General features: G+C 41.0%; 4 protein-coding genes across 7 annotated transcripts in view; 3 read left to right on the top strand and 1 right to left on the bottom strand.

Annotated features, from left to right (window-relative positions):
• The first annotated feature begins 8,947 nt into the window (after positions 1 to 8,947).
• Positions 8,948 to 46,693, top strand: LOC121933065 (neurogenic locus notch homolog protein 4-like). 2 transcript variants are annotated; one of them, XM_042472288.1, is made up of 33 exons: positions 8,948 to 9,139; positions 10,169 to 10,305; positions 11,842 to 12,066; positions 12,954 to 13,095; positions 13,983 to 14,106; positions 18,290 to 18,481; positions 19,218 to 19,355; positions 19,496 to 19,678; positions 21,696 to 21,890; positions 23,110 to 23,258; positions 24,038 to 24,206; positions 26,437 to 26,571; positions 27,400 to 27,552; positions 27,904 to 28,105; positions 29,459 to 29,599; positions 30,832 to 31,014; positions 31,653 to 31,724; positions 32,722 to 32,848; positions 33,553 to 33,692; positions 33,831 to 34,025; positions 34,888 to 35,037; positions 35,216 to 35,395; positions 36,292 to 36,408; positions 37,960 to 38,109; positions 38,743 to 38,958; positions 39,406 to 39,510; positions 39,649 to 39,793; positions 39,985 to 40,202; positions 41,199 to 41,417; positions 42,499 to 42,605; positions 43,583 to 43,736; positions 44,416 to 44,515; positions 46,512 to 46,693. In XM_042472288.1, the coding sequence occupies exons 1-33, from the start codon at positions 9,132 to 9,134 to the stop codon at positions 46,609 to 46,611; spliced, it is 4,971 nt and encodes a 1,656-aa protein (XP_042328222.1). In that variant the 5' UTR covers positions 8,948 to 9,131; the 3' UTR covers positions 46,612 to 46,693. The 2 variants fall into 2 exon arrangements, with proteins under 2 accessions (XP_042328222.1, XP_042328223.1); XM_042472289.1 differs by lacking the exons at positions 39,985 to 40,202; positions 41,199 to 41,417; positions 42,499 to 42,605; ... (1 more) ...; positions 44,416 to 44,515; positions 46,512 to 46,693 and having other exon boundaries at positions 38,805 to 38,958; positions 39,649 to 39,771.
• Positions 46,694 to 53,961: 7,268 nt separating this feature from the next.
• Positions 53,962 to 97,194, top strand: LOC121933064. Its single transcript, XM_042472287.1, has 40 exons — positions 53,962 to 54,042; positions 55,180 to 55,431; positions 56,433 to 56,624; positions 57,421 to 57,645; positions 58,191 to 58,340; positions 58,477 to 58,580; positions 59,248 to 59,465; positions 60,525 to 60,745; positions 60,996 to 61,142; positions 62,126 to 62,290; positions 62,915 to 63,066; positions 64,342 to 64,510; positions 65,124 to 65,232; positions 66,102 to 66,247; positions 67,078 to 67,203; positions 67,375 to 67,554; positions 67,950 to 68,174; positions 69,385 to 69,511; positions 70,525 to 70,724; positions 71,929 to 72,141; positions 73,135 to 73,280; positions 73,398 to 73,525; positions 73,949 to 74,081; positions 75,646 to 75,778; positions 76,196 to 76,351; positions 77,576 to 77,702; positions 79,154 to 79,365; positions 80,193 to 80,355; positions 81,247 to 81,326; positions 83,885 to 84,045; positions 84,942 to 85,104; positions 85,727 to 85,881; positions 85,965 to 86,043; positions 86,417 to 86,575; positions 86,841 to 87,182; positions 88,445 to 88,566; positions 90,899 to 91,014; positions 95,677 to 95,803; positions 96,061 to 96,204; positions 97,015 to 97,194. The coding sequence occupies exons 2-40, from the start codon at positions 55,356 to 55,358 to the stop codon at positions 97,192 to 97,194; spliced, it is 6,171 nt and encodes a 2,056-aa protein (XP_042328221.1). The 5' UTR covers positions 53,962 to 54,042; positions 55,180 to 55,355.
• Positions 97,195 to 97,198: 4 nt separating this feature from the next.
• LOC121933072 (uncharacterized protein CXorf65 homolog) lies at positions 97,199 to 108,157 on the top strand. 3 transcript variants are annotated; one of them, XM_042472311.1, is made up of 7 exons: positions 97,199 to 97,283; positions 99,119 to 99,156; positions 100,952 to 101,038; positions 101,959 to 102,078; positions 104,158 to 104,232; positions 105,640 to 105,738; positions 107,605 to 108,157. In XM_042472311.1, exons 2-7 carry the CDS (start codon positions 99,132 to 99,134, stop codon positions 107,679 to 107,681), a joined length of 483 nt encoding a protein of 160 aa, XP_042328245.1. In that variant the 5' UTR covers positions 97,199 to 97,283; positions 99,119 to 99,131; the 3' UTR covers positions 107,682 to 108,157. The 3 variants fall into 3 exon arrangements, with proteins under 3 accessions (XP_042328245.1, XP_042328244.1, XP_042328243.1); XM_042472310.1 differs by lacking the exon at positions 97,199 to 97,283 and adding an exon at positions 98,009 to 98,857; XM_042472309.1 differs by lacking the exon at positions 97,199 to 97,283 and having other exon boundaries at positions 98,009 to 99,156; positions 107,605 to 108,156.
• A 7,902-nt stretch (positions 108,158 to 116,059) lies between these two features.
• ATP12A (ATPase H+/K+ transporting non-gastric alpha2 subunit) overlaps positions 116,060 to 130,440 on the bottom strand; it is a 23,788-nt gene continuing 9,407 nt past the window's right edge. Inside the window, 18 exon segments of the mRNA XM_042472290.1 lie at positions 116,060 to 116,475; positions 116,869 to 116,960; positions 117,482 to 117,583; positions 118,193 to 118,326; positions 119,203 to 119,348; positions 119,546 to 119,669; positions 120,899 to 121,053; positions 121,813 to 121,981; positions 123,367 to 123,517; positions 123,823 to 123,959; positions 124,137 to 124,312; positions 124,820 to 125,012; positions 126,501 to 126,635; positions 127,400 to 127,509; positions 127,617 to 127,815; positions 128,288 to 128,556; positions 129,304 to 129,421; positions 129,954 to 130,088. Coding sequence (XP_042328224.1) covers positions 116,447 to 116,475; positions 116,869 to 116,960; positions 117,482 to 117,583; positions 118,193 to 118,326; positions 119,203 to 119,348; positions 119,546 to 119,669; positions 120,899 to 121,053; positions 121,813 to 121,981; positions 123,367 to 123,517; positions 123,823 to 123,959; positions 124,137 to 124,312; positions 124,820 to 125,012; positions 126,501 to 126,635; positions 127,400 to 127,509; positions 127,617 to 127,815; positions 128,288 to 128,556; positions 129,304 to 129,421; positions 129,954 to 130,088 — 2,574 coding nt within the window. The 3' untranslated portion in view covers positions 116,060 to 116,446.

Here is a 130,440-nt window from a genome sequence, read left to right as displayed (position 1 = left end):
CCAGGTCCGTGCCTTCTATTATCTCTGTTTTGCACAATAGGGAAAGCTGTTTCTGCTCTAAATCACACCGCTAATTAGACTCTTCTACACTGCCTGACAGTTATAGTGCTTATTTACTACCCTCTGGCATAAAACAAGGCAAGTTAGACACCAAGAAAATTTCCTAGAAATTTGTACACAGAAGCTTTTGAGAATTGTTAGTGTATGTGTGTGTATTAATATAAAGTTGGATTATAGATTTCTGGAAAGTTGCTGATATTCTAAGAATCAGATTCCATGTGATTGGATGAGAGGCACCAGGAACTCAAGGCCCTTCAAATTCAGTTGGAAAAGGAGTACTGGGTCATTGGATAAACCATGCATAGAGTATGAATCTGAACCCAGGAGAGAATTCTTAGGGTGATTTGTTCAGGTTTTTCTCAGTTGCTCTTTCATATGGATTCCACCTTCTAACATAAACATGGAGATTTATTCTGTAACACATAATCCATGCCAGAACAATATGTGATCATAAGTTATTTATCTGTCCAGTCGGATGTCAACTAGTATTCTGTCCTGCAAAATGCTGTGCCAGCATGCCTATTGGCTGGGCTGATCTTCTTCCTTTCTTCTTAACAAACATAATAAGTTGTTTCCCATGTTGTACACTTCCTTGTTTGTGTTATACTTGTACAAATGCAGTAGGGATGCAATCCAACATTTTCTCATTGTAGCCTAAATATCTGCATGCAGAGATAAGTTGCATCAGCAGTACACAATCCTCATGCAGAATAACAACATTGTGCAAGATATGGCAATGTCTGGGTGCCATCCAGCAATGTTCAGCGCACAACTGCAATTAGCTAATCAGGGTCAGCCCTAATAAGTATTTGGATGGGAGACTTTCCAACGAACATCAAGTGCTGTTAGGTGTATTTCAAAGGAAGGAACCAGCAAAACCACCTCTAAGTATTCCTTGCCTAAAAAAACCATACAAAATCCATAGGGTCACTGTAAGTCAACGGCTTTGAAGGTGCATGCACAGACACACAATCACACACATAGAGAGAGTGTTGTACTCAAACACATTGTTATTTTGTGCAAATACAATGATTTTGCACAAACCAAATGTTCGTGAATGAAGTTCCAAAAACACAAACAAACCACAAAATATTGAAATCTGTCAGGACAGCTTTTCTACTGAGGTCGAGAAAGTTTGTGATTTGTTTTCACACCCCAAATTAAAAACTAGACGTGAGCTGAGACAGAGTGGGATGAAAAGTGGACAAAGAGGAAGATAAGAGAAGAGGGAAAGGGAGGTGGAAATCGGTAAGGGAGGAGAAAGGCATGAAACTCACTATCCCATTTACTTTTCATCCTTTCGTGCCTCTGTGCTGTTATGCCGGCACATTCCTGTGGGAACTCTATTGTAGAGAGATTAGGCAGCTGATGGAGTCCATTCCATTAACTGATAGGTTTATTTTACTTACAATTGACGTCCATTAGGACAGGAGATGGATGGTTTGGCCAATGGCCTTTGTCATGGCATTTGTCGTAATGGATGATACCTGTACATGAAATAAACCTATTTTTAATGGAAGCGACTGCATGAGCAGCCTCCTTCGAAGTAGAGGGCACCTTCATGAATATGTATCCCACATGCTTGATCTTGTTGGATATCAGCCCAGGGAGCACAATGGTGCCTGTTAATTGGCACCTGTAAGTGTAACGTGTCATTATCATTATCCAGCTCCTAAAAGAGCGTAGGCTGCAGGAAATTATACTTCTCAGTAGATACAAAGCTAACGAGAATCCCTGCACCGGAGGTGGGAAGATAATCTGATCTAGGATCTTCATTTGTTATTGCCAACATATGTTGGCAAGATGACAAAAACTTCCACCAAAGTTAGGATGACTTGCAGTAAGGCATCCCAAGGGCAGAAGCTGAATGTGATCTGTAAGTGATTCCAGAAAATGTTTGGAAAAACATTTGTCTAGCCTTTGCTAGACAAAATGGAAGTTCTTCTTTATCTCAGACCAGCAGTTTTATCGAAATCCTAGCCAAGAAGACAGAAGCCTGCCATATTAGTGGCATGGTGTGTCTGCTGTCAAGTCAGCTCTTACTTATAGCAAGTCTACCCTAGGGGTTTCTTGAAAAGATTTTATCCCAAGGACATTTGCCATTGCCTTCCTGGGGTATTTGAACCCAGGTCTCCTGAAGTCTCAGTCTAATATTCAAACCACTACTTCACATTATCTTTTGCCCAGTGGGGATTTCCCAATGGACATCCTTGTCACCAATGTTTGTTCTTAAAATCTTCTGAAGCTCTGCTCTAGGATTTTCTTCCCACAAAAAAAGGGGAGGGAAGGGGTAGTCCCTCCACCTTCTTAGGTGCAGCATAAGGATAGGGCCAAACATAGACCCCAGAACAGTGGGGGATAGGGAAGATCATAATCTTCTGGCCCCATCTAAGGCAAATAGTGATTTCCTGCATGGCAGGGTTAACCTACATGACCTTTGTGGCATCTTCCAACTCTATGATTCTATGGAGGCAAAGCTGGATTACCTATGGTCCTCTGTATTTAAGCCTCTGCAGTAAGTATCAATCAGAAGTGTACTAAATAATCAAGCTATAAGAAATAATAAGGCAACAATGGTCACTGAGCCCTTCCAGGAATAATAAAGACTTACTGAAATTTATTTTGTCCACACTTACTTGGGATTAAGCTACACTGAACACATGGAAGGCACTTCTATGTACACATTGTGCTTGGAAGAGCCTTCACGTTTAAGCATGGTTTAATGATAATGGATGGGAAACGTACTCCCCTCCCCCTGCATGCAAGTACTGGCAAGTAGGCAAAATTAATAACAACCTGCCTGCTGATGTTGAGCTACCTGCCAGACACATTTTAAAAATAGTTTTGGGGTCCTTGGGGCCAAATTTGTTGCATGAGTTGCCGGTGGGTGATTCCTGATCTGTACAATGACAGTGCTATTAGTGCACAGTTGTCTGTCACTGTGATATCATTCAGAGCAGCTAGAGTAAACATCTCATTAATTATGAGAAAAGGAAAGGCACAAGTAAATACTTTTCAGAACTTGTTTCTTTTTTCTTCATATACTGCAACTGAAAATATAGAAAATGCCAGATTCATAGATCTGTTGTTGCTCTTTACAGAAAAAAAAACATGTGGACTGTTTCTCTGTCCCTTCCCTCCACCTTCCTTTACCTTCTGGGTTATATTGGTTATTATCCTTATAGTAGATTTTTTTTTAGTTGTATGATAATGAGTGGGGAAACCTGTTCAGTGTGAATGAGTTTTGAAAATTAACAAGTAATTGGGCAAAGTCAATTAAAAAATAATCCAGTGGTGGCACATCACAAACTGTACTCGCTTCATTTATTTTGATAATTGTCATTTGTCTTTAATTATTTTTCCCCCAGCCCCCTGCTGAGTAGAATGAAATATTGTGGGGGTTTTTCCCAGGTGGGACAAACAATACCTAAATAAAACAGTGTACTTCTGGCACCTTCTACTTCTGAGTTTTGCAAGAGGAGGAGGGAGTGATGGAAACATTTTGAGGCCATTTTCCTGAGTGGACTAAACATCACCAGTCTCTGGAGAAGGATGCTTTTTTTGGTCACCCCTTTTGCCAATCAGCTTAGGGCCAAATAGTGTGGAGAAACAAGTGGCATTTCCCCCCAGGGTTGAGATGTCTCTACATAACAAGCAGTCCTCTGAGTTGTTTTCCAACTTCTCTGAGTCATAAATGTACAACTTGAGTGCTACTCTTAGTCTTATTTATATGGCTTCCTAGCCTTATTCCATGTCCCTCTGTGTCATGAGCTGCCAGTGTTGGAACCAGGAATTATGGCTTCTGTATAGTGAGCTATTGTAGCTGGAAAGTAGTTCTGGAATATCTTCCAGCACAATGAATTCTCAATCTCTGGAGTGACCTCACCCACCTAGGCTGGCCATTGAGTCCTCTTGAACTAGAAATAATTCCTGCTTTAGAGGGAACCTTTCCTGAGCCACATGATGTAATAGTTTGGGTGTTGGGCTAGGATATTGAGAGATCAGGATCACTGGGTGACCTTGGGCAAGTCACAGTTTCTTAGTACCAGAGGATGGCAATGGCAAACTACCTCTGTAGAAACTTGCCAAGAAAATTCTATGGTAGGTTCACCTTAGGGTCACCAGAAATTGGAAATGGTTTGAAGGCACACAACAATAACAATTGGGGGGACTTTTCCTGAGCCACAATAAGTCTTCCTGGTGTGATTTGGTTTCTCTGCCTTCCTTGATACTGCTGTGGTTCAGTTCACTTCTAATAGCTGATCAGGGCCACCCAGGACATTCTCCTGCCTTAAGCAAAGAACATGATGTTTTCTCTCTCCCAGTACAACAGACTGGACATTGAAACTGGAAGTGGTAACATGACTTCATCTTCCATGGTACTCGGGGACCATGGGCTAACTTAGGGAAAACAAGTAAATCATATGGACACACAACTCGGCCTTCTAACAACAATTGCTTACTCCTCTCACCATTTAGTCTGAGGCAAAGAGTTCACTCTGCTCAAGAGTAGAGCTGGCCTTGCAGCTTCTGACAACTCACCCTTGATATAATTACTCTAATTCTTTTGGGAGTGTTTTAGTTGTGCTTGTGCATTGCAGTGGGTTAGACTAGAAGGCCCTCATCTCTTACAAATCTATGATTCTATAAAACTACTATCTCCCTGTCTGACCATTCCACCAAGTCCTCTCCCAGTCTGGCAGCTTCCTTACTCACCTGCCTTCCTTCTCTTTAGTGTATGTCTACATCTGCATTTCATTCCCTCATCCGGATTTGCTATGCCCCTGGATTTCTACCAGTTGACTCTAGACTACCAGTTGACTCTTTCTATGGATCTGACCCAGGGTTTATAATCCAATCTGTAGGTCTTATGAAGACCTAAATGTCACCTCACTCCTTCCTTCTTGTCTATGGCTCCACACTGAGCACTCCACTATTTTCATAACTCTGGAGAAAACAGCCTTCCCTATTGCAAATGGCTACCATTATACAAAGGACATGTAAAAGAGCATCACACACATTTCCATCTCACATTAGACTTAGTTAAATATGCACCCTTGTGCCACTGTTGGGTGGCTTGCTAAATATCCTGCATTCTTTCCCCACATTTTTCAAGTGGACCCCACTTGATTAGAAATCATTCTGACTTGACTTAACTAAGAGGCACAGGACAGTACATGGGAGAGTCTTAGAGTCTTACTTCTATGTTATGAGCAAAAGGCAAAAAGGCTGTCAGGACTCTGCCTACTCTCTTTGGTTCAGTCAGCCAGTCTTCTGTATTTTAACAGCAAAACTTTATTTCAGTAACCAAAGAAGTTAACAGCTTGATTTCTGTAGATAAAACAGCCATCATGCCCAGCAATCAATGGACCCAGCCTGTATGTTCATGAGCTTTCCTCTCATTTGTTGACCAAAACATTTGTGCATACCCTCTTGCTACTTCCTGTCCCATGTACACACTTTCTTTCCAGGCTTCCCATGGGATTGACCTTGGTGAAAAGCAGTACCAATTTCCTCTCCATCTCCCAACACACACATTTGTTCATGACCCAGCTAGACAGGTTTTTTTCCTTCTTGTATAAACTGCATATCCCATTAGCTTCACCACCCATCATTTCTGGCAATTCTATAAGGTATAAACATCACTAATAGCATAACTAAGGAAGCTTTTTCATCCTGGAGAGAAGTGACCAGTGGGGTCCCACAGGGCTCTGTCCTGGGCCCAGTGCTATTCAACATCTTTATTAATGACTTGGAGGACAAAATTGGGGGCATACTTATCAAATTTGCAGATGACACCAAATTAGGAGGAGTAGCTAATACCCCAGAGGACAGGATCAAAAATTTCAAAATGACCTGAACAGATTAGAAAACTGGGCCAGTTAATAAAATGAAATTCAACACGGAGAAATGTAAGGTACTGCACTTAGGGCGAAAAAATGAAATGCACAGATATAGGATGGGGGACACCTGGCTGAATGAAACTACGTGTGAAAGGGATCTTGGAGTCCAAGTAGACCATAAGTTGAATATGAGTCAACAGTGCGATGCGGCAGCTAACAAGGCCAATGTGATTTTAGGCTGCATCAATAGAAGTATAGTGTCTAGATCAAGGGAAGTAATAGTGCCACTCTATTCTGCTTTGGTCAGGCCCCACCTGAAATACTGTGTCCAGTTCTGGGCACCACAATTCAAAAAGGACATTGAGAAACTGGAGCATATCCAAAGGAGGGCGACACAAATGGTGAGGGATTTGGAAACCATGCCCTATGAGGAACAACTTAGGGAGTTGGGGATGTTTAGCCTGGAGAAGAGAAGGTTAAGAAGTGATATGATAGCCCTATTTAAATATTTGAAGGGATATCATGTTGAGGAGGGAGCAAGCTTGTTTTCTGCTGCTCCAGAGACTAGAACACGGAACAATGGATGCAAGCTCCAGAAAAAGAGATTCCACCTCAACATTAGGAGGAACTGCCTGACAGTAAGGGATGTTCGACAGTGGAACAAACTTCCTCAACGTGTAGTGGAGTCTCCTTCCTTAGAGGTCTTCAAACAGAGGTTGGATGGCCATCTGTCGGGGATGCTTTGATTGTGATTTCCTGCATGGCAGGGGGTTGGACTGGATGGCCTTTGTGGTCTCTTCCAACTCTACGATTCTATGATTCTATGATTCCCATAATAATAAATGCTAGCCCTTTCCAGAACTGATCAACACAGGGAAGTTTACCTACAAACCACTTGACCAATTTGAAGATGGGGAGTCCCCCCCCCCTCGAAATACCATTCAGATGTCTTCCAGAAGAGCAGCTCTTGACTACAATCTTGCATTGATTTAAAGCACACAAGTCTTTGGCTACTGACAATCTCAGTTAAAGATCCCTATTCCCCTTTCAAGAACTACAGTTTTCCTAGAAAGAAAGAATAGCCATCATACCAGTCTGCAATATGTATTATTGTTGCTATGGCAAGTCATTTCTGACTTATGGTGACCCTAAAACACATCTAACATCTATTTTCTTGGCAGGTTTCTTCAGACAGGGTTTGCCATTGCTATCCTCTGAGACTGAGAGACTGTGACTTGCCCAGGGTCACCCAGTGGGCTTCATGGCTGAGCAGGGACTCAAACCCTGGTCTCCACAGTCATAGTCCTACACCCAAACTATTACACCACACAGCCCTAATGTTATTTTTTGCTTTTTCATGAGTATCTTTTCATATTAGCTAGGTCTCCTTTTTCTATCATAGGGGCTGCAGATGTCCGACAACGGAAAAGTTTTTAAGCATCCCTTTAAGCATCTGTACAGTGCTTTGGCTGGATGGAAATGTAGAACTCTGAGCATGTATGGCAAGTGGGATTAATTCCAAGCAACCTTCATTTCTTTTCCTTCCCCTTGTTATCTCAGTGGCATTCCTTCTGAACATCCACAATGAAGCAGCTCCATTGTTTAAGGTGCACAGTTCCAAAGCCCGATCACACATTCAGAATGTTTGTCATTCATGCAGGTATCTCAGTGTTTGTGCTGAGTCTATCGCCAGTCTGTGAAGCCTTTTCATTGCTCTCCATTCAGAATACCAATGTAGGCTCAGCTTTCTTTTTCATTTTTAAATTTTTATTTATTTATATTATTACAGAACCAGCTCTCTGAAGATCAGAGCCCATGTGTTCTTGGTTTTAACTATATTAACAATGAGGCAACAGTGAGCCTGCACCCACATGTGCTCATAGGCTGATATATTTATTAATAATAATAATAATAATAATTTGTTTTATTTATATACCGCTATTCCAAAGATCATAGCGGTGAACAGCAAGTAAGCTAATTAGCAAGTGAGCTAATTTGCCCCCAACAGTCTGGGTACTCATTTTAGCGACCTCGGAAGGATGCAAGCCTGAGTCGAGCTTGGGCCCTTTTGCTGGTCTTGAACTCGCAACCTTGTGGTTTTGAGTGAGTGAATGGCTGCAGTACAGGCATTTAACCACTGCGCCACCAGGGCTCCATTGGGAGTTTAATGTTTCTCTTTCTCATATGATCAGCTTTGAGCTAAATCCCTGCTGCTTTTTATCACACCTAGGATTTTTTTTAAAGCAAACAGAAATTTCAGCAAGTCCAATAGTGCCATCTCCTGATGTAGCAATGCACTTCCCTAATTTTGGATTCCTCGCATTTTCAGCAGAACACAAGAAACTGCTGATGGGTAGACAGTAGTGGTGGCTTCCATTTCAGTGATGAGTGAAACCCTTCAGGCTTTCAGAATGAATGTTTAGGAACTATGCAAGATCCTAAACCTATTTAGGGCGTGGCATTTAGTATAGTCTAAAACACAACATGGATTCAGCTCTCTCCATGCACTGAATCCATGTAACTCAAGTTTGGTACAAAGAATCTGTAGCAATTCTGCATCTGTTGCTATTACAGTGGGCCTTCAGTATCCACTGGGGGTTGATTTCAGGACCTCTCATGGATACAAAAATCCATGGATATTTCAAGTCCCATTATATACAGTGGTGTAGTAGAATGGCATCCCTTATATAAAATGGCAAAGTCAAGGTTTGTTTTATGGAGTTGTTGTTGTTAATATTTCCAAACTGTGGTGGTTGAATCTGTGGAAGCAGCATCCATGGATATGAACTGCTGACTATATGCAAAGTGTAAACATGTGTTGCTGTTTGCCAAACACACATAACTTTATTCTTCTTCTGGTGGACTTGAGAACTAGCCCCAAGTAGAGTAAATCCATGAAGTCAGTGGTGACTTGGTAAGCCAACACTTATACAGGCTCCACTACTTGAGAAGATCTATTCCTCTAATTGGAACTAACAATAGGATTCAGGCCTTCTGTTTCAGATATGCTTTTCTATTTCTTTCTGTTTTCCTCTTGACCCAGGTGTCAGACAGTGCCTGAAGTGTCCAGCTGGGTATTTCTGCCCTAATGGGACAAATTACCCAAATCCATGTCCCTCAGGAACCTACAATCCTCTTCTGGGACAAGATGAATTTTCAGACTGCAGAACCTGTCCTGCTGGGAGAGCTTGCACCCAAGCTGGCTTGGCTAAACCAGATTCAGAGTGCATGCCAGGGTAAGCATCAGATATCTTGTCTTCTTTTTAGCTACCATATTTCAGAAGAGGGTTAAAAAGCCACTTTCAGAGGAGAAAGGAAATAAACAGGAGTGTGCCTAAAATAAGAACAGAAAACTGTAAGAAGACCAGACCAAGAGCCTCTCTTGTCCAGCTTTCTGTTCACATGGGAATCAATAACTTGGGAAGCCGCTATCAAGACTATCAATGCAGTTCCATCCTCCATCTCATGCTCTGTGCAACTGGAATACAGAATTGTAGTGCCTCTGTATATTTAACCCAATGTGATAGGCTGGCTTGTGTTTTGCACTCAGACAAGAGAAGACTAGGGTTGGAATCCCTACTCAGCCATGGAAGCCCACTTGGTGACCTTTTGGAAACAAGTGGTATCTTTTCTGGTATTGGGGCTGAAAATCAAACTAGATTATATATATAAGCACATATTTACAAGAAGCATTCCTCAGGTGATAAAAAAAATCTGTTCTTCAGAGTGCGTGCTCTTTCACCTATGCTTTTTGCATTTGGTATGATTTGTTTTATTATTGATCTTTGGAAGGTAAGCAGGGGCTAAACTTGCAAGTCTGATTTGTGTGCTTGGTGCTGGCCGACCAAGGGTGAAACTATCTTCCAGTTCTACTGATGCCTTGTCCCTTATGTCCATACATTCGGATAAGATTGGAAAACTTTCTCCTTCAGTTCCTCCATTAACTGATGTTGTAATAGGAGGAACAACTTCTTAGTGTATTTTATATGCTTGCTAATGCGACTCTCCTTTTCTTGTACACCACTTTCTGAGGGTAAAGCCCTTAAAAAACAAGAATACCTAATAAAAAGTAATTTATGAGTGGTTACAAAAAGAGGCAGACAAGCACAGTGCAGGAGCTGTGGCACTCACCACTGATGACATAATACAACGGTGACTATCACAAACCCTATTATTCCACACAACAGTAGCAAGAACTATGTCTACTGAGGTCCAGTTGGCTACAGACAGGAGAGTTGGACAACCTGAGTAATATTTTTTTCCAGGTATGTTTGCCCAGTTGGCTCCTCCAGTCCCCATGCACCCAGCAATGCTTGCCCTCCAGGGACATTCAGCAACCACTCTGACCTGTTTGATAAATCTCAGTGTGAAACCTGCCCAGAGAGATTTGTTTGTACAAGAGGTAGGTTGCTCTATACTTATTTATTTGTAAAATGTGTATGAGATGGTCAAGCATTTCTGTGACACTCAAGATACAAAGATGGGCTAATGGAACATAATAGTGACAGGGGCAGGTGGCTTTAGAAAGAGTTGAGGTCAGCTTTACTGTCCCCTAACTGTCTCTACTGTGCCCTAACACCTACCCTACTCTGAACCTCTCATTTCCCAGCCATCAGTATTCACCTACCAGGAAATAAAGGAGTTTTTCCAAAACAAATAAGCTAGCAATGCATTTGAACAGTAACTCCATATCAGCTGCTGATATGCAGGAGTGGTATGTAGCAGGTTGGGTCCTGATCGGAAACACCACACCAAACAGATTAAAAAGTGATAAAAAGTTGCTGGTGATTCCAAAGATGCACCAATTTAGTCTTTGGAACCAACATGTTGTAGTGATTTGAGTCTTGGACTAAGACTCCAGGCAACCTGTGTTTTAATCCCTGCTCAGCCATGCAAAATCACTGAGCAAGTTGCTTCTCTCTCAAACTGAGATCATCTGTACAAATATTGCCAAGAAAACCCTAGGTTAACTTTGCCATAACTTAGAGGCAACTTAAAAACACACAACAATACCAACTGCAAGCAAGTGTTTCAAAGCATGGAAAAACATGTGTCCTTCTACAAATGATCAGCTGTGGTTCCAGAGTGTTTCCAGGAAAGAAAAATAAAACAGTTGTAGCCAATCGGCACAAGTATGGTACTAGTCCCTGTCATATTAGAACAGACACTAAGAAACATAGACATTTGCATAGAAAACACATTTTCCCCCACAGAAAACAGCATTTTCTGGGTGAGAAATAATTTTTTTCTGTATGGAAAATAATTGAAGCTTGTTTTCTGCACAGGAATTAATGTTTATGCATTGAAATATTATTTTACAAGAATAAAATGCTACTTTCTGCACAGAAAATGCTGCTTTCAATCAAGTGTGAATTTTGTACAGAATAAGTCCTGAGTTGCAAATTGCCTTCAAAACTTGTATTTTTCAAAGACTTTCTTGCAGTTGGAAGAAAATTGCTGAAATTACTCAGTGCCAGCTTTGAGAAGAAATGTAGTGTAAAATCACATCCCTAGTAAATTGTTACAGGCTGTTGGTGGAAATGGGGTGGGGTATTTTCATGAATTTACACATCTTTGTGGGGCTTTTTGTGGACAACAGTTGCACCTTTTAGAAAATTGGGTAGTTGGGAGGACTTTGGAAGATTGGTGAGGAGTTTCAGAAGACACAAAAGGGGGGGAGATCTAGGGCTGACATGAAGCCTATGGGCCACACTATGCCCACTTCTGTTCCATATTTTAACTGCTACCAATAATAACCTCCATGTTAAACTATTAGAGAGCTTTTCCTCCTTTTGGAAGAATTTGGTGAAAGAGCCTTCCTGTTCTTTGGCCCACAAATAAGGCATAAAACCTCAAGAGACAATTTGCACAACACTTTATTTTAGTCCCTGCCCTGGTTGAGGCTTCAATATTGACTGTCCTTCATTGTGTTTCACAGGCTCTGGAGGGAAGCAAAAGCCACCAGCTCCATGCCCAGCTGGTCACTATTGCCCACCAGGAACCAAGCACCCAACGCAGTACAAGTGTGCAGCTGGAACATGGAGCAACATGACGGGACTAGCAACAGAAAACGAGTGTGTCTTGTGTCCTTCAGGTTGGTTCTGCATGGCAGGTGCTCATGCCCCTTCAGGAAGCTGCAGTGCAGGTCATTTCTGCCCAGAAGGTAAGGAGAAGCCATCCAGACTGAACTCCTCATTGCATGTTTGTAAAATATTAGAATTCTTCTGGTGCATTCTTTTGTCCCTCTAAATCAGGATGAGTGTTGAATATGGTCGAATCAGATGCCAGGATTCTGGGGACTATAGCCTAAAATAATTAAGTAATTTATTGGACTACACCTCCCAAGGTCCCTCACTGGTCATATTGGCTGAGGGATTCTGAGACCTGTAATCTGAAAAGAAAAATAACTTTTCCAAGCTCTGCTCAAGACCAAAACCTTAAAATGCTTTTTACCTGCAAAATTTCAAATGTGCATGAAAATGAAAATTGGAATCTATTGGACATGAATCACAGATCCAAGCACCTTCCAGAATTCTAGCCTTCTGCTTCACATAACATATTCATAAGGATACACAAGGCATCTCATTGTGTCAGACCAATGTTATGGCTAGATAAATGCCTTGGCTGTCAGGAAAGAGCCACAAGTGAATAAGAAGTGATGAGACAAAATGGTGTGATGTACTCTCCAGAAGTCTCCATTTTAGGGGCACTGAATATAAGAGTATGCCATCTAGTGGTCCAGTTTGTAGATGTATGGTTTAGAAGGAACTATGAGAGTTTCAAAGGCCACAAAAATGCTGTCCAAGATTCACATGCAGCCTGCAAGAGACACTAAGCCCACCCCTGATGTGTAGGAAGTTGTGCCATCTGAGACCTCCATAAATGCTGCTGTAACTTCCACAAAGAAGAGGTGGGATAAAAAATATAATTGTTCACCATAATTTCTTCCCCAATTTTCTAGCCTTCTCCATTCCAGAGAGTGCTTCTTTTCTTTCTTTTTTCCTGCCAACTACAGCTGTGTTGATTCTGTCCCTTTGTTTCTTGGAAAAGGTACTCAGACAAGCACTCAGTTTCCGTGCCCAGCAGGAACCTATAGTACCAGGCTTGGGAACAGTCAAAGAGATGATTGTGTGCCCTGCCCTGGCGGAGCCTACTGCCCAGAAGGAACTGCGAAGCCAACTCTCTGCCCACCGTAAGTTTCAAAACAACAGTTATGCCATCTTGTACTTCGATGCTGGGATGTGAAACATGATATTTGATTTGTCAGCAGGATTCATCATTGTGCTAAATAAGCTACAATGTAGAGCAGGGGTAGGCAACCTGCGGCCCCAGCGAGGCCTTGGGACTGGCCCCAGCCCGGTCCTGCCGCTGATTGCTGGTGGGGCCTTTGGCCTCTTGCGCGCAGGGGCAATTGTCATAGAAGCCTCAGAAACATGCATTTATATTAACATTTTTAAAAAAATCAGCAAATTTTTTCGCGTGTCCTCCACTTTTTTTAAAAAAGTGTCCACCATTTGAAAATTTTGTCCTACATTTGTCCCGGTTTATTTATTTATTTAATTTTTTTTAAAAAAAAATATTTAATTATTTATTTTTTGGTTTCAGCCCCCCAGTTGTCTGAGGGACAGCAACCCGGCCCCCGGCTCAAAAAGGTCGCCTACCCCTGATGTAGAGTCTCAACTTCGACAGATGAACTACTCACCTGGGCTAGTAGCAGCTGTGCCCTTCTTCCTCTTTCCACTGGGCTTCAATTTAAAAAAACAAAACAATTTCCATGGATTTAGACAATTCCTTTTAGAATGCATTTATCACAAACATATTAAAATTAGTTTTTATGTTCTTGCCCTCTTTTGCCTCCTTCACTTTAAAAACAAACAAACACAGAAACACTGGTTGCTGGTTACTACACGACTTTTCACAATGGCAGTAATTGGCAAGCTCAGTGTGGGACTAATGAAACAAACCAGGCAGCCCTGCAGAGAGCTGGGGAGGTGGAGAGAACAGAACGTCATGCAACCAAATAGTACTAATGGATTTTAACCCCCACTGATCTAAATGTCTTGCTCTCTCTTTACACAGGGGAAAGTATTATTCAGAGCAAGGGGCCAAAACAGTGGGTGACTGCCTCCTGTGCCCTGGAGGGTATCATTGTCCTAATGTGGGCACCATCATTCCTCATGCCTGTGGTGCTGGCAAATTTTCAGTAAGTACTATTGGATATTGCCACTGTGTGCTCGCAGCTCTTCTCATCTCCCTTTTTTTCCTAACAGTAGCATGGGGTGAGGGCTGAGGGCACAAGAAGACCAACAGCTTTTAAGATATATTGTGGCAACCTTTTCTTTCCCACCATTCCCCCCAGAAACCTCCCTGCAAAAAGTTTGGTTTGCAATTGCATATCTACTGCATCAAGAAGGGGAAAGTAGCTGCTGGTTGCAGAGAAAGCAGGCTTCAAAACGGCTGCAGGGAAAGGAAGCTGCAAAAGGGTTGCAGGAGGGATAAAAGCTTCTAAGAGGGTGTTCCCACTAGGGGAAACCCCGCGTTCTGAATCGAATCCTTTAGGTAGCGTTCCCATTAGGATCCGGTTTAAATCTAGAACGGTTCTAGAGCACCCCGGAATCGTTCCCACTAGAAATCGAATCCTGAAACGGGATAAAAATTAAATCCGTGTTTTCCTAATTTAACGTGTGTTAAAAAAACACTAGGGTCCGACCTACGTTTTTCCCATGATTCGAGTTAGGAACCGGAGTATTTAGATGAGAACGATATCATTTGAATCGGGCTAGAAGGATGGGAGGAGCTGACTGCGATGGGGGCTGTCATTGGGGGAGTTGCCCTTTCTGTCCCCATCCGTCATGGCTGTCGCCATTTTTTCTTCCCTCACCCCTTTGTTCGCTGTGGTCTTTCAATAAGAGATAAGGATTATTTTTATTTTTTATTTTAATGGTTTACAGGCGCTTAATCTCTTCAGCGCTTTAAGCGCCTGCATCTGCCAAAGGACTACAAGGCTTCTCCCGGTGGATTGCAACCTCCCCTCTGTGTGGGGAGAGCCCATTTCTAACGGAGGAGAGGCAGGAAGGGAAGGCTCCTCTCAAAGAGGCATTCTCTGCCCGCTTGGGCTCTGATCTCACCCAGGCAGGGAAGGGAAGGCTCCTCGCGAGGAGGCATCTGATCTCGCCCAGGCAGGGAAGGGCTCTGATCAATGGGGGGGGATAGAGCCTTTCTCCCTCTCTTTCTCAAACGGAATCTGCCTTCTCCTCCAACCCTGGAAAGAGAATCTTTGGGAAGAGTGCTCCCTCCCTGCTTTTCCAGCAGCCTCCTTCATTGATCTCTGGGCTCTCTGAAGGGTTTCTCCCTGGCTGTCTTGGGAGACATGAAGAAAACCTATCCCATAGTTCCTCTGGAAAGAGCTTGGGGTTCCTACTAATAAATTCGCTTTGCCAGAAGCTTCCCCCATTCATCTGTGGGCTCTGTCAAGGGATTCTCCCTGGCTGTCTTGGGAGACATGAAGAAAACCTATCCCATAGTTCCTCTGGAAAGAGCTTGGGTTCCTACTAAATTCGGAGGGAAAATGTATATAAGGCTGACAGCGCGTATGACGTTTGATCGTTTAAGCGCCTTGATTGGTTCATTTAAAAAAAAAACCGCCAAAAATACATCATTTCACAAACGGTCAATGAAATGGAAACGATGTCGATAGATAAATCGCTTCCAAATAATCCGGGTTAACATTACGTCATTCTGACGTACTATTGATTGACAACTCCAAATAAGGTATGGAAGAGAAGAATCGCTTTATTTTAACACCGATTTCATGCCAAGTGAGAACGCTTAATGAACGCTTGCAAGTAAAAAATTCGATTTAAATAAGCAGATGGGAACGATGAATAAAGCGATTCTGAAAGCGGGATAACAACAGTGTTATTTTAATTCGATTTTATTAAAAATGTTTTATTTTAATTCGTATCAAATCCTAAGTGGGAACACCCCCTAAGAGGCTAAAGGGGAGACAGGCTTTGGAAGTGTGAAGAACCTCTCCTCCTCCGCTGCTAGTCCTCTGCAAATCATGCTGTTCCAATCACATTTTTCTGGAGCTTATAATGCTTTTCTTCTAAGAAGCATCTTGGACCCAGTAGCTGATAAAAGGCTTTCCCTCTATCCCAACTGCCCTTGCTATACAGGGAGAGTAGATGAAGTAGGCACAGCTCTGCTTCATCAAGCCAGAGGTTTAGCTGGATTGTTTGTTTAAACCATTTAGTGTTGTTTAAGGCAGGTGTTTCTCTTGTTGTTGCTGTGGTTGTTTTGCATTAATGTTGCAGGACTACACCGATATAGGACTAAGACAGAAAAATTAAATAGCAGAATGTGCTTCAGATGTTATGGCCTCTAGTTTAAATAATAATTGTTCTTTCTTTCTTTTTTAAGTGTTCTCTTAAAGAAAGTTGCTTTGGTTGAACTTAACTGAAGGATTGCTGAATGGCATTTCTTGCACTATAAAAGTGATGAAAAAGAAGCAACTAACATTGGAAACTGGTCTGACAATGAGCAACTGCCAGTAATCTGTTAAAGTTAAAACATTTAAATTCCAACACTTATTGTTGTCCCAGTAAGAGATTGAAAATAGTAATAATAGTGAGACTTTTATTAAAATGAATAATCCATTATTATTTTTTAAAATCTTTTGGTTTAAACCAGCCTGGTCTAAACCAACCAACCCTGCTTTGTGTGATTGTAATAGTGAGGGAAGGGAAGTGTCAAATTAACAACTTGCAAGCCACTCTGGGATCCTTTTTGGCTGATAGATGGCAGAGTATAAATAAATAAATGAAGAAATAAAATTGGTATCCTAATTCACTTCTTGGTAGCTGTGGGCTTTGTAGCTGATAAGGAATGAAACGTAGACATCTCATTCTTATTCTAACGCTTTAACCACTACACTGCATAGAGAATCAGGATGGGAAAAATTGAGAAAATGGACAGTTTTGTCACTTGTCAACTGCAGCCATACCATACCAAGAATATCTGTTTAATTTGGTTGTCTAATGAAGACACCAGGTCCCACCTGGTCTTGGATACTAAGCAGAATGAGACCCGGTTACTACTTGGATGGGGAAACACCAATAAATTTTGGGAGCTGTTGGCTAGCTATTTTAGAAAAAGACAATGTTGACCATCTCTGAGTGTTCTTTGCCAAAGACCCTATGAAATTAATGGGGTCACTATAAGGCAACAGACAACTTGAGGGCCCACAGACAGAAGACACACAGAGTCTCATGAGAACAGATTAAAAATTAGCATCTCTTGAAGACTCTGACTTTAGCAAGCAGATTCATAGTACAGAATTGGCTGTGTCATTGTCTTCTTTTCGTGATCATTAATGCACATCATAGAAGTTTTAGATACACATTCCAATTGACATGGAAATTGCTGTCATTTTAATAGGATCTGGTAGCTATCCAGCTGGCCACTTGCCATTTTGAAGAAATGTGCAATTTGGATGATCTCCTCCTTGTCAGAATGATTAAAGCTATTGAAAAAATAGGAACAGATACTGCTGTTCCCAGATTGGCTCCTGGGGGAATACAAATCACAATGAAATTGAATGTTCATTTTGCCATCAATGGCAAAGCCAGGGATGAGGAGACAGGAAGAATGTTTCTTCTAACAAACAAATGGCAAATCTATTGCCCTGTTCAGTTATGACTAAATTGTTATGGATAATGTTTTAGCGCCAGTGATCAACACTTCCATGTTGGCGGTGAACAAAAATGATACATTGGTGCTCTCCACTTTGTACTGTTGTTCCCATCCTGGCAGATTTCTTCAAGTATGAGAACTGGCAGTGTATCATTTAAAACTATTTCTTAATACAGCAAGTGGAAACTGCAGCTAGAGGGAAAGGAGGGATGACCCAAGCAAAAAAGATTCAGGAAGAAAGACTTAACAGAGAGTGCATGCAGCAGTTAGAGTCACCAGTGCCTTAGGGTTCTTATAGGAACTGCATTCTGAGATAGGAAAATTATGCAGGATGCTGATCTAATCACAATTATTAATTTCAAATTCAAAAAGTGGGTTTCCTAATAGCTGGAAAAAAACATGTGAGGCAGATATTAGAGCAGTGAGACATTTGTACACTTTTCCCTGGTATGCAAATGTCCTAAAGTGTTGCAGATTAATTATTTTGCAGACATATACACAAGGGGAGCTTAGGGGAAAATGCTTATTCTGCAGAATTATTGTTCCACAACACTTTGGGGTATTTGAATATATGCAGAATACTGCAGAGAAATACTTGTGTTCTCTTGCAGAAAACAACAGTGATTATGTGTCTTTGCATGCGAAGACAAAATAGAAAAGGATTTATGTCCCCGCTTCTTTCTTTTGTACAGGATCATGGATCCACCTCCTGCTCACCCTGCCTTGTTGGACATTACTGTGCTGAGAGGAATACCAGCAGGGAAGCTATGTTGCTTACAATGATGTGCCCAGCAGGTTTGCTTTGCCCCAAAGGCCTGGCAGCTGCTCCAAATGCCAGTGGCCATGCTTGCCCAAGAGGTTACTATTGCCCACAAGGTGATGTTGTAAGTATTTTTGTTTTGGTTGTTCCATCTTCTTTACACCCACTGTGAGATGTGGCAGAATTAAATCACAGTAAACACCTACCATATATAGTGGATAAAAGCATATAGAATAGGGGTGAGCAAAACACAACCTCCAGGATGTTTTTGTTTGTTTGTTTTTATTGGCTCTAAGCCCCATACCAACTACCCTTTTTCTTGCCAAAAAAGATGTGTGGGGTGGTGGAAGTTCCCATTTCAAAAATGTTGCAGCCCCCCGCCCATCCACCCAAACTGTTTAATATTTAAGGGGCACGTGTATTTCAAAAGCAGAACTGGACTTCTGGCCAATTCTTGGGCATTTTGTTGTTGCATGTTTGCAGAACATGCATCAATGGAAAGCCCCAAAGTCAGGGAACTGGACCCCAGAACCGCACACATTTTCACACCTGATGCAGAGCCTAATGGCCTGCAAGATCCTCTGTTTCAAATTCTGCAACTAGCAGGGCAACATCTCAGAGCCCAGTCAACTGATGGGTGATGAGAAGGGCCTCAAAACTGATACAGATTAGTTGATGGATGGGAAAGAACTCCTAGTTCCCCAGTGTACCAGAGTTCCCCAGGGAACCACCCCTGTTTCAAGTCTCTGTGGGTGCTAAATGGTGGATGATGGTGGTGGTGGCGATGATGATGATAAATATGAAGATCATGATGATAGAAATGTGTTTAAAGAACACACTTCAATGTTGTTTGTTTCCAGACTTCACAGGCTAAGCCATGCCCAAATGGGACTTACGGTGGTCAGAGAGGACTGGGTAGAGCTGACCAATGCTTGCTATGCCCAATGGGCATGTATTGCTACAGAGAAGGGAGAGAACCTCAAGGGATATCTCAGCCAGTGAGTACACCTACTTTGTCTCCTCCATCACTGCAGCCTTTTATTTATTTCTTCTTAAAATATGCATTTTAAAAAATGCTTTCCATTTCTGAATCCCATTGCTTCATTATATGTAATGATTCTCTGTGTTTCCTTCTTAGACTGGAGATTGCCCTGCTGGATATGCTTGCCCTCCAGGGACTGGTTTCCCCTACTCTTTCCCATGTCTGCCTGGCACCTACTGGGATAATTCCTCTATGGATGGAGGAGAGGTGTGCAAATCATGTCCAGCTGGATTCTACTGTGATTCTATGGCTATGATCCAGCCCAAAATATGCCCACTGGTAAGGTGTTGGAGATGGAAGAAATGCTTGGGGGTGGTTAAATAGTTACTGACAATAGTTACTTTCAACAAACTTTCCAGTCAGATGCCACCTTTCTGGACACTCTGTAAAGCTGAAACTTTCAGTGGTAGCTCTACCTCTCCTAATGCATACACACTATTGCCTCTTTCCTCATTTCTGTTTCACCTGGCACAAGAGTAACACATCACTGCCACCTCTCTGCAGATGAGACTTTATCCTGATTCTTTTTCTCTTGCTTCTGTGGTCTTTTCTTGGCAGCTCTTTTCTTTCTCCTTTGCAAAAACCCACTCTTCAGTAGACCCTTTGCCATTTCCTCCTGGCTAGAAATCACTGGGGCCTATGACCTTAGAGCCACTTTTTAAGCACTGCTCAGAGTGCAACAAAAAAGTTATCCCTTTCAGACAGGTATCCCAAGGGTTTGATCTGTTTGGGACCTTCACACAATGTCAACACTTGTTAAGTTTGCCTAGACTTTACAGTGTAGGCTAAGCATAGCAGAACAACCAGTTTATGCCTACTCCTTTGGTGGGAAACCATCAAGTCCATATGCTTCTCGGTACCGAGGGTGGGAGCTTTGATCAGTAAGAACCAAACAACCTGTCTTAACAGTTAAATAGTTAAATTGTTACTAGGTGAATGGGAACCTTATCAAAATTCCCAGTGAGAAGTACTTTTGTTCAAGATTTTGGTCAACAATGCTCGCTTCTAGCATAATCCATTCCATAGTATTCCTCTTTCCTCTCATATTCAAGCAGTGGGAAACATGGTTATTGCCTTCTTTTTTTCCTACAAGCAATCTGAATAGGGAACTCTGAAGGGCTTTGCTTTAACTTTAAGTTTTCTTCAACTTCTTCAATTCCTTAAAGACTACTGTTGCATTGTTGCCATCATTTTGACTGATACCCCTTGAGTATGGGCTATCTGAAAAACCATAGTCTTTCATACAAAATTGCCTGTACTCTGAGATCTTTGTAGGAAGACATTCATTCAGTTCTACCATCCTCAGAGGCACACCTGGAGAGGAGGCAAGAAAGGGTTTTCTTGGTGGCTTCTTTCACATTGTGGAACTCCCTTTGCACAGAGTCCAGATTGATACCCTCCATGTTATTCTTCCACAAGCAAGCAAAGACCTTTCAACTCAATGAGCTTTTTAACAACTGATCACTAAGCAAGGGCTGTATGTTGTACCGTAAGCTGTGAGTTGTACCTTCTTTATTCTTGTGTCTCTAATTGCTTTTAATTGAAGTGTCTTTCAGTGTTATAATTTGTTTAATCGTGTTTTAACATTTCATCTGGTGTTACCTATACATATATTTTATCTATGTCTGATTTCATCTGTATTTTATCTGTCTGCTTTTCATTTGAGTGTATTTTTATATTATAACTGATTTAATTATGTTCTAACATTTTAACATTTTATCTGGCATTCCCTATGCACACATTTTATCAGTATCTCCTTTAATCTTGTTGCGAGCCTTTGGGAGTCCCAGTTCTCTGAAAAAGAGAGGAATATAGATTAAATATATATTAATTACAGGTTGTGTCTCCCTTATCCAGCTTTCCAAAATTCAAAATATTTCCAAGTCCAAACCTAGCCAAAACTACCCTCATAGGTGGCTGAGATAGTGACACCTTTGCTTTCTGATGGTTCGTTGCACACAAACTTTGTCTCATTCACAAAATTATCAAAAACATTGTGTATAAAAATAGCTTCAAGCTATATGTATAAATGTCTATGAAACATAAGTTAATTTCATGTTGAAACTTGGATCCCATCTCCAAGGTATCTCATTATGTATGTGCAATATTACAACATCATCAGAACGCTGAAATCCAAAACACTTCTGGTCCCATGCATTTTGGATAAGAGAGATTCAACCTGTTTTTTAAAAATGTTTTCTTATGCAATCTATATTTGGAGAACCGGCTTGCTGTCATTGTGTACATAGGGATCATGCTGCTCTTATGGATCTAAGGAGGTGCCATTCATTTCCAGGCATCCTATTGTGCTGGTGGCAGCTCCCAACCTGAGCCATGTCCAGAGGGTACCTATGGCAACAAGAAGGGCTTGACAGGTCTTCAAGAGTGCAGTCCATGCAGATCAGGCTTCTACTGTGCGGCTCATGGGCAGAAAGCCCCAAGTGGCCGTTGTGAGGCTGGTTTCTACTGCTGGAGCAGAGCTGTGTCACCAGTAAGTAATCCTTTAGTCTCTGTCTTTTTGATAGCATGTTATATGGTGATCTGTTCCTCCCATGCTCTTTTTAAAGAATGATGGAAGTGTATCTCCTGGAGTCTCATCCATGGGACTGAATTCTATTAGTCAGTCCCAATTAGAGCAGATTCATATCAACTGTTGAATGGGAGTCAACACTTCTATAAATCCCTTTGATTCAACAGGACTACGCTGGCTGAGATTAAGGTTTAGGGCAGGAGTGGGCAATTGTATGGGATTATAACCCAGTTCCCTCTGACTGCCTCTTTTGGTCCAATCATTCTCTCCCTTCTTCAGAATCCCTTTCAAAATAGCAACGGGAAGTGAAGTCACATCACTTCCAGTTGCTATTTTGAAAGGGCCCCAATGCGGGGGGGGGGGGGGGTTGGGGGGGATGGGGCATTCAGAAAGATGAGTTTGTGTTGGTATGTTTTCACCTATTTGATCGGCTTTCTTTTCATTTTGGAGCAAAAAAAAAAAAAAAAACCACATGGGGAGCTTCAGGGCCCACAAAAGTGGACTCCAGAGGCTCCATGTGGTTTGGGGGCAACAGTTTTCCCCCTTTGCAATATGGATCATTATTCAGCTGGCCATAATTTATAATGTAATAGTGTCACACTTCCCCTTGCTGAATTTTAGTGGTATGCAGACCTTCATGTTTCACTGTAGCTGGAAGGTGTTTCAAAAGCCAATGGTTATTGGTGCTGCTGGTGACCTTTGAGAGTCTTAAGGTGAATGAGAGAAGACTATTTTAAGGACCACTTTCTGTCAGATAAATCATTGTGTACTCAAGTTTAGTGTCCCTCCTCCACAAAAATCCCTGGTCTGTGTTCTTCCCTTCCACTGTTTGAGTTGTGACACAAAACAGTCACACAAAACGGGAACACCTTCATTAGGAAGCTCTGTTTAGGATTCCACTACCTGGCAAGGATTGATTAATAGAAATATTGATGTTGGGTGTGGGTCTTGGGATTTGGGATTTGTATTGGTTTTTTTTAAGGGGCAAGGGTACTTTGAATAGTGCAGTAACAGAGCACTTTTAAAATAAGCTGAAAATATGGGACACAGAGGATTAATCGGAACAATTCTTGCCAAACTGGGACTTTTACATGTTATGTATGTACATCAGTTGTGTCCACCAAAATCACCTGGGAGCCTTCTCTCTATTGAAATTTAACTATCTTTCCCTCAAATTTAGCTGCCCACAGATGGAGTGACTGGGAATATTTGCCCACCTGGAGCATACTGCCCTCTTGGATCATCTGTACCCATCCTGTGCCCTCCGGGAACTTACAGCAATACTAGTGGACTGAAAAACCTGGATCAATGTTTGGACTGTCCCCCTGGGTAAGGGTTTATCATCTTCTTCTTCTGTCCTTATCTGAAGGAGAGTGTCACAGTGAATGAAAAAATACATAGATCCCACCTACCCTGTTGAATGTCACATAGTACACATCATACAAGTGGCTCAATAATATACCTTACCAACATTATCATAGCTTAAGTGTTGGAATCTGTTGCAGCCATACTACTCTAGTTAATGGTGACCTTCCTAGTTTATATAACCACTGGAGAGTAGATTTAATTTTATAGTCTATGAGATGTTTTCATTCTCCTGTACTGTACTGTGCTTCAGAGTGATAGTTTGGAAGCTAACTGGAATTGGAGAATTAAGATCCTTGCTTTTGCTTAAGACCCTTGAAACCAAGTACAGAATGACTGAGATGGATCACACCAAAAAGCTGTCTAGCCTTTTTTTTCAGCATCTGTCAACCAGATAATAACACATTTAGATTTTTTTAATGAATTTAGTGGTTAGAAGTAATAGTTAAAACAAGTTCTTTAGATTTAGGTGATTGAATACTTCTAAAAGTCTATCAGACTTCTAGCTAGTTAGTTAGCTATCTAGTAAGATAGTTATTTAGGTATCTTTCTGTCTTTTAAAATAACCTTGCATAAAAGAGGGAGAATAATAAAGTTGTTGACCAGTGGACGTCTCTGGGGAGGGGATCCGAAGTCCTCCAATCTTTGGATTTGAAGTGCCCAAAAATAACTCTCCACTGATCTCAGTACATAGTGAATTACTGTGTTTTCCAATGGAGGCTACATTTTCTTTCCAATACTAGGTTTTACTGTGATGGGACCAATACCCAAGCTCCCAATGGACGTTGCAAACCTGGCTACTTCTGTACTGGAGCTGCCAAAACAGCCACCCAGATGATGGCAAAGGAAGGGCATTATACACTAGAAGGGGCTATCCAACCTGAACCCTGCCCACCAGGGAGTTTCCAGCCCGTAAGCAGAGTCTTCAGATATTTTCTGACCTACAGTTAATGCATCTAATACTGTTTTCAGATGCATTTATTATCAAATAATATATGAAGAGTCAGATTTGTTTTGGAGGGGGTGGAAAGATTAAACAGCCTCTGGGTAGGTCTTCACTTTTATTGTTTTTGAGAGTTTTGGGGTCCAGTTAGCTTAATCAGTAAATTAATAAACTACAGCTTAGTTATTCAACAGGTGGAGGAAATTTTAATTAGCGGGACTAGAAAATTAGGCCATACTTGTTCACTTTTGAGGCTGTTTTGGAGTAATACACTTCACTGTTTCAAAAAGGCACCTGGTCATGAAATGCTGATCATATGTTAATGTATTTATGATCAATGGGTTGACTGATTAATCATTTAAAAGACAGGTGATTAGTCAATTTAAATTACTGTATGTAATTGGTTGATTGCTCTAATTTCATTGGTTCATTTGTTCATTTGTCACAGTCTTCCTCTAGAGTATAATTCTTTTATTCTCTGTTGCTTAAAGACATCTGCTGTTGATCAGTTACTTGGCTGCCAATGGGTCAAATATCTTTCTGAGCCAAATAAATTTCATTCTGTGTCTATTTGTTATTCTGTTCTCTCCAATATTAGTCAATGATTTCATTAAAAAAAACACACACACATCTGTACAAACTAGGGTTGCCATATCTCAGGGCCTGGATGCAAGTCTCCAGTTTTGTGGATCATCTTCAGATGGGAGATGAGGATGAAATCATCCAGTTTTGATGGGCTCAGCTCCAGGCAGAGGAAAGGGCTGTGCACAGATCTCCATTTCAGCTACCAGTGCAACAACTTGCAATGATTTCCAAGGATAAATTGATTTGTTGCCGGGACTTGTAAAGGCTCTCTAGGGAGGATCTATGTATTTACTTAAGTAGCTTCTTCCTCCCCTCATATCCATCATATTGCCACGGCTCACCTTCAGTTCTGCTCTGCATGCACTTTCTGGCTGGAAGCAAATATTGTAGACTAAATGTTCCAAATGTCTTAAGTAAGTGAGAAGGAATAATTGTTTTGTTTCACCTGGATCTGGGAGCAGGAAATATATTTTGTGTATGTGTTTGTGTGTGTGTTTGAATGACAAACTGTGAGCAACTTTAGTTAGCACTTAATACATAATGATTAATGCTACCATCCTGAACTGGCAACCCTAGTACAAACATTTTAACTTAAGCACACATTTTGAACACTTGCTGTCACAAACGGCACATTTCTAATTGTATTGTGAAAGTATGCAAAAACATGCATTTTGGATACCCTTTTTTTCAGAGCCAAGAATCGTTTCACAGAAAAAGTGTGGAATATAAAAGATAACTATTTTTCATTGTGTAGATAAGCCTGGGAGAAGTGTATCAGATTGATTCACTTTGAAATGCGAACTCGACAAAATTAATGAGCAAACCTAGCTGTGAGCTGGATCAATGTACACTAGAGGCCCCTTCACACTATACAATTATAGCACAATGATGCCACTTAACTGCTATGGAAACATTCTATGAAATCCTGAGATTTGCACTTCAGGGAGAGCCATTGAAAATTCTCAGCCAGAGAGCTCCAATGCCTCCCCAAACTAGAGAACCCCATGATTCCACAGGATGTTACCATGACTATTAAAGTGGATTAATTATTTAATGTGGAAAGGCCTGGAAACACATCATCATGCAATCTGCTCATTCTTCCTTCTAGAAAGACTCTGAGCCTTGGTGAGCAAGAGAAATTCTCTGGTTCAATGGTCTTATTTTCAGTTGAAGACCTAAAACAGACAACGGTCCAAAACACACTGCAGAAATAATCCACTTTGAGACCAGTTTAACTGCTCAGGCTCAATATTAAGGAATTCAAGGAGACATTTAGTCTTCTCTGTCAGAGAGCTCTGGTGCCACAATAAACTACCATTCCCAGGAGTCCTCAGCACTAAGCCAAGGCAGTTAAAGCGGTCTCAAACTGGATTATTTCTGCAGTGTGTTTTGTCCCATGTTCCATAGTGCCATGTGCTGTGTGAAGGTCCAAAAACTTTTATTTCTTATAAAGCCTGTGTTTCAGCCTTATCACCAATTGGCCTTCTTCAGGGGCTATTATAAAATATACAAAAGCACATTTACTATTATTGTGGTACTGAGACAACTTATTTTCAGTTGACCAGATGCTGGCAGCCTTTTCCTACAATCTCACTTTCTTTACCTTTTTTGTAGAGTCTGGCCCAATCTGCCTGCAGGGAATGTCCAGCGGGGATGTTCTGCAGCCAGACTGGCACGGTGGAACCATTGACTTGTCCCAAAGGACATTATTGTCCAGCCCAGAGTACTCTGCCTCTTCTTTGCCCAGTGGTAAGATGTTTTACAGCTGTATAATAGATTTCTCAAGTGAAAAATATTCATAGAAGCATAGGTGTCAGAATGGCTCATTAGAAAAAAGTACCACATTACATAATAGAATGATAAAGCTCATAGTAGAACAATACACTTTGGTTGTCCGAATAAAGGTATTGCGCCATTATGGATCTGCAAAATCCAAGCATCTCATGCCAATATGTAGGTCTCAAACTCCAGATTTATTTATTTGTTTTATTTCAAGGCTACAGATTCCAAAGTTCTGTTCTGAACCCCCCCCCTCTCTCTCTCTAATCTTTCTCTTTCTTGGGTCATTGAATCCAGGGGAGGAAACATGCCTGTAGACTATAGAACCAGGTTATATATATATATATATATCCAGACTTTTTCTTCCTTTCTATACTTTTTACAGTCATTCCCAATGTTGAAGAAACTCGCAACTTCAGCTGTAGCTGAAACAGCTCCTCAAAGTTCTCCCCAAAGCATGCTCACCTGTCTGAAATCCAAACCACCATTTGTGGATTGGCTTTCAACCTGGGACGTTCTGATCTTAAAATCCCTTAGGACTCAAAAATGTCAACAGATGTCTGGAGCAAATATTAAGACTGCTTTCATGAGTTAGAAACCTGGTGTTCTATTGTGGGCATCTGCACAACACCACGTCACTTTTCATTATGCTTGTTCCCATGTTAACTTTTTGTGCTCAAAACAATTGCCAGCAAATTATTTTCATATGTAGGAGAGATCTCATGAAGCTGCAAAGCTTCATGAAAAATATTGTTCCCTTAGCTTTTGATGTATCTCTGTCTCATCTTTTCCCCCCAGGGGACTTATTCTGACATCTTAGGTGGCACTGGAATTGCTATTTGCAAATTATGTCCAGCAGGCATGTACTGCAGCAAGTCAGGACTCATGGCACCCGAAGGACCTTGCCAACCAGGGTATTACTGCCTCCAGGGCTCGAGTAGTGCCTCCCCAGTAAGTTCAATGCTGCCGTTCCATCTCCTACTTTTCTTTTAAAATGTCAAACATTGTTCACAGAAGCATCTCTGTTCAAACCTGAGATAGGAGACCTGGTGGGGTAGGGGAGAGAATCGTTAAGACACACAAACATTGCCTAGAAACAAGTGACTTAACAAAGCCTACTTGTCTTCTCATTGGCTCATATGCCTTTATAAGGTCATCATTTCATTCCAGACCTTGCACAGCCAACTGCAGTAAACTTCAAGAAGGGCTGTGGACAGTCTTGCTGCTGAGTCAGGCCAAATTCTAACTATTAAATGCACTGCATTACAATAGCAAAACTACACCCCATTTCTTTTCTCCAAGGCTGGTCTCCCATTTGGTGGTCCTTGTCCTGCAGGGCACTACTGCCCAGCTGGCACAAAGCAATCCAGGGAGAAGCCCTGTCCAGTCGGGACATGGAATGAGCAGAAAGGAGGCCAGGATTCCAGTTGGTGCTTACCTTGTCCACCTGGATTCTTCTGCAGCAGCCCAGGCCGTGTTTCTCCAACGGGACCCTGTGCTCCAGGTAAGCGGGTAAAGGGGGGGGGAATAACTTGGGAAGAATCTTTCTTTGGAAGGGGGCATCTCCTATAATGGTACCCTTTCCTCAGAGATAAATCAAAAATTGTTTCTTGTGTCATACCATCCAATATCTCACAGACGAAAATCAAGATATGTGTGGCCAAGCAGCATCAAAGTGTTGACAAGATGGCAAAAGTTATTAATCAGGGGAAAAAAGCTAGGAGAGGGTGCAGTGGTTTGCTTTTGCCTGAGCTTACTGAGAAGGGCAAGACTCTACCCCTTCCTCTCCTCTCTGCCCTGCTGAGTTAATTGATTACAAACTACTTTTTCACTTTGTACTCACTTTGCAGACACTGAAGTAGTTTGCACACTCTTCTCTTTGAGAGCAATGAAGGAAAATGGGAGGAAGAGAGAGAAGCTTGGACATTTTTAAAACAACTGAAAAGTGGGACAACAGAGGGTTAATCAGGACTGTTCCCATTAAACACTGAATTGCTCTGAAATTGCACATAGGCCTCATAAATGTTTAAATCCTTGAAGTATCATGCATTGTATGATCATTATATGCATTTCACCATGCAATTGTGAGAGATACAGAAAGACAACTTTCCTCAAGATGGTCATAACTAATAAAATTATTTTCCAAATCAAATATGATGTCCTGAACTCCTTGGAGGAGAGTTAGAGTACTAGTTTAAGCCAGACCACTAACTAACATTACATTGCTACAGTTTCCCCCTTGTCACATTGTAAATTAGAGGTAATATTCATGCAACTCATAGACCTTGAAGAGCATCTAGTGTGATACTTGCCCACTCAGGCTGTGGTTTGTTTGTTTATTTATTTAAGTGAGGAAAAAAGATTATTCAGCCCTGAATAGTTTCCAGACGGACTGTTTTGACCCATAAAAATCTTTGAAAGGAGTCCTCCAGCCCAAAATAAGAATACAAATGTCCCAAATTGACTGGAAGTGACATCCTGTGCCCTGAAATGTTACTTTTAGTCATCACTGGCCTTGCCTGTATGGCCCATTGAAGACTGGAAAGTGTCAAAAATGGTCCTTTGATACCCAAGGTGTGTTCCCCCCACCCTTGGTGTATACTTTGTGGCTGGGGTTTTGTTCTGATTTGTAAAATGCTGCCTACAGCTTGTTCTTTTCCTTTTTTCATCATATTTGACATTCACAAGCAAATCAATTATATTGAACTAGGTTTTTCATTGCTATAAGCTGCTGGTGATGAACATGTGTGTGTGAATGGCAAATTCTAAAACATTATGTGCTAGGTACTTCCACTACTAGATCCCCCTCTGTTTCCTTCCACAACAAGATGCTATCTGCTTGCTCTGTTCCTTTCAGGCTTTTACTGCAGGGGTGGGACACGAACAGCGAAGCCAGTGGACCGGGCAACCGGAGAACTGTGCCCTGAAGGTCATTTCTGCCCTGTAGGTTCAGCAGTGCCATCGCCATGCCGAGATGGGGAGTACACTGCAATAACAGGTCAGAGGCAGCATGGCAGAGGGAGAGCCTTCCAGATTGACTTGTAGTTGTCAGTAGAGACAGATAAATTCCCTTCAGCTCAAATCAGATTAGCTCAGAACTGAAACTACCTTTGCTAAAGAACCAGCATGGTGTAGAAGTTTGAGTCTTGGACTAGGACTTTGGAACCTTGTCTACATGGGCAATTTAGTTTGAGTTTACCCTTGGCTTGCTGCATCCTGTTTACAAGAACGGGGCCAGAAAATCAGGCACGGACTGTCTTCACAACATACATCTGCACCCAATTCAGACTTTTGTTCTTGTAACCCACATTTTAAAAGCTTTGCTATAGCCCAGCTACCCCATGCTACTGGGTCTCTCCACTGCAATGATGGGCTGCTGTCTTCCCATCAGCCCCTGTGACCCATCTGGTGCTGCCAATGTAGGCATTCATCTTTCTGAATTTAGAACAAGGTGCCAAGCATTGAAAACAGGGCTGGGTGCCTCACTTCACAGTGATGGTGCTTGGCAAAGAATGGAGATCACGTGAGAAGGCAACCATCATAGTCTCTGCAGAGATAACACCAGTGAAGACAAGTCCCGGAAGACCAGTATTTGAATCCTCACTCAGCATGAAAACCTCTTGGGTGAATATAGGCAAGTCACACATTCAAAGCCTTAGGGAAAAGCAATGGCAAACCTCCTCTGACTAAATCATGCCAAAAAAAGATAGGATCAAGGTAAATCAGAGATGGCTTGAAGGCACAGACAAACAACGTATCTAAAAAAAAAAAAAAAAAAACACAGCATAAGAAATATAAATTCAATGTACTTGACCTAAACTTCACACCACGTTCAGGTCTCTGATAACCCCCAAATTTTCTTTCCTTCCAAGGCTTCCTTCCTTCTGGTACTGTTACCCAAAAACTACTGATAGTAGGAGAAAGCAAAGAATGGAAGTAGCCCTCTGGAAAAGTATTTTCCTTAAGGGTACTGATATTGAGGTCCAAATTGGAAAAGGGATGGGCATAACACGTTCCCAAGGTTCATATTTCCATGCTCTCAAGTATGAATCTGAATAACATCCTCACCAGTTGTAAACCTGCCTGTCATTTTCATACTGACTAATCCAGAAATACCAAGGGGGGGGGGGGCACACCTTTTTATATTGAAGAGTAATTCTGGGGTTCATTCACAAGTGCAGAATTGGGAAGACTAATTTCTGAACTCAGTTTTTCTTTTCTTTGCCCTAGGTCGGGACGAATGTTTCCCCTGCCCAGCTGGCCTTTACTGTAAACATGGTGTAAGATACCACTGTCCAGCTGGATTTTACTGCCCACCAAAGACAGGAGTTTCCATCCCTCCCTGCCCTCCTGGAACGTACAATCCATCCTCTGGCACTGACCGAGTTGAGAGATGTCTACTGTGCCCTGCGGGTAAACATCTATCTCAGAATATAAATATTGCCGCTATTTTGTTCTGAACAAAATTTCTGGTCCCTGTATTTGTCTCTTGCAGATGGAGCCATAATTCTTTGTTAATTTTCTTCTTGAAGCCAACCAGGGATCATTTTAATAATGTTCCTCGTACTGCATGAAAATCTTCAAAAACTGTGCTGTTTTCAAGATAATTCTGTGTTCAAGATTTATTCTGGGCAAAATTCACATGGGATTGTTTTGCAGAGAAAACATCCTTTTCTGTGTAGGAAACAGCATGTTTTGTGCAGAGAAGGGGTCTTTTCTGCACAGAGCAACCATGTGCAAAGTTGCAAAGATTCTCAGCAGTTCAGGATCTGTTTAGTCAGAGTGTCTTAATGCTTGAGAAACATGCTTTCTAACCATTTTTCAAATAGTTTTGAATATTCTTCCCATCCCTGCTTGCCGAAGCCCTCTTCCTTACTGTCTGTCATAAACACATGTATCCACAATCTGGCTGACATAATCAAGATCTGCTATTGAAGCACACCGTTTTCTGTTGCAAGAATAGAATTACTTTTTTATTTTCCCAAGGTGACTGGTGTCTTTATAGAAAGCGGGTGAACTTTTCAAATCAGAGTGTTTGTATTTCTACTCAGGGATGTTCTGCGGCGAATGGGGATTGTCATCTCCCACTGGCCCCTGCCTCCCAGGATTCTTCTGCAGTACAGGTATCAAATATCCATCTATGCCAATTTGTGTGTGTGTGTCTCTCTCTCTCTCTCTCTCTCTCTCTATATATATATATATATATATATAATATCTTGTATTCATTGGGTACAGACCAGACTGGTGGGTATTAGATTATCAGCAGCATGGAAAAATGGCTATTTATTTATTTATTTATTTTGTATCCCCCCCCCATTTTTGTCTCGCCACATGGACCAAAATGACTCACAACAAATTAAAACAAAGTGCAGTCAGAATCTTATTGTACAAATGTTTTTAAAATAAACAAGCAATTGTATTACAAGCAGGATGTTAAAAGAATCACATTTAATATATATATATTTTTAAAAGCACAAGATATCTCATTAAAACATTGGTTTTGCCACATGAATGAAGAGCCAATGACCTGCCAATACGAAAAGGTCTTTGGCAGCTTGCAGGGAGAAAACAGTCCTACCTTTACCTCCACTGCCACAAACTGTGAGGATTTCTACCTATCCCTCCATTGCCACCAAATATGTGGATTTCCATATACCACAACCATTACCATCCAATGTGAGGGCTTTCCCTTATCCTCATCCCCACCATAATGTTTGGACCTCCTCTGGGGCAACTGCTGTGGCCACCAACTGTGGTGACTTCCTAGATCCCATTGTGATTCCTGTATGAAATTTAATTTATCTTCTGTTCCCATCACTCTTTGCTAACTGCTGCCAACAGAGACATTATAATATGATCTGAGCTCAGCTTTTCAATATGTAGCATTCCTGGAGGCATAACATAAGTGTATAATACAAAAATCAGAATTTGAACATAACTTTGCAGATTACTTATGTAATATATCTAAAGCACATTTCTCTAGTGTACCTCTGCAATGCCACCCCAAAGCAACCAAAGGCTGCTCTTATAGATGGAGCTCTGAGCTAGCGGGGTTCAATGGTGTAGGTCCCAGTTACACTTTTCGGATGATCCTTGCCTTGGCTCTCTGCTTCTATTCAGGCTCCAGTGTCCCAAACCCTGATGGATCCATCAACACAAGTGATGGTGGTCCTTGCCCTCCAGGACACTTTTGCCCAACTGGCACTAGAATCCCTCTGCCTTGCCCAGCAGGAACCTTCTCAGACAGGTATGGATGCTGTATGCTCAGATATCCCATCCCCTTCAGGTACACAGATGACTAGCAATCCTCTGGGATTGACTGAACAGATTATAAATACAGTGGTCCTTCCACACATACTGAGGTTAGGGGCACAGGACTCCCATGAATATGGGAAAACCACAAATACAAAAAACCGAAACAAAACAAAACAAAAACACCACTATTCCTTTTACCTAAGAGAACATGTCTTCCAGTACCACTCTATGGTCAGCATCTTCCAGAAGTTGACCATAGAATCATGCTAGAGGACCTATAAATTGTAAACCACTTACAGAGTGCTGAGTTCACTATTAAGCTGTATAGAAATGTGAATGCTAAAATGCTATTGCTACAAATGCCCAGAGAAGTGTTTTACCTAGGAATGTTGAGGTTCTCCAGCACAACTCTATGGTCAACCTCTGGCACAGTTGTGCTGGAGGAACTAGAGATTCCTAGAGAGAACATATTACTCAAATTCGCAAATAATCAAAGTCACAAAAGTCAAAGCTGCAAATGTGGAGGGGAACTGTACCAGATGTCAGGACTTTGGCTTTTGCATTTTGACCAAATACTGTATTGTGCTTTCTGAAATGTCCAGACCGAGATATTACTGGTTTGGGTGATGGAGAAGGGATTTAGAGAGGCTTCTCCCAATCCTAGAACCAAATTGACTGATGTTTCTCTCTCCTCAGACTATATCTCTCCCTTGAGACAAGCTGCATTGCATGTCCACCTGGTCATTACTGCCTCTCCGCTGGTCTCACGGCTCCTTCCGGACCCTGTTCTGCTGGCTACTACTGCTTACCTGGGGCTACCTCACCTTCCCCTACAGGTGAATATGTTGACTTGATTTGCTGCTTATCTTTGCAAAGGAAACACAGGCCATAAAACAAGGCTGTGCCTCTAATCTTTGCTATCATCTTGAGAACTAGAAACCTAAGTATGTATTTTTCAACTATTCAATTTTCAGAACATGGGGGGCCTTGCCCCATGGGCCACTTTTGTCCAGAGGGGACCAGTCACCCACTTCCCTGCCCCGTGGGAACCTATAACAACCTCACGAGGCAACCTGCTTGCTTCCCATGTGCAGCTGGTTACTACTGCCCTGAAAACACCACAGACTACAGTGGGTTTGCATGCCCACCTGGCTTCTACTGTCCTGAAGGTAAGATGTGCCATTCTGTTAATGTGACTGATGTTTGTGGTCCAAAGGAAAAGAAAAAGAGAGAGAATCTCATGGAGCCAGAAAGCATCATATTCTTAAATGCCATAGAGGAAGTCTGTTTGCTTAGATACCTTGGAGAGCAAAGCCTTTAAAGTTAACTTGAGAGATTGTTTTTGCTTGTTGGTTTTTAAAGTGAGAAGAGAACTGGATTTCCAAAGGGAAATAAAGGAGCAAATTTACAAAGCTTCAAAATTGTTCCAGATCCATCAGTGCCATCTCCTGGCAGCAATATAGTAGTACAAGATCCCAGAAACAAATGAGTCCTCTACATTGTGTTAGTTTGATTGTCTGTATCCAAATGCCCCTCTCTGTCCATTTCAACTCTGCTTGAGGAAGCATCAAGGATGGACCTAATGACCAACCTACTTGTCGGTTGCACAACCATTAAAAGTAGAAGAGCCCTTTCCAGCTTTTCAGTCTGGCAACCTTAATTAGGAACAAAAGGCTAATTCACACTGCAGAAAATGCATTTTGACACTGCTTTAACTGCCATGGCTCAATGCTATGGAACCCTGATATTTGCAGGTTTGCGAGATACTGTCAGAGAGCTGTGGTGCAACAACAAACGACAAATCCCAGGATTCCATAGCATCACACCATGGCAGTTAAAACAGTATCAAACTGCATTATTTCTGCAATGCAGATGCAGCCTAAGTTCCCCTTTAGTTCTTATGAGCCTCTGCTTGCATTCCAGACCCAGTTTTATCATCTTCCATGAGAACTAAGCCCTAAGCACAAGGCAAGAATTGTCTGCCAAATGTTTTGGTCATTGCAGTGCTGTCTGTTTTATTGTGCTTCCAAGGAACTAGGTTTGCAACTGAGTTTCCCTGCCCAAGGGGTTATTACAACCCAGATCCTATGACCCAGAGCCTGGATAGCTGTCTACCCTGCCTCCCAGGACACTACTGTGGAAAGGAAAACTTAACAACCGTGTCAGGGAAGTGTGATGCAGGTAAGGCTGTGTTATCTAAGCCAGAAACTTCTCTATGACTAATGACAATTCTTAAGCCAAAAAAAGGGGGGGGGGAGCAAAATGAAGTTGTTTTCCACCATCACCTTTTTTCTCTTGTACCTTTCCTACCATCTTTACCAGATTTTTGTTGTTGTTGTTGTTCTCTTTGTTTGAGAAGGCTGGTTCTGTATCTCTGCTGCCTGGACCCCACAGCCCTTTGATCTGGACAACTACACAAATGGCAACTGTCTTTGCCCAGCCACAGCCACTGGAGCGAAATGTTCCCCTGGGTCTTATTGCCCGGAAGGCAGCCCTGAGCCCATTCTCTGTCCTCCGGGGTTTTACTGCAATGCACCAGGTAAAGGGGAAAATAGGCAGTTGCACTAGAATGCAGTGACTAAGTAGAGTGAAGGAAAATGTTTGAACATGTTGTAGGCTGCCTTGGGTCTAGAGTTGCTGTATTCCAGTCCTTCATATCCAGGCATTTGATTTGCATATTGTGCAAATTATTATAGTTATGCATATTGATCATTTGCGTTATGATTATGCAAATTCAACACATTAATCATTGCACCTTTTCTACTATTATGTTTCAACCTCAGTACCAATATCAAACTAAGAGATCTCTTTTCCTCCCTCCCCCCTCCCCCATCAAGCTGGTGTGAAAAGAGGGACCTTGAGCAAGTCATACTCTCTCAGCCTCAGAGGATGGCAAACCCCCTCTGAAAAAAGGTCTTTGTTTCAAAACACACAAAGACCCAATTAGCATCAGATTTACCATTTATGAACTTAAATTGCTATCATACCTATTAATCCCTCCCTTTAGAATGATCTTCTAAAGTTTTGCTGATTTGAAGTTTATAGTCCCAAAGTATTTGTATATCTATAAATAAGAAAATATTAAAAGCTGCTATTATATATGATTACAGCAGCTAAGTTAACTTGTGTGCAAAGATGGAAAGACAGCTGGAACATATGTTAAGTACCACAGGATCTATGGCCTGTTACAGACTGCCAAAATAAAGCTGCTTTGGGTCTCTTTGGAGGTATGCTATTTAAATGATGCATGGGTTCTAAGAGTCCGGAGGTCACGCCAAAGCCACACTCCATTCCTAAGCACTGGAGTGCAGCTTTGGTGCAGCTTCCGGATTCTTAGGATGCATGCATCATTTAAACAGCATACCTCCAAAGAGACCCAAAGCAGCTTTATTTTGGCAGTCTGTAATATGTTTCTCTGTTCTCATCCCTCTCTAGGTCTGTCTGCTCCAAGTGGGGAATGCGCTTCTGGATTTTATTGTACAGGTGGATCATCTGCTCCCAAGCCAACTGATGGAGTTACGGGCAACATCTGTCCTCAAGGGACTTACTGCTGTGAGTGTCTGTTCTTCATAGAATCACAGAGTTGGAAGAGACCTCAAGGGCCATCCAGTCCAATCCCCTGCCATGCAGGAAGACACAATAAAAGCACCCTCAATAGATGGTCATCCAGCCTCTGTTTAAAAACCTCCAAAGTAGGAGACTCTACCATGCTTGAAGGCCGCATGTTCCACTGTTGAACAGCTCTTTCAGTCAAGAAGTTCTTCCCAACATTTAGGTCTATTTTCCTGTAGTTTGAATTCATGGCTGCATGTCTTAATCTGTGGAGCAGCAATACATAACTATGGTAATCTTCATATATATTTGGCACATTGTCCAAGAACTCATTTTCTATGCACCCAGACCAACACCATTTGCTCAAAATAGGAAGTATCAGAAAGCTTAAGAAACCCCCAGCGTTTGGAGAAATACATCCCCGCCCAAATTCTTAGCAAACAGTCTAAGGGTTCAAAATTACTTTTTGGGGGGATGGATCTATAAATTGCAGAATATCCCAGTCACCATGAACACTGAGTATGTTGCTTGGGGATTCTGGAAACGATAAACCAAAAGTAACTTTTGGGGATATTAAATAAATAAATAATCTAATGCACAATAAACTGGGATGACTTGACATGTCAGTATACCTCACTGAAAAAGTGGTCATGAGATGACGATGATATAATAATAATAATAATAATAATAATAATAATAATAATAATGCCTCTACGGTACAGATAAAGAGATAAAGTATGAGCACTCTTTCATTGTTGCTGTTATCAGAGGCAGCAATAGTTGAAAAACAAAGATTTAAGAAATAAAATTGTATATCGGGCAAAGATATTTTGCATGAAATGACATATTTAACACAAAAGATGGTAATTTTGGAAAAATCCCTTCAACAAAACAACTTTGGTGCAATTGGACAAAAATTCTATTGCATTTTGCAGTTGCAGAAAATTATCATAATCTCATCTAGTGGGGAATGTATTTTAGACAGTTTTAATTCTCAAGTGAGAGGAAAGGAAAAATAACCAAAGATTTGCATCCCCAGTAAATGCCCAATAAATACCAAGTAAATAGATGGCATCTTCTGTTTTACCACCTCACTATGTTCCACGGGAAGATTTACATTAATGGACTTGGAGGTTTCAGCTTTTGCTGTTTTCAGTTTGACGCTACAGTTCTGATTCAACTCCTGGCAGCTTGAAGGACAAACATGTTATAAATGTTCTAGATAAATACAGTTATCAGGTGTTGAATTATTTTCTTGTCTGAAAAGAACAGGGACATCTGTAAGGAGTGTTTTGCATTTTATTTATTTTCACCTAAGAGTCACCCTATAACCAAATCTCTCTCATTTATGCATAATGAAACAGCGCAATAAAACCAATAATAAAAAGGGGAAATCATTTAAAAGCTTAATTAAATTAAAAGCAGCCATTGCATAGCATATTAAGACAGCTGTCAGAGAGATGGAGAGTGAGTGATTGTGCTAATTCTATTTAACAGCTGTCTGATATTTTTTCCTTATATATTTTTTCATTCCTATGTTTTTCCTGCCAGCTGTGGGGTCTCCATCACCGACTTCATGTCCAACTGGCACCTTCTCAAACTTGTTAGGGAGAAGTATGGTTTCAGACTGCCAGCTCTGTCCCTCTGGGTTTTACTGTGAAGGATCGGGATTGAAAGCCCCCACTGGAGAATGCTGGGAAGGTAAACCACTTTGGCAAATGGATACTCTTTGCAGGTAGCCAGGACAGGCAAATTACTATATAACTGATATATGTTTGCAGACTTTGGGAAAATTACTTTTCTGGACAACTTCCAGAAATCCCCAGCCAGTATGGCTTCCATGTTGGTTAGGGCAGGGGTTCCCAACCTTTGGTCTCCCATTTGTTTTGGACTTCAGATCCCAGAAGCCCCAGCCAACTTGGCCAACAGTCAGGACTTATAGGATCTGAAATCCAAAATATCTGGATGATCAAAGATCAGGAACCACTGGGTTGGTGAGTTTTTGCAGCTGGAATTCTAAAACATTTCCAAGGTCCATATGTTTGCGAGTGTACCTAAATTTACACTCTTTGAGACAGTGTTTGGACCCTTGGTATCCACTGAGGTTTGGTTCCATGACCCTCTGTGAATACCAGAATCTCAAGTCTCATTAAATACAATGTGATAGTAAAATGGTGTCCCTTATATAAAACGCCAAAATCAAAGTTTCCTTTTTGGAATATATATATATATATATATATGAGAAACCTGTGGATATGGAGGGCCGACCATATATCTCTGCCATTCCTTTAGTGTCCTCTCTTTTCTCCAACACCTTTTCAACTTTCCCTGCAGGCTATTACTGTGAGAACCAGCAAGGACCCATCAGTGACTTCACCCTCTATCCTTGCCCACAGGGTTATTACTGCCCACCGGGCACACAAAGGTCTACACAATACAGCTGCCCCTCGGGGACATTTGGACCCAAGCAGAGGCTAAAGGACATCCAGGAATGTCAACTCTGCCCATCAGGAAAATTTTGTTCATCTCCTGGTTTGGCAGCTCCAACAGGTAGGTTGCTTCTGCATCCAGAAATGAGTCAACAAATGTGTTGAAAAGACAGTCAGAAATGTTTTCGGAAGAAGATTTAACATCTTAACAGTGCATTCTGTATGTGATTATCAGAGCTTGGGAAGTTGTTTTTAATAATAATAATAATAATAATAATAATAATAATAATAATAATAATTCTGCTGAGAAAGGGATTTGATGTGTTAGGAATTTGTAAATTTTCTACTTTTTCTGGTTTGTGCTTGATACATTTCTGAGCATGTGCTTTTGAATATCAGCTGCTTAGGTGACAGTGGAGCTTCCTTAAGACAACAACAGCACTCATCTGTATATTAACAGATGCATATCGTGGAGCACACACACTAAAATAAAATCAGGGATAGTTAGTCTGCCTTGATTTCAGATTTCAAACCAGCAAGGAGTCTGCAATGCTCTTTTTATTTCCAGGGGACTGCTCTGCTGGGTATTGGTGCAAGAGAGCTGCTCAGATTCAAAATCCAACAGATGGTGTGTCTGGACGTCTTTGCCCTCCTGGACACTACTGTCTTTCAGGTGGGGTGTACTTTTTTTCTCCTTTGGCTTTTTGTGGAAAGCTAGCAAGTTTTACTCCTCTGCATATTCTTCAGTATCCTTTTGCTGTTTTCATCCAGTGCCCAAATGAACCTGGGCATTCTTGGTTTGTTCTTTTAGGAACTCTCACTCCATCTGCCTGCCCACGTGGAACTTGGTCTGGTAATGAAGGGAATCAAAACCTCCAGAATTGCCAGCCCTGTCCTGGAGGACATTATTGCAATGGTACTGGTCTTGCAGGCCCGTCAGGATTCTGTGCAGCAGGGTATGATCAGAATACATAGCCAACGCTCCTGAGATTTAGATATCTTCACAGGATTTAGATATCTTCTATCCACTTGCCTGTCTGATTACCTGTTTCAGGAGATTTAAGATAAGATACGAATTCCAGAACTCTCCTCTTCCTCTGCCTCTCTTGTTGTTTACAAAGCTATTTTTCTCTTGTACCTTTGGCAGGTTTTATTGCATTGCAGGAGCTATCACTTCTACTCCCACAGATGGAATTTCAGGTGCTCCATGTCCTGTGGGCCATTTCTGTCCCTTTGGTAGTGATCGGCCCACTCCCTGCCCCCTTGGTTTCTACATGGCTGAGACACATGGAGAAGAATGGTGTCACACCTGTCCAGAGGGGAAGTATTGTATCCCTGGCCACTTGCCACAGCTGTGTCCCAAAGGTGAGTCTCTGGCTTCCAAAAGGCTGGGAATTCTCTCCTTGCAGAGTTCTCTACATTGTCTTCTATTGGTTTTAAGCCAAGGGTGACAAACTGTAGTGCTTGGGAAGCATGTAACCTCAAAATGTGTTTTTGTGATTCCCAATCCCTCCAGGTTCACCAGAACATCTTTTTTCCCCTTGTTAAAAACAAAGCAAAACAGTGAATTGTCTCTCCAGGGAGCTTCTATAAGTGGCAATTTGGCTTTTAAATAGATTTCAGCCTCCCACATTTGTACACATATATTTAAAAACGTCAATTTTTCAAACCCAGAAGTAGATGCCAGTCATCATTATTGTTGCTCATAAGAATAGCTTTTATACACTCTGCTTCTTTATTGTTTTATCGGCTCACTGTGTTTTGTGATCCACTTGGTTGAACTATGAGATTTCTTAAAATGTGAGTGTAGATCTGGAATGCCATATTGATTTGCTGGATTTGAAAGCTGTCAAGCCTTTAGAATTGTGGGGGATTCCTCAAACCTTGGAGTGTACAAAACTGTCTTGACTTTGTCTATGGTTAACCATATCCCATCATGGCATTTCTGCATTTGTGGTGGACTCTTTTATGCAAAATCCCACACTGTTCATAGATATGTCAGGAGAACTCAGTTGTGGTTGCACTAAGAAACTATGTTATAAGCCATAATAGTAGAGTTTCCAGATAGCTTCACAACTAAGCATGGACCACTTGACCTGAGTGTTGTGTAATTCATTTTTCTAACATTGTATTTACAGCCATATTTTGTTGTCTGTTGTGATTTAGGACATAAACAGATGTACAACTGCAGTGCTGTGTCATGTGTCTTCAGATTATGTCCTAGCATCTCTTCCATCTCTCCATTGTCTGCCTATCTGACATCTGTATACATGGGAGGCCATACATTAACAATAGGAAGTTGTACATTTTTTTGCCTTCACAGCTTTCTACTTTCTATACTGATATATCTTTCCCTTCCAGGCTTTTACTGCCCTGAAGGAACAGGCTTAAACTGGGAGCCTTGCCCCCCTGGAACTTATGGTCCTAACCAAGGGGTCTCTCATCAAACTGAATGCAGAACATGTGATGGAGGGAGGTTCTGTATGCATCACAATGCAACTGATGTCACAGGACCATGTTGGGAAGGGTATTACTGCACCCAAGGAGCAGATCAACCTAATCCTGACACCCACCTTAATGGTATGGACCTTTTTACTTAAAGCAATGTTGATATTTTATTTTTTACTCTTCTGGAAGTTCTCTTTTTCCTAAGAACTAGCCTGAAGGCTCTTCAAACATGGCAAACGTATCTGAGCTGCTCACTTCTGTGCCAGTTTGTCTGCATAAACAGCAGATGGCATGATAAGACTGACTCTGGACTCTACCAGTTCATATGAGAATTTGTAAGTTACTTTTAAAAACAATTTGTTAAGAGTTATAGTCCCCCACTTGTAATATTTTCACAAACACATGCTAACAAAACTTAAGCAGAGCAGTGGCAGGCAGGGAGTCTTGGAGATGTCTCATCCACAGGGTCACCATGAGTCGAAGTTGACTCAAGAGCAGTCAACAACAACAACACATCCCTAGCTCCAATCTTCCCTTCTTCCCATCCTGCTCATCCACGTTATTCATTTGCACTTATACACTGACAAATCCAAGTAATCCCTTGTTATTATGATTGTCTTTGTTTTCAAGAGTAAAAGGCATGAATAACAGTTATACACATACACATTTCTGGATTGAGATGGCCACATTTTTGTTTGCAATAGAACCAATTGGGCCCAGCATAGAGCAATTGATACAAGCCCCGGATGGTCTGACTGATGATCACTTGTCTCCACCTTTCATGCAATGACATTATGAGAAATACTCATGGGCAGAAGCTATTATGATGCTCCTTACCACTTGACAGTGAGGGAGGTGCAGGCTATGATCTAGGCTTGTTCCTGAAAGCCTTCACCCCCAGATCCATTATAAGGATCTCCAAAAACTATGGGATACAGGCAAACAAACTCTATAACCCCTTAAACCTGGATTCAGCCCAGTTCCCTTAACTACCTTATCACAAGCTATGATAAGAATGACTAGCCACACAGGGATGAGAAATTTCAATCCAAGAATGTCAGTATAATAGTTAATGCAGTTAACACATCAACTGCATCTGGGAATATAACCAGGGAGAGTAAGTGGGGGCGATCCCCTGGAAAATGAAGCTTCCAGTATGTCAGGGAACATTTTAATGTTTTTATAACCTATCACCCCTTCACTTTGATCATAGGTGATGCTGGTCCATGTCCTTTTGGCCACTACTGTCCAAGAGGTACAGCTATTCCACAGCGGTGCCCGGTAGGAACATTTGGTGCTAGGACCAAGCTTAGCTCTAAGGTAAGGCTGTGCATATCAAATATAGTTACAGATCTCTCGTATAGGAATTGGTAATTATGCCCCGTCCTGAGTATAATTTATACTGGATATAAACTCAGCAAACAGCTGAACCTGCGCATGTCACATAAAATTAATCATTCTTAAACGGAAGCTACGTTCCAGAATATTATACCAAACATATTGCCTTTCTGTCACACACAGTTCTGTCACACAGATTCTTCCACTTAGTTTCTTTTTAATCCAAAATGTATAATAAAGACAGTGCACAGAAGCCATTTCGTTTATTTCCAGAACTAATAGAGAACCAGTGTTGAATAGTGGTTAGAATTCAGGACTGAGATGAGAGAAATCCAGTTTAATCTCCTGAAGGAGTCATGAAACTGAGGATGCATCTGCATTGTAGAAATAATGCAATTTGATACCACTTTAAGTGCTGTGGCTCCATCCTATGTGATACTGGGATTTGTAGTTGTACAAGGTCTTTAACCTTCTTTGCCAAAGCATACTGGTGCCTCACAAAGCTACAAATCCTAGGATTCTGTAGAGTGAAGCCATGGCAGTGAAAATGATGTCAAACTGCATCATTGTAGTTGTACTTTCATTGGATCATCTTGAAGCAATAATGCACAGGATTGTTGTGAGGGTAACTATATTTAGTTACCTTCACAACAACCCCAAGCATTATTGCCACAAGACAATTCAGAGAGGGTGCTGTTACAATGGGCTTTTGTGAGGGTAAAGTGGGAAGGAGAAGCATATAGCCACCTTGCGCTCACTGGAGGAAAGGCAGAGCATTGTGATGGTCATGATGATGATAATGATGATGACCATGATGGTTATTGCAACCACCACCACCATCACCACCACAGTCTCCAAACAATCAAAACTACAACCAACTGAGTTTCCAAGAGAATATAAATGGGCAAACAATGTTATTTTTTAAATAAAGAATCACTGGCCTGATTAATCTTTCATAGGATGAGTGCACCCATTGCCTCCCCGGTCACTACTGTGACACTCCTGGCTTGACAACTGTGAGGGGACCTTGTGAAGAAGGCTTCTACTGCACCCTGGGCTCCATGGTTCCTGATCCACCAATTCTGGACCATAGTGGAGGCCCATGTCCTACAGGTAGCTCTTATCCTACTCAAAAGCAAAATTCCAGAGAAGTCATAACAGGCAGTTTCTTAGGACTTGAGAACCCTTTCTTTCTTGAAGATGGTGCTGGGTATAAACCAGTGGGGAAAAACAAACCTCACCTCTGTTTTCTATGAATAATAGCAACTGCTGAAAACCTTTCTTTTATGCACAGTTCAAAGAGATAGTCATGTTAGTCTGGAAAATCAATATGCAAAGGTAATTTGTAGCACACTTTGAGACTTTGTGGGTTTTATTGTTCTTATATTGTGTATCATATAAACTCTCTTGTTACCTGCCTCGATCCCCAAACGGAAGAGGGGGGATATAACATTATTATTATTATTATTATTATTATTATTATTATTATTATTATTATTATCTGAAAGACACTGGTAGCATGGACTTTCATAGCCTTGCGTCTAATTCATAACTAAACCATAATTCAGCACATGCTTTCCATGAAAAAGCCTTCTGATTTTTCAGAACTGAGAAACACACCCATCACACACCTTTTGGAAACCTTTTTTAAACTTACAAAAGTCTCAAGGAGTTCAGTGACCTCTGTCAATGATTTTGAGAGAGGATTTTACTTTTTCTATAGTGGTGCTTTCTTGTCTGGATCTCAGCAGGGCCCTGCTGTGCTGATTGTAATGTGTTGCTTTCCTTACAGGTTATTTTTGTCCCCAAGGCACAGCTGTTCCACTGGCATGCCCGCCTGGGCAATACAATCCTTTGCCAAGGCAAGGCAGCTGCCTCACCTGCCCTTCTGGGTAAGGAAAATAATGCTCTTTATTAAAACATAGTATAAGGGAGGGGGGGGGGGGGGGGGGGGGAGTTGAACAGCAGCCATTGAAAAGATACTGAAAAGTCTCTCTCGTGTGTTTGTATGTATGTGCCTGCTTACAAGGTGCCTCATCACTTATGGTGGCCACATGAATTTCATAGGATTTTCATAGGCAAGGAATACTCAAGAGGTGGTTTTGCTAGTTCCTTCCTCTGAAATATGGCCCTTCCATGTTGTCCGGGCTGGTGGCAGCATTTTTTCCTCCGCAGGGAAGTCGCAGCCACCAAACTGTGTGGCTTCCCTGCAGAGGAAAAGGAACCCACAAAAAGCAGGTTCTTTTAAAGCCGCAGGGGCAGCGTAACAAGTGCACCATTGGCACACTGGTTACATAAGTGCCATGCAGCAATGTGTGGATGCCACACGGCGCTTACATAACAATGGTGGTACCCATGTATACAGGTCGCCGCAATTTTTATGGCCCTATGCCATACTAGGGTTAGGGACCGTGCAGTTGCTGCATGGCACCTTAAGCCTAGTATGGCACCAGCATGGCGCATTAGCACTGTCTGTACCACACCTAGAACTAGTTATACGTTTATATTGTTTTGACTTTTCTTTGCACTATTTATTTATCAATAGCATTAATAGCCTCCTCTTGAGCCAAAAAAGCTTATATGATACTGTATGTCACAGGACGGCCTCTGCCCTCAAGTTTATAATATAAATTTAAGACACAACACACAAGGAAAAAGGAATTGGGAAGAGGATAAAATTAAGTTCACTGCTTATAACTTTTATAATGGCATTAGAATGCTCATAATGTGCAGCAGATGGGCCCACATGCATTGAAGTGAAGCCTGGTTATTATATGTATTACTTAATGTTTTTAAATATTATTGTTAACCATTGAGAAGAATGTAATTTATGGGACAATACAGAAGTACTCTTATTAAATAAAAGGAATCTCCCTCTGTCTCATCAGGCCAATCCTCTGGTGTGCTAAATCTGGAGCACTGCTCATAGAACTTGGATGGGTTCCTCTTCTTACTCTTTCTTTTTCTGGGATGTAGGTATTTCTGTGCCAAGAATTCCTCATCTTTGGCTGGGAGCAAATGTCCAGAAGGACACTATTGCCCTCCTGGGACTGTGTCAGAAACTCAGTTTCCATGCCCAAGAGGGACTTACAATGCAAACTCAGGAAGCAGTGATGTGTCCCTCTGTTTTTCTTGTGAGCCTGGTGGGTATTGCAACTCAGATGATTGAATGTTTATTTTGACAAGAATGCACATTTAATTATTTTCTGGGCTGGTGCAAGGAAGAGTCCATATGGGAAGGTGGTGGCGGTTGTACTACCCAGAGAAAGGCAGGAACATAATGTAATTCCAAAACAAGGGTTTAGGAAACTTGCCCAGACTTCAGTTTTTAGCTTCTCAAAGCTACCTGACAGTCTCAGAAACCTCCCAGATTTTTCACCCCATTGGCCCAGTTACTGAGTGATTTTTCACCTGGAAAGGCAGACAAATGGAAGAAAACTGCTTTCAAGTTTTGCTACCCCTGTCCTCCTCCAAACTGTTTCCAATCCCATCCAGTCAAAACTGGTGCACTGGAAGTGATGAAAGATCCCTTTAAGTGCATTGGTAGTGGGTCTCCATGGTGCGCTAACCCATCCCTGTTCTGAAATGATTGAAAACTTCAGAACTCACAGGTTCTCCTAACAATTTCTATTTTCTGCCTAGGAGTACTGTATTTGTTTGTTTAACATAACAGAAGGAATAACAAGACATGGAAGCCACGTGCGTCTCCCAAAGACATTTTTCCAGTCCCCAGTAATTCCTGTCTTGTTGTTCCCCAATAATGTTTGTTTGTTTGAAAATATTTCCTTATGAAATGTTTATTCTTTTCTGTTTTGTATTGTTTTTACCATTTCAATGCAACATCATTGATGGAACAATGCCAACAATGGATTCCAATGCATCTCCCAGGCCATTACTGTGCCCTGCCAGGTCACCCTCATGTCACAGGCCCTTGTTCAGCTGGATACTATTGCACCACAGGATCATCCACCCCAACGCCTACAGATGAACCAGTTGGAAATGTATGCCCCAAAGGCCATTATTGCTCACAAGGGTCTGCTATGCCCCAGCCTTGTCCCCGTGGTTTCTACAGTAACTCTACAGGAAATACCAAGATTGAAGACTGCCTCCTTTGTCCTGCAGGTATGGTGAAGGTGGTGAACAACTAAGATCTTAACATGCCTGATACAGCAGCCTCTTCTAACCCAGCATTCTCCACAAATTTGGAACTGCAATTCCTATCATCTGATAGTCATGTTGGTTGGAGATGATTGGAATGATAGTCAGACACATCCAATGGGTGCCAGACTGTTGAAGGTGGATATACAAGGTGAATGATCCTGCAGGCATTTCCCAGGATGGTGCATATTTAAACTGGTCACAAGGGCAGTCTGTCTTTACTCCAGAGATGGTTGGCTAATGATTAAGTTCTTTACTAGAACTTTATTACGTAATGTAGGTTCACATTTTTCCCTAAATAAAATGACAATGTACTCATTCATTTGGCTTTACCTGTTAATGTCTGTCAGCCATGTATCTTGAGAAGCTGTCCTGTATTTTTGTTCCTTTGCAGGATATTATTGTGATGGAACAGGACTTTCGTCTCCTTCTGGTCTCTGTGCTGCTGGGTTCTACTGCAGTGGAGGCAGTGTTTCTCCAAGACCTGTACTAGTAAGCTCTGGCAAGGTTCCTATTATTGTTGTAATGTTGGGGAAGGAAAGAGAAAGGGAGAACTAGCATTTAACACTGGCATTCCCTCTATCTATTCCAGTATTTTTTTTTGTTGGCTCCTAGTTTCCTTCAGAAGGTCTTGTCTTAATACACCTTGTTCCACTGCTTCGGAGGTCTCTTATGTGGACTTAACTTCTAAAATTCCACTATTGTTGCCATGTGCCTTCAAGTCAACTCCATCCTATGTTGATCTTATCTTAGAGTTTTCTTGGCAAGATTTCTTGAGAGACATTTGCTTCTACCTTCTTCTAAGGTTGAGAGAGTATGGCTTGCCCAAGGGCACTCAGGGGGAGTTGGGTCCATGGCTGAGCAAGGATTCAAACCCTGTTCTTCTAGTGTCTCAACATTCAAGCCATTGCATGATGCGGGCCACTAAATATTTAATTCCAGCTTGTTCTATCACTGCCACCACAGACACAAATATGTCTGAATTTATGTCACCCATAACAGTAATATCCCTAGCTCCAGAACTACTGTAGATACTCGAGAGGCACATGATTCTATGATTCTTTGTGGATGAACAAGATTTTATTAAACAGAATAATTTTTTTTAAAAAAATGCAATTACTTATTGCACAGAAGTGTATGATCTGAAAATGTGTACCTTTTATGGAAAGATAACATTTGATCCAACAAGGCTACTACCTGGAGAATTTCTAGTGCTGTTCCTTAAATTTCAGTCCAGGTTTACAAACTCAGCACATTATGCCTTTGTGTCATAGGAGATCTCTTTAAAATGTTTCTGTCCACTTGCATTCCCATGGCTTCTACACTGATGGCTTGCACTTACACTTGCAGATGACAAGCAAAGGGGGTCAGTGCCCACCTGGCTATTTCTGTCCACTGGGGACTGGCAGGCCACAGTTGTGTACAGCAGGGAGTTATAACCCTTTCTGGGGGATGGCCCAATGCCTGGAATGCCCCGAAGGTGTATATTGTGATGTTGGATCAGCTAACTACACAAACTGTCCAGCTGGTGAGTTCAGACTGTAGAATTATCCTTTCAGCTTCTATTATCTTGAAATCACTCAAAGCTCTAAAAATTGTCCTCCTGATATTGCCATCCTTGATCTAAAGAGTCTCCTCCTCCATAACACCATTCAGTCCATATTTAAAAAATACCTAATTACACCACTGTTTTATATAGAGAAAATAAGTCAGCTTCTACAAGGTCCCTGCGGTGCATATACCCTTCAGTAGGAACCTGTCTGAGGCACTAACAGTGTTTTTACCTAGCATCTTAACATTCACCTTGAAAAAATGATTATATACTTTTGGTTCAATGTATTTTGTTTCTATATTCATTGTGAACACCAGTCTCTTTCCCACTCTAGGACATTATTGCCCAAGAAACACAAAGTTTGCAACACAGTTCCCTTGCCCTCGGGGAACCTACAGTGAGGTTTTGAACATTAAGACGGTCTCTGAATGCCAGCCATGCCCACCAGGGATGTTTTGCTCCAAACCAGGCTTGATAAGCCCAGATGGCACCTGCAATCCTGGATGGTACTGCCCACCTGGATCAGCGTCAGGCAAGCCGGTTTTCCCAGTAAATGACTCAGGTACTGCAGGGACATTTGACAACATCATGATATTCTGGAGAATTGCATGGGAAGGAATATTTCCACCTAGGCCAAGAATACAATAAAACCAAAATGTGGCAGTAGGACAGTTTTCCCCAAACTAATGCTCTCTATGTGTGGGAATCCATAGTCAGCTGAACAGTGCTGGTTGGGAAAGATGGTACTGGTAAATATATTCAAATACACACCAAAGAGGATACCAGGATGGAGTGACTGTGCCAAGTCAAAGATGGATAGAAGGGGGACACCATTTTTTCCCCTCTGAAATGTTAACATGCTGACATTGAGGGCCACAGTGTATGTGGCACTGTTTGGAGAGGCAAGCTTACAGAGACAGCTATTCCCACAGCCTTTTAAAAGTTTTAGTTAATATGTGCTCTTGAGTTTGTGTGTTTGTGTGTGTGTGTGTGAAATTGTTTCACACAGTGCTTGCAGAAATCTCAGATGTCCCTGGATTAGGTTTCTAGGATTAGGTTTCTAGGCCATGAGAGCCTTTACTTGCTCTGGACTTCCATAACTAGCAAAGCCAGATAACAATGAAAGATACATTATGCAAAAATGATTACAAGTAAATAAACAGATTAATCAATACAGATTGGGAAAAATGTCAACATTTGTATAAATTACACAGCCCATACGATTCTTGGTGCAGAATTTGGATTGGTTGTGTGCATAAATTTACTTTCTGTAACATAAAAAGTCATAGCTCTTGACTTTTTTATACACAGGCTTTTTCATTCTGTTGGCAGGGTCTGCTGGACAAACCTCTAGTTTAATTCAAATGTGTCAAGCTGGGTCATTTTGTCCAGAGGGTTCTTCTGTTCCTGTCCCTTGCACTCCAGGTAAATGTATTTCTTGTTAACTCATAAAACAGTGTTTCATCTCAGTGTTCCATATTCCTTTATCTTGATCAGAAAGCCATAAGTAGTTGTCTCCTAAATGGAGATTTCTGATATCCATGAAAGATTCTGATGTCCATAAAAATTCAGAGGAGAGCTTGCTTCCCCCTCTCTTTCTATGAGGTCTTCAGCTACACTTTTCTCTCTTTCTTCTGCTTGGACACACTTAACCCAGGCCCTGAAATACAAAACTTCTCCAAAAGTCTTATTTGCAAAATAATTATATACCTCTGAGTCAAGGGCAGGATTCAGGTGGCCCTTTGGTTGTTGCTGAATGATGGTTCTTAGCATTTCTCACTGATGGCTATGTTAGTCAGGGCTTGTAAGTCAACAACATCTGGAGGGGCTTCATGATGATTCCAACCCCTGGTAGAAATTCTCATAACTTGTTTCAGACATTACAAGATGGAAAAGTTTCGGGGGCCAAATCGAGCTCCATTAGATTTTGTCTCTTTCTATCAATACGTTAGAATCATCCCAGTGATACTATAGCCTATAGTGGCTCACATTGATGGTGCAGGAAAATCCAGCTGGTGTCAAGAAGTCCCAAGAAGGCTTTGGTTCTGGAGATACTTTTTGCTCCTCTCCTTCTAGGTTTTTACTGTGCATCTTCAGAACTGGCTGCTCCATCAGGTCCTTGTGATGCTGGCTTCTACTGCACTGGGGACACCACCGTACCCAACCCAACAGATGGTACACTGGGAGATATTTGTCCTCGAGGCCATTTCTGTCCCCAAGGAAGCTCCTCTCCATTTCCATGCCCAGCAGGTACATTCAGGTTTAGATGCCTTCTGCCAAAACACCACAGTACTTTGCAGATGCCAAAATCAACACACAGATGGAATATATTCGGAAAGTCTCAGGTCCAGTCTGTATTATTTTAATCATTATCATCACCATTGCCATCATCTTATCCTCTGACAATGAAATCAGTTCTATGATAGAAAAGCTGTATGTAGCCAAAAGTGATGCAAGAACAGAACTATCAAGGTGCAACAAATGTGGAAAATAGCTTGGGGGGATTTTTCAGGGAAAAGGATGGCAGGGTGAATCTGGGAACTGTCATCCAAAAAAGTAACTTTTTCAGGTTCTGGTTTGGAAGAACCCCCTGTGACGAACTGACTTACAAACCAGCCAATCAGAAGCCAGAGACCCTAATCAGGTGCTGGCTGAGGAGTTTGAAGATTCTGCTTGGCAGTTGGGTTGAATCAGTTAGGGTTTTGAATCCTGAGGGATGAAGCTGGAGTTCAATGGGGGAGATAGTTAGGATTGAGGGAACAGTATTTTGATAATAGACCAAGGAAGGGTCTGTTAGGTCCAGCGAGGGACAGTATTAGTACTGGAGAGTCTAGGGAGGAGAGACTCTGTGTAAGCAAGACTCAGAAAGAGGCGTTTGGGTTACATAATTTCTTGAGTGATATATATAGCCTGTGTGGCTAAGTTAGTATTAGAGAGTTAAAACCAGACTTGTATATATGCAACAAAAAAAGACATAGTAACAACTTCATGTCAAAGTTACCTTTGCCTATTCTGTGTTAAAATAAACTTTTATTCTTGTTTAACTATCCACTTGGCCTGTGATTTAACATCCATCCACGCTACTGACCTTTTAAAACGCACAGGGGTGTTGGGTCACAAAGAAGGAAAGAACTGTGAGGTGGTGGGGAATCATTACACCCCCAAGAATTAAAAAAAAACTTTATGGAAAATTGTATTTTAAAATGTTAAATTCATAATAATAATAATAATAATAATAATTTTTAATTTTTATCCTGCCTCTCTCACAGGATTGAGGTAGCTTACAACACAATAAAATACAATAATACAAAATAAAAACCATTATCCCTCTCTGATGAAGAATCAGGATGAAATGGATTTATACTTTGAAATGTCTGTGAATTTGGGAATTTGAGATCAAGTAGTCCATTTTGAGTCAGGTTTATAGTCCTGTTCACTGTGTGACAACTTTGAGAGCCTTCCGTTGCAATGGTGAGTGGTTGTTTCCACACCCGAACTGCTGTGCCAACCAGTGTAGCTACTACCGTGGCAAGTCTCTTATGCTGAGGTCATAACAAAGTTCTCAACCATGTGGCCAGTGCTGGGTGCCTTGTTCTGACCACAGAGCAAGCAACTCACCACTGAGTTGCAGTAGAGGGCCCATGAATGCTAGAAATAACCATCCTATTACATGCATACACATCTCTGTGTGTTTCTTTTCATAGGCTCCTTTTTATCCCACCGTGGTGGTCAGTCGCTGAAAGACTGCCAGTTCTGTGTGCCTGGTTGGTTCTGTTCCCGTCAAGGCCAAACATCACCAGAGGGTTTGTGTATGGAAGGATCGTTCTGTCCAGAGGGGTCTGTGTCTGACCAAGTTCCAGGTAAGAAAAACACAAAAACAAGAAACAATTATTATTATTATTATTAGTAGTAGTAGTAGTAACCCCCTCTTCCCCAGAACTGGGACTCATGTGATACGTTCAGAGACCTTTCCTTGTTAAGGATGACAAATTGTTAGAGCAATCTTTATATCTCTTCTTAATAATGAGTATCATTTTTAATTTCTGTAAGCAAGTCTATATTCTGAATTATGATGCATCCTTGTATCAACCGCACATGGTGCTAGTTAAAGGCATGTGCAGTTATAACACATAACACCTTTTTTGTTTTTGTAACAGATCACCTCTGCCCCCTTGGTCACTATTGTCCCATGGGCAGCTCAGAGCCCAAACCATGCCCTCCTGGGAAATATCAGGATGAAAGTAGCCAAAGTCTATGCAAAGAATGCCCAGCAGGAAAGTAAGTTAACACATTGGACATGATCCTTCCCTTTCTTTGTTTAGCTTCAGGGTTTCTCTTTGCAGTCTGCACAGCAACTATCATTGCCTGCTCTCAGTTCAAATGCAAAAGCAAAAGTAAATTCTTTTCATGCTGAGCATCAAATGCAAACAGTAAAAGTATCAAGTCATTCTCTGTTGTTGTTTCTTTCCATTTTGGATCTCTGTTACTAGGACATTTAACAACCTTTTGTTAAGATATTTCTGGAGGAATGAGCAAAGGAGTTATTTTACCAGTTGAAATGTTTTCATTATGTATCTTTGGCATCTAAATATAACCCAATTTGCATCTTTGAAAACAAGGAAGGACTGCAATCTATTTTTGTTGTGTTTTTACAACATGTGCATAGTGCATTTCAACTATTCAAGGCACTTTGCATTATCCCATATAGCAATCACACAAGGTAAAGCTGTATTATTATAATTGTATTGCAGACATGTCTGGTCTGAGGCACTTAATGGATTCTTGGAAACATAGCAGTGTTGGCCATATAGCCAAGTGCAATGACATCCAAAATCCCCCCAACAGTGTGTGTGTGTGGAATGATAAAATGATGATGTGCATTTTCTCAAGGTGTTGTTGGTGTGTTGTTCTTTGGAGGGATAGAAATACAGATGGGTCCCTTCTCCTTCTGGCCATGTCTGTGGCACTTTAATTCTTGAATTCTGAATTCTTGGCTGCCATGAAATTTGAACTGGACACTTCTAGGTTTATGACAGTGTTAAGCCTTCCTCTTCCAGCTCAGCCTAGCTACCCTAAGTCATTTCCTCTTCAATATTATTTATTTACTCAGTAGTAGATTTCATTAGCTTGCTCCCTAAGCTATCATTAAGCTGTAGCCATTTCAACATATAGCAGCAGAGGAGGATGAAATTTGAAGGACCACTCCATCCACTCCATCAGCGGCTCCTCTTGCTGAACTGTTTCCATCTAGCCATTATGTGATTATTTACTACTTAATTTTTGGAACTGGTGCCTGAGTTTGTTTTCCTTTTCCCTCCTCAAGTCTTTCTTCTTTTGTGTTGTTTATTTTAAATTGTAAACCAACCAGCAGGGATTGTCTTATTTGAAGCTATTGTATCTGAGCAGTTGTAGATCCCCTTCTGACTGATGGATGGTATAAAACACTTTGTTTCCATGAATGAGTAAATGAACAGTCAATCTTATTTATAGGTTCTGTGACCCTGATTTCCAAGCACACGATTTCAAGGAAACTGCTCCAAAGGGAGTGATTAAGCCATCTGACTGTCTGCCTGGACACTACTGTCTCCCGGGAACAAAAAAATGCCAAGCAGTTTCCATGCCCTGATGGGACCTTCAGTAACCAAACAGGCCTGAGCAGCTCCAAAGAATGCTGGCCCTGTCCTGGAGGCAAATTCTGTGCAAATCCAGGTAAATGAAGGAGACAATAAGTTGAGAAGATGTAGTCTTCTGACCTTAGCATGCCTGCTTGGAAATCTGTGCTATTGAAATAGAATTTTATTTAAGAAGCGGCACATGTGATGAATACAGTGTTGATCTCAAAGCAGAGGACAACTGTGACATATGGCACATGTTTTGCATCTTTAAGATTCTGCGATTAGTTCCTGGCACCTTTCTAAAAGAACTGTGAGTTTCAGAGCTGGAAGAGATATCTACCTGAGACCTTGCGAATCCTCCGCCAACTAGGGATCCATCTACACCGCAGAAATAATGCAGTTTGGCACAACTTTATGTGTCGTAACTCCATGCTATGGAATCCTGGGATTTATAGTTGTACAACGTCTTTAGCCTTCTCTGTCAAAGAATGCTAGTGCCTCATAATACTACAGATCCTATGATTATGTACAATGGAGCCATGGCAGGTAAAGTGGTGTCTAACTGCATTATATCTAGATGCACCCCAAGTCCCCAAAACAGAGTGAGAGCTGGCAGGTAGTGTAACTGATCTATAACCAATTCCAGCTCAAAACTGTTTTCAGATATGAGGCTTCTGCTCAGTGGCAAGATTATCAATAACATGTCACCGGGGGAAAAAAATAAATGAATTTGTCCCTTTCTAGCTGGAAAAAATGGCGTTGACCACTTTTCTCTGAGTCTTACAAAAGAGTGAGCACATATGCATAAAAAACAAAAATGAAAATAAGGACAGACCACATAATTTGTTTTTGTATTGTGGGCCCCATTTATTAGTCATTCTACCTATAACAGCAGGCAGTATTGCCCACCTTCTTCAGCCAGTAATTTATGGCAAGATTTACTTATGAATTGTTAAATACTGTAATTAATTTGAGTCATACTGGAGAATGATACGTTCTGTGTGTTCCTTGCTGTGCTTTTTTAAAATACATCTTGTGGTTCTTTTACTTTTTTAAAAAAGAAAAAGATACCAGGCTTCCTCTTCCCATCTCTTTATGGACACTATTCCCAGGAAGAAAATTAAACTTTCCAGCAGAGGTTCTGAGCAAACTTCTAGATTGAACAGCCTGACTATTTACATGCAAATCAGGTTCCCGAAAGCACATTTAAAAATAAAAATCCCTTTTCTAGGTCTTGTTGTTCCTAGTGGCCCTTGTTTGCCTGGGTATTACTGCACCCTGAAGGCACGGGTATCCAACCCTGTTCATGATGAAACTGGAGACTTCTGCCCCGCAGGGCATTTCTGCCCCTTGGGTAGCAGTAGCCCAACACCATGCCCTACTGGGACCTTTCTACCCCAGCTTGGAATGATGTCCCAAAATGCCTGCTTGCCTTGTCCTGGAGGAACCTTCTGCCAAGGGGAAGGCCTAACCAGTGTTTCAGGTGAGTCCCACAGTCCTCTATCCTAGCACATTGTTCTGATATATAGGGATGTGCACAAGCAATTGAGATACTGATACAAGAGAAAGCTCTATTGAGATGTGTTCCTTGGGAAGCATTAAACTAACTTTGTCTTGTACTAATCACACAATCTCTTGTTTCTGGCTTCTGCCCAAGAAAATAATTACCTCTGTTTTATGTAATTGGCATAGGTTTTTTCCTGAGGATTTTAGCTGTCTTACTTAATAGGTTAGGAATTTCAGTATACTTTTCTGCCTGATGCTACATGAAGGAAGTTTAATTTGCAATCCTGAAAAAGAGGAATCTATCAAGCTTACAAGATTCCCCCTCGCCTTCCATCTAGAACCAAACTCTTCTTGAATACTCTGGTTGTCCAATAGGTTAGGAGTGAGAGAGATGTTTCCCTTGGTCCATATTTTAAATCATACTTCCCAAAGTAACTAATAGACTAGAAGACATTATCCTTTAAACTGTGTATCTCTCCAAATTTTTTGAACTATTTTTTTTTTACTAAAAAAATCAATACAAAAATATGCACGTGGGGAAAATTGAGTACAAAAATGTACATGCAAAGCAAAGTCCCATGCAAAAATGTGAATTTTAAGTGAGCTGTATAAAAAATAAGTGCAAATTTTGTGCACTTAAACAAGTAACAGCTACATACTGATGTGGAAAATGGATGAAACAGACTTATAACCAAATACCTGCAGAGCTGACAGTCTGGCGACAGATTGATTTGTCCATCCTTTGGCTCAGCTAAGGAATCTCACTTCTGATATAGAGAACACTGAGTACACAGAATGCCTTACCTTTGTCATCACTGCAACTTTGCTCTATTTCCATTCCTGCAAATCTGGTATAAGGTAGCAAGGTTTGGACGAGGGAACATAATCTCCAAGAAGGTTCCTCCCAACATCTCTCATGTTAGGAGCAGATGCTTTGAGGTTCACCAGTGACTTGCTGTGAATACCTTCCTTTTGCAGGCATGTGTCATTCTGGTTACTACTGTGAAATTCTGTCCTCACGTCCTGACCAGAAGATATGTCCTCCAGGATTCTACTGTCCCGAAGGCACAGGGTTGCCAGTGCCATGCCCACCAGGAAGCATCAATCCCCACATTGGGAAGTGGGATGCTGCTGACTGCAAACTCTGTCCAGCTGGGTATTTCTGCAGTGGTAAGAACCAGTGTGGTATAGTGCTTTGAGTGTTGGACTATGAATGGAGACCAGGATTCAATTCCCAGCGTAGTCATCAAACTCATTGGGTGAGACTGAGTAAGTTCTCAGCCTTACGGGAAGGCAATGGCACACCTCCTCTGAACAAATCTTGCCCAGGGACGTAGCTAGGATTTTGGGAAGGGGGGGTTCCAGACTAAGTGCCACCATTATAATGGGGCTTGAGTGCAGCGGCGCAGCAGCACACACCATTCATTTTTCTAATGGAGGGGGGGTCTGGACCCCAAGAACCCCCCCCCCCTTGGCTACGTCCCTGTCTTGCCAAGGAAAGCTCATGATAGTTTCATCCTCACCATAAGTTGGAAATGACTTGAAGGCATACAGCAACAAATGGGCATTCATTAATATATATTTTTCCCTCTTGGGGGGTGATGGATAATTGGTGGATTCTCAGCTGAGATTATTCACAGATATCTTTGAGAAAAGAGGAACCTTCTTTCTCTGTGGTGACAACTGCCTTGGACAAGAATCCACAATATGCCTTGTCTCAATGTGTTGTAGGCACCTTCATTCTCTTTTAGCCTCAAACTGTTTGGGAATCTTTTGATTTGGTTTCGATAACGGTGGCATTGTTATTGTTTGAATTTTAGCCGTTTCATGGTGTTTTAAACCACTTCTAGAGTTGGTTCAAATGATATGCAAAAGAAGAACATTGTTAATAAATAAATGAAAGCTATTGTTGTTATTATTATGCCATCGATGTAACAAATATTGTTCTTCCTTTCTGTTCATTCAGGGCTTGGAAAGGCTGCTTCTGAGGGAACATGTTCCTCTGGTTACTACTGCCCATCAGGGCAGGCCTCTGCCACACCTGTTTCTTACCGCTGCCCACATGGATTTTATTGCCCTGAAGGATCTGTGGCTCCAGTGGCTTGCCAGAAAGGCACCTACCAATCTGAGGAAGGGAAAGACTCATGTGATCTCTGTCCATCTGGGTTCTTTTGTGAAGCATCTAACATAAGTAACAAGACTGGTAGATTGCACATAGGGTTCTTGCCAATATTTATGGATAGAGACTCCTTATTCTGTACCTGTTTACGTTATGAAGACAGTGGTTGGTGACTCCCATGTCAGTGGGATGGTTAGATTGATCTGGGTTTTAGTTCAAATTGTAGACAGGTTAACACCTTGAGAAGCTGCCTAAAAGTTCAGGTTGAAACCTCAAACAGATTTTGCTGAAAGGGAAGCCATTAGCCATCACTGTGTATAGATAGATTCCTGCTCCCAAAGCAGTAATGGCTCAGTCCACCGAAGAACCAAGTTTGCATGAGAAAATTAAGGAAGGCAGCTACAGTGTATCTTCTTGAGACAGAATTAGCACCTTTGCACAGGACCTGTCTCTTATATGAATAATCAAAGAGAGATTCTCTAAACACAGTGCTGGAAATTTGTAGATACATTTACTTGTTCTGAATAAACTCTTGTTCCCCACCCCCTCATTCCTTGCTCCTGTCTGCTGAAAACAAATGTTACTAAGAAGGTTTCAAACTATTCTTTGTTTTGTAGGTGCTATGGTTCAGGTTCCCAAGCCATGCTTTCCTGGGCATTTTTGCCCTCCTGGCGCTAAATCGGGCACAGAGCACCCATGTCCCAAGGGTACATATAGGCCAAAAGCTGGTGCTGCTATGGAATCTGACTGTGAGCCTTGCCCAGCAGGTGAGTGAAGACCCGGGGCAAGGAATATCCAGTCAATCCAAGAAAGATGAGAGAAGCTACGAAAGAATGGGGCATCAGTTCATCTCTAGAAATACTGTCCACTCCCTTTCACTGCTTCTTTTCCTCCTCATTTCAGGCATGTACTGCTTATCCCTTGGACTCTCCCAGCCCAGTGGTCTTTGCCATCAAGGCTACTACTGCACCAAGGGAGCAGTCAACCCAACTCCCATTAGACACAGGGTAAGTAGGAATGGCAAGAAGCAGGTTGAAGCAGGTCCTCACCACTGTCCTATCCAAGCAGTTCTCACATGGTAAAAGTGTCATGGTGCAAAAAAGGCATTCAGCAGCACTACTATTTCAGTTATATTTTCTCAAAGGTGAAAATCAGCCCATTATTTATGCACTAAAAGGTATGGAAGGTAGTGAGAAATTTAAGAATCGATCTCCCCTGACACAGTTTGGCTATAAAGTATGTGCACCACAATCCATTTTGTGCAATCTCTGACTCACAAGAGTTTGTTTTCTAACTTAGTTACATTCCTCTCTGGTGATGGCTGGCATTAATCATGCCAGGGAAGAACACAACTTAGAAAAGTTGAACCAAAACTCCCACAATCTCCCAGTTATTGGTCATGGAAAATTTTGTGAATTCTAGTGAAAAAAGGTAACTTTCCAAAGCTCTAGAGAAGAAGCTTAAAAAGCAACAGGATTTCCTGATATGCAGTTACAAATTGCCACTCATTTGCAGGAGCAGTCCTAAGAAATACTGACTGAATGAATTCGGAACCAGAAAACTAGATGTATAACTTTCACAGTAGCACATCTTTCACTGTACCTGTGTTTTGTTTTTTAAATACACTGTAATCTTTTTCCTCAAAGATTTTATTTTCCTTTTTGTCTTGGTTAGGTGGATTCTGCCAGCTTCCTCTTGACTGGGAATGACATCTGCCCTTCTGGCCATTTCTGCCCAAATGGGACTGGATACCCCATGCCTTGCCCCCCTGGCTCCTTCTCCGCATCTCTGGGCTTAAAGGCAGAGCAAGAGTGCCACCCTTGCCCAGCAGGACTCTATTGCAGCCAATCAGGAATATCTGATGTCTCTCAAATGGCGCCTTGTAATGAAGGGTGAGATGCAACAGCAAAGACTGCTTTCCTGGATTTACTTATCCCAAACCTTGACACACTAATGCTCCCTAGTGGTAACCTCTGAATACACAATACTCTTTAAGTAATTATGGATGGCATTTGGAGCAGGAGACTATGTCTACTGCTTAGTCATGTCCCACTCCCCCACATCTGACTGTTCAACAACTGTAATAGCATCCCATAGGATTTGGAAGTTGCAGAGGTGAGGATGAATGCATCTGCATCTGGATGCCATATCTGTCTGTGTCATACAAATACTTGGTTTAGGGAAGTTGAAGCAATGAATCATTTTCTGCTTTCATGCAAAGGGATCTTGTAGCACCTTTGAGACTAAGGGAAAGAAAGAAGTTGGTAGCATGCGCTCAAAGGTGCTACAAGATCCCTTTGCATGAAAGCAGAAAATGATTCATTGCTTCAACTTCCCTAAACCAAGTATTTGTATGACACAGACAGATATGGCATCCAGATGCAGATGCATTCATCCTCACCTCTGCAACTGAAAGCTCATGCTACCAACTTCTGTCTACTTCCTCAGATGCATGAGGAATCTTATTTATTTATTGTATTTATTGTATTTATACCCTGCTCTTCAAAATTGTTGTCGTAGTGGCTTATAAATTGTTAATTTGACTGTTCCCTGCCTTCAGGCTTATCATGTAAAGTCTCATTTTCATGTTGCAAAAATCAACCACATACTTTTGAACAGAACCTTGTAATCTACTGCAAGCACCCTGCCACATAATAATGGGTAAGGCAAAGGGACATTCTTGCCATCAAAATGACCAGCCCAGGATGGACAGAAGTTGTTACTCTTGACCCTAGTGCCCAGGAGCCTTAGATTACCATTTCAATGTCACTGTACATTGACATCCCTCTATGACATTGAGACACTTTGCTTAGAGTAGTTGTGAAGTTTCTGCCTCATATTTTCAGCACATATTTTCATTCTTTTCTCAGCACAGGGCAAACAAACTAGTTCCTCCAAGTTCTGCTCACAATATGAACAAAACCTAAGATAGTCCTTTGTAATATTTACAGGTATGTTTGCCTGGAAGGTAACTCTGCTCCCTGCCCCAGTGATGGGCTCCATGGGTATAGATGCCCCAGAGGCTTCCGCTGTCCTGAGGGCACTGGCCTGGAGATTCCTTGTGACCCTGGCATGTTTAGCCCAATGGTTGGGGCAAGCACCTGCCTCCCTTGCCCAGCAGGTACAGCCTGCAAGGATGCTGGCACTGCAGAGCCACTCAGCTGCCCTCGAGGTAAGGCACCCAGAGATTGTTCATTTTCTTTTCTTATCAATAGTCAGAAAAATTACTGTTCTGAGATATAACTCACAGAATCCTGCAATGCTGATCAATGGTGGTGGGGAGTGGGGGTGGTAGTGGTGCATATTACAACTCCAGATAAATAATTTCCCTGCCTTTTCTATCAAGGTCCTTGAGGTTTTGTTGGATTGGTATTTTTATATGTGGGCAGAGCCTCCTAATATGTCACTGTCCCCTTTGTCAGGTTACTATTGTCCACTCCAGACTGCTGTCCCCTTTCCATGCCCAGCTGGTACACTGAACACTCTAGAAGGGGCACTGTCCTTTAATGCTTGCAAGCCATGCCCAGTTGGGAGGTACTGCAGTGACAATGCAAACTGGGAACCTGATGGTAAGGAGCTGTTACATGTCAGCAGTTAATGCATCTATCTGCTTCTTCTCCAGTTTTTCATGTGTTCAGTCAAAACTCTGTCCCTTATGGTTTCTACATCCATTCACATTTTTAAAAATCACAATAATATGTTATATTTTGAATTGATATCTAATTGTAAGGCAGTATTTTAAAGACCTGGTTGTTACTGGATGAATTATTAAAATCAGGCTTAGAAAAGGTTACTTTTTGTACTACAATTCCCAGGATTATAACGATCATGCCAGCTAGTAGAATCTGTTAAAAATGATAACTGTTACAAGCTCTGGGTAAAACCCGTCTCTCCTCCCTGACTGCTACTGTCTCAGACAAGGACATCAGCAGGCCATTTTAACTAGGGGAAGGAGAGGTATTCAGTGATTCCCAAACATTTGTCCTCCAGATGTTTTGAACTCCAACTCCCAGAACTCCAACTCCCAGCTTGGCCAACAGTCAGGGGTTCTGGGAGCTGATGTCCAAAACATCTGGAGGTTCGGAAACTGTGCTAACTAAGTGCATGTTTGATCTGTACAGGATTAAGATGCTGCTTTCTGAGGGATTCCCCATAAGGCCAAAGTGAAGAACGTGCACCTTGCATGTGGCCCCAAGGGCATTTTATCACCCCATAATCTCCAGTGGACATGTCCCCACCCAGTTCTGCTAAAAATTCACAGTTCTGAAAAGATGGTCAAAAGTCATCCTTAACACAGACAATTGTCAGCCCTGAAGTAACATAGAGCCTAACCTCCCCAAACTCAATGAAAACCATCAGAATGCAGAAGCTGCTTTTTGTTTCATGTTCAGCTGGATAGTGGCCACTCAGGTGCAGCCACCATTGTGGGATGCCCACCTTTACTATACTTCCTGTCCCAAATTATATTTTGGAGATGCTTACACTTTAATACGTCTTGGACTTAACTTATGTGAGCGCAGCTTTGACAGTCCTCTGGTCTCCTATGTTGCAGGTTTGTGCTCTACTGGGTATTACTGTGCTGGAGGAGCCTCCGATACTGTTCCACAAAGCACTGCCGAGTTTCCTCTCAATGGACCTTGCCCACGGGGGCACTATTGTCCAGAAGGCACTTGGTTCCCTGTTGCCTGCCCAGTGGGCACTCTGAATAGTGCTACAGGTGAGTATAGCTTGGGTTCGCCATCTCAATCCATTTTAGATCCTCATCATTGGCATGCTTTCTTTTCTCCAGATACAAGAAACCCAATTTGTTACCTGTAAAGCGTTGTGCTAAATTCTGCTTCTTCTTCAGTGGAGAAGAGCAGGGGTTACCTTTCCTCTTCTTTATCCTGGCTAAAATGGTCCACCTGTAGTTTGATACTTTCCCATGACAGCCTTGTATAAATACCAACTAGCAAAGATGTTGTCCTCCTGGGCAACAAATGTAGCTTTGGCAGGAAGAATGCATGGAGGGAATGGTTTTTAAAACCTCTGTATGACATGGAATGATGGCAATTCTACTCCCCTACTCTTGCCTGACTCTTCTACACCTGCGGTAATGTAAGCACATTTTTTAAAGAACTGTGAAACCCTACTCACAGATCTCACATGTCAAAACTAAGCAATATTAGATTCACTAACTAAAAACTGGACAGGTTAATTAATCTAACTACGGCTAGACAAGTTCATTAATCTAACCAAGCTAGTGAAAGTTTCAGTTGCAAGGAGAGTGTATTGCTTGCTCAGTGGTCATAGCCAAATCTCTATTAGATCTGCCAGAGGGTTTTTCCTCCCTATTTCACAGGAGGTTCCTCTCCAGACTGCTGTGTTCCCTGTTATCCAGGATTCTTCTGTGCTGGTGTGGGCTTGAGTTCACCTACTGGACCATGTGCGGCTGGTTTCTATTGTCCAGCAAACTTCAGCTCCTTCAGCCCAACAGCTTTTCTCTGCCCGGAGGTTTGTCATAGAATCATAGGATCATACAATACAAATCTTAGAGTTCTTCATTCATATTAAAAATCTGTTTGTGGACCGACAGAATGCTGGTTGTGGCAGTTCCTGCCTCAGGCCTTGTCTGCACTGGCCAATAGCAATAGCAATAGCATTTACATTTCTATATCAATCTCCCTCCATTACCTGGCCCTCCATTCCCACTCTGGGGTGCCTATCTGCACACATGTCCCACTGAGCCCACTGACATGTCTGCCGCTACTATGGGCCACTCACCTCTGAGGCCAGAACAAGGTGTCCAGTGCTCAGAACAAAGTGTCCATATGGCTGGGTGACTTGTTCTGATCTCAGAGCAAGCGACTGGTGACACCAGTGTCCACTTAGGGCAGCAAAGTGGCATGTGCATGCAGACTGCTGCCCTGGCGTGGAAACAGAGGGTTCCTGATCTTCCTGGAAGAGTCAGAGTAAGAAGTAAGTTTTTAAAATTTGTGTTAAGAGTGTTATACTTTGGCTCTGATGCTGGATGTTGTCCAGGCTGTTTACACCAGAACTGGGGTTTGGGCCATCTGAACAGGATGCCACCAGAACTGGGAGAGAAACTTGCCTTTTGGCCTGTGTAGACAAGTCCTCAGTGCTTGGAGAAAAATAAATGGCCTCAGACTACACATCGAAATGATTATTAAACGATTCTTGTTTAAAAACAGCAACAACTGAAAAACACAATACAGTCAGCCCTCTCTATACACGGATTCTTTGTCCATGGATTCAAGCATCCATGGCTTGAAAATATTTTTAAAATATATACATTCCAAAAAGCAAACCTTGATTTTGCCATTTTATGTAAGTACTCAGTTTTACTACCCCATTGTCTGTAATGGGATTTGAGCATCCACAGATTTTGGTATCCACAGAGGGTCCTGGAACCAAACCCTAGGGATACCAAGGACCCATTTTAGTTAACTGATAAGCATAAACCAAAGGAGTATGATAACATAAGGACTTCTTCTGGATTTCCTAAATGAAACCTAGAAATAAAAACTGAACACAATAGTTCCACACATACCACCACCAACAACAACAGGGATTAATTTCACTGTGAGTGTTGCCATTTTGTAAAATTTACTGTGTACATCATTGCACCATCACTCCTGATAGTTATGGCAAAGCAAAGTAAACGAAACATTTGCAGAGCTTGAAAAAGGATTTTTGATCAATAGCTGCAGCATTAATGGAATTATTTCTGACTCACCTAAGCTGTTTCTTCCTCTCTCTTCTTCCCAGGGACATTTCTGTCACTCTGGAGCTGCCTATCCAGCTCCTTGCCCCACTGGTGAATACCAACCAAATCGAGGATCAGTGTACTGCCTCCCCTGTCAAGCAGGATTCTACTGCCATGAGGCTTTTTCTGGGGACCCCAAGCCTTGTCCGCCACATTCCTATTGTCCTGCAGGTACATAGATGTGAAGATACAGCAACAAAAGCACTAGCATTACTAAATGTGATTGAGTAATGGATTGAACAATAGCTTACATGTTTAGATGCTCTTCCACACCCCCATTAGCTAAAGGGAGTGATAGTCAGGATAGTTAGTGTTTGGGTGCATGTGATGTAGCAAAGAGAAGAGAAGGAGAAAGAGACTATTCTTTCTCCACTGTTTTGCAAAAGTACTCTGTGGAGAGGGAAGAGGAGAAAGGTGGTAAAAAGAGGGAAAGTGGGCAGGAGAAAGACAATGTCAGGATTCCCTGTTCAGTTTAAGGTGTCAGGAGACTCTCTTGTTGTGTATGTGTTGGAGGTCACATTCAGTGTGATAACTAATAATAAAGACTCAACCATGTATTGTATTTATTTGCTTTAAAAAGTGTGTGTGGATGTGGAAACAGGAAGAAGCAGCTCAAAACTGACATTAAATGTAGATGATTGGATCAGCACCAGTGGCTAGTTTGGACAAACCCTTAGTTGACTATGATGATGATGATGATGAATGTTCACTCGGCTTTCTAATAGAGTCCCAGTAAATCACATCTTCTCCACTAATTTTGGGGTTTTCCCATCCCCTTTCATAGGTGCTTTAGTTCCTCATCCATGTCCTCATGGCACATTTACTCCTTCAGATGTGTCTGGTCTACGGGAGGAGCGAGATTGTTTTCCTTGTCCTCCCGGTCACTATTGCAGGTTGTGAATCATTTCTTCTGCTTCATCCAATTTAACTGGGATTGATACATTGTGCTCTTTGCTTCTTGCTATGACTTCTTGTTTGGGGTTATTTTATTGCATGCAAGCATTTCCTGCTTTTCTTTGCACCTAAATGGCTATGCTAGGAATTAAAGCAAGATCAGAAAAGAACAAAGATGCAGCCAACCGTTCTCCAATTGGTTTTGTGCAAAATGTTGTATTTTGAGGAGGCGACATTATTTTACCACATCAAAACAAGAAAATCCCTTTGTGAAGACCCAATAGTAAAAAAGAAAATAAAAGGAAAAAATGCACAAAAACTTTTCAAACGTCACTTGTGAATCCCCCCCTTTCATTTCTCTCCCACAAAACAAAGATTTACATCCTTGCTTTGTTGCTTTTTCAAACTAAACAAAAACCAATTTCTTTCTTGTAGACATTAAGACTGCTGCTTGACAGATTTTGATGTCTCTTGTTGTGTGATTTCATTGTATTAGTTTAAATTTCTCTGGTACTGTAAAGAGCTCTGTAAATTAATTTCAAAAAGTGGTATATAATTAATGTGCATGTTTATAATGCAAAGCACTTCTCCCAAGTTTGTTCTTGGTTAGACCCTAACGCTGCATGGCCACAGTTTTGAGGATATACCATCATCCACCAAAGAATGCTGAAAATGGAGTGTTCTAAAATTGCTACCTTGGATGCAATTTTAGTTTAGTTCAGTTTCATCTTTAGCAACTGAAGAAGGCAGAATTTGAAACGTTTTGCTCATGTTATATATTGATTTTTAGTTCAATTTAATCACTACAATGTGAGTGTCTCTTGATGTTTGTGTGTATTGATGAATGAAGTAGTCCTTCTGTTCCCAGGGGAGGACGGATGGAGGGGAGATGTGCTGCTGGTTTCTTCTGTCAGGAAGGGAGCTCTGATGCAACCCCACAGGGTCATAACTACACCTGGAGTCCCCTAGCTGACTGTCTCTGGGGCCAGGTGTGTGCAGGACTCTGCCCAGCAGGTAACTACAAATCCTAGCAAGATGTGTACATTATTTTTTTTTTACAGAAGTCAGATTGGCAGCAGTTTCCAAGAAAAGGGGATTTTAAAATTCCCATCATCTGGATACATAGAAGCTTTGATGCTAGTGTCTGAATTATTTAGTGCAACCCTATGCATGTTTTCTCATATGGAAGGATTACTGAACTTAATCAGGCTCAGTCACTAGGGTTCCAGGAGACATGAACCTGCAAGCTAGTATATGGTTGTTCTACAAAATGAATACATTTTAAGTATCTGATGTTTTAATTATCTTGAGATTTTAAGTATTACTTAAATTTTATTCATTTTAAAGATTGGGAATGCTGAGTCTTATTTTTTTCATTGCATTTATATCTCCCCCCCCCCCCCCCCCGGCAGTGTTTATTGTCCTCTTCAATTTTATTCCCACAACAGCCCTGTGAGAAATCTTAGACTGAGAGAAAGTTATTGGTCTAAGATTACCCATTGCAATTTATGTCTGGGTATGGATTTGGATCTTTCTAGTGCTAGGCTGCATCTGTATTGCATAATTAATGCAGTTGGACAGCACTTTAACAGATGTGGCTCAATGCAATAGAATTTATGGGATTTGAAGTTATATGTGATAGTTAGCCTTTTATGTCAGAGAACTCTGGTGACACAACAAACTACAAATCCCATGATTCCATAACATTGAGCCATGGCTATGAAAGTGGTTTCAAACTGCATTATTTATGCTGTACATAACCTGTCCTTCCAAGCTCTGAAGAAGCGTTGATAGAAAGTCAACTCTTGAGCTTCACGTGGCTGTTTTCCCTGTCTGTCCCCCAGGTTTCTATTGCCCAGAAGGCTCAGAGGCACCCATCTCTTGTCCAGATGATACTATTGGTTCTCTCCCAGGTGCCAGAAAAAGTGAAGACTGTCTGCCTTGCCCACCAGGACGCTGGTGTAAAACAGGTTAGAATTTATGTCCCATATACCTATCTATCTATTTATTTTATATGCCACCTTTCTCCCAGCATGAGATCTAGTGCAATCATCTCATCAAACCTAAACGCTATCCAATAAATGCTGAGGTTCTGTTCATCCCCAGCCTCTCATACCTCTCCCATCTTTCTTTCTCTTTAGGAAACTCGGAGGCATATCCATGCACCAGTGGGTATAACTGCTATGGCATGACTTACACTGACACTGATGAACCCCGAACTCTCCAACAGTGTCCCAAGCAGGCTTTCCGGACAGAACTAAACACCGAGAGTGCATCCAATTGCCAGCCCTGTTCATCAGATTACCAGTGTCCTGCAACAGGTAATCTATTATTTAGGGAATGACACTAAACTCCATTTGCAAACAGCCTAGGATGTATCCATACTATGGAATTAAAGGAGCTTGATACCATTTTAATGTCATGACTCCAGAATACTGGGATTTGTCATTTGGTGAGGCACAAACTATCTCTGACAGTCCAGGCTGTACACTTCACCAAACTAGAGATATTAAGGTTCTGGTAGATAGAACTGTGGCAGTCAAACTGGTGTCAAACTGCTTTAATTCTGCAGTGTGGATACACCCCTCCTCAATTTCTTCCATAAACACTAAGCCACAATTGATAACGCCTTCTCCTTCTAAGATTAACAAGAGTTTGTGCCTGCTTTTATCTCTCTCTCATGTGTTAACTTAGTTTCTCTTCCTTTGTCTTATAGCAGCCATGGCTTTTGGAGACTATCCTTGTGCGCCAGGGCATTGGTGCCCAGGGAGAAGGGAGGCTTTCCTTTGCCCACCTGGTTCCTATAGGACTCAGCCGGGTGCTTTGACTTTGGAGGAATGCCAGCCCTGCCCTTCTGGATTTTACTGTCCAGACCCAACAAAGTCAGGAGTGCCAAATATCCATGGAATACCTTGTGAACCAGGCTATGAATGCCCACCAGGTGAGATGCCATTGCATGCGGGCGCATGAGACTCAGAGTTTCAGTAACTTATTGGACATTCTTCCAGTGTGGTTCTGTGAGAGTTTTGTACTTGAGAAGGTGTCAGCTGAAGTCTTAGATGTTGGACTGGCAATAATTTCTATAGGAAGAGAAGTTTCAAGAAAAGATGAAGGATGATGGACCAGACACTCCCCTGGCATACATACTCGCCAAAATTAGTTGCCAATACCTTGTGTTGCTGCTCTTTAAGAGTTGATAACTGAATATTTATAAGCAGATAATTTGTAACTATACTATAGTACTAGAGTACTCTAATTTGTAACTGCTTGGAAATATACAATCTCTAATTGTTGACAAATATCTAACTTCTTATTTAAAAAACCATCTCAAATTGCTATCAATTTAGGTCCTTTAAATATTTGGAGTACAGCTCCTAGAATTACTGCCCATTGGCCCACAATGTCTGGAGCTGATGGGAGTTGTAGCATAAAACAGGTGGAGAGCACAGGATTAAGGAAGGCTAAGGCCTGTTACAGACTGCCAAAATAAAGCTGCTTCAGGTCTCTTTGGAGGTATGCTGTTTAAATGATGCATGCAGCCTAAGAATCCAGAAGCTGCACCAAAGCTGGACTCCAGTGCTTAGGAATGGAGTGTGGCTTTGGCACAACCTCCGGACTCTTAGGACCCATGCATCATTTAAATAGCATACCTCCAAAGAGACCCAAAGCAGCTTTATTTTGGCAGTCTGTAACAGGCCACTAAAAACAAAAAAAAGTCACACTGAGACACACATTGTTCACACTTGTCCTTCAGACTATCATCTCTGCACCTCTTACAAAAGTGACACTGCAGAATTAGTTCAGTTTGACACTGCTTTAATTGTCATGGCTCCGTCCTATGGAATCCTGGGATTTGGAATTTGTTGTGACACTAAAGCTTTCTTAAAGAGAAGGCTTAATAGCTCACAAAACTACAATTCCCATAATTCCATAGATTGAGCCACGGCAATGAAAGTGGTGTCAAGCTGCATTAACTCTGTAGATGCAGCCACCATTTGCATGACCATCGGTTTGTAATATTTTGATGTCCAATGTGTTGGGCCATAGAAAAACCACTGTTTACTTACAGCATGATGCTCATGCAGAAGGCACTGAATTTGGGGTCCTATAGGACACTGCATCATCTCAAGTGTTTATTTCCCCCCCCCCAGGTTCATCCAGCCCCATGGTGTGCCGGCCTGGTTCTTTCTGTGGCCCCCATACAGGGATTCCACCTCTGTGTCCTGCTGGATATTACTGTCCTGGAGGGTCATCCACATATAATATGCCTGAGCAGCAGTAAGTATATTTCACAAGAAGTGAAAATTTTACACACCTCTGAGAAAAGTCTGCTTTAGGATGAAAATTAACATTCCCCCGTCTCCTCCAATATATCCTGCATTTCCAATAAAAAATAGTTTTCCATCACAACTGCAATATTCTGCACTGTTATCTGTGGGAACGGGGATGTCAGTTTCATCTTAAGCCTTGAAATGGAGATTATATCAATATGAATGTGTAACATTGCCATCTTTTTCATGTTTACTTAGAAGCGAACCCTGCTGTGTTCAGTGGGGCTTTACTCCCAGGTGTAGATTACAGCCTAAATTCAAATAGGTTTCTATTGACAAGAGACTGTATCAATTAAAAAAAGCAGTAAAATAGGGCCTTTGTGGGTTCTCCACTGAGCAATTGGGTTTTTTCTCCTCTCCTCTCAGATCAGAGATAAGATGCTACTTAAAGCATGAAAAATTGTTATATGAGACTGATCTTTAGTTTTCAACACAAAAAGCTGCAAAGGACAAGACTCGTTTCACTGCCATGTTTTGATGCAACTTTCTTTGTCAATGCATTTCCAACATGTGTTATAATACAAGCCACCTGAGGACTGCAAAATAGAAAGTTGAGATTCCTCCTTGCATGAGTAAACAAAAAAGTGTGTAGGTTAGCAGTGAGCAAACGGGGTGGTCATGAGACTGTCCCTGAAGCAGCTTAATGCCTGGTATCGAGATGCCTTTATTATACAACAGATTTTGACATCACCCCAAAGTTGTAAGATATTTAATCTGCTGATCAAGCAACAGCAGTGTCAAAAGTATTCAGAATTCATGTTCCAAATTGAAATTTCACAGAGGAAATACAAATGGCAAAATTGTTCTCTCCTTTTGTGGGAGAGGGGAAATTCTGGATATATATTAGTAAGATGTAGTTTCTTGCATGCTCAGAGGCTGGAGAAAGAAGAGGCTTATTTTGAGATTTTGGATACAGCTGTTTTCTCATTGAGCCTGACCCTAGCTGCTTCTGTTTTCCAGATGTGTCTACCCCCATTATTGCCCTCTTGGGAGTGCCCAGCCACTTCTGTGCCCAGCTGGCTATACAGCTCTGAACACAACAGGTCTCAGAGACTCCTTCAAGAAGAGCTGCCAGGCCTGTGAGGCAGGCACATATGGTGGCAGTCCAGACATCTACCCGCCTTGTTCGCCTTGCCCACCAGGATTCAGCTGTCCAGAAGGTGATTATTCCACACAGTGCCACAGTGTGTACATGTAAGAGGGCAATGGAAACTTGTCATGGAAGAGAGAGAGAGAGAGAGAGAGAGAGAGATTGGTTGGGGCATAAGAAAACAATCTTAAAGCCTTCAGAAATGCCACTTTCAAAATGTGGGCCAAGATACAAATGACTGCATGGATCATTCTTCTAGGTACCTTGGAGGGCTTTGAATTTTCTTTTCCTAAAACATTAGGGCTTCCCAATATCTAGCCAGGTGAGAGATGCTGGTTTATACGGGAGTACAGTAGCAACATTTCCTTTTTGTTATGAGGATCATGCTATGTGTGCTACAGTGCCAGCCTGCTACTTTCAATTGTAGTGGTGGATGGGTCCCTGTGACAGGACCCCTCTCCAAGTTGACCTCACAGTTCTCCAACCCTCTGGCACCATTCACTCACTTTGCCCTCTTACCCTTAACTTCTCTCCTCCTTCGGGCCTTATTGTGACCACTGTCCTGCCAAAATGGCTTTGTTGATCAGTGCCTTCAGTGTGGTAAAGCATGACTGGTCCTCCTTGTTAATTATTAAATTCAAATAGTCTTAAACTCTATTTCTGATTGGCCCTAACTAATTCCTTTACAGACAAACCTCTGGTTTTTATAACCCCCTCCCCATAAGCTCTCATTCATTGCACACCATAAACTATGATCATCTGCTCTACTCAATTGACTTCTAAGGGCAGAATGTGTGCCTCCTCTCTTAGACAGCAAAATGTCTTGGGTTAGCCCCAGTAGAATGAATGGCCCCTAATGCTGCTCAGTAACTGATCAGAGGTATATTAAGCATCAAACAAGATTTCAAAGTGGGGGCTTATTCCTTGAAGTAAACCCATTTCCCCTCCCACAACAACATTTCATCAGAGATGAGTGCCTCAACACTCAGACTTGCAAATTAAGCCCTTGTTTACTTTTCATGATGAATCACAAAACAAAGCTGCATGCTGATTGCAAAACATATAGTTGAGGGAAATCACATGCTATGACAAGTAAACATCTTTATCACTTGAGAGAGGACCTTTTCTAAAAACATTCTAGTTTGACCCTCAAAAGCCTCAATGAGGATCTTCAGTTTCTTCCATAACCACATAGTCACAACTGAGAAGGTCTTCCCCTTCCTAGAGCTTCTATATCTGAGAAATTCTCATTTCCCCCTATCTTCTTGCTTCAGGCACAGGAAGTTACCTTCAGCATCCCTGTCCTCTAGGATATTACTGTCCTCCATTGACCTCTTCCCCCATGCCCTGTCCTCCTGGTACTTATGGGAACACCAGCCTTGCAAAGCAGATGGATGAATGTCACCCTTGCCCAGCTGGATCGTTCAACCACCTACCAGCTCAGACTGGATGCTTTCCCTGTGGAAGCTCCTCAGCATCCAAATTAGGTGAGTCTTGTGCACTCTAAATGCAATTCTTGATCTAGATCTGAGTTGGGAATCAGGTATCACTCCAGATCTTGTATGAGTGTGGTCCACAGCTGCTTTTGCCAGCATAGCAGTGGTGAGAGATGATGAGAGATGCAATCCAGCAGCATCTGGAGACCTATTAATTTCCCAGCCCTGGTTGGATGGATCCTGTGAAGTTTTTTTTTTCTTGGAAGGCATATATTTAAACCTAAAATGTTTGCATTTTGATTGTACAACTGGATTTATTTCCTTGCAATCATGGGTAAATGCAGCATTGGATCACTTCAAAATTCCTAATTTCTTCTCCCATGTTTTTGAGGAAATTTTTTGGAGATGGAGTCGTTCAGTTTTTTCTCTGCAAATGCTTTCAAAAATCCAACTACTCTCCTACCCAAGGTCTTTCTTCAAAACATCTTTGACATGGCTGGTTTGGCAAATGTCACTGAGCCAGGAAAATATGATAGCAACAAGACCAACCTCCAGATAAGATGCACAATCCTTTCCTGATGCATAAAACCCTCTAGTTCTAAAAGTTAAGGAGGCTGCTTTTCCCTTGGAAAAAGAGGGATAGCTTCCTGGAAGGGGTAAAATTCCAATTCACTGCAAATCTAACTGCAGAGAGATTTATCTGAAAACGGAGTAAAGATTTTTGAGGTGGCATGGAAGAGGTTTATATAAATGTCTTCCACATTCTGACTTTGTCTTCATCACCACTTCTTTACATGGATATTGGAAATGTGGAAACAGCCCATTCAGTCATGCTGGGGCTATGATATGGGTCTTTTGATCAAAGTCATTTGTACAAGGACTCAATTTTTCCTGGATGACTGAACTTGGCTTCAAGTTTGGTATGAACATGACTGTTGGAGGAGTAAGGATAACAGTGGTCCTGATTTTAAGTGTGCATTTGAAGAAGAATGCCTTTTGACCTCATCTTCTGCTTTTATATATCACAATCTGCTTTCTTTCAAGGTAGTACCAGCTGTACTTGCCATGGTCTGAATCGGGCTTTTCAGGAGTCGGATGGTTCTTGCATCTGCCAAGTGGGATACCTTTACTATGATGAAAGAGGAAAGAAAGCACCTGACAGCAACAGTGACCAAGACTGCCAGCCCCAGGTGATGCACTGAGATTATTTGTACTGTGGTTGGATAAACAGGCATGCATGCAATGCTCTTTCACTTTCTAATAAAACTTTTAGCCACCTGATTTACTGCCTGCCTTTTCTTCTGCAGGTGGAGGCACGTTGTGCTCCTGGAGAGATCCGCTTGGCATCCACCCGCATGTGTGTGTTCCCTGAGCAGTATAACTGCTCCCCAGTCTGTGATCCAGTGAATGGAGAACTCCATGCTGAACTTGGAATGTAAGCATTATCTTCTGGACAAACATTTCTGGGCAGTGATTAAAAAATCAATTTTCCTTTTAGCCAGGTGTCTAAATCCAAGCCAGGTACTCCACATTTTGACTATTGGTAGTGCTCATCACAAAATGAATTTGACATTGAATTAGAAGGATGATGAGTTCTCTTGCTGGACCTACTTCACTGACTACCAATTCATTTCCAGGCACAATTCAAGGTGCTTAATACCACTTATAAAGTCTCATACACACACACACACACACACACACACACTTGGGTCCAGACTGTCTGAATGACTACATTTCCCTATACCAGTGATTCCCAAAGTGGGTGGTACAAGCAAACTCCTAAAGGATAATATTCAAAAGTGTTAGAAGAAAAGGAAAAGGAAATCACTCAGACCCTGCATTTCTCTCTGGTTCCCAGCTGTCATTGTGAACAGTATGTCTCTGCTGAAGAGGTCTGTGATCATCTGTGTTTGCTGAGATCACCGCAGCTTTCCATGAGATTCGGTGCAGAAAGAGAGTTGCTCTTGGACATTGAGGGGGCTGGTGAAAGAGTAAGTAGAGAATGCCAGGGGTGAGGTGGGCTGATGTGGGATTGCATGCAGAAGAATGGAGTGAAGACTTGGAGTTTCTCTGTGTCCGGAGTGGAGAAACACAAGCCCTCATATCCAAATCTGCTCCCTTGTGATTCCCCAGATTCCTGCTCTGTGTTCCCTGTGATTTTATGATTTCTTACGTTTTCTGTAGTTTTTGTTCTCATCCTCAGAGATTGAGATGGTACTCCTAAGATTACTCATTGGCCAAAAGAGCTCAAGTAAATATGTACTGGTCATTTTTCCCCCTACACTTTTGGCCTCATGCAATACTGACAAAAGCAAATTTTGGCCCTCATGCTGAGAACGGTTCCTGACTTTTGGAACAGGTGGCCAACTAAAAGGAGTTGAGAAGCCTCATTGTCTTTCCAAGGAACTTTAGCGTGCTCTCCTGTTGGGTCCAGCATCTCATTAAAAAATTTCTATTCCTCGAAAATATTTCCCAAATATTCCTAGGGAGAGTTGAGGACAGTTTCACCATCACAATTCTAGATGCAGGAAGGACCTTTTTTCCAACAGTAAGTGAATCTGATGTTGACTTTTAAAAGCCAGGTGGCAAAAAATATGACAATATTATACCTTATCCCCTAAGATAATTGTGGGGCATTTGGGGAAAAACCTTCCCCCCTCCCCCCAAAAATATATTTTCTAGAAATTAAAAAGGGGACTCAAACAACCTTTGAGGATACACATGGTCATGGATCACATTTTCTTTACTTTTCTTCCGTGGCATGAATTTTAAAGGCCTTGACCAATATAGCACTAAGGTTAGGTTTAGTGGGTTGAGTAGTATGTTCATCAAACAAACTGGTTATTACAATAATGGAGTTTCCTGAAAATTGCAAAATATAAAACAACTGAGGAAGAAGGTGTGATTTGCAATGGATATGGTTTTTAACCTTTTCCTCAACTGTTGGTTTTCCCTCACAGTCCCCTGACCCATCTACTTTTCAGCAGATCTCCCAGAAGACAGAGGGATAGTAAGAGAATATGATCTAGGAAGAAATGGCAAACAGGATAAAGATTTAAGATGTCTTGCCCCTTGCTTATGTCTTTTCCTCTCCAAACCTTTCCCTTTCACTTCTGATTCTGCTGCTTAAGAGAAATTTACAGAGACCTGAATTCCCAGTCTTTCATCAAATGTTTAGTTTTAGCCTTTAGCCATGAACACCAGTTTCAGAACTCTGCTCAGTCATAAAATTCAGCAGTGACCATGTGCAAAGAACTCCCTCTTGGGAGGGCTTCATGTTTTATTTGTGTTTTCTATAGCAGTTGGAGTCTAGAGTAATATTGGGTACCAATGTTTTAAACATGAGCTTATTCACGTAGTGGGGATGTTTATACAGAGACCCCCTTTGATCTGCTTGCAAATAATTCTTTGGAACTGATTGGATATCTTGAGAAGCAGAGAGAGGCCATGTGTGGATGTTCTCTACTTCTCCTTTCCCTATTCTTGACAACCTCCAAATCATATCAAGTGCAGCCATATTGTCAGTAATTCCCTTGTTTATGCTGTGCTTGGCAGGAGATAGCAAATATTCTGGGACCAGATGAACATATTCAGGAAAGCCAGCAGGTCCATTTGTCTCTCTTTAGCCCCAGTGGAGTTTTTGGTTTCCTTCTTTCCAGCTCCGAAATGCTTGATGCCTTTTTGTCAGGTAAGATATTGGTGTTTGTCCATGGAATCTTCCTTGTAGAAATGAATGCAGATACTCTTTAACTTTGAAACAATGATTTGCACATTTGAATGAATGAATGTCCAATAAGACATCCTGGAAAAAACTTTCATTTCTCTCCAGAAGTGATATTTTGCAATGGAGACAATCTGTATTTTCAGTCTGTGGGTCAGAAGTGATGCAAATGTATCCACATGTGAACTGATCATTAATGTGATTTCCCTCAATCCATATATTGATTGGAGCCTCCTGAGGCCAGGAAAGTTGTCCATCTATATAAGACAGTGGTCCAGTATGCGCTCCCCTCCAAAACAACAAAACACCTTTCTTTCATTCTCATTGCCTCTGTTGTCTTTCTTTGACACCAGTCCTCTTTTCCCCTCATCTTTTCTGGTCCAGGAGATTTGGGGTTACTTCCTCCTAGACAAAGGCATCGGCGAGATGAAGAGGCTGCATCGTCCCAACACACTCCCCTTTTACCCACAATCCCAAACCCTGTTGCATGTCTGGCAGTGGGAGACACTATCCTTTTCCAGTTGAGCATCAACCCTCATGGTGAGCAACTATGACTATACTCATTTGCCATCATTGGTGTGGTTTCCTCTATCTAAAAAGCAGAAAAGACAGAAGTAAGAATAGCTGTTATCCCACTGTTGTCAGCAGTGACATCCTTAGTCTTCAGTTATGTTGGACCATTGATTTTCAGTAGAAAAGATTCACTATTATAAGTCAAAGAAGGGTGAATTTTGCTTCCCATTTTCACCATGCATTTGCTGACATGTTCTTGACTGTATATGTGGAGAGGAACTTCTGTGGTTCAGATTGCCACATTGCCCTTCTCCCACTTACTGAACTCTACAGTAAGATACAATTTAGTTATACGCCTCAGTTGTTGTTGTTGCTGCTGCTGCTGTTGTGTGCCTTGAACTCATTTCCAACATATGGCAACCTGAAGAGTGAACCTATCATGAAGTTTTCTTAGCAAGATATGTTCAGGGGAGGTTTGCCATTGCTTTCTCCTGAAGGTGAGAGCATGTGACTGGCACACATCCACCCAGTGGGTTTCATGGCTGAGGCAGGAACTGAACCCTGGTCTCAAGAGTCATAGTCCAACACACAAACCATTATGCCATGCTGACTCTTAGCCTGTTTAAAAATAGCCCTTCCAGTTTGAAATAAGGTATGTGAGGAGAGTTCACCAAATTTTGTTGACAAGTCACATTTCTGGGAGGCTTCCCTCAACATAATTCTGACAATTTAGTTTTCAGAATCAGACACCCCCAGCATGTTGATAAACTTTGATTTGTTGACCCTATTTAAAGCCATGGTTTGTTTTTAAAAACACATTGAAATAGTGCACTGAGCAAAGGTTGGGAATGGCTTTATGATGATCACAATTGTCAGTCAATGAGCACTGCATAGCTGTCTAGGGGAAGGGGAGGGAGGTGGCATTGTCACTGTCACAAAAGCCAGCCATTCAACACTCTGCATATCATCATCTTGGCTTTGTTGTGATGATTGCAAGGGTCAGTTAGCTTAGGTGTGGGACAAGGAAAAGAGGAGGTAACTTTGGGGTTGTGCCTCCACCTAGGTGAGCTTCTACTGGAGAAGGAAAGACCTAGTTGCTCCTGAGTTCCAGTCTCCTGGGACAATTATAGATCTAACCAAAAAAGTATGAGCATGGACTACCAAAATACATGTTTGTACGTAGCCTAAATCTAGCTTTATATATAGCCAAGACAGTTTGGTTGGTCTTAACCTTGCTGTCATTCTTTCCAGATCGAATTTCCAGTCACTATCCTGTCTACCAGAAGCAACATCTCTACAACAGCAATGCCAACTGGGATTTTGGTGCATTCAGGAGGCTAGATCACCTCATTCGAGAGACTCAGGTCAACATTTCCAGGTATTCCTCTGATTATATTGTACAAAGGCCACCTCCTTCCTTAAGATCCTAAATACTCAGAGATCCCACACAAATCTTTCTTTAAAATTAGATCGGTGGGAAAGGAGAGCAAAGTCTTCTCAGTGGTGGCACTCTCCTGGGGTATCCAGTGATAGTTGATAGATTAGCTCAAATTTTAAATGTTAGATTGCAGGGGGATATGTGGCCCAGGGAATGTGGGTTAGCATATAATTGCTGCTGTTTCTGATGTGACTTGCTTGCTTTCTGTTAATTTGTCCAGACTAAATATATATGATTAATATCTGGAAGGTTCAGCCCTGCCATAAGGAAAAGAAACAGTTGCTTCAGGCAAGAGATTTTGATGTGATGAAAGAGCAACACACTAAGAATGGATTACATTTATTGTTATATTTATACTGCTAAAAATAGAGAGATATCATTGAAGGATTTTCTGCCTCACATACCAAAATAACTTAACTGATTTTGTGTGTCTTAAAGTGTTGTTGTGGATATTGGGAGTGGGCATTAGCTATTCTTCCTGAGGAGCCAAAATGTCCTAGCCTTTTCCCTTCTCCCCAAGAACTGGAGTGTCCTATACAATATGTGCAATATGGTAATTGATCTGTTGGGAAGGTGGGAGAACATACAACATTAGTGTTTGAATGGGATTTTTAAAATGTTGTTGGCTATGAAAGTTGGTCAGTTAGGATAGGAAGCTAGAGGTGTTAGGGGAGTTAATCAGGGTTGAATTGAATTAATTTATTATGGCATACAGCCAGCATAAAATAATCAGGGTTAGAGAGAGAGAGAGACTAGTTAATTTCATATCAATCAGAGGGGATGAAAGATACAAGGGTCAAAGTTAGGAATATGGATGAAGGATGTGAAGGACTTGTCATGGGGTACTGAGTTAGTGTCGGTCAGATGTTAGACATTTTGATTAAGTAATCTTTAACTTTATGTTGAACTTGTGTTTACTAAATTCTCTGGGAATGCTACATAATTTTTTTTAAATGCTTGTTTTCAGACACACTGTGTCTGTAGTGGCAGCAGTTATTCAAGAGAGATAGGGTCTAGTGGTAAGATGATGTATAGAGTCTCACACAAGAATCATGAGGGCATCTAGAAGATCCTCAGATTTGCTCCCATAACAGTGAGACAGGAAAAGGTCCTCACAATTGGTGGCAGAGATGGGATGAATAGAAGCTTACACACAGGGTTATAGTTGCCTCCTTCTTCATGGTTCTTTATCTAAGATGTAGGTGCTTGAGTCTGCAAGTTTATTTATTTAAAAAACGAAACAAAAGGCGTACCATCTCAAACGTGTCTCCATCATCTCAGTAGATTTGAGATTGTGCCCTGTTTAACACAATGCTTGCTTGAAGATATGTCCTTCTTGGTCATCTCATATATTTATGGAATACAGGGTAGCATGTCTCTCCACTTTTCAGGTTTGCTCATGTTTTCCTGGAACCCGGGACATACGTCTTCTGGGATAATGCCATTGAGGAACGGATGCTAATTGTGGTGGTGAACAATGATAGCATGGTCTGTGACCCTCTCACAGCTTCCTTCCAGCCCTCCTCTCCATACCAACTGACTCGCCATGGGGTCCTGAAGCGCCAGGTGCTCAATGTCGCCCCAGACTGGGCAGCTATATCAGGTATTGTGACAATGTGTTTTCCCCCAAGGATGGGAATGAATCTGCCTAGGTTATATTGTCTTTTATGTTAACTTACTTTGACTTCTGTTATCCAGTCTGCTAAACTAAAATGCGCATTTCAAAATAGCCAGAAATAAATACAGCTTGGCTTGGCATTTCTTCTACCCCAAAACAAACATACTAAACCTAGTTTCTGCACCATCTCAATCAACGTCCATACACACGGGCAAATCCTAAAGGGCAAACAATGGAAATGTTTAAGCATTATGCCAGAATGTGGAGGAGCTGAAATACCTATGGACATACAGGAATGGATTTTACACATTCCAAACTTCTCCCATATACATGAATGCACATCAGTAGCACTGCTAATTCTCCAGTCTAGCTGACCATTACACTTGAATAGGGTATTGCCTTTAAATCAGGACTATACTGCAAAATGCAGTAGAAACACACACAACATTGTTTCCTTGAACTTGTTCCAAGAGATTATCTCCACTCCCTGAAGCTTTCTGGGATCCTCCTCAAACTGCAATGGACTGTGTGTCTCCATCCACATGAAAACAAATATACAGGAACTATTAAAGTATTCATTCTACATTAGCGCATGCAGTGTCTTACAGAAGTATTCACACCCTTTGACTTTTCTACATTTTGTTGGGTTACAACCTGGAATTGGAATTGATTTAATGGACACTGTGGCAAGATACTTTTTTAATTGCGGCACAAACCAAGTCATTTCTGACCATCAAAGGTACTGTGATCATGAGTTATAGTGAGCCCTTTCTTTTCCTTTAGTCACCATGACATTTTTCTGTCCCTTTCAGCTGTGATTTTTGTCCTGGGTTTCCTGACAGCGTTATTGACAGGCCTCATTGTCCTTTTGAGGCATCCCACCTCCATTCCAAGTCCAATGAAAAGCTGGAAGCCACGATGGAGAAGCCTGGGAGAACCACACATCCCACCTGAATATGTGCTGATTAAAGAGAGGTGAGTCCAGGAACATTCATTAGCAAAGTGTTGTGGACAGCAAACAATTTCACCAATAGGTTCAGCTAATGTTGCTCAAATATAATTAGAAACAAGGTTTTAGGAGCTGGGAAGAAAAGACTTTAGTCACATATAGATTCTCTCAACCTACAAGTGCTCCTGAAGACCATGGGCTCACCCTTTGTTGTCTAGTTTCACGTTTGGGTCCTTCAACATGTTGCATCTTTTCTGCCTTGCTTGCTGATGTTTGTTTTTAAATATAAATAGATCATGTGCTTTTTGTCATGTCTGCAAGAGCCTGGTTGGCGCCTGCATAATAGATTTCACTCGCTATAATTATCTTCATTCTCTTCTTTGCCTCTGTTTCCCCTCTGTACAATAAGAAATTATGTTGACCCACAGGGATGCTGCAAGGAGAAATAGAATAAAGCAATCCCTTATTTGGAGGATTTGTTTTCTGCAGCTGGCACAATTCCCACATTAAAGAGAAATTTAATCAAATCTGGAAAACTTCAGAGCTGGGTCACATATGAGAGAGCATCACTTAACTGGAGCATTGGTTGTGCCTGGCATATTCGAATGAACCATCGCAAAGTTCCTGCAGCAGACATGCATTCTGATACTAGAGTAAGGTTTTGCATGTTGTCTCTGTGCAGAGATACTTTGATAGCAACTAGATTTTGCAGAGGGGTTTAATATCCTCTCTCCTATTTTTAAATGGCACTGGTGGCCAAACAGTATATAGCAGATGCCTCAAAAGCAGCCTGGAAGGCCACTTGTAACTATGCAACATGTTACACTATAAGAAACAGGATGCTGGATACCATGGACCTGGTCACTTCTCCACCAGACTCTGAATTTTTGTGTATTTCTCCCTTCTTGATCTTGTAGCCTCCAATTCTATGAAGCACTTGGCCCCCGTGGCTCTGGAGAGGAACCTGATGCTGGAGAAAGAGGTTTTTCTGGAATAGGTAATAGGTCTAGAGATGAATGGGTACATGTTACATACAGGTTGAGTCTCCCTTATCCAAAATGCTTGGAAGTGTTTTGGATTTTTGGATTATTTTTTCAGATTTTGGAAGATTTGCATATACATGTTGAGAGAACTTGCGGATGACACCCATCTAAATATGAAATTCATTTATGTTTCATATACAGCTTATACACATAGCCTGGAGATAATATTATGCACAATATTTTTAAAATAATTGTATGCATGAAACAAAGTTTGCATACATTCAACTATCCAACAGCAAAGCTGTTGTTATCTCAGCCACCCATGTGGACAGTTCTGGATTTTGGAATATTTCAGATTTTGGCATTCCAGATAAGAGAAGCTCAACCTAGATTTTGCTTCCTTTACAAACATGCAAATGTTAGCAAGTAGTTTTATTCTGATTCTGGCACCAGCGGCATCTTCTGTACCTTAAAGAAAACACTTTTCTACAGAATTGTTGTCCCAGAGTTGTTACACAGTACCCTGAAGAAGGTTCTATGCTGTCTTAGAACAGAAGCTACCATCTAATGTGGCACGCTTCTGGGTGCCCCCTGTATAAATGGCAACTGCTTCTTGTGCACCTGAAAGTCTCTCTTAAATCTTGTGCATATTTTGTGTTCCTGGGAGATCTAGGGCTTTGACACTCATGGTACATACAGTATATTCTGGTGTCCAGTGTTCTGGACTTTTTCAGAGTCTGATGGAGGGTGGTTGTTGAAGTAGTGATATGCAGATGGATGGAGTGGATAATATACTTTGCCCAACAGTGAATGCTCAGCCTAATGGATCAATACATTGCTGACACCTCCTCTAAATGGACAATTATGTTTTTATGTATGGCCATTTTTCTGATGCCTAATAACTCAATAGGTTTTCCATTTCTCTCCTGGGAATCTGAGCCTGAACTGTGAGATGGTAAAGGTAGGATATTTCACTGTTCAGTTTGCAGGAACAGTTGGGATCCAGAAGAGGGTGGTGTTTCCACTCTGAAAGAATAGCTTGGCTAAAGATGCACAAGATGCAGTTTATTGCCATGTTTCCAGTTCTGTTTCAGAAACTAAATTATGATTCTTTGGACAATTGTCATATTACATTTTTAGATGAGGTGTTTTTAAGTGTATATGTGAAAACATAAAAAGTGTGAACAAACAAGCAAAGCTTAAAGAAGAGCTTTTTGTTTTGTACTACAACTTCCAAAATTCTAGTGACTGTGCTAGCTAGAGGATTCTGGGAGCTATCATCAAACAATGAACTTCTCATACCTTTGATGAAGGCAAATCTGGGTTTCAATATCAATCTGGATTTTGGAAAAAGCCACAGCCAGTTTTGCTAGCCTGTAAGGTATGAAAAGGCCATCAAGTGAGATAGGGTTGATAATTCAAGAGTACTACACTTGCATGAGTGCTGCCCACTTCTGCAATGTGTAATGTAGATATTTCATAAGAGTAGGTTGTTGCCACAGCTGCAGTCCACATTGTTTTAGATCACACCCAATACTGCATGTCCCAGCAGATCAATGGGCTGAGAGACAAAGCGGCTAAAGGTAATTTCTGAACCAGTCTTCATAAAACTGCAACAATAGAAGTATAGTTTAAATGGTGCCCCTTTCTTAACAGGAAACTATTACAGCCTCACTGTCCCAACAAGTTAGATGCCCAACACATGAACTAATAATAGCTGATAATTAACACTCTGTATATATCTAGGGCATCTCACTCAAGATGCTATGAAAAATATAAAGTATTGTCTGCATTATTTTGGTTTTTTGAGATAAATCTAGATGTTCAAAGATGGGGGTCATTTACATTGAAAAACAGATCATATTGCGGTCTGGTCAATCTCTTTCTTTTTATCACATTTGTGAGCTACTTTCCATTCAGAGACATTAGGTTGCTTCATAAGGTTCATCTGCTTTTATCATTAAGTAAACCGAAGGGATAGCTTAGGTTTGGAGCAGCTCCCATCCAGTTTGAATTTCCAGTGAAACAGTCAGAGTCTGTGACTGCTGCCACACTGTAGAATTAATGCAGTTTGACACCACTTTAACTGTCATGGCTCCATCCTATGGAATCCTGGGATCTGTAGTTTGTTGTGGGATCAATGCTTTCTGATAGCGAAGATGAAATATCTCACAAAACTGCAAATCCTAGAATTCCATAGCATTGAGCCACAGCAATTAAAGCAGTGTCAAGCTGCATTAATTCTGCAGTGTAGATGCAGCTTAAAACCTTTTTTTAAAACCATAATACAGAAAGGCAGAAGTACCGGAAGAGTTCTTCTGTTTCTGCACTTCCTTTTCTTCCATCCCAAATGCAAAGAAATAATAGAGAGTGAGACTTGGAAAATTCACACCCTCTCATCTTTAGAGGATGGCAATGGAAAAACCCCTCTGAAGAAACTTGCTAAGGAAACCCTATGATAGGTTTGCCTTAGGGTCACCATAAGTTTAAAAAAATGGTTTGGAGAAAAACAACAACAAAAGTCTGTGAAGGTCATCAGATATTGAATGGGTTAATATCTCTTTGTTTCTAGGGGACCGATTCGCAATAAGAGATCTGGAAGATTTCAGTGTCCGCACTTTGTATGACAAACTGGAGGATCAGAATCTGCACCTTGCATCACAACTCGCAAAACATCGGGCAGATGTCCTGGTGTTTTACCAAGGGATCAGCCAGAAAATCCAGAGCCTTTTGGTCAGTACCTTGACCGGGGGGGGGGGGGGGGGACCATGAGGGAGCAATAATACTTGCATCCTAGAAATTCTGTCCTGTCTTTCCTTGTTGGCTCATTGATCTCTCATGGTGTTTGCAAAAAGGCACAGCACTCTATTGAGGCTGCCTAGGCTAGAACTAGCCACTAAAATGCCCCCACCTCCTCTAAAGGACTGAAAATAGCAACATTGACAAAGACCCTTCTCACCTGAGATACTAGAAGACCTCTACTAGGTAAAGTACACAGTAGTGCTTTAAACAAATAACCCCACCTGGCACCAGTTCTAGTTGTTCTAGGGAAGATGAAAACAGCCTTTTCTGTGCAGAAATATTATTTTATGTGCAGAAAGTGTTGTAGCTGAGTCCTTGCTATGCTTTCAGTTTGATTTGGGGGGCTTTTTTTTTTGCACAGAGAAAGGTTTTTTATGCAAAGAAAATGCTTTTTTCTCAGCACAAAAAAATGCTGTTTTCTGTGCAAAAAGCCCATGTGTGACTTTATTACCAGTTAAGTCCCAAAATGGAAATAGTCATCAAAAATTACAGTTATCAAAGACTTCCTCACAGTGGGAAGTAAATTGCTAAAGTTGCTTATTGCTCCCTTTGAGAACTAATTTAGCAAAGAATTAACATCCCTATTCGTTCCCAAATGATAGTAATTAACACTCATTAATTGTGTTTATGAATTGTAATTGTGAATTATTCCTTTTTTCTCCTTCCTCCCTTTCCTTTTATCCTTCTATGCTTTTAGATTGTACACTGAGAGCAGGGAATGTTTTATTATCCCCTGTAAGCTTTTTATTCTGAAGAATAGGGGTAAAATGGTTCAAGGAAATAAAGGAGAGTGGCAAATCATTACAGGCATTGCTCTCTTCTTCTAGGATATGGTACAGACACTCAACATGGGTGAATTGAGAGACCTCCAAAGAGCAAAAGTTTTGAGGGACAGAACCCAGGTCCCTTTCAGCCCTTTCAAGGAGACCCAACAGAGTGAGAATTCTGCAACCAAGATTTTTAGAGTGTTGCAAGCAATGGGCTATCCAGGTGAGAGATCTGGAGGAAAGGGAGACTTGATAGACTTGGAGTGCATCTGAGAAAGCAGGCCAAGTCAAGGAAAGCTCATGCCACACCTTCCTTCACAGTGAGTCTCCAAGGTGCTACAAGATCCCTTTGTAATCTGATATTCCAGACTAAAACTTTTGTCTCTGACTTTTACATGGAAAAGGACCTTGTAGCACCTTTGAGACTAACTGAAAGATAGAAGTTGGTAGCATGAGCTTTCGTAGCCTTGAGCCTACTTCTTCAGATGCTGCAAGATCCCTTTGCATATTGATTTTGCATACTAACACAACTATGCCTTTGAATTTTGATTTTTATGACACTGAATGACACATGGGGCTTGCTACACTATTCCAAAAGCAGCTAAAACAACTTTCTCCAATGTGGCCTATGACGTTCCAGAAAGCAGTACCTTTTATCTTCAACCACTGCATCCAGTGACTATGTTTGGGATTCATGGAAGTTGTACTCAGTGCATCTGGAGGGCCCTAGTTTGGAGAAGGGTATACTAATGCATGTCTGAAGAAACACCAGCTTCTTACACGCCTTCTGAGTTACCAGTCCAAAGAAGCAGAATGAGCTTGTTGTTAATGTAAATGTCTTGCAGGCTCTGAGTGGCAGGAAGCAACAGATTTAATGAAAGCACTGGGAATGTTGCTGCGCAAAGTCCATTGTGGGAAAGTGATGGCAAAGCAAGAAAGGGCCCAGGGGCATGATGGGGTGCCCATCCGAGAGCCAGCAGAAACTCAGCAGCACTGCTTGGTAAGAGTAAAGGTCTTCCTTTGGGAAATTCTGGTATTTCTTCCTCTAATTAGCCCGAGATCCTTTAACATTGTTCCCTATAGGATGCAGGTGTGCTGCAGCATCATGTCCTCTCCAGTGGGAAGAGGGCTTCTCCTAGTTCCCATGGATGTGAAGACCAAGGTAAGCGAGATGGCCTATTACTAGACTATTGGCCAGGGTGGGGAATGTGAAGGTTTTCAGATTTTATTGGACTCCCTCTCCCATCAGCATAGCCACATCAACCAAAATACACCCCCATCCACAGGATCTCCCACATCATCATATTGATTACTGATTTCCCACAGCAACTTATCTTAGTTTGGTCTTAGCTTGCTGGCAACATGGGTCATGTGCTGTCTGGAAGTCTCAGAGCATCTATTATGAACCAGATCATTTTAGGCAATGAAAATTTGTCTTGCATGTTACATAATAGCTCCCCTCCCCATCTATGTATTCATCTGCATGAAATCATGGCCCCCAAAGGCATCACTGTAGGCTTGTCTGTTTTCATCAGGGCGGGATCTGCAGACTAGCAAGAGCGCCATGCTTGCCTGTGTGACAGAGCTGGAAGTCGAAGCCTTGATGGCGACATCTCCTCTTGCCAGGACTCTACAGGAAATCAAGCAGTTTTTGGAGGCATCACAACAACCTCTTCACTCCCCTTCTTCATCAGGTGATGAAGTTGATTGTTTCTTTTATTCCCTTCTTGGATCAAATCATCCTTGAAATTCTCCACACTGTCTCAAATGCTAAGATGAAGAATAAACTCCTGAGACAACCTAGAGTCATATGTGCATTCACACATGCCAGCAGGGTTATGCTCTTTTCACCAGTTCCTATTTTGAATGCTTAGACTTCTTTTAAAAATTTATGTAGCTTTAAAAGGTAGTTGGACTGTTTATCAGGAGAATTTCAACACTACCTTCCCATCTCTCCAGGGATAAAAGAAGATGGCAGTCCTTTTGCTCCAGGGCCTGGCATTGGTACAGTGCTTTCCACCAACTTGGCCAGCTTGTCTCCTCGCCATTTTGTGGTCTATCGTTTTGGCTGCACTGTGGCTAAGCTGCTGGGAAAAGTCTTCACCTTCCCAGGACTGGTACTTCTGTTGGCTCAAGCAATCCCCAAACAAGATCCCATGGAGGTCCAGGAGCCTCTTCAGTTGGCCAGGGATTTCTACTATGATGCTAATAATAGGTGCCTCTACATCCTTTCATCACACCTGGAGAATGCCGGTGGATTCATAGCGGTCCTGGTGAATGCCATCGCTCACATCAAAGCAGGTATTGATGCTGTCAGGTCCTTGGTCTTCCTGTTGACCTTGTCAGAGGCTCTTCAAAGTTTTATGCATGTCTTTCTAATGCTTGCCACCTGATGGCAGGACTGTGCTTTGCAAAGAACAAAGCAGCCCCGAATCAGCTTCTTCCTTCCTCTTTGGAACATGATGGAGTTCTGCTTACCTTGTATGCTAATGTTATTATGATTCTTTGTCTCTCTTGCCTAGTAGTGTGGAGGAGACTGGGAAAAACACATCCAGTGACAGAAGAGCATGGGGAACAAGCATGCTGTAGGCAAGATTGACTGTGAAGCATCCTTGTGTTCTTTGTAATGAGATTTTTTTACTGTAGATACCATAGACTGAAGAGCCAGCATGGTGTAGTGGTTTGAGCATTGGCCTGTGACTCTTGAGACCAGGATTCAAATCCCAGCTTAGCCATGTAAACTCACTGGGTGACCTTAGGCAAGTCACACACTCTCAGCTTCAGAGGATGGCAATGACAAACCCACTCTGAAGAAAATTGCCAAGAAAACTCCATAATTGGTTCACCTTAGGGATGGCGTAAGTCAGAAATGACATGAAAGCACTCAACAACAACAACAGCAGACAGAAACTGGGACTTCCACATGTAAAACATGGAACTTCAGATTGCAGCAGGGTTATTTGAAAGCATGAGATATAATGATGAAACGCTGAGAATTGTCACATCAAATTCAAATCAGGTTGCTACGCCCTGTGATTGAATAATAGTTTTTTCTGCATAACTAGATGCAGGGATTTCTAATTTCTATTTCTGTAGCAGGTCCTTGGCACAGCACTTCCTTCTTCGTGTTATATTTTCCAGCTCCTTCAACCTCCCATATTTACTTCCCTGCTTAGGCAAGAATGGAAACAAAAGATAGCTTACCTCCTTTGACATTTTATTTATTTATTTATTTATTTATTTATTTGCTATTCGTGACCTCTGCAATTGTGTCAGTTTTCAGTATCTAATTTCAGTAGTACCAGGCATCTTCCTCTTTTAAAAATAGTTCAGTGCCCAGATGGGCGTCTTTGCAATTCATTGACAGGGCAGTGTTGCATTTTTGCAACACTGCTATGGATTCCTCAAGTACAAAATGCAAACCATAACGTAGCACCTTGGACATTGTTTTTTGGAAACAGGCAAAGAAACAGTCTTCCTTATAAGGAGCAGATGTTAAAGCTAAAGGATTACAATAACTGTAATGGCATGGGCCTTTTTTTAACCTTTTCTTTTCTCTCTAGGCCCTGAGAAGGTCATCCCCAAGAACACTGGCTTTTGGAAAGAGCTCAATACAGCCATCGCAGCATTAGCTAATGCCTTATTCCAATGCTCTTGGGAAGCAGCAGCAGCAGAAGCCGAGAAGGTAAACAAACAAACAAACAAACTTTTATTTCTACCCCACTTTTTGTAAAAACAATCAAAGCAGCTTACAATGTTAAAAGAATACACCATATATACAAAATATTCCCCCCCCCTAAAAAAAGAAACAGTTTAAGGTTAAAATTACATGAACTTTCCACTGTTTGTGAGCAGATCCACATAGTGCACAACTGTGCTAAAATTTTAGGTTTGGCTTGGAGTCAAATTTTGTGCTAGGTCTGAGTTGAAAAGCTCAAACCCTCAACTCACTTTCACTACCCATTTTTCATAGTATGAAGTTGGCAGAGCCATTTCAGAGCTGGAAAAAAAACAGCTGAAGTTTGTCCTCTCTTCAGTCTTGGCGGCGGCTGGGCTTCTCCCCACCTCCATGGTTCCTTAAAGTGAGAACAGGAAACTCCATGTCAGCATTGTCCAGCCGGGGGCTTTCCACATGTGTTGGGCTAAAATTTTCATTATTCCCATTCAGCATGCTGGCCAAGTACAGCAGGAGTGGTAGCATGTCTCATCTCAAGGGCACCAGGATGTAAAAGTTGATACAGACTGCATCCACACTGCAGAAATAATCCAGTCTGACACCACTTTCTGCCATGGCTCAGTGCTATGGAATTTTGGGGGTCTGTAGTTTCGTGAGACATTTAGCTTTCTGTCCTGGTACAATTCCCAAATTCTACAGGATGGAGCCACGGCAGTTAAAGTGGTGTCAGACTGTATTATTTCTGCAGTGTGGATACAGCCGTAGTGTCCTCATGAAGCCACTCAGGTGGGGTTTCCTGTCCTCAAGCTAAAGAATCCCTGAAAGGGAGAATAGAAGTAACAGGCCACCAAGGGCTCGGGGGCACTCAGAAATGTTGACATTCACTATAGCCTTAGTATTAGTCTCAACCCGAAGAGCTATAACTTAAAACATATTATTATTGTTAAGAATAATAATAAAACTTAAAACATATTATTATTATTAAGAATCATCGCTAAGTGAATATTTTACAAGCAAGGCACTACCAGCTTGGCCACTTGGAACTATCTTTGGGCTCTTCCAGATTTCACCTTGAGTCCTTGTTTGGGGGGAAAGGTGGGCTATTGATGGTGATGATAAGGATGATGATGCCCAATTGACTTTTGTAGATTTCCAGATATAAAAGTGGGTAGATATGAAAATATTATCCCTATAATTAAGGTTGCCATGTCCCGATTTTAGGCGGGACAATCATGGGTTTCAGCCTCACGTCCTCCAGCTTGCCGCCCTTGCCCTCCAGCCCACTCCTCCTCCTCCTTCAGTCCTCCTCCCCAGCCCCAGGAAGCATGGCCGGACGTCCATCCCCTTCCCAGCCTCACAACCAATTAGAGAGGCTTCTGGCTGGAGGAAGGAGCAGGACTTCCAGCCGCAAAGGCCACTGAGGCCTGTAGTTGCAAGAGGAACTGCCCCTTCCCGGCCTCGCAACCAATTAGAGAGGCTTCCGGGGGCAGAATTTCTGGTCACAAAGGCCGCTGGAGCTTGTAGTCGCGGTGGGTTCCTACTGGTGACTACAAGCCCCTGCGGCCACTGCGACTGGAAATCCCACCCCGGAATACTCTCTGATTGGTTGTGAAGCCAGGAAGGGGTGGGACATCCACCCTGTCCCAGTTTGGTGGAGGATGGATATGGCAACCCTACCTATAATTCATTCTGGAATGTTGTGTGCATGAGATGCTGGACTTCATGTATATAGTTTCCCGCATCCTTGCACTGCGACAAATGTTCACGGCAGTATTCAGGTCTTTGGTTCATGGTGTGTTTGGAGAGTGTGAGGATTTCAGGCGGATTTGCCACATGGATCCAACCCCCTACACACACTGTACATGACAGCAAAGACCCTTAGCCCTTGCACCATAGAAAACTGGTGTATAGTGAGACATGACTGGTCAGCTATCAGACTTTTCTGGAGGGAGTATTTAAAAAAGGGTTGATTTCACAAAAGGAAGTGGAACATACCTATTTAATTATTTTGATTTTGCCTCTGAATCTTACATGGAATCAAAAGCGGTTTTAAAGACAGTCTGTCTGTTGAATGGTTTGTCAAGAGACAAAGAAGGAATATCCAGAGAGAGGAGTGACTGGGGCAATTTTAGACAAAAGGCTATAGTTTGTGAATTAAACTTCTGAACAAGTTTCTTTTCATGTCATAGCCTTGAACAGAAAACTGACAATTACAATGCAGTTTTAATCCCCACCACCCCAGAAACATCCCCACAACATTTTTGGCTGTTCGGTATTTTTGATGAATTCTCTGTTGAAGAATACCAAACTTTGCTCCTTTTCTTCTTGCTGCTTCTTTTAGGACACTGTGAAAAATTATTCCCCAGTTTGTTTAGCCGCGAGGTCTATTTTTGAAGAACTGTTGGGTATTCAAATGTTGCTCAGTCCTCGCTTCTTTGAGAAGCACCTATGTGAAAGGTAATAGAAATGAGGCTGATGATGTATTTAACCCAAGTAATACCCATTCCAATATGTTTTTGTTTGTTGTTATATTAGTGCTTGAATTAGAAAACAGGACTAATTTTCAGTTACACGATACAACATAAAGGTAGAATCTTATGGCTTCAAGGAACTTGAAGAGAAGGTTATTTCTGGAATTTTTTACAACTGTATCAAGAGGTCTTCATCAGTCCATGTCTTTACACTTCTTTTAGATTACTCATATTACTTATAAGACCTCTTGAAATGGTTGTAAACTTTTCTGGAAATGACCATTTCATCAAGTTTCATGAAGACATAAGATTCTACCCTTTTGTTTAATAAAGTTATTTTCAAGATTTTTCAAGCCATAGGATCTTCAAACTTCAGGTTCTGCAAAACTCACATCATAACCTTCGAGTTCCTTGAAGCCGTAGGGTTTTAAAGCCACAGGATCTTCAGAACTCAAGTTTTATAAAACTTAAAATCATAAACCACATGAATATCTTTATATCTAGTTTAAATGGACTTGCATTTGTATTGCAAGCATTACCTTACTTATTTCTAATTGTTCCCTTGATGTTTTGTTAAACTTTAGAGGTGAGATACCTCACTTTATGGCTACTTTACAATATTTTTACTGTATGATCATTTTCTAAATGGTTTATATAGTATCAGGTGCTCTCCCTCCATAACGTATTTTCGGCCGTTGAGGAAGGGGCAGGCCGGCCCAGCGTCATCAGGGCTGGCCTGAAGACACGAGTGCCCTCCCTCCATAACTGTCATCTTTCGGCGTTGAGGAGAGAGCAGGCCGGCCCAGCGTCATCGGGGCTGGCCTGAAGACGAGTGCCCTCCCTCCATAACTGTCATCTTCCGGCCGTTGAGGGAGAGAGCAGGCCGGCCCAATGTCATCAGGGGCTGGCCTGAAGACAGAGTGCCTCCCTCCATAACCTGTCACTTCCGGCCGTGAGAGAGCAGGCCGGCCCAGCGTCATCAGGGGCTGGCCTGAAGACAGAGTGCCCTCCCTCCATAACTGTCATCTTCCGGCCGTTGAGGGAGAGAGCAGGCCGGCCCAGCGTCATCAGGGGCTGGCCTGAAGACAGAGTGCCCTCCCTTCATAACTGTCATCTTTCGGCCGTTGAGGGAGAGAGCAGGCCGGCCCAGCGTCATCAGGGGCAAGCCTGAAGATACAGTGTATCTTAATTGTAGATTTTTCTTGTACTGTTATATAATTTTCTTGTACACCGCTATGATCTATTTGGAATAGCGGTTTATAAATAAAACATATTATTATTATTATTATTATTATTATTATTATTATTATTATTCCATTGGATGCCCAAAATTCTATTATTATAGTAAACACATGCAATTTAAATAATAATAATAAAATAATAATTTTTTAATTTCTATCCCGCTTTTTGCCAGGCAATCAAAGCGGCGTACAAAAAGTTAAAATACATCCATATATACACAGTACTCCCTTTAAAACAAGATTAAACAGTATAAGATTAAAGACTACATATTAAAAGCTGATTAATCCAAATAACAATAATCATGGGCAGAGTTCACTAGATGGGAAGTCTTATGGTTTAAAGAAGTTTTTGTAGTATTGTTAAGTACCTAACTTTCCTGGTTAGTCTTTTTTTTAGTTTCTCAGTTTAGAGATCATCTGTGTGTAAGGTTATCCACCCTGTATTACCCCTTTTTGAGTTCCCCTAACTCACAGATATCTGTATCAGTCCTACAACTGCACTAGTTGTATATGTTCTCAGCACATATGTAGTAGTAAGATTTATTTGGTCGTTGACCAAGTATACAAAATAACTTGATAAAATAATAATTGCAAAATACAGTTATTAATAATTGTTAAAAACAATTTCAGAAACAAATTCAAGGTCATGTTATACACATATCAGTTTTCACCAACCAATTAGAAGCGTATTTTGCATAAGATGTAACAAAATTTTGCTACATTGTGAACCTCACTTGGTTTCTGATTGTCCAGAAGATAACGTAAATTATAGAAAGTATCAGTATGTCCAGCACATATTTTCTTCTAAGTATCCTAGAAACATAGTAGACTGACTACACTTTTCAGTGGCTACTGCAAATTATGGCATCACTGGTATCCTAGTTTTTAATCAACAGCTGTTGAGCTGAGTTTTCATTTGTTCTTCTGGCTTGCATAAAAGCCATAACAATACATGGAGGGCAGGCTGCTTCTTCTGCACCAATAAGATAGCTTTATGCCAGTGTGTTCTAGAACCTTCATCTCTGACAGCTGATGGAGCAACTGGTCTTTTGCAGTTCTAGACCCTCTTAGCTCTGGGGAAGTCGGACACCGATCAAGCTCCATCAAGCTAGTTCTATGGGCGAGGTTTGGCTTCTCTGTCCTACAGTTATGGATTAGTAACCAAGCTTCCAAGATCAGATGAGATCAGGTGTGTTCAGGATGGTATGGCCATAGGCGATTAATAACCAATGGTAGCACCTTTCTGCCATAATGGGATTATGTGGTCTTGTGAAGCAAGAGGCTATGCTGATGGCAGCGGTACTTTTGGTAGTATCTACGAGGTCATAGGGGTTTTTGTTGAGGAGACAGATTAAACATACTCAACTGTTAATGGGCAGCATTGGAGGTTGACATTGGAGGAGGATCCCCCAAAGACAACGGAAGTGACACCATAGTTCAGTGGTGGCGAAGCTATGGCACACATGCTAAAGGTGGTACCCAGAGCCCTCTCTGTAGACACATGCTCTGCCACCCCACCACAGAGTTTTCCAGAGTTTGTTACTAGAAAGCCAGATGAACATGGCACTTTGTGATAAATAAGTGGGTTTGGGGTTGCAGTTTGGGCATTTGGTCTGTAAAAGACTCGCCATCACTGCCATGGCTAATGCTTGTTAGTACTGCACAGAGGGGGGCATTGGTAAACCTTCTTTTGAAGATCTTTTACTATGGAAACCCTATGATGAGACAATCTAAAATGAAACAAGAGACAGTGCCAGAAGATGACACTCCAAGATCCAAGGGCACTCAACAAGCTACAGCCAAAGACAACTATGAGTAGTGTTGTGGCTAATCATAAAACTGGCCTCGAGCTGAAAGGACATTCAACTCTGATGTTCTCTGAGGCAAAAAGAAAGCCTGACTCCAGGAAAATGCATCAATATAACCTTAATCCAAATTTATGCTCCAACTTCAGAGGCAGAAGAAGAAATTGAAAGTTTCTCTCCTGGAGTCCAGGAGTAAATTGCTCACACACCAAAGCAGGACTTCTTGTTAACAATAGATGACAAGAATGCACAAATAAGAAGCGGCAGAATCAAACATTGTAGGAAAATTTGGCCTATGATCAAAAGATGAAGCAGGACTAACTGACTTTAGCTTTCCCAAGTCTGGGCCCGTTTTTACCCTTAGGGATCCTGTCACTCACCCTGCCATTCTTTCCCCAATTTCTTCCTTTCTGTATTGGGTTACTGAAATTTTAAAGTAGACGATGAAGACATTGAAATAGTTCAAGATTTTCCATACTTTGGCTCAGTCAGAAATTAGAGTGGGTTCTGCAGTCAAGAAATCAGAAAAAGACTAGGATTTGGAAGGGCAGCTTTGAAGGAGCTAGACAAGATCTTGAAGTATAATAATAATAATAATAATAATAATAATACTGTTTATTTCTAGCCTGCTTTTCCAAAGATCAAAGCGGGTTACAACATGGATACATCAAACAGTACAGTATACAATATAAAACATACCAAGTTAAAAACATCATAAAAAACATTCCAATAAAACATTTACAATTTCCAAAAATAAAACCAGATAGAATGGAATACTAAAGTTAGGATTGTCTGGGCCATCCTATCTCCCATTTCTATGTATGGTTGTGAAAGCTAAAGAAAACTGATAGGAAGAAAATCAACTAAATTGAAATGTGGTATTGGAGACGTGTTTTATGAATACTGTGGATTGCTATGAAGACAAATAAATGGGTCTTAGACCAAACATTTTTCACTGATACTTGTATTCTGCCATCACCATCCATTTCTGCACTAAGGATGAGGGTTCAAATCATGAGGAAATTTGTGTTTGGTGTTAACGTGTGTATTTTTGAATTTATTGTCATACAAAGTATATATTACTAAATGCATTTCCTCTCATAGTACACATTTCTAAATCTATTTATTGTGATATGCACATTTTAATAAGCAATTTGATACCTTTTTGAGCAAAGAACTATATTTCAGAGTTCAGAGAAATGAGAAATTGAAAGAGTCTCAGTCTTCACTTTAGAGCAGAAGGTGTGCATTGTGTCAGGTCTTAGTGCAGTGGTTCCCAACCTTCCTAATGCCGCGACCCTTTAATACAGTTTTGTCATGTTGTGGTGACCCAAGCCCATGCAATTATTCTCATTGCTACTTCATAACTGTAATTAAATAGGTGTTTTCCAATGGCCTTAGGTGACCCCCATGAAAGGGTCATTCGACCCCCAAAGGGGTCCCGACCCACAGGTTGGGAACCACTGTCTTAGTGGAAGATGAAATTTATCAAACACTCCTTTTTAATTCAGCCAATAAAGAGATAAGTTATATCAGTCCTTTTGGATCCAAATGAATGAAGAGTGTATGAAATCAAGGCTTGCATTTTTCACATTCCCTCAGGCTGAAGCATTACAAAAACTTCCACCTGCAAGCAGAGCTACATAATATATTGGACAATCCAGAGCAAAGTGTGGAGAAAGGGTACAGCAATGAGAAAGATCAGGAAGGAGATTTCTCTAGCCTCCAGGTAGCTCATTTAAATTAAACCAGACATGTATGTATGTATGTATGTATGTGTTTAATAAATGCTTGTTCTCCTTTTTTCCTCCATTCTGTAGCAGAACTGAGGGGGGGGGGGTAAGGCAGACACTGTTTAGCAGAGCCTTGCTCCTGCTCCCCCAACAAGTCTTGCTATACCTCTCCTTTTCAGTCATATGATGTGAGATGCTGCAGGCACTAAATCTCCCCTGTTTGAAAATGCATAGCATGTCTTCTCATCTCCAGGTGAAAACTACAGAGCTAGAGCAGACGCTGGATGCCTTGAATGAGGATTTCTTCCAGCTCTCAGTGCAAGTCTTGACGATCTACAAGGAGGAGGAACATTTGAATCAGGAACTTAGAACACAAGAAGACTCTATCTCATTTGAAGTACATGACTTTCTTCACTTATAAGCATTGAATTTGCACTTACATTATGCCCAGATGAATATTAATTCATAGCATACCTACTATGCAGTAAAATCTCTTCATCTACAGAACAGCAGGGAATGGTTGAGCTTAAGATGAGCTAGAATACTAATAACCTCCTCTGACTCAGTTCATATTTGTGTAGCTTATGGGCACTTTTGGTGCACGGATACAAATGTGTGTAAAGCTTAATATTGTAAATTGAAGACACATCTCTCCAAATGTTCTATGCCATGTGGGGCCAAACAAGTATCATGACTAGCATGACTCTCTCCTTGATAGCCGTCCATCCTGTGTCTTCAAGTGGAGCAGATACTTTTTCATTAAGCAGTGTAAACATTGGCGTTCTCAAATTGCCCCTTAGCATCTAAATAGATCCTTTTTGAGTGACTAAACCTGTGAACACGGGTCCTCAGGGACTGTGTAATGCTATGTATTAAATGTGGCAAACTGGTGGCCTTCATGATGAAACTAGTCTACAAGTCCAGCCATACCTAAGTACCTTACCTTCTTGACTGCAGCTAATGGAAGTTGTAGACACCAATATTTGAAGGGCCATACATTCCACACTTTTCCTATTTCTAGTGCATTATACCAGACAATTTAATTATATCCATATAATACTATCATAAATTTGAAGCAGGTGCTTTACAAATGAAACAAAACTGCACAGGGTCATAAGGATTCCCCCAGTTTACAGCATCCACTGTTTCATACTCATTGGCTTTAATCTTTCTTTTTCCTGCCCTCTCTCCCCAATCTCTTATACAGTCTTCAAGTGAACTTCTTGGGAAGAAAACACTACACTTCTCAGAACTTCTTGAATCCTGGGCTGCCAAGAGGGACCAAAGGGTTCTGCTGGAAATTAAGAGAAGCCTCCTTGTACAGAGGATCAGAGAGGTGGAATCAGAACTGGCATCACTTGGAAATCTGCAGCCACTGCCAGCTTGACAGCTGAGGAGAGACCATTTTGAACTAAGGACCTGCTTGAAACTTTCTGTCGATCATTTTGGAGTTTTATGTATAATTATAGGTTTAAGGTACACAGCAGTAGTGAACCAAAATAGCTCCTCCTCAAGTAGTAACTTGGAAGTGTCCCATTTTAGGGGCTGCTATATAACCCACCAAATTGTTTCAATGGATGGGTTTTACAGTACTGACGAGAGAAGAACTCTTCTTTTTTCCTCTTTAAAACTATTCAAAGGTCAGGTGAGGAAGCTTGCAATGGTAGTGAGCAGGCCTCTAGTCTAACTTTCAAAGATCGCTAACAGCCTCCCTAGTCAACAAGATGTGCTTTTCCCCTTCACACACACACACACACACACACACCTACAGTCGAAACAATGCAGAAAAGAAAAGCATTTGAGGAGGAATCAGTTCTTCTTTGTAATCTCTGTGCCTCACAGAAATTGGTCTCATGCCTGCATAGATCCATTTGTGCGAAGGCACAGATGATCACTAAGAACTACAGTTAAAGGTACGCAACCTGTCCATATTGATGCATTTCTGCCATTTGAAAAGAAAAGAAAAGAAGGCACAGAAGATGCAGTGACTGCCAAGATCCCTTACAGGAATACACTCTGGGAGGAAAGGTGTTGTCTAGGGTTGATGGATGCAAGTGGGGAGAAAGGAACATAAAAACAGACAAGTCGTTCTGGCTCCAAATGACTTTGTGTGAGAGAAGTATGAGGAATTGGTTTGTAGAACGTTTCCACCCAGAGATGTTACCAGAAATTGACTTAATCTGTTTACAATAGGACAAATCTGAATTAATCTACACAAATACTCAAGGATTAAGTTGGGTTTGTGAAAGGCTGTAGAATTTGTTCGGTGTAACCGCTAACCTAATGAGTGGATGTGAATACCTTTGTACTGTATTATGTTTTAGTGGAAACGATGTACGTTTATGGGGAAAATGCTATTCAGTGAAAAACGACAAAAGCAAACAGATCTGTGTTTCCCTGGAGTGACACTTAAACCTGTTGGGTAAAGGCTCAGGCATGCTTCTGCAGTTGTGTCTCAAGTTTCACATTTCTGTTAGTCAAATGCAACAAGCATCACAAATTGTCAGCGTGAGGTTCTATTACAACTGGCATGCCTGAGGAAAAAGAACTGCTAATGACTCTGGCAGGGATTGAAAGAGTGTGCCACACCTGATGAGAAACACAATTACTGAAATAGAATAATAGTGTGTTGTTTTTCCCTATACCCAAATACAGCGAGCATCTCCAAGCATTTCCTGTAACCTAGTTTTCCTTCGATCCTCATCCAGGCAGAGTTATGATAAGGGAAAAAAATTATGTGGCTGAGGGCCAACTCAGCAACATGGCACACTCCTAAGGCAGGAGACTTTTCTCTCTCTTTGTCATTAAAGGTAATATTTACACAGTGGAATGAAAGGATTTCCCCCACCTCTGTGAAGATTTTAAATGCTTATCAAGTCCTTTATTCCTGATCACTGACCAGAATGTTAAAGATTGAGACTTGAGATACCAAGCCCTTTAGTAGATCAGTGGATCACCCTTAGAGAAGGAAACAAACCCTAGGCAGCACCCAGCAACCAAGATGTGTGAACTCTCCTTCCAGTAACCAACCGCCTGCAAAACAGTTCCTGGTATCACTTTCCTTTTGCAGATATTTTCTGGTTGTACTATTATGTTATGCTGCTGTACTGTAATTTTCATGAGATTTGAAATTGTGGAAGGTCTGAATACACATTTTAAAAATCTAGTCAAAGGAAGAATGGCATCTACAGAATTCGGTGTAAAGGAGATCAGGCATCTCCCATCTCCATGCTCCCAATTCCTAGGCATTTGCTGTCTGTCTGTTTTGGTCTTATGGTCTTTTTAATCTTTGTTTGTTTTTCATCTTTTAGGTTATGAGCAAAAATGTTTATAACTGTGCTTCATGGAGGTAAGTGATTTTCTGGCATTGAGCTTTGGTTGAAATGGACAACATTCAGCAACCCATCTATTTCTGTGCCCCTAACCCAAGTATCTTTTTTGTTGAATTTTCCATAATGGTTGATATATATATATATAGAGAGAGAGTGTGTGTGTAATACTCTTTTATCTTGTTTAGAAGATGAATTGTGGCCCCACAAGCCACCTAGAAACACAATTCCATTTTTGAACAAGGTGTGCAGGTCCTATGTACTCTGTGTAAAGGATAAGCAGCACTTACCACTGCGGCATTTGGAGAGTACCAGTGTGACCCCTTGACCCATAGACTCAGTTATTAATAGGGGAACCAGATGGGAGGGACTGAAGAAACCTCTCATGCATATTGCTGAAATAATAATAATAATAATAATAATAATAATAATAATAATAATAATAATTTTTATCCTGCCCCTTTGAGGTCAATCGGGGCGGCTTTCTTTTTGCAGATATTTTAAAACATGGCCATTTGAAATGATGTGCAGGAGGAGAATTCTACAGATACCATGGACTGCTAAATAGACAAATGAATGGGTCCTAGAACAAATCAGGCCTGAACTGTCACTAAAAGCCAAGATGACTAAAATGAGGCTGTTATACTTTGGACATTTCATGTAATGAAATTACTAATTGGAAAAAGACAATTAGGCTTAGCAGAGTGGAAGGCACTAGGAAAAAAGAAAGGCCCCATCACACAAGGATTGAGTCAAGCAAGCAAGCCACAGCCTTGACTTTGCAAGACTTGATCAGGGTAATTGATGACCAGGGGTCTTGAAGGCCTCCTCATGGAGCCACTCTAGGTCAAGGGTGATGTGATACCAAATGACAACAACAAAAACAAGGTCATATTTTACTGGCAGCAGCTGCTAGACCCTTGGTGCAGCATCTCCATGATCCTGACATTGGACCATACAACTTTTGTCTCTTGAAGCTCCTTCCCCAGCCACCTGCTAGAGGAACCATGAAACAGTAGTAATAGGGATAACATGGGCATTAGCCATTGTGTGTTTCACCCCTGACTTCTGGGCTCACCACCCACCTCTCAATCTGGGCTTGTTTCTGTCCAGCTTCACCCAACAAGAGCCCTTACAGATTCTCCAAAACTGGGAAGATGGACACACAAGTCCTGTCTCCCCAACACCACAAGTATCACAAGAGAACAAGTAATTGTTGATTCACATGCTCTATTTCTGGTCTTGATGTCAAGAGCCAACACAAAGTGTTAACCAATGTGTGTTCCATGAAATTGGATTGAACCCGTTGAGCTTTGACTCCATAACCAAATGGTTGGTTACTGTTATCCTGATCATTGTGCCAATGGGAGGACAACCAGGGGTATGTGGCCAGAGGAAAGTTATTAGCTCAAGAAAGAAGCCATAGATAAGACAGGTGGGGAGAATGTTATAACACTGTATTTTGTTACAAAGGGATAAACAATTTGGGAAAAGAAGCCAGCTACTTTGCAAGCTGAGTTGTACCAAGAGGCATTGGCAGAAGTGGCAAAATTTCTATTTTTATGAGCTATTTATAATACATTAGATGTAATGCAGACGTACTGATATCAGACATCAGTAAGAGATGTTTAATTTGGTTTTGTTATTGTGTATGTGTTAAATTGATTGTTGTAAGCTTGTTGTTAGCCACCTTCACAGCTGTTTTACTGAAAGCTTGAGAGAGAGAGATTTTGAAAATTATAAAAAAAAAACCAGAGTAAAGTAAAGCAATAAAGTAATAAAATCCCAAACCTATTTTCTGTGTTTCCTTCATAGAACATAAGGAAGACCTTTTTAACATTCATTGTAAAGTCCAGATTCTCCTAGATGGCATAAAACACCGCTGTGGCTGTGAAGATGAAGGTACTGTGCCTGCAATAATAATAATAATAATCATCATCATCATCATCATCATCATCATCATCATTTGTACACTTTGTGTGTTTGGGGGGGGGTACCAATAGTCTATTCTTTTCTTTTTACCATCACCATATTCCATATTCTTGCCTCCTTCCCCTATATGTCCCTTATTTTATTATGATACATCTGTGTCTTTGATTTATACCAGTCAAAGGAAACAGATGACCTCTGGATGGCTAAAACCTCACCATTTCTCCTTTATTTCCTCTAATGCATGGAGCTGCTTTCTTCCTTGAGCTCCCCGCTCAAAAATATTTCCTGTTAAGCCTTTTGCACAGTATCTTTGCCTCCATTATCTACTGAAGCCTTCCCTAACTTGGTGCCTTTCCAACATTTGGACTACACTTCTTATCACCACCAGACATGGCCAGTGGGAGGGATGATGGCACTTAGACTCCAAAATACCTGGAAGGCAACAGCTCAAAAATGTCTGCCTACTTGAATTAAGTGTATGTATTAAACCCTAAGGCTTATCATGGGGTTTTCTTGGCAAAATTTGCTTGGAGGGGCATTACCATTGCCCCCCTCTGAAGCTGAGACAATGGGACTTGTTCGAGGTCAACCAGTGGATTTCCATGGCCAAGTGAGGATTTGAACCCTGGTCTCCCAGAGTCCTAATCCAAATTTCAAACCACTATTCCACACTGACACTCATGTGTTAGACAGATACCTGAAGTAAATGCATATTCTTTCTTCTTACTCCTGCCTTCTCTTTTTCATGTGAACTCTTTGTATTTTGTTATAGTTGCTCCTTGGGGTAAGAGTCTATCCTCTTGTACTTTGCAAAGTGTCATGAAGAGAAGGGTCGTCAGGCCAATATGCAACCAAGCAAATATATCTAGTTCCTGAATTTTGTTTTGCAGAAGAAATAGAATTAGCAGATGTGAGTGGCCAAGTCAAGAATTTGCTCCAGAACAAGCATCTCTCTGCAGCTGAGCTTCTGGGGGAAAGAGAGACTTATGTACTCCTTGGTGTTACAACCAGTAGGTTCCATAATTCAAATCCTAAGACATCCACTAGATGAATAGGTTTATTCATCAGGGTGCATATACTCTATTTAACATTTTTTATTATTATTTGATATTTAGCTGTACTTTAATTTGTGCTTTAATTTTTTTATCTGTTTTGTAAACTGCCTTGGGTACTATGCCAGGAGAAAGCTGGGATACAAATAAAAATAAAAATAAAAGACACATAGATAGCAAGGCACAATTTTAGATCCAGAGTTACAGACATGCAGGTATCCTCTGCATTTTACTAGGAAATGAAATCCCACCGAAAAGCATGGGATTTGCTTCCTAATGAATATGCTAGACTGACTGGTATCAATTCTCCAGTGTACCATGCTGAAATCTGCAGAAATAATGCCATTTGATGCTGCTCGAACTGCCATGGCTCAATGCCATGGAGTCTGGGGATTTTTCTGTGGCACCAGAACTCTCCGAGAGAGGTCTAAATATCCCACAAACTACAAATCCCATAATTCCATAGCACTGAGTCATGACAGTTAAAGGGGTATCAAACTGCATTAATTCAGCAGTGCAGATTTAGCCTATGCCTTCCTATTTGCCCAGAGGGAAAAAACAAAGCTTTGACTGATGAGTTTACTGTCACCTAGTTGGTCTCTTAAGATTCTCCTTTGCCTCCTTAGTAACAGTAAAGCAACCTGTCTCTTGGGTGTATGCTGCTCTTTCTAGTAACAGGATCTAAAATGCTGATGTAAGCAGGAGGCAAGGCTCTCTTTCACTTTCTCAATGGCTAGATTAAGCTCTCAATGCTAGAAGATAAAGGGCTCAGAAGTTTCAGGAAAGGGCTTCAAAACTATTTCCTCTTTCCATCAGATCAATCTTCCTTAGGTCACATTAGAGAGGAAGGTTTCTAGCCTTTGCTTTTGAGCAGTGAAGGGTTGGTTGGGGTAGAGGAAAGGCAAAGCACAGGGACATAATGGCCATAGTGCCAAGGTTCAAGCAGACTTCCATAGGCCCTGGGCAGCACACTACACTGATTTATTAATGGTTTGGGTCCATATTACCTACAGGATCACCCCCTTCCATATAATCCACTCTGTACACTCAGTTCCTCTGGAAGAGATTTAGGACAGTCAGCCGGGATTAGGTTAATAATTGTCAGCCAGATGATGTTTTCTTCAGCTGCCCCTAGACTGGAATGACCTGCCAGAAGTGGCTTGACAACTGCATGCGCTGTCTAAAACAGCATTAAAGACCAGGCTCTTCAACAGGCTTACCCAGATGATTTTCAAATTGTGAATTTAAAATGATGAATTTAAAATATGGATTGTTTTAATAAGTGGACATCTTAATTGTCCTTTGAAACTAATGTATATCTTAACTGATGATTGCCTGTTAACTGTTGTTGTTGTTATATTAATTCCATTATTTATTTCTGGCAGGGCATCAAGGCAGTTCTGATTCAATAAGGAATCAGGCTATGTTTTCCCTTTCATATGATCTCCCAGAGCTGTTTGAAGGGCAGGAAAGGGAATTTTAGGACAAACAAATCTTGAATCAGTCCCATCTTCCATATGAAACAGGTGCCACCTAGATATAGGACATCCCACTTATAGACCTTCAGCTCCTTTTGACCCAGCAATCCTTTGGGGGGAATATGGAAAGCAAGATACCAAATGCACACCACTTCATGTATCTTCAGACCAAAAGCTACAAAGAATGATCACCTTGAGAAATAATAACTTAGGGCCCAATCAGGCAGGCCAAAATAAAGCTGCTTCAGGTCACTTTGGAGGTATTCTATTTAAATGATCCATGCATCCTAAGAGGCTGGAAGCTGTGCCAAAGCTGCGCTCTGGTCCTTAGCACTGGAGCATGACTTTGGTGCAGCTTCTGGCCTCTTAGGATGCATGCATAATTTAAACAGCATACTTCCAAAGTGACTTGAAGCAGCTTTATTTTGGCCTGTCTGTTCAGGCCCTTAGTTGTAGAAAAAGTCTTGCTAAGATCAACTCCTATCCTTTATACTAATCCCAAGATGGGACATACCATCCACTTTTACACACTAAAGCTTCTCCCTTTTGCTCCCTCCAGATGGCGAAAGACCTTCAGAAGGAGGATTTGTACCTCTGTTGATAGATGAAAACATCATTAATTCCAAGTTCCTAGGTGGGTGAACTAATGTATTTCCAATTTTATCTGGGGAACGTTAGTATCAAAAGTCATTGTGTAATTGAGACAAGGAGGGCAGCTGCCTCTAAAACAGCATGGTATGCATACAGAGTTCAGATGTTGCTACCCTAAAGCATAATGCGACATAATGCTCAACTTGCCATAACAGAGTGCAACTGTTAAACCCAACTTTCTATTTTTGTTTTAAGTCTGTCAAATCTCCAATCCTATTGATACTTTGCTCCTTTTTAAGATGGCACATATATGTGCAGTTCAAAAAGAAATGCTACCTAATTTTCTTTCTTTATTATTTATTACTGTCAGCATACACGTTTAGCAACTTAGCTAGGCATCGTAGCTAGGCAGAAAACAAAGATCTGACAATGCAACACAAGAGCAACACAATAAAAAACACACAGGTAAATAGAAAGGCAGCATGGAGGAATTCTCCTGACAAAATAAATAAATAAATAAATAAATAAATGCAGAGAAGAAATAAAATAGAAATCAAAACCACGAATGTGTAATAGGGATTAAAATAATACAACTTTCAGTTGATTGACTCTTACAGTTCATAAAGGTTTGGAAACACTGTGTAGATTTACAGTCAGCTCTCTTCCTCCACGGATTCTTTATCGACAAATTCAGCCATCCATGGTTTGAAAATCATCTATCTATCTATCTATTCAAAAAAGCAAAGGTTGATCTTGCCATTTAATATAAGGGGCACCATTTTACTATGTTATTATATTTAATGGGACTTGAGCACCCACAGATTTTGGTATCCATGGGAGTTCCTGGAACCAAACTCCGGCAAATACCAAGGCCTCTCCGTATTATAAAAAGAGTAAAAACAGAAAATAACTGCATGAGAAAATATGAAGGCAACTTTGGTGCTGACATTCAGAATAAGGTCTGTTCCCACCCAGATCAAAAACCTTTGTACAAAGATCACTTTTCATTTGCTTAATGTGCAAGACAGGTCTTGTTTCCATAAGTAGTTATGATCTTCTCCCATAATGTTGGCCTTCACATAGCAGGAAAACACCTTTTGCAGAGATGCTTAATCACAGAAAATGAAGGATTACCAGAGATAATCTCCAATAAAATTTGGAAATTTGGAAATAATAGGGCTTAGCCAAACTGTCAATTTATGTACTTTCCCTCCATTTTTGCTTCTATGGCAAGAATATTACTTATAAATTTGATAATCCTCTGTTCCTTTTTACTATCAGAAACTGCCTGTCAAGGGAAAAAATCAAAAACAATTGGCTTTAAAATTATACAGTACTAAGTTACAGGATGGCATATATTTTATTTGGCTTGTTCATAATAGCACTCACCCGGCTAGGATTGCTTTAAATGAATTCTGTGAGATATATTGTGTACTTCTTCTATCGGAAGCTAAACTAGCAACTTCACAAGAGCAGAAGAGCCCTTCTCCCAGGATGAAATCCAGAAGGAGTCATAAAAAATCAACCTTGGATATTCCAGCTGCTGGTGGTGAGTTCATTTTAAAAATAAAATAAAACAAGTTTTATTACATATTTTAATCTGATATAGTTCATTACAGTTCAAATAGGGGACAACAAAAGATGGTACAGTTCACTAAACAAGTCACAGTTCAAGGCAGGAAAATTAAGCTTTCCGGATTTTCAGCCATGTAAATCTCATAGCATAAAGATGTTAGAATCAGCCTGTGATATCTTCCCATAAGAGAAGTGTCAGGTTCAATATGTACTGTGATAGTTTGTCTTAGGTACAAATGTCAACAGCATACTTTGTATCCTGAATTGTTTACATTATTATTATTATTATTATTATTATTATTATTATTATTATTATTTGGGCCTAGTTAACATTAACATGCATTTTGATAGATCTGGTATTTTCCAACTCATCGATCATGTAACGCCATCTCTGTGTACTTATTGGAGCTCATCTATACTCATTTAAGGATTCAGTTTTATTGGCATAATTCTTTACTGACATTTGATCCAGAAGAATCTTGAAGGTGGCTTGTGTGTGTGTACCTTCAAGTTACCTGTTGATCTATGGTGATCCCATGGATTTCATAGGGTTTTCTTAGGCAAAGAATACTCAGAGGTAGTTTTGCCAGGTCCTTCCTCTGAAATATAGCATACAGCATCTGATATTCATTGGTGGTCTTCCATCCAGGCCTGACCCTATTTATCTTCCAAGGCCAGGCAGGATCTGGTGTCTTTAGGGTATTTAGGCCCCTGAAAGTGGCTTACAAAGAATAACATATAATTACTTTAGGGCTGCTTCTGCTTCATTCAATATATAGTATTGAATTTGAGTAACATATCTTCCCAGTTCTCACTGTGTTGCTATGGCTATCCCTGCATAACATTTTACTCATGACTTCAAATTGCTGATGACTGGGTAGTTAAATAGGTGGCTTATTGTGCGTTGTGTGTATTCTTACTCCCTTCCTTGAGGACTCCATATTGAGTTAATTGCTGAGTAGCACTGAGTTGATACAATATTCAGCAAATTTTTGAAGATAATGATAGGTTCATAAAAGGGGTGAAACAGAGGGTCAAATTGAAATGGCTTCCCAACATTTAGGAGACATGGCCTTTAGACGGTGCACACTTCCAAAGTGGCCAGAGGCCACACTGAAGCTGAGCTCTGATCCTTAAGACTGGAGCAAAAAAGAGCCAGGATAAAGTGGCTCCTGGTGGTGCTGGTCAGCCCTTTGATTCATGACCTGGTTTGGGAGTAGGCTGTCTGGTCAGCAGAGTTCTGACCCACTTGCGGCTGGAGTGGACTCAGGCCACTCTTTCATGCCCATCTGCTTCAGACCTTAGCAACCATGTTATATAACTTTATGAGTAGATACAAGTTTAGTCTTCTTTATCCAAAATGCTTGGGACCAGAAGTGTTTTGGATTTTGTGTATATATATATATATATATATATATATATATATAATACTTGCATTTGCATATATGTACATAATGAGATATCTTGGAGATGAGACCCAAGTCTAAACACAAAATTCATACATGTTTCAGATACACTTTATACACATAGTTGGAAGATCATTTTATAGCATATTTTTAAATAATTTTGTGCAAGAAACAAAATTTGTGGGAACTGAACCATCAGCAAGAAAAAGTGTCACTATCTCAGCCACCCAAGACAAAGTTTTGGTTTTTGGAGTATTTTGGAATACCAGATAAGAGAGAGTGAACCTGTACTTGCCATTTAGTGGCCATTAACTGAATGTGCTCTTTGTCTGGTATTATATGCAACACCCACATTCCCCAGCAACTGATATAAAGAGCAATACTATTTGTGGTATCTCTCATGCTTGTTTGTATGTTGTCTCTTTCTATGGCAGGCTTAAGGACTCATTCACCCCATGGCAGTAGAACAAGGACACCCATTGCATCTCCAAAACAGAGCAGGAAACTCTGATCTTTCACTGACTATCAAGTGATAACCAGTGCTAAATGCCCCATAAAGCTTATTTATTGCTTCTTGGTGCCACATCTTATTAGCGATGCCATTCTAATTGTAATCCCCATTGGATACTGCTGTACATATTTTGGAGTAAACAGTAGTAAATTGGAGTATAGATGTGCCAATTTGTGTCTCAAGACAAAGAAATACTGTATTATATAGATGACAGCAGCACTTATGTATTTGTATCTCTCTCTTTGGAGGGATTTTGGGTTTCTTATTTCCATTTTACTTCCAGAGCTTTAAAGGAATATGATTAACAAATTTACCTATGACAGGAACATAAAGATCTTCTGACATGATTTGTTGGGATCAATGTCCATTTGTTTGATTAAGGCTGTTTCAATAAACCACATTATTTCTTAGCTATCTCTTGCCTGGACTCTCATGAAAACAATTCGATCAGCTGGGTTGTGTAATAACCATCATTCTTCAACCAGAGCTTAATGGACAAAACTAGGCTTATCAACTAAGGCTTATTTCCAATGTTACTTGTCAAGGTAGCTGTAATAATAATAATAAAAAGATATTTCTTTGAGCAGATGTAATATTTTCCAGTGTGTTAGAGATGCTGCATGCATTTTGAGGTAGAATGGGTGACAATGCAGTAAACCAGATGTTAAGACAATGTAAAGTTTGCTTATGTGAGATGGAGACATTTTCTTAAAAAGGAAAGTGCTCAGTTCCTCGAGAGTTACTACTAGTCAGAGTTTGCTTATGTGAGATGTACTACTAGTTCTAAACTGGATGGAGAAATAGGCCCATCCTCTATATAGGGCAGCTTCTTCCTATATTTATCCACACCAGTGCTATCCAAAAGATAGTCTTTTGAGCCTCTCCAATGTTATTACTTCCTATAGCCTATTCAGAAAGAAATATTTGCCTTCTTTTAGGCTTCCTCAGTACAGAGCAGGAAGTTTATCTTGTAAGCATCTTATCTAACAAGGTGAATGCTTCTGTGTTCAGTGCAAACTGCAGGTTTAACCACATGTTACAAAGCAAGAGGTTGCAATGAGCGCCTGCAGGGAAGAACGGCATCTGGAGCAGCATTTGGAGCAAATAAGTGACTGGGAGGAGTGGAGAGCGAAAGGGGATTTTCCTTTTATTTCACACCTGTTTCTCTTTTCCACATTATGTAGCAAAACCATAGAAGATAGCATGAGATCATATAAATTAATTGGCTTGTGGCAAGAGCTCTTTTGGAGCACTAGATAGAGTGTGTGTGTGTGTGTGTGTGTGTGTATGTATGTATGTATGTTTATTATATATGATAATGCTTTAAATACTGCACATGCAATGCAATTCTAGGCTTCATGAATGGGAATATAGTATCCAGTAGCCATAATCCAAGTACTGCAAAACTGAGATAATAACAACCTCTCTAATAGAGTTACTTGTGGGGAATGGAAATGGAAGAGAAACTAATAGCAAGCTTATGTGCAGAATAAAGTTCTTTGGTAAAAGATGGTGGGGATAAAGAACAGAATGACTAGAAAATTAAGATTAGATAACTATCAATTGGAGAGCAATCTTCATAAATGCAGAAACATCTGTGTAATGCTTTTTACCACAGTTGTGAAGACTAGAAGCTCTCTCTGTTTTATTAAATCTGCATATATATATATATATATATATATATATATATAAGAATGCCAGGAGCTACGTTCTAACTTGCATGGATATTCTTCAGCCATGTACAATATCAACGCTTTCAAAAACTGCCACCTTTTTTCTTATGGGGTCATGGTGTTTAACTGATACTTTTCACATGATTAGTAGTCCTAGAGCCATTGAACAATAGATCATAGTTTCACTTTTCTATAGCAATCTGGCACTAAAAAAGAACATTGTTTTTCCTATTTTATCTTAGCTACAGAGCCTAAGGTTATGGGAAAACACTAATTTCAGACTTCAGAGTGTATATTATGGAGTAAGTGTTTGAATATGGAAGGGAAGGAATGCACCTGAGTTGTGTAACATGTACATTTAACAGCGCCTAGGAGTAAAAGGCATGCAAATCGTAGGGTTGGACTAGTGAGAGGATAAATGCTGTCATTGCCTGACGATTTTATGAAATGGAAAAGCAAATAAGTTGACAATTCCCTGCATTGTTGTTATCAAGAGAGACTGCAGATCAGCACATTCCTTGGCTGCTGTCATCAGATGATGGGCAACAGACTGTTAAACCCTGCAGAAATAACGGCAAATGTTTGCTGTTGAGAGCTATAGCTCAAGCTATGCATACAGTACCTGAGAAAACTGTTTCTTTAACATATATCTGGGCTTGATGAAAGCTCCAGTCCAACATCATCTACAATAAACCTTTAAACTTGGATTAAACTTCCTTTAAACTTGGATTGCACTAAGCTCTTTTATAATTAATGGATCATTCCCATTCATCTTGCCAGACATAAAGTGCTAAATATATCTTGATCCAAGAGAACTAGCAAGAAACCAATTTAGGATTTGTATAAACTGGTACTTTTTGCAACATGGTGCTATGCCATGTAAAGGTCATTTCATGTCACTTCCCTGTCTAAATGCTCTCTTGACTTATTTTTAATCATTCAAAACAGAATATCTTGGCTTATCTGTGGGCATTTTTCTTGGGATGTAGGATGTGACATTAGATGTATGTCCAGCCCATTGTACCCTTCTCATTTTGCCTCCAAATGAGTTTCTGGTTTTTTCTGTCTATTTATCTGTGGGAGAAATGCACTGTCCTCATGCCATCTCTTTTCTGCCCATTATCATTGCAATTATAAATTTTTAAAAACTCAACCTAGAGACCCTTGTTCTCTCTTAGTCTACTCTGATGCTTCATTTCCCACAAAGAGGATGGGAACGTCATGGCGATAAGTTGCTGCTCTTCATGTGTAATGCAAGAAGCAGTACTCTGTGGCTGGAAGGGAAGACAGAATGGGAGAATGGGTGCAAGAAGGAATAAAGGCAGGGGAAGCCTGGCAAGAAAGAAAATGTAATAGTGTGGGCTTTTTCTGAATTTTCAGAGAACTATGAAAAAAATTGAATTTTTTTCCAAGTACAGCGGACCTTCCAAATTTACTGGGTTTGGGGGAAACAAGACCCCTATGAAAGTAGGGAAATGGCAAATAAAAACACACAATTTATTTAAACCTGAGAGGACACCTCTCTAGGAATCTCTTGGTCCTCCAGGGCACCTCTGTGGTTAACATCAGCTGGACATTGACCATAGAACTGTCCTGGAGGACCTGCAAATGCCTACAGATGTGTTCTGTCTAGGAATCTCTGGGTCTTCCATCATGACTGTCATCTTCCGGCCCATGAGAGAGTTGATCAGGCAGCCAGCTCCATCTGGGCTCACCTGAAGAAAGAGACTCCTCCCTCCATAACTGTCATCTTCTGGTCTGTGAGGGAGTTGACCAGGCAGCCAGCTCCATCAGGGCTAGCCTGGAAGAAGAGACTCCTCCCTCCATAACTGTCATCTTCCGGCCTATGTGGGAGTTGACCAGGCCAGCCCAGCTCCATCAGGGCCAGCCTGAAGATAGAGAGCCCTCCTTCCGGTCCATCTGCCTTGGTCCAGGCCTCAGAGGGAGAGAATAATGCAGGACTTGATCCCCTCCCCCCTCACCATTCCCTTCTCCTTTTGTGTCGTGTCTTTTTAGATTGTAAGCCTGAGGGCAGGGAACCATCTATTATCCCCTCTGTTGTAAACCACCCAGATTGAGCGGTATATAAATAAATCCTATTATTATTATTATTATTATTATTATTATTATTATTATTATTATTGGCAGATGTTGACCATAGAGTCATGCTGGACTGGAGGATTTAGAGATTCCTAGAGAGAACATATTAATCAAATCTGTGAATAATCAAAACCGCAAAAGTCAAAGCCACAGATGTGGAGGGCTGACCATATATGCTCTGGAGGAAAAGCTCATTTTGCAAGCTAAGGGTGCATCTACACCAGCTGAAATAATGCAAGTGCAATCTAGAGTATTCTGCTCTGGATCTGCCCTGGGATTCACTGCCCTTGTTGAACACATAGCTGGATGCCCCCTTCTGACCTCACCAGAAGTGGCATTGCCAGTCAGTCTGCCAAGTTGCTGCTTGGCTTGCGAGGCACCAGCTCTGGCAGTGATGCTTGCCAGCACCAGTCTTTCCTGATGGGTATTTGTGACATGTGGCCAACTGGATCACCTTAAATCCAATGCCATCCAGCTGCACATACTTTCAAAACACCAAGGTCACACTGGAGTTTCCTGGAAGCTCTGGAGTATCCAGAAAGTTGGATTTCAGGCTGAAGAAGTGGTTTTGCTGTGGAACTGCCCATATGTCATCTGACATGGTAAGTACAGGGTTTTTAACCTTGTGTAAATGTGGCTTTCCCCTGTCACATCTGGAAACTGGAGGAGAGTTTATTAATCTGCCTTTGCATGTATTCTGAAGCAAGGTGCAGATTAAAAAGGGTGGAGTTCTGTTTTGTTATGTTATCCTCTTTTGCCTTGCAGCTTTAGGCAGTTCCCATAAAACCTAGCAAGGAAGGCAACCTCACACATGCTCAGGGTATGATCTTCTTTGTACCTTTGTAGAGGCTGCACATGCATATAATGTTTAAATCCAAAAGTATGATGGCATAATTGAAGCATAATTCTTGAAATTCTGGAAAACTCCATAGTTCAAAGTCCTTGCCGAGGGGCAGGGGCAAGTGAAACTGTCAAAAGAGTGATCTGATCTATTGCTTGCACAACCTGCCACTCAAAGTGTGCATTCTGCCACCAAAATTTTCAAAGGTGGAATTCACTATTATTAGTTCCTAAATCTCTTTTCATTACAACATGAGCTTATCCCCAGATGAACGATTGCAGAGAAAGGAGTGAAATGATAATGCTGTTGGGAAGTGGTTTTGGAAGAGATTTAAAAACATCAGAGCCTGCATTCAGGTTTTCCATACGGCTTTGAAATTGCTTCAGTGAGGGAGGGAAAAAAAACTTTCTGTATGTTATTCTGATCTCAGCAGATTGAATAGCCACACAGAGACAGGATGAAGACGATAAGGCATTTTTCCTATGTGAAAGGTCTAAGATTCAGAGATAAGGCGGTATGTTATGTTCTCCCTATGTTCCTTCAGAAGAATGCAGTATTTCTGTTTGTTACAACTTCTTTGGAACAAAGTGGGGCATTTAAGTTAATTTGGGGCAGGAGAGGTTACTGGGCAACAACTAAGAGCACATTGAAGTATTGTCAGGAATATCCAAAATTCATCTTTGTGTGTGCAGTACATTAAATATCTTATGGGCCCTTACATTTGAATATAAGAGGCAGCTGACAAAAGGTAATCTAAGGCCATTTCTCTGCCAGCTTTGGAGGTAGATATCAATCACCTTACTTCAACTTTGTCTCAGTGCTTTCTGAGAATCATTAACCAACAAGTGTCTGCATTGTTCCAAAGATTTCCTATAAAACGATGTTGACTTAAAGAATATTTATCATATTCTTAGAACAAACCTATACAGTGTTGTGTCACTTAAAACTCGTATTTATATAAATAATTTTGATCTTATTCTTGAGTGATTCTAAGGCTTTTCTCACTTTCCTGATTGCCTTTTCAGCCCATTCTGATCGACACAGAAAATACTTAAATTTGGTTAGCAAGAGCATTCTAGAAACATATCTGTTGTATTACAGCCTGGTGAATTTTTTTGGAAAGGCCTGGATAACAGCAGGAAAACTATCACCTAATTGATCTATGCGTATCGTACAACATTTCACAGATAAAAATACAAAGCAACAGGTTAAGATTGAAAAGGTATTAATGAGAAAGAACACACAGGCTAAAAATAATGCTGCAGCAGTTTGCTTTTGCCTGAATCTGCTGAGAAGGACAACAATCCACTTTCTCCTCTCCCTCTCCAGGTTAACTGAGTGCAAACTACTCTAAACTGATGGTGCAGCTACACTGTAGAAATAATCCAGTTTGACACCACTTTAACTACCATAATTCACAGCTAAAGAATCCGGGTATTTGTAACTTTGTGTGACAACAGCACTCTTTGGCAGAGAAGGCTAAAGCTCCAAATCCCACATTTCCATAACATGGTGTTACACTTAAAGTGGTATCGACTGCATTATTTCTACAGTAGAGATGCACACTCAGTTTGCAGCAACTGAAGTAAGCTGAGGACAAAAGGGGAAAATGGGAGGAGGAGAGGTAAACTGAGGCATTTTAAAGCAGCTGAAAAGTGGGATGTCAAATCGGAGTTAGTTGGATGTATGTCTATGTGTCCATTTTAGAATGAAGTTGCATGTCTGTAGTATGCATTGAAAATTTTAAGTGCAGATTCCTTCCTGACTACCAAGTTATTATCCCAGCTAGCCAGTCCAGGATGGCTTTTCACACAAACAGAAAAAGAGAGAAGCTTACTGTGTACCATGGGATGGAGCCTTAGTTTATGTTAGTTCAAACACTGATCTCTGAAACAAGACAAAATCATGGAATGTATCATTAGGAAGAAAGAACATCAAAGACTTCAAGCCTGAGCAGTAAGATAAGCGAAGCAAGTTGGATTGGTTTAACTCTGATGCAATAGGGAATGGTATGAAAGGCACTTGACTTACAAGTTCAAGGTTCAAAAAATGTAACTCCTGAAATCCTTACAGACACTTGAGGCCTTATAGTCATGGCTTCTGATTATATTTCAGAATAATGTAGTGGTAGATTTCACTTGGCTTCAGACAGGGATGTTTTTATTCCAGGCCTGGACTACTCAGTAAGTGAAAGGCCAAAGCAGAAGCAATTTAGATAAATTAATAAATAGGTGGAGAGTGGAATTCAGTACACATTGCCTAAAGAATTGTATTTTCAAACAACCAGAACATCATTTTTTAGCATATGCTATAGTGCCATGTACTCTGACGGGCCGACACACTTAGTGCTTGTTGTTTTGCCTGTGATGATGGTCTCATAATATTGGGTGCTGTCTGCCACTAAGAAAGTGTCTGTCTTGTTAATAAGCCTTGTGAAATATATTTTCCACATCCTCCCACAATATATATATATATATATGTACATTGACATAGCTTCTGCCCATTGGAGATAGCACTTATGGGGTTTGAAGTACCTAGTTGATCACATTTTATTGTTCATCTTTAAGTCATCTTCTTATGCTATGCCTTGAAGTTGTTTCCAACTTAGGGTGGTACTATCATGGAGTTTTCTTGGTAGGATTTGTTCCGAAGGGGTTTGTTGTCAGCGTCTTCCTCTGAGGCTGAGAGAGTGTGACTTGTCCAAAGTCACCCAGTCAGTTTCTATGGCTCAATAGGGATTCCAACTGAAGTTTCCAGTGTCATACTCCAGTCCTCACACCACTTTGCTTGTACACAGGTTATTTTCATCACATCCCTTTTGCATTGCTGTGTGAGTGACAGGGGAAAATATATATGTCTGTGTGTGAAATGGAATATTTGTAATGCAATAAGGCACTGGCAAAAGCACCTCTGAGTATTTCTGGCCTGAGAAAACCCTATGAAATTCACGGGGACAGTGATAGTGAACATACATACACACAAACACGGCCAACCTTTTCAATCAGCCCTGTTTTTGCAGCAGCAGGTGACAGATAGCATCCCTTTTGCAAGTTATCTTGGCAATCATTTTAACACTCTTTTTATGGCAATACTAAATGAGGGCTTAAATCTCCCACATCCCACTTCCCAGATGTCTACTTTGGTAGACTGTAAATCTGCAAGACACGGCTCAGCAGTTGGATTTCAAGAAGCAAAGAACAGGCATTATAAAAGGATCTAATTTGCATGCTACATTATAGAGTTTTTTGTCACAAAGAATGCTTAGAAAACAAGAAATCAGCAAATACTTTTGGGCAGTATCTGCGTTTGCCTCAAATCAGAGAACTTTATCTTATGTGAAAATCAGAAGTTTTTGCATAACTGTCATTGAATTTGGTGCAAATGTTTGGTTGATTTGTATGAAGATTTGATATCTCCTGAGATATAATATGTTGGATGAGGATTCACTCCCTGTGTTCTGCTACCTAACTAAAACTAAAGGGAGGACTGATACAGGGAAATTAACTTAAAACAACGAAGTTATCTTAACAGCAATAAGTTATCGCAAATTATGTGACCTTGCCTGACTCCTGTAAATCATGAGGATCAGGGATTCCTCTTGGATTGAGCATTAATGGGACTCTTTCATTCCTGCTTTGCATTAGTCCCCAACCATTGATAGAAGATGGACACCACAAACAGGGAGTTTATGTAAAAAGTTATTTTATTATCAAATTGTGCTTATACAGCATAGTCCAGAGCAACTCACATCTGGCCTACACTTATAAGCTCACAGTTGGGTTGCCACAGACCGTGTCATAATAATTCTCAACAACAAAAATATATATATTAAGAAACCTAGTGCAAGTCATTTACATTATTATTGCAATGAACGTGATTTCTTTCATTCTATATACAACATGGTTTTCTTTTCTTTAAACTTTGTACACTTTGAACAAGGGGTTAGGTATTACAAAAGCAGCATTCAAGTCGATAATCCAAGGACAAGATTTTACAGTACGGAGTCGATCCATCCAAGAGTCTTTTAGTTCTTTGCTCTGATAAGAATCTTTGCAGTTGGTTGATATTGCACACACCAAGGACCTTCAAGCCTTAGATGGCAGAAGAGACACTCCCCAGCAAGGAGAAATGAGGAGGGATTGAAGGCATTCTCAGTAATACATATTTTTATCCCACCAACCTGTAGAAGGAAAGCAAACATAAAGGAATAATTAGCCATTTCCAAAATAGTAAGGTATTTGCCATGGCATAAGTTGTCAACTTTACATGAAAAATAGTCAGTAAACATGCTTTGTACGGATTAAAAGAAAACCCAATCCGAAGAATCCTGGACTGAGGAAAATCTTTTGGGATTTTACGACTGATTCTGTGCACAATTTTTCAAGTAGAAATCTTGATCTGAAGGGGACTTTTTTGCAACTTGCACTTTCCATAATTAGGTTAAAATGGTTGTAGAAATTGTAATAATGTATAAGGTCTAAGGATTCCTTGCCTAAGGAAACCCTATGCAATCCGTGGGGCTCACCATACATTGACTGGCGACTTGATGACACATAAAGTGCTAGCTACTTACTTCCTGGGTACCGCCTGATGAACAACTTGCGGAATTCATCATAGACCCATATCAAGATGGCAAAAGGCATAGATACAAACCAATACTGAAACCTAGCAAAAAGAGAGAGAGAGTATTATGGGTTAAACAGCATTCTAAAAACACTGGATAAATTATCTAGCACAGCAATAAATATCCTAATACGACCCAAGGACATTGGACCCCTTCTCTCCCTCCCCATCCTTAAACCACAATGGATTTTCATTTTTTAGCCACAATCAGTTTACATGTATTTGGTTATTGATGACTTGGTACTGCAAACAAAATATTAAAAAGTCAATGTGATTCAATTCTATGTGGACATCCTTTGGATGAGACACTCCAAAGGAAGGGAGAGGTTGAATGTCAATTTAGGGTTTTATTTGGCTGACTTTATAGGAAGCTGAAAAAGGTAAGGTGGGATTTTAGTATCATTGACAAGGTCTTCTCTGTTTAATAATACTTCAGTAACTGCTCCAAAGCCCAGGTTTGTAAGCCCTGTTACTAGAACAAGGACTGCACTATTTCCTTCAGCCACACTTGTCAATATTAATGAATTGACCCCAGCATGTGGCAGGACAGAAGCTGAACTTACCTGAGAGGTGTGAAGTTTAAGGCATTCACACTTCCGAGACCATAACACAGAATCAAAGCAATTCCAACCTGGGAGATGATGCCCAACCAGATAACTTTGTTCCTATAAGAGGAAAAAAACACCAAGAATGAAAAAGATTACATATTAGTATTATTTGGAAACCCCATTAATAATAGTTGATTTTCATTTTCCAGTCTTATATGTGTGTAGATGAATAATGATTAGGGACTGAAAGAATATGAGTTACCATCAGTTTTCACTTCTTTTGGTAGAGATTGGTCTAGTAAACATGATCTTACAAGGAAAGATTATGTGAATGGTAAAAATGGGTTTTCCTTGCCGTAAGCCCATTCTGTTGTAAGACATTTAAGGGCTTTTCAGAAGTTTCTTTTAAAAGTCTAATTAATGGGTAAATTTCAAAATTTTTAAGCTAGTTGGTTCCCCTCCCACCCAAAAAACAAAACAAGGGGAAAGGATGCAAATGGATCTCATTACACTGTGAATGAGTTATCTATCCACTTTCAACGTTTTCATTTTGGGCATGGAAAATCCTGGAAGTATTTTTAAGTTGAACCTTTTGAGATAGATCTGGAGGAGGAGTACAACTGACAATAACAAAAAGAGAGAGACGGGAGGATGGATTGAGGTTGTTTTGAAGTTTCTGAACATTCGGGGTTCCACTTGTTAGCAGGATTTGCCATAAACACCAACCTGAAGAGCCCTTGCTGGAAAATAGAATTCCGCCGTGTCTTTCTGATAACCAAGTCAGCCACTTGCTGAATGGTGATGCTGACAAAAAAGGCTGTGTAGCCATGATATTGTAGGTTTCTCCGCTGTTCAAAAGTCTGTAAAAGAGAACGGGTTGAATGGTTAACTTAAGGGAGAACTTCAGCTCCTGTGATGTAGCAAATTCAACATGTGAAGATTATGCTTATTCTAGACCAGTGATGGCGAACCTATGGCACGTGTGCCAGAGGTGGCACTCAGAGCCCTCTCTGTGGGCACATGTGCCATCATCCCAGCACAGAGTTTGCCAGAGTTTGTTACTAGAAAGCCAGAGGGACATGGTACTTTGCAATAAATAAGTGTGTTTTGGGTTGCAGGTTGGGCACTCGGCCTTGAAAAGGTTCACCATCACTGTTCTAGACGGAATGCTATGAAGTAATTTGACCTTTTCTTTAGGCAGAAAATGTATGCAGCACATGGAACATGTAGTCTAATGCTATACAAACCAACATTTCAGGGAATAAGTATGCAGAACTGCCTTCTGGGATTATATTTCAACATGGACTACTGTATATATGGACAGCAGCAAACATAGGTTGCTGTTCTCCTAAAGCTCTGTTTGCATTCTTTCTCTGCTGGGGTGCAATATTGCTATTCTGCATGGTGGTTGCGTAGTGCTGCCATAGTGTATGTTCTCTTGTGGGTATTTACACTACACTAAGGATATTGGACTGAGACCATTGGATGGTACTATCTTGTTCAAGAGAAGCCAGTCTAATCTGTTACAGAGCTACATCTATTGGAGAACAAATGCCAGTATTGCCATTTAACTAATTTTAGGGCTCTATGGAGTTGATCAGGGATCCTTCTTGCATTGGCTGCATTCTGTTGCTAGCATTAAACAAAGTAAAACATTTATCCTATCCAAAAATGATGGTTGTCCTGTTATGACGATAACAGGTGATTTAAATGAAAGAAATTCTAAGATGCTTTACCCATTCTTGTCCATAGCTGTCTGGCAAGTCATCAAGAGCTTGATTTTCCCAGTCGACTCTAATATTTAGGAGTGAATGAGGGAGCCAGCCCTGCTCAGCGTAAACAGTAAAATAGGTCAGAAAGGCTCCAATTGTCTGTATAATTCCTGTAAAAGAGGACACAAGACATTATACTTACAGGAGAGAAAGGAAATAATAAAAACACATGGTCCAATGCACATTAGTTTTTACTGGAGAATTTTGCATCCCAGTTAAGAGCACTGGGTCATTGAGACATACGTCTTTTATATATATACTGATTCGAATTACCCATTAACCGCTTCTATATAGTCACAAGTCATACCGATTTGTAAGTAGGAGTACACTGCAAGCTCTTGGTTGACCAGCCTGTCCCTTTTCTTGTGGCGTGGCTTCCTTTTCATTATATCACTTTCGGCTTTTTCATAGGCCAGTGCAACAGAAGGAATCTGTAAGAGAAGCCAATTTAATAAACTCTCCAGAGATATGACACAAGATTTTCAGGCTGTATCAGCACTGCAGAATTAATGTAGTCTGACTCTGCTTTACCCATCATGTCTCAATGCCATGGAATTCTGGGATTTGATGTTTTGTGAGACATTTAGCTTCTCTGTTGGAGAGCTCTGGTGCCACAATAAACTACAAATCCCATGATTCCAGAGGATGGAGCCATGACAGTTAAAGGAATGTAAAACTGCATCAATTATGTAATGTGGTGACAGCCCCAAATACCTGTAGGCTGTTTTACACTGTCTGCCTGTTGTGCTCAGGGATACAAAAATAGAGAAATGCAGTCAAGATAATCTAGCAAGAATAATCCCATAATTAGTTTAATTAGAGGAACAGCTTATATTAAGAAGAAACTTTAGTTCCCTGAACATACCTGTTATTATAAATTAAACAGGATTAGGCCTAGTTAGTAGAGAGCCAGTCTGACAGTGATTTGAGTGTTGGACTCTGGAGACCAGGGTTCAATTCCTCACTCAGCCATACAACTCATTGGGTGACCATGGGCAAGTCATACACTCTCAGGCTCAAGGAAAAGCAATGGCAAACTTCTGAACATATCTTGCCAAGAAAACCCTGCAATAGGGTTGCTTTACGGTTGCTGTAAGTCGGAAATGAAGGCACACCACCACCACCACCACCACAACAACAATGCTAAGTTGGTACTTGGCTAGAAAACCATCAGTTTGAAGTCGAAGGCTTTCATGACTGGCATCCATAGTTTTGTGCGGGTTCTCTGAAGATGCCAGCCACAGATGCTGGTGAAACATCAGAAATAAACTCTTCTAGAACATGGCCAGATAGCTAAAAAAAGCCACAAAAATCTATAAACCATCAGTTATTACCAGGGATCTCCAAGGAGGGTTTGGAAAGAATCCTGCCTGAGACCCTAGAGATCTGCAGCCAAACAGCATTGACAATACCGAACTATAAAGACCAATGATCTGATTGATCATTATATGGCTTCCTATATTTCTTTGTTCTAACCGTTTTGTAAATTTTCCAGTATATTTCTCCTTATCAAAGGTCTTCTCTTCATTAGCAAATCAGGAGGAAAGAAAGTGAACAATTGCTTATTTTGACCTTCATCGTATAAAAAGGCACATTAAAGCTCCAATGCAAACTGCATTTTCCAAAGGGAAAGATTTGTCTTCCAGAAATTAGGACTTACAATGTCTGTGCCGAGGTCAATAAAAAGGATGGTGATGGTGCCAATGGGCAGCGGGATGCTGGCAATGATGTAGATCAGGAAAGGACAGAGCTCAGCAATGTTTTTGGTCAAGGTGTAGGCAATGGTTTTCTTCAGATTGTCGAAGATCAAGCGACCTGTAGGTGAGAAATGGAATATGGAAAGGATGAGTTTGTTGAATATCTCTGAATGGAGCCTGCCAGATTCCTAATTCTGCTAAAGAAAAAGAAAAAATGAGTATATTAATGGCAGTGATTAATATCATAAAAGCTGAACATTTTGTGGGAGCCTTTTTATCGGCATAAAATGTTAGAAAACACTGCAACAGAAACTATGGGTAGCACTGCCACTTTTCTCTTGGTATAAATTCCAGTAAATGAGCAAGGTTGAGTACTGTATTATCACGTTTAAACAATATCTGTGAAGTAGGTATTTCCTTTTTGAAGAAATTACAACAATAATATGAATAAGGTGGGTGTAGCCACTGGACAGCTTGGGACATCATTTGTTAAAAATTGCTTTCTACCTGTTGTTTGTTTGGGGGTTACAAGGACAACTGACAAGGTTACCAAAAATGTGATAGAATCTGTAACAACTGCACCATTCTTTGACTACTGTTCAAGTTATACAATCATTGTATTTATGCTGTGACAATCCCAACAACACTGGCTTAAAAAGAGGGCTCCCTATGGAAACCATGTGCCTGAATTTCATCCATGCACAGGGGCAATGATGAGTGACAGTTCACCTTTTACATATGCCAAAATATATCTGTCTGGAGCAATTGGGGGTTACATGTACAGTACTGGGGTCTCTCCAAGTTTGTACTTTGTGCCACCCCCATGCATAGGTAGCTTGCATTTGACAAAAGACCAAAGAAATAGGCCTCATCTTACCTTCCTCCACTCCTGTAACGATAGAAGCAAAATTGTCATCTAGCAAGACCATATCAGCTGCATTTTTCGCCGCATCAGAGCCAGCAATGCCCATGGCAATGCCTATGTCAGCTTTTTTCAAAGCAGGGGAGTCATTGACACCATCACCAGTCACAGCCACTACTGCTTCCTGGAAGACATAAGAGTCAAGGGGTGTTACTGAAATTGTACCCTTGCTTGGGTCCTGCTATATTGAGCTTATATGACCTTATTCTGAATAATAATATTATTTCAAAGCAACTATATGCTGGAAGAACAGCATGAAAGGTATAACCATTCCCTCAGCTCAGCTATAGCTTCCCCTCATTGCATAAGCAACCATGACCTTTTCCTTTAAACGTTGCCTATTCCTGCCTGAAGGGATCTTTGTTACTTTCTGAGATGAAGCCAGATATCAGTTCTTGGTCTACTACTTGTAAGTGGAAAATAACACTATTTCACTTTGTTATGTGGATATTTGTATAGGGCAAAACCACATTTGTCTGTATGGGCTTGGGGACAGCCAATATATGCCAATAAATAAGTCCAACTTGAATCGTGCCATGCTAACCAGTTTACAGTATCAGGAATTTTAGATAACCGAGAACTGGCTAATTCAGCTTTTGCAGCACTGAAGGATCTCCGCTCTTTAAATACTTTAATGTGAGTCTGAAATTATTACAGTGACATTTATCTACTGCAAGGATGGATGGGGTTTATGTAAGAAGCTAAAGTTGCTGATTTGCCAAATCCACGTCTGTTCGCTGAGATTCATGTAACCATGTCCTTATTAGGAAAGGTCAGAGGACCCAAGTGAAAGGGAATTTAGCAAACTGTGAGCTAAATTCAGCAGAGGGAAAACCCACAAAACCTGATTAAGGCAAATGCTGGGTATCTTGTTCTTGAGGATTTAGTACATTGAGTCTGGTTATAAATAATACTGTACCAAACAGCTTATAGGCTCTGGTTACTAAATATAGACTGTATGGAGCATCCTTCCCCTCCCCTTGTGTTCTTTCCTTGGAGAACTACATAAATATTACTTTGCACAGTGGTTTGAGTATTAGATTATAATCTGGAGACTTGGGTTTGATACTCAGCTCAGCCATGAAACCCTCTGGGTGACCTTGGGCAAGTCACATTCTCTCAGCTTCAAGAGAAGGCAATGGCAAACTTCCTCTGAACAAATCCTGCCAAGAAAACCCCATGATAGACTTGTCTTAGGGTTGCTATAAGTCAGAAACTACTTGAAGGCACACGAACAACACATCTGGGTGTTACAGTGGCAGAATGGAAGGAGACATTAAAAAAAGAAGACACCACTATGGACTAGTTTTTATCTCTGTATAGAAGTAGAAATGGAGAGCTCATAAAGTCCTTTTTTTTTTAAACTGAGGTGGCTAAACCGGTTCTTTCCTCATCAGCGTCTGTTATGTTGTTGTCATTATCATTGCCATAGATATTTTCCATGAAGTTCACAAGACTGCAGCTCATAGGTACTGAATGCACACTTTTTCCCTTTCACCAATCACTCACCTGTCTCTGGCAGCCCTCTACTATGATCAGTTTTTGCTGGGGTGAAGTGCGAGCAAAGACGATTTCTGAATGGTTGATCAAGATGTCATCCAGTTGTTCTGAAGTCATGTCTTTCAGCTCCATTCCATTAACTACAGCAGCTCTGGCTTCTCTGCAAAAGCCAAATGTGACCACAGTCAACGTCTATGTCAAGCAAAGCTATATATTTTATACAGATTGAAAACCAGGTGCAAAAATGGGGTGCATTGGTGAATATGTTTGTTCACACACATTATGGCTGCGTGAAAGATGTGAAAAGCACAAGAAGGTAACATCAGTACTAGTAAATTAAGATAGCTGTGGGAATGTTCTAGTAGAACAGATTTTGCTAAGTAACAGAATCAACTATGCATTCAAACAAGAGTAACACCTTAAGGAGGATAGGTTGATTTTCTTGCATTTATATGCAGTCCTTACCGTTTGTTCACCTGCTCAACAGGGATGTTGAGGCGCTTTGCAATGTCTTCAACTGTTTCACTGGTGGCTGAAATGATTCCTACACTCTTGGCTATAGCTTTGGCTGTGATGGGATGATCGCCAGTGACCATGATCACCTACAGAAAGGACAATTAATATTTTTATTAATTCACAATTAATAATACGAAGGAGCCAACTTAAGGCTACATCTTGTAGTATCTATCCTGACTTGTGAACTATTTAAGTTTGCAGAACCTGTCATTAGAAACCAATTGGCCTTTTGGTTGTTCAAAGCTGCTTTTTGGAAAGCTTACCTTGATCCCAGCACTCCGGCACTTGATGACAGCATCTGGGACAGTGGATCGTGGAGGATCGATCATTGACATGAGCCCCACAAAGCAAAGATTGTTAGTAGGGAAATTCATGGTGTCAGTGTTAAATGTGTAAGTGTCTGGAAATTCTTCCTCTGGCAAATACAGATGACAGAAACCTAGAGTTGAAACAAGGAGACAACCAAAAAGATGACATTAAGGAAGAAAGATTACAAGTCATACTTTAGTAAAGTAGGAGCTACGTTGTTGATGATGTTGTGTGTCTTGAAGTCATTTCAAACTTAGGGAGACCTTAAAATGACCCTATTGGGAAAATTTCTTCAGAAGGGGTTTGCCATTGCCATACTCTGAGGCTGAGAGAGTGTGATTTGCCCAAGGTCACCCAATGGGTTTCAATGGCTGAGTAGGAATTCAACAGGGACTGTGAATATGTGAAAATCATGACTACGTAACTCAAGGTTGCACACATTCATAAAAGATTCCAGTGAAAGTTGTATCTCCCCACTATTTCACACTCTTATAAATAAGTGCCATCTAACAAATGGTCTAACAAAACAAAGTTGGATTTCTGGCTTTAGAATTACCAGTTAATCTTTGTGTGATGCATTTTTAAAGAACAAGGTTCTTTCAACACTACATTGCTGTTTTGCAAAAATTCAGCTCACCCAGTACTCTCTCCCCCATGCCCCCCAGGGCCATATACGCGGTTTGGAAAGCTTCTGCTTTCTCCTCATCCAGTGGCTCCTCTTTTCCGTTGATCATCATAGTGCTACATCTCTCCAGAATCCTTTCAGGGGCACCTTTCATCACCAGGAGTAAACGTTTATCTTCAGGATCATCAGTCTCATGGATGGAAAGCTGCACACACCAAAAGGGCAACAGTTGAAATGCTCTGCCTTGCTACTTTTAAGGATTGATTTAAAACCTCGCCTTTTCAACTTCACACTCCCAGAAGAAGAATATACAAAATCATGCTGGCTGGCTGGCTTGACAGCTGTCTCATATAAATTTAATGTGGTGAAACTATGATATATTTTACAGAGCGCAGTAAATCTCAATGATGCTGTTTATTAAGCTATAAATCACAGTTCTCCCATGCTGCCTCTTTTTAAAATGGCTGTTCCTTCTTCTAGTGTGTCAGATCTAGCCTTCATCATCCTTAGAGCAGGTTCACTTTAATTAATTGGATCTAAGCTAGTAATGAAGCTTAACGTATATCTGGACCCAAATGTGTAAAAGAACACATGGACTGGCATCCTGTTAGTGACTTAGGTATGCATAAATGCAGTTTATACGCACATAAATATCTTTTTGTATGGGGTGCAGAGGGGTATTGACTTGCCCCTGTGCTCTGTCCAGCAACAGATCCCACCATCTCCCATCATCATAAAGCCCTAGAAGGGATCTATGCTGGGACCATCTGTTTTTCCATAGTCAGACCCATCTCTCCCCGCTTCCTCTTCTTCACCAGTAAGCAACAGCAGGAGAGTCCCCTACCAGGGCTTGGCAGCTGCTGGATGAAGAACAGAAATGGAAATCCATGTGAAGATGTAGGCACATATGTAGGTTCTTGGCCATTCAACCATCAGCTTTACTGTGCAGATGAACCGCCACTAAAGGCAAACCTCAAGAGGAATTAGAGCCTTTTACCTGGTTAGCCTCTTGGCTCTATTAATGCTAATTGAATTTATTTTGTATTTCTAATCTGATTTGTGTGGAAGCAATAACACAGGCATACTTAGCAATATTGAAGCACCTTTGAGACTGAGAGAAAGAAGCTTTGTCCATTGGTTTTTGGAGACTGAGTCAACCTCATCAGACTCAGGTTGCATCTACTTTGCAGAAATAATGCAGTTTGACACTATTTTAACTGTCATGGATCAATGCTATGGAATCCTGGGATTTGTTACTTTCTGAAACATTTAACCTTTTCTGTCAGATGTTGTGGTGCCACAACAAACTACAAATCCCAGGATTCCACAGGATAGAACCATGATAGTTAAAGTAATGTCAAACTGCATTAACTGTGAAGTGCAGATGCAGCCTACAAAAGCTTATGATACAACCCTCTTTCTTTCCATTCATCTGAAAAGCACTGCAGTATCTTTTTGCAAACTGATCTAGACTAACACAGCTTTGTCTGAATTCTACATTAAGACTGAAATATTACAGCAGTGTGTCTTTCTCTGCAGTTACAGACTTGATTCTTCACTTTTCATTCTAGCTGTTTTTTTCAGCCCAATAATTTTCTCCATCAGCTTGCGCATTAAAACGTTAATGTTCATGTGATAACCCATTTCCCTTCACATCTCTGTATATCAGCTGCTTCTAAGAAACCACACTTACCTGAAACTTGTTAGTGGAGTTAAAAGGAATCTCGGTCACTTTCCTATTTGTTTTCCGGATTTCCATCACATTACCCAAAACAACTTCAGAGAACTTCAGCAGAGCTGTTTCTGAGGCATCTCCCACCACAATTCTCTGTAGACATTTTTGAAAATTGAATCTCAGTTTTAAAAAACATTAAGTGGTACCATCCCAAAAGACTCAAAAGGATATGATTTACATTTCTGTGATACATCTCTCTAATCCTAAACTAGCGGTGTTGCAGAACTATTGCATGAAACCTTTCTCAGATTTCCCCAAGATAAATGACCACAAGTTTCATTATTATTGCATTAAGCAAAAGCTGGGATTCTAAGATGTCTTTCCATGAGTCCCATGTACACACTCACCCATCCTCATGCTAACTTGAGGTCCAATCCAGTTTAGCACCCAGGCCAGAATAACACAGGCTCAACTCATGCTATCCTGGCCCATGAGCTCAACCCCATACTCATATTGTACCATGAAAGGCATGGCATTGCCATACGCGTTTCTATTATTTTAGAATGAATTGTTAGAGATTTTTAAAATCAGAACTGTGTTTTTAACTTTAAAATAATCAAATTGGATAATCTTCTTCAGAAATAATCTAACATGAAGTCCTTGGTACCTTCATGACTCCACCAAATGCTCTAAATGTAGCAGATCTCATCTGATTTTGGAAGCCAAGCAGGGTCAGCCCTTGGTTAGTACTTGGATGGGAAACTACCAATGAATACCAAGCGCTGTAGGCAATATTTCAAAGGACGGAACTGGTAAAACCATCTCTGATTATTCTTTGGCTAAGAAAGCCTTATGAAATTCATGAGGTCACCATAAGATGGCAGGAAACCTGAAGGTAGGTACACATACACACATACCTTCATGACAGGCACATCCTCCTGCCCTGGTCTGAATTCCGCCCGATTACATAGGGATACAATTTTTGACAGCGCAGTCCATGTGCCAGATGTTTGGTCAAAGGTCTGGGCTAAAGGGGAGAGGGAAAATGGAGAAAATGTTTGTCTCATTTTCTAGAATAGGAAATAGCAATACTTATCCCTCTTCCCCTCCAAAGTCTCCTGAGCCATTATTTACTTGATTGATCTTCACTGGTGTCAGCTGAGTAGATGGCATGGTCAAACCAAAGGTGGGCTACTGTCATCCTGTTCTGCGTCAGGGTCCCTGTCTTGTCAGAGCAGATAATCGATGTAGAGCCCAGGGTTTCCACAGCTTCCAGATTCTTCACCAGACAATTCTTTTTTGCCATTCTCTTTGCTGTCAAGGATAAACTCACCTAACAAAGATAAAGGACAATCACCACCCATATTAATCAAATTGTACAGAAGAACTGAAGACAGACATTTCATATTAATTCTGCTAATTCTGTATCAGTGGTGGGCAAAATGAATCCAGAGGGCTGTGTGCAGCTCTTAGGATCTCAGATTGTGCCTCCTAAACCCCCCATCCCCAGAAGTCATTCAAAGCATCCAGAGCCCCTATATTCTTTAAAATTATTTTTGCACCAGCCAATTTTTCACCTTAAAATTTGTGACCCCAAACTAGCACACAAATGTAGTGGTCCTTGCCACATCTCCCATTAAAGTGTGTGGTTTGAGATGCATTGGGGTTGGACAGGCCTCCTGGGATGTGACAGTAATCTAACGGGTTTAAATAAGGCCTCAGTCACCAAAATCAATTTTTTGTGTGTGTTAGGTAGCATGCAGGAGTGTGGACATTACATATGCCTAGAATCATGAACTACTTACAGTAACTGTAGCCAGCAGCCCTTCAGGTACGTTGGCCACAATAATGCCAATGAGGAAGATGATGGAATCCAGAACATGGTAGTGCATGGAAACAGCAATGATGAAGAAAAGCACTCCTATGGAAATAGCTACTCCAGCTACAATATGGACAAAGTGCTCTATCTCCAGAGCAATGGGTGTCTTCTCATTCCCAACCCCAGAAGCTAGAGAAGCAATTCTTCCGATGATGGTGTTGTCACCTGTGTTGATTACTATACCTGTAGCAGCACCTAAGGAGAAAATGGGGGAAATATCATCCCTTATCTGTCTGGGCACCAAATACCACAGTTTCTTCAAACTGCTTTTTCTTAGTATCTCTCAGTATAGGGCTGCTTTCTACTACTTCTTTGTTGCTTTGTTCCAAGTCAACTCAGATTCACTAGGGTTTTATTGGCAAGATTTATTCAGAGAAGGTTTACCATTGCCTTCCTCTTAGACTGAGAGATCCCAGTTTGTCCAAGGTCACCCAGTGGGTTTCCATGCATCTCAGTGGTCTCCTGAAGACCTATTCTAGTATTCCAACCACTACCCCATTTTCTACTTTTTTTAAAATAAATGGTGTGGACTTTATATTTTCATTTGTAGATAATAAAACGTCCATATTCCTAGATAAGGGCTTTCCTATTATCCCCTTTCCTCTGCAGGTCCTTGCATCCCCTTTCCAAATATTGTTGCTACTGATGTTACTATTGTTGGTAGTAGCACTAATCTTCATCATCATCAACAGCAGCAGGTAGCAGATATTCAAACACCATTTGAATATCACAAAACTTGAAATTACCCCTTTGTTTCACTAACTTTTCATGCACACAAAATTAGTTTTAAACGTCTGGAATTGGAGTAGCACAGTGCAATTATAGAGAATAATTTTTTGGGAGGTCAAGTTTTCCCTAGACCTCCCTTCCATGTTTATCTTTTCTTTCTCATTCACGGTCTCTCTTTCTCTGTCCCCCCCTCTCTCCCATAAACACACCTACCTTCCAAGCAAGTTGTGGAATAAAAAGCAATATTTTTGGTCTCCAGCGGATTTTCATGCGTGAAATCACAGGAACGGGACTGAGGCTCTGACTCTCCAGTAAGGGAAGAGTTATCCACCTGTTGATCAAAGTCAAATGTTCATATGAGTTTGGGTGACCCATTATTATGTTTACTCATCACTGGGTTTTATAGAGAGCTGTCCTAAGCATGATATGTGATAGTCAAGAAAGACTGAATACATCACTTGTGATCTTATCCCTGATACAGTTCTGTTGCAAAAGCGCCTTTCCTAATTTAAAGACTAGAGATTATGCAACCAATTTCTCTTCTGGAGTGAAAGTCTACAGAAATATAATGTCAGGGATATCTTTGTAGGGAGAATCAATCTGGATGTCTTATTTTGACCTAATTTAAGTTTTCAAACTAAATACAAAGATAGCCTAATGCACAGCGCATTGGCCAAGTCCAGCCTTGAGATTATCATTGCATGCATTTTTTGAGACCCAGCTTCACTTGCTTGCTGATATATCCTTCATTTGATCATATATCTTCATTTACCTTATCTGCAGCAAGACTGAGTTCTGTATACTGTTTTCGAGGTTTCGCAGTGGGTTTAAAGCCAGATCTTTATTTTTCTTTCTTTATTTACCTTACAACCCTGACTGGAGATCAGCCGGATGTCAGCTGGGATCCTGTCTCCACCTTTGATTTCGACAATGTCGCCCACTACCAGTTGATCTGCTGGGATTTCCTTTTTCTCTGCATCTCTGAGGACAAGGGCTTGCTAATGAGATAAACAAAGATAAGGGTTTGTTAAACTGAGTGTGATTACTGGGTGCTGTCCACAAAGCGTTGAAACATCTTCAACAAATTGGGCTACACAAAGTGATTCAGCCATTTTATATGAAACCAATATGCTGGAGTTGTTTGAGCATAGGACTGGGATTCTGGAGAACAGGATTCAATTCCTCCCATATACTATATGGGAAAGTCTCCAAGCCAAACCCAACCTTCCTAAACATTACTACCTAGTTTTTAAACAAATTGATATACAATGCACCTGTGCCATATGTCAGTGCACTATACGCGGCTTCCTGCTTACACGAAAGCAGCACAACAATATAAACAATGGTGCA

The sequence above is a fragment of the Sceloporus undulatus genome, chromosome 6, assembly GCF_019175285.1.
Source record: "Sceloporus undulatus isolate JIND9_A2432 ecotype Alabama chromosome 6, SceUnd_v1.1, whole genome shotgun sequence".
Classification (NCBI taxonomy): Eukaryota; Metazoa; Chordata; class Lepidosauria; order Squamata; family Phrynosomatidae; genus Sceloporus; species Sceloporus undulatus.
This window is presented reverse-complemented; position numbering and strand designations above follow the sequence as displayed.

Bases quoted from the DNA above. Each gene is read 5' to 3' on its own strand.
- LOC121933064 (XM_042472287.1), top strand. From the start codon at position 55,356: ATGATGTCCCAAAATGCCTGCTTGCCTTGTCCTGGAGGAACCTTCTGC. The intron at 69,512-70,524 runs GTAAGTATATTT...TCTGTTTTCCAG, and splicing joins TATAATATGCCTGAGCAGCA to ATGTGTCTACCCCCATTATT. The intron at 91,015-95,676 runs GTAATAGAAATG...ACATTCCCTCAG, and splicing joins GAGAAGCACCTATGTGAAAG to GCTGAAGCATTACAAAAACT.
- LOC121933072 (XM_042472311.1), top strand. From the start codon at position 99,132: ATGTTTATAACTGTGCTTCATGGAG. The intron at 99,157-100,951 runs GTAAGTGATTTT...TTTCCTTCATAG, and splicing joins TATAACTGTGCTTCATGGAG to AACATAAGGAAGACCTTTTT. The intron at 102,079-104,157 runs GTAGGTTCCATA...TGCTCCCTCCAG, and splicing joins ACTCCTTGGTGTTACAACCA to ATGGCGAAAGACCTTCAGAA.
- LOC121933065 (XM_042472288.1), top strand. The intron at 14,107-18,289 runs GTAAGTACTATT...TCTTTTGTACAG, and splicing joins GTGGTGCTGGCAAATTTTCA to GATCATGGATCCACCTCCTG. The intron at 21,891-23,109 runs GTAAGTAATCCT...CCTCAAATTTAG, and splicing joins GGAGCAGAGCTGTGTCACCA to CTGCCCACAGATGGAGTGAC.